Here is a 144,179-nt window from a genome sequence, read left to right on the forward strand (position 1 = left end):
AAACTTAACATTTTTAAAAAAATATTTTATTTATACAATTAAATGGGATTTGAAAGAAAAAAAAAGGTGAACAACATAAAATGAATTAAAGTTTTTTTGGTGTTTTGTTCAACTTTAATTATCATAAATAAACAACTAGATGAACACAATTGATCCGTGTGATTTATACACAAATATCACACATGTATTACTAGGATATCTAATTCATACTTCAGTAATAAAACAACCGATATTGTTATACCTTGACGAAGAATAAATGAATGGTGAATGCTAGGAACTATTTATGCACTATTATTAAGTATATACTTATCGGACAACTATTATGCAACGACATTATATGTGTATTGATATTCTTTTTATTATAAGTTTCCATTCGATTTATTGTCTATTATTATGCGTTTTACTATTCTAAAGTTATTTCCAATTTATTAGTTACGATCTCTCACAATCACAGCCACTTTTTGACTTGATCCAGTATAATTGTTATTTTTCACTTTATGGCATAATGTGGTCTGGTTTCCCTGTATGAAAACCAAGCGTGTCTAAAATATATGATTCATGCAGTAGAAGCTGTGTTCTGGACTCGACAGGTACGGCTGGGCAAGAAGGACTAATAAATATTCTAGGCTGCTAGTATAGGTCAACACGTCATTGGTTTGGTACAGTACCAAGATTGTATAAGTCGTATTCTGATAATTGAAAAACCCCAAGTCATAACGGATATGTATACATATAACAAAGGAATTTAGCAAAGTAATCAAATTCAAATTATGCATAGAATTAAACAACAGGGAAATGGATAGATAGCGTGAAAATAGCCCCGTGTGCAGGATCGTGGATGCGCGCTGATGATGAGTCCCATACTCAACAAAACAGCCGTCCAGTGGTTCCGGGATTTTAATGCTGGTCTAATATTCATCCATTCATGGTATGAATTTAAAATAATAATTGGTCATTTCTACAAAGTTTGCAAAATTAAAATCAAGATTAAAACTGAAGTGAGTTTTCATAATCAGTTAATGATTACAAACAGTCACATAAGAGGAGGAATAGGAATTAAAGATGGATGTAAATGTTTTATGTTATCTTTGAAATTAATGATAAGTAATTCGTAAGACGTGTTCAGTGAAAATTAGATAATAAACAGGTTACGTAAGGTCGGAATTGGAAATTAAACTGATAACAAAATAAAAGTTCGGAAATTTTTAAAAGAGAACGGAGGTCTCGAAACATGTAACAGTATATATGTAGCAGGCCAGGTAAGATTCAAGTGCTCTATAAATTTTTTCTGTATAAAAATTATGATTTTTGATATTTATTTCTCTGGCTTTTCTACATACAAGAGTCAGATTCAAGAACCGTGGGATCAATTCAGTGGAATTTTATAAACAACTTTAAACTCTGAAGTTTTATCTAGGCAATTTATCCTTATTTCCTAAACTCACAATTGGCCGGCTGAAGAAACTAGGATATAATCTTGCCCTATTGAATGTAGGTTCTAAGACATTTCGACCATGACTACTGACTATTTTGCGGACTATATAACCTTTGATTTGTAATTCCAAGATTATAGGCTTTGTTGGTACTATCGCAAGTTGTACTTTACATTTAGTTGCAGACATATTTTTCATTAGGAACTCTTGTGCGTATCCATGCTTACGTAATAAATGATGAATATGTTTTAATTCCTCTCCAGGACTATCATCAGATCGAATCATTTGGACCTGTGGGTCAAACATTTGACTGTTTCTCTGATAGTGTAATAAGGCAAAGCTTGAAAAGTGCGTATATTGGCTTTGTGTAGTCGGTTTACGATAAACAGTTTTTATTGATCCGTCAGTTCTCATCAGTAGGACGTCTAGAAAAGAGATGACGTCGCACTTTTCTTCTGGTGGTTTATAGCAGGCTCTGAGCTTCGCTTGTGTAACTATCATCCATATAACGACAAAAAACTAGTTTGACTATCACTTCCTTTAGAGGACCATTTTCCAATTTTACCAGAAAGTGATCACATAAGGTTGGGACTAATGGTGGTCCTATAGCGAGAATTAGACCCATGGGTATAGCGACACCTAGACTTTATGGTCTACCAAAGGTACATAAAACTGGTTTAGCACTTCGTCCAGTCCTAGATATTGTCGATTCACCTTAAAATGCAACCACGAAATAACTAGTTGAACTTCTACTCACTTGTAAAATAAACATATTATTGTACAGCCTTGATGAAGAATTAATTGGAAATGGCTATTTCTTGGTTCAATTTGCCTTTTTAATCTCAGTGTTGTAAGCATTTATCACTTAACTGTAATTTCGAATTCTATGTGAAAAGTCTTATTTAAGGATAATACGAAACACACAAAACTGAACGCGTTATATTTTCCGAATTCATTAGAAAATAAACAAAACCTAATGAAGCTGTAGTTAATCAGTTGATTTTGAATTACGTAACTCCAATTAGAAAAACAGACAACAATAAGATCTTACTAAACAATAATGACAACAATCACATGATTTATTTCTGTTTCATGAAATATAGATACAAAAAACATTTAAATTAACTACTAGAAGAAACCAAATGTTCATCAATGAAAGCTTGAAATATTTATTCAGTAAAGCTAGTTGATAGCAAACTAAAATAGCTTATAACTAGTAATCTGGAAATTATATATATATATATATCATTTAAGAAGTGGGTGAAATCAGAATTAATGGATGACCATTGAGCGATATTAAGTGGCTTTCGAAAAATTTAACCGTTTACTAGGGATTAAATAAGGTTATAAATTAATGTGAGGAAGTTTCTATTGAAATGTGACATCAGCTATGTTGTCAATATGTAATTTAGCCATATGGATAGACGAATTTGGTGCCAAAATCGAAGAGTCACAACCTTCAATCTGAATGTTTCATCCACTAAATTTCAGTCTTATCGCTATTTTTCAGTTGCCATGCGACCGAATTCGCAATAGATTTCTTTTGTATATAATGATCGCAGACGTCTGTAATTCGCTATTACCGTAGAACCAGCAAAAACTCAATCGCTTGTCAAGTTGCAACAACTCCCATACATTAATCTTAACCATGATTGATACTTACATTCTGATTACTTAGGCCATTATAATGTCAGTTTTTCTCTATTTGTAATTATTTAAAGTGTAGTACATTGGGTTGATGAGTTTTTGTGCCGGATTCTACTAAGTTCCTGATTGGCTCTTGTTATTATTCAGTGGAACGACATATGAGCTGCAATTTTAAACACAATAAATACAAAATGCATCCATAAACAAAACAGCAAAAACAAATTCTTTACAGAATGAGGTATAGAAGTGAAATGTCTAATAGATCAATTAAAAATTGTAGATGTGTAAACAAATACCAGAAATTAATAAACCATCGAACAATACACTATTTAGTAATAATTTTTAATTTCCCATTGCTGAAATCCAAAACTATCATTGATTGGTGTTTGCCACAATTTGTGAATCCTAAACGGCATGACTAGACATAGCCTTCTTCACAATTTTTAATATCAACAGTTGAGATCATGAGTCAATTGAAGCTAGACCACCACTGAAAACATTGAAGCACTGGACGGCCGTTTCGTCCTATTGTCGGATTCCTCAGCAGTACGCATCCACGACCCCGCCTCGCGGGATTCAAACCCAGGACCTATCAGTCTCGTGCCAGGCGCTTAACCTACTAGAGCACTGGCGCGAGACTGACAGGTCCTGGGTTTGAATCCCGCGAGGCGGGGTCGTGGATGCGTACTGCTGAGGAGTCCCACAATAGGACGAAACGGCCGTCCAGTGCTTCAATGTTTTCAGTGGTGGTCTAGCTTCAATTGACTCATGATCTCAACTGTTGAAATTACCACAATCTTCACAAAACCCCTTCTGATACTAATTTTTAATATAATTAGATTGTGTCTAATAGTCGTATCCATGACGCAGACTTCGTCCTCGTTAGTTAAATGCACTCAGACTCAACCGTGGTTACATAAAAGGATATCAATCAATTGAAGTTTCAAATATTAACAATAGATTACAGACCATGACTAATACCTTCATACACGCTAAAAGAATTGTTTAGACTCAGTAGCTCAGTGGATGATGCGTTCGCGTTTAATCTTTCAGGTAAAACTTTTAATGAAAGAGAACTGTTACACAACTGAGGATAAATAATGACAAACAATATCAATATTAAAATAAATCCCAATAATATCTCATTTAAATGCATTTTTAGTCAGAAATTTGTTATATATTATCACTTAGCGACTGAATAAAGATTTACTCATTCTTAGAAACGATTTAACGACTTGTTACGTAACATTGACATGTTACAGAGAAAAAAAGTAGTATATTTTCAATCAGCTACTTTATATTGTCAATTGTGTATCACAAACATAAAAGGTTTACGAACAAATCTAGTAACATCAGCGAATAGAGATGTGTACGTGAACATATATATGTATAACAAAGTGAATCACTACAATTTCAAAAATAATAACAGACAAAATGTTCGCATTATTTTTCTTCATTAAAGTAACATGTTACGAATGACGAAATTGACACATGTTTTTTTCACACGAAAATCTTAAATAAAACATCTAGTGTAATCATGATAAAACCCCTTTTCCCCCTCCCAGAAAAAGAACGCATTTTTTGTTTACCCACTTTTATGGTGGAGTTTAGAGATATCTATGGGAAACAAAAAACATTTTTTATACCTGTCTCATCATTTCGATTAATTCTATTGAGTCTTAATGATCAGATTTAAAAATTATATTTAACATATTTGAATATCGAACCACATACATAGGCACAAAGTACGTAATCCATTAAAAATATATAGAATTGAAGAGTTAATGACACCTATTCCCTCATCTGATTCACCCAATAAAATGTCAATCATCGAAAATGAAAACACTTCATTTAATCGGTCCTTTACATAACTTAGAAACTGTATATTCAGTCACTTCACAATTGTAAAAAAAAGCGTGAGCACCACACTTTTAGTAAATATCATTTGAAGGATCAAACGTTGATGACAGTTACATTCTTTACGATTTCAGAAAAAGGTTGTCATGTATTATTTATTCGTATCAATTTAAACCATGTCCGCTATAACACTAACCATATTTACAGTTTTCTTGGTGCATTGAATGGTAATGTTGTACCCACCTAACTTCCCGTTTACTTTATGTATTTTTAACCCATTTGGCCACAGTACTTAGTATTATTAAATGAGATATAATTAGCTATCTATTACAGTGAGTGATATGAACTTCCTGAATTGAGCTTATTACCATAAACATTTACGTTTATACATGAATTCCTTTCGATTGGTTGTCTGAATCTTCTTAATGATGTTTAGGATTGCAAATGACCAGCCAGTTTGGGGATATGTACATCCTGTGTTGATTACCCAATATCATTTGGAACGGACGGTACCGGGTAAACATGAACTCTGGGATCCAGGTACATCCATCTGACCAGTCCCAAACACGACGAAATGCACTTCCTGGATTCTACTACTGGCCATCATCCAACTCTGTTTATATATAAATATTTGAAACCCTGTCTATAAGTTGAAATAGAAAGATTCTCAATTCTTGCGAATCCTACTTCTTAGACGCTTGTGATTTGTTTATAATCGAAAATCCATTTTCAGCAATAGCCCACATGCGCATATAATTTAGCCTTGTTTTTCTTCCTTTCTAATAGTTGATTCTAAAACTTTACTTTTTTATTTGCTTAAAAGGCATACTATCCTTTTGACTGTGTCACTAATATTGCAACTAAAACCTGAGGACTTGATGTTTCAAAGCCTGAAAAATTGCAAACAATTATTACATTTTCATGATGATACCTTGTCCTAGAAAAAAAAAGCCCACAAAATTTGATTTCGGAATATTAAACGTTAACATCAGTAGATGTATAAAATCTATAAGCAATGATAGAGTATAATACAACAGTTATAAAAGTATTACCAAAAAGTTTAAATCTAATTAGTATTATTCAGTTCGTAAACTCGGTTAATACGTGATTACGTGTCAGTAACAGTGTACGCTACAAATCTGGAGGCTCAATCAATAAACTATACAGCCGTAATGTTGGAAGTAAACGCAAAAACCCTGCAAAGAAGCTAAATCATCATTGTATACAAATTGAAACTGGCTTGAAATGATCACATTACTTTAATAATTCAAGTCACATTTGATTTAAAATCTTAATAAGCATCAAGTATATAATAGAATAAACAACTGATATAGTATTTCATTTATTTTATTTAATTTAAACACATGCATTGATACAAGGAGGCATCCAATATGTATGCGTCACACCTTGTCATTCGATTTGTTTAAGGGCTGGAATACTAGCCGATCGCCCAAACCGAAGCATATGGTTTCCTTAAGGGCCACTCGCCGAGCCTTTCATCCAGATGTCTAATCCACAAGGCAGTGGAGCAACATTAGGAGATGCATTCCCATGGTAGACGGAGACCAACAATAGGTTCATACACCATTTATTCCTTCAGAACTCTGGAGCCCAAGTACACCATTGGTTTGGAGTCAGTGTTTTCCAACTCCCCTAGGTAGGTTCTCCATATCCTCCAACTCGGTCAAATCACCGAAAATTCGCTTTCTATCCTTTGAATTTCGTAAAAGAATACCCCTTTCGCGAGAAGGCAGTGAGTAAGACTTCCCTGAAAGTGGCTGTATACTCGAGGCTATTTGAGAGCATTTCGAGAGGGAGAGCGGACTCTCCCGACCCTTGGCCGTACCAGGGCATTTGTTACTTAATAATTACATGAAGTTCCTACATAATATATTCGAAAAAATCAAATCACGAAAACAACGCTGATGATATAAAAGATAAATTGTGAAACGACAGGACAAACAAAGAAATTCAACATTTATGAAAATATATAATGCACAAAATGATAGCTTCATGTACAATATTTTTTGAAAATTTTATTTTAAAATACTTGAATCAACTGAGCACCAGTACCAACAACAAGTACAAAACATTTGTTCTTATACTCTTTTGTATAAATACATAAAGATTGAATATTTATACTGGTTACAGATAAACTATGAGGATCACCTAAACCGCATAATAGAAAATATTTCGTTGCATTTAATTGGAAATCACATGATGAAGTTTTATTTAGACGCCATAGAATCACTCGTTGATCCGAAGCTAAACTTAAGAAGTAATATAAAAACTCGTTGGTCAATTCGAAATTAGGACATGTGGTAATTTTCACAACACTACTGAAATGTTTTACACACGAAGCGGACCACTGAGGATATGTTACATTAGATTTTGATGAATGACAGATATCCAAAGGAATCTGTGCAATACGAATACTACCATCATCCCCACCAACTACAATAATCGTTGAGATTGTATTACTGTCAGATAAAGTAACCTCTATTGTTGGCGAAGTTATACAATTAAAAGCCAATGGGTTTTGTATATGAAATGGTGGAATTGGTTGGCAGTTCAGCATCCAATGGTAGGCAGAGTTTAGACGAAGACCAAATAATCCGTCAATATCCTTGTCTTGTTGATACATATATGGTTCACTGGTACATTGGTGGTTATCAGTAAAACCATAACCTCTCAAAGGACACCATGGTATAATCCATCCATGTAATTCCCCACGAGAATTCGAAATAGCAAAAGAAATCTGATAGGAAGTGATTTGCAAAAGTTTTAAATCTAAACAACAACTGATGTGATTGTCTGATTTGTTAGTTGGTAATATCGTTGGATTGATTCGTTCGATTTCTGAGAATTTTGGATATTCCGTATTACTTCCAGACGATGGTTGAACATGAATCAATCTGAGGAAAACAATAGCATAGAAGTAGTTTGGATGTCATTAAGCGTTTTATACAATCTAACCAAAATGTGTTTTTTAAACAAGAAATCTAGAATGTTTACAGTACTGTGATAATTGCTTTTGTGACGATAACATAACTGTAAATACCTGCATATTATACGATATCAAATAGATATTTGACAACAGAGGGACTAACTACGACATCATGTTAACAAACTTAGGATGAATTTCAATTTTGAAAATGTCGGAATGAAAAAATCACATTGGTAGTCAGAGTTACGTGCTAATGGCTTGAGAGAATCCTAGTATGCTCGTAATTATGGATCATTTTTGATAACTATTATAAATATGGAATTAAAAAACTCAACTCCCAAATGGCTTAGCAGAGCGAGAGTCATTACTTACTAGTAGCTGTATATAGTTCTGCTCGTAGAAGTAGAAATAGTGGTTGGGGCATACTATTAGCTGTCAGCACGTAAAGAATCTCCTCTTCATCTATACCTTAATAATATTGTTGAAAATCTCTCAAACTATAGTCAACTATACAAACAGGAAAACTCAGTCAACAATCTACTTTTACTGTATCGAAACTTGGTAAAAACTTTTATGAAATATCAAAGGCTACTTGTAGAGAAAACACGTTGAATAAAATGGCTATTTTCATGTAGACCAAGAGTTTCAGTAAAGCCAGTCATTCTGCAAAAATAATACGAGGTCAGAATGACCGTCAACCTACTGTGTTGCTGAAAACATTCCAGAATATTCTAAACCATGAAAATGGTGCTGGAACAAGAGTCTTGTAGAAAATGTGGAGTATTTTGACAGAAATTAAGATTGGTTTACCTTAAACGTTGTACAATGAAGTTTTTATGACCGCAGCTCGTGTATCTACTGGTTAGTGTGTCAAAATCAGAAGAGGAAAATAATAAATCACTTACCGTACATATCCATCTGAACAACCTGCAATAACTAGTATATTATCGTCTAGTTGATCTCCTTGTCTAGGAACTTGAACACAATCTAAAGCCATTACACGTATATCACTTGATACAATAACATTTTTAAATTTAGCAGTTTTCAAATCATCATCGTGATCACTCCCATTATCCTGCTGAACAGTATCATTATCGTCAGAAACATTGCCAACCCGACAGTATTCATTATGTCGAATTTTCGTGGAACCTAAGAAGCCTGCTACTAGCGCGGGTTCATTTGATGATACTAAACGCCATAAACAAATTTGCCCACGACCACCAGCACTCAGCATGTAACGTTTAGAAACAGTTTCTTGGGTTGAATTTATATTATTAATAAGGATATAAGGTATATCTACGCAACGAACACTTGATATATGACCACGATGATGTTGTGGGAAACTGGAAATCGGTTCTGTGCAAGAAATAACATAACAAGAAGAAACGATGTAACTTTAAAAGATGTCGTTTACGTTAGCTATATCAAGGTATTAAAAAATAAGAATAAACTTTATTAAAGTTTAACTTTATATAGTTATAAGGATGCGAAATAAAGATTATCATCATTTAAGTTACACCGACTTAGAGATACTGCTGATTATTTGAGTGATAATTAGCTACGTTAATCATTAGTCCTATTCTAAATTTCTTAAATAATATAAATCGTATACATTTAACTTGTTTTGTTTGGAATATTAAACATTCCAATTGTGAAAATTAGAACAACACATATAAGCGAACAATTGTTTTCAATTAGATCGTCATCAGGCTTTACTATGATATACATGAATATTTGTACGAAAACGTTTTGTGTGACAAATTCTACAGTTGCTTATTATTAATTCTAATAATAATTGTTTTCTTGACTGCTCAATATTTACCATCATGTTGACACTGATACGATGGGCATTAAGTGAACCTAAGTGACCTATAAAACTCGTATCATAAAGTTATTTCTGTTCTAAATGACATTTTATTAATGTTTATTTTTTGTACGAAAATTTTCATTTATAGAGGTAGCATTATGTTAATAAAAAAGGCTGTCTCTTATAATCAGTTAATCTGACCTTTATAATCTGTTCGTTGGGGTGGGCTTACGTCAATAATCTGGATTTATGATCAATTATCGTTTGAGTACAATAATCGGATTCATTCCGGTGATCAATTGAACAATCACTAAACAATCATACAAGTCTATTATATCATTACCAAATTTTTAAACATACCACGTTGAAGTAGTAAACACTTCTATTGTACTTATTTACACCATTAAAGAGTTGAGACTTGGACAAATGTGAATAGACAAGAATGTTGAGAGATGGAGCTCCAAACCTTGACAACCAATATTGTGACACGATGGTTTCAATAGATATTTATTTATTTATTTATGTATTTACTTTAACACATAGATATTGGTACAAGGAGGCACCAAATACATATGAGCCACACAGATCTCATTTGATACGTGTGAGGGCTGTGATACCGCCCTGGTGCCCAAACCAAAGCAGATGGTTTTCCTAGGGGGTGGCACAACCGGAGCCTTCGACCTGAAGGTTTGATCCACAAGGCAGTGGAGCATCGTAAGGAGATGCAGATAACGTTATGAGATTGAGTATATTACATTACACGTTTGACGATTGTTCTTATACATTTCAATTCGAACAATCAAGTAATGTCTACAGTCCTCCCACTATAATTACAACTTATGATCACTCAATATATACATTATATAACGTGTTATTGTGAGATAACAAGAAATATATGAACCAAAGGCACAAAACAAAGAATGACAACTTTGTTGTGGTAGCAGAGGAAAATCAATATTTATTAGGAAAAAAAAACTTCAACATAACATGACTACTTTCTAGTGGATACTATCCATACCTGTGATAATTTATCACCAATTTACCTCATCTAACATAATGAAAGTATTATTTAATTATTTGAGTAAAAAAAACTTAAGTGAATGATAAGTAGGTTTACAGAGAAGTATCTACCATTTATACATGGATCAGTGCTCATCATTGGCAACGATATCTTCCAACTCGATATCAAAGTATCTTCTCCTCCAGCGAAACAATATAATTCAATGTGTTGATCATTTGAATCACCTTAACATATAACAACAACAAAATATAAACATATTAACAAACGGAGATTTTGTATCATTTGTGTTAGAGAGGAGAAAACATATAACTCAGTAATTTGGTTATAATTGTTAATTGAAGCAGATTAACTTGATGATACTGTAAATAGTGTACATACGTTAGGTTACTTATTAATTTATGTGAAGCATTGGCTGGTTCGATATATATTCTAATTCGACCATTGATCAGATAATTACATGTATAACGCAGTGTGGTTTCCACAGAGTTTTTGATTTATTTGTGGAACATGACAGATGCTCATCTACAGTCTTGCCTCCTCCCTTGTATTAAGCCAGACCAGTTCTTGTTCAGTTATAGCACGTAGTAAGGATTCAATTTTCTTGAAGTTATAACAAGTAGCCATACTAGTGTACTGTCAGGGTGAAACAGTTTAAATGTTACATTTTATGGAAAGAAATGTGATCTACAACATATTGATTAGCGGAGGGAATTAGAAAAGTCACTGGTTGAAAACTTAATAAAATATTTTTCTTTAAATATTAGTTATTCGGATAAACGCACCACATGACAGCAAGTCAACAATAATCGTAACTTCTGTGAAGAAATTTTAGAGATAGACAATAATACTACTTAGGAAGTAGGCAAAATTAAAAGTACGGAATTTATTTTCATCTTTTTCCTCTTATATAACTACATTTGTATGTGGTAAAATACTGTTAGAGCCATACAAGTTAAAGGAAGTTGGAGAAAAAATCAAGTAATGTAAAGAAACATAATAACAACAATGGGTTCACAATTATGAAAAAACCCCTATCATTCAGTGAACATTTATACTTCAATTCATTCTTCATTATGTTTATAAGAGAAACTACCTAATATTCTATAACAAAGAACCGACTCGTAACAATGAAGCTACTTATTTTTAATAGAAAACAGATTTATTCGATTGGAATCGTAATATAAAATAACTGTTTATCAATGTATAAAAATCAATGGTTTAAATAAACAGAAACTTATTATAAGCAAACATGGATAGTGGCTAGCAGTGGAATCCAGGACGCGCGTTTCGTCCTGTTTGGGACTCGTCAGCTGGATGTACCTGCATCTCAAAGTTGATGTTCACTCTGGGACTCGAACTTAGTACCGTTCGCTTCAAACACCATCGCGTTATCCACTTAGCTACTGAGTCCTGATAGCCACTTGCTTGTGCAATGGGGTGAAGTTTAATTCACTTGGTACTGTTTTACTTGAATCTTCCCACTGCTAGCCACTATCCATCTTTGCTTATAATGCTTGTAAACTAAGGCAATGTCGAGGCATACGCACAGTATGCACATATGCCAATAACAGACTGATCAATTTCAGTCCTAAAACATCAATGGGAAGATTCAAGTAAAACAATACCAAGTGAAGAAACTTATTATATTTATAATATTTTTTTTAAAAATTCTTTCATTCTTAAAGTGTATATTGAAATAGTTGTACTGTATACAAAACTGATATCTGGTAGCATGGTGTTTGCTACTTATATTGACATAAATAGTATATGATGTTAGTCGTGAACAGAAGGTCTGGCAGCAGAGAGACAAAAGGATCAAACAGTAAACAATGGAAACAGAATGCCATTTGTATGAAAATGCAAGAACAATGAAGTCTGAGTCATTTTGAGACAATTGGTGGACATTTTGCAAATTAAGCATTTACTTTATGATTGTTAGATTTTATTAACAAGTCCTGTAATTTTGTGTTAAATACATTCGGTTGTCCCCACTGGTGTTCTTGTTCACTACAGTAGGACACAACTTATTCGTATAAAAATCTGTCTCAATCACTTCGAACACTGCTTATTATAACCATAATCCACAAAAACGGTTGTTCGGCGTAGTATGCTAATTACTGAATAAAGATTCCAACTGTAACTCAGCAAGCATGTACATATTCATCTGTTACGTTATAAGTCATACATATCATATGAAATTATTGGGTTGATTAAACTTCGGCAATTGAAGATTAAATTAAATTCACGACTGATTGGTGACGTTACAAGTTTCTGCCGCATGATAATAAGTAATAACTAATGTAACAAACTGAAGGTTTCTGACTTGTCAACTGTAATTCAAGACTACGTCATGAGATTGTAAAACATATCAAACGACTTGTATTTAAGACAATATGTTTTTTTTAAAGTGTAGAATAAAACTAACCTTTAAGATAATTCTGAACACCGAATATGTCATTTTTATTGAGTAATAAACAAGTGTTAATTGTTTGACCATGAAGAGACGGCTGAAATATATTATTAAAAGGTTTTTGAGAACACAACACAGTAAAAAAATGCAAACAATTGACGATAACAACGTACACTATGCAACCAGTAGTCACTTCATTAAAGTTATGAAAAACCCCAGTATTAATCGTTTTTTCGGAAAAGCTTAAATAGAAGTTTACTGAGAAACTTCCAGGAATATTTATTGTATAAAGACTCAAGACACTATTTGAGTATTTAGATTACAGTAAGTACAGTTGAATTTGAATTTCCAACCTAATGGTTGAAGATAAAGTATAGAAACTACTAATTCTGAATTCTACTTTCAGGTAAAGTGACATCTAAATATTTATCAGCCTGAAAAAAGCCGAAACCTGAAGTTATGAAAAACTAATGAAGCTATATTTTAAGCTTAATTTCAGTATATTTCTACGATTGTAGGTGATTTTCCAGGTACAGGTTAATATTGTCAGCTTTGAGCTACATTATATATGTCAGATTTAGTGATATTACCCAGCTTTCCAGACTGAATTACGAATGGTGAAGTTGAAATTCGCAATCTATTGGCTGAAAGCCGAGTTACATACACAGCTGAGACCAACCATGCAGTCCCGAAAACGATCAAAATGTACCAAAATTACCCATGATTTGTATGATTAAGGAATCAGATTAAAAAAATAAATATATCGATTACTAACAATCACTTAGATTTACAGGAAACGCTAATTAGAGAAATGTATTTGACTTTCTGTGTGGGGGGGATTTGAGACAATTAGTAACACTTCTTGTAACTCATTAAGCTCAACCACCAAATACAGATTTGTGAATTCGGCTCTGAGATATACTTCATATATGAGGGCTGGTGATAGTAATAGGCTTTGGATGAATCGAAATAGACGGAACAAGACTTGAACCTGTAACCTAGTGGTTGGAACTAGAATACCCTTACAACTAAGTTACCACTACTTCATAGCACATGTCTATGAGCTGCAATTTTACGAATAGAGTCTGATAAATAAACCATGAGTAATATATTTCATGCTTACAGAGAAACATAAGCATGTCACACGACGAAAGTGAAATGTGTTATACTATAATTCAATATCAATATGACAGAACAGGAGCATTTGCAGTAAAATGACAAAGGATGTAGTTTCTTCTTAAAATATCTCGAAAACAGAACTTTTAACAAAAACATAAATTCCCTACATTCTTTAATTCAAAGCATCTACAAAACAATTGATAATCATGTTCAAGGAATGTCATATGAACAGAACTAATTTTGGATAAACCAATTAATACGGAAAGAAGATTAAAAAACAAATTCTTTATTCACAGTACAAATGTAAACGTGAAAACATAATAACACACTTACATTTAAATAAATAGGTTCGAAATTACAATTATTTGCTCTGTATGATAATATACAATTATGCGGGTCTGACCGAATTACAACTTTGCCTTTATTAATACTTGCAAAGACAGGACACAATGAACTGTTCTTCATTTCGATGGATTCATTATTATCAACAACAATGCCAGCATTGTAACTATAATTGCCATTTTCACAATTAGTCAGTTTATTTGTCTTTATAGTAGTACCATTGGGCAAAAACCAATCCCAATAATGATTACCACCACCACAATCGACAACGTAACAACCATCCTGACGTACTGGACAGGTAAACGACCAATCCAATTGGTTAGCTGCTTGTAAACACTGGTGATTTAGTGAGATAGCTTTGAAATACTTCTGTATTATAAAATATAAGCAGGAGAGAAAGTATGAAGGAAATGCTTTCATTGAGTTAATTACCAAGATAGAAATATGCGTTTTTAGTCAAATAAAAAATACTTGTGACACAAGTGAAGGATTTTGATGGCATTTTATTCTCTAAGGCGAATGCGTTAATCATGGACGCTATAAGTGCAATTGTTATACAAGCTGAAAAAACAATGGTAAAACAAAACAAGTCCGACATTATTTTGAAAGTAAATTGTTATAATGTTGAGAAGCTCTAAGTCAAACAAACCGGTAGCCCTATTCGGATTCGTCTGCACCGAGCACCCGTAAACTGCATGTGGACACGAGTTCAACATGATGAACAGAAAGAAAGTGAAGATTTGAGTCTGTAATAAGATGGATTGACAAATAAAGTATAACCTAACAAAGTATTAAACGTCTATTCTAACTATGAATACATGAATATAACCGTACCAAATTAAAAATTATATGGATACATTTCAATAATTGAATGTCCCTAGATTAAGTTACCAGCCAATAATAATATTAACTAAACCAGACTAGAATAGACAATTAGATGAAACCTATGACTTGGTTATTTCAAGTTATGTATCTTCACTAATTAACTAGATCTTAGTATTCATTCATAGGTAATACACATAAATTTAATAGAAGTCAGTAATTTAGTACCTAAGAATATAAAATGTAATTCTATAATGAATTCGTAAATTAAACCGTCTTAATACAAAAATTTTAATCAGTTATATTAAAATGCAAAATATAAACGGGACAACTTTTTAAGTATTTACAAAACAAAGCAACAGAAACCAATAATATTCTTACAGATTGAAACCCTAAAGCATAAATTTTGTTATCAATTGACCGATACAGTTTCTCAATCCATGTTATATGATCAGATCTTAAGATTGTTGCCAACAGATTTAATGAACCATTTGATTGAATGGACCAGTATTTAACATCACCGTATGTTCGACCACACGATAAGAGATGACAATCTGACTGTCCTTTAATCACAAGCATCGATGTACACCCACCAGATTTATGACATGATTTCAAAAACCATACGGGTGAATACATTTTAGTGCTTTCAATTAAAAACTGGATAAATAAAAGAGAGATGACACAATACGTATTTATTGATTAAATGGTAATAATGATGAGCGAAATGAAGCAACAGTGTAGATGAGATCGAAACATAAGGGAAACTGGAATAAACGTATGAATATGTAACAAAAGTACTTCTAAAATATAGTATTTCTATATATGAAAATGTTCATAGATATTTCTTTCCACAAAATAAACATATTTAACAAAGATCTTTATAGAAACTCAGACTTAAGAAGTTTGTAAGTGGTAAAGAAAACTTCTATGAGCTAGGTTAGTTAGGGAAGTTTGAATCATCTTCATCCTAACTGTTCACTTAGTAGCAACTAATATCATACTGTTAAATCCCTAATGCTGAAAGAATTTAATCGGCCCAGTTGTAATGTGGTCGCTAGTTTGGATGACTCGACAATATAGTGGATTGTTCCGATGTTACAAGTAATCACCCAGACGTCCAAGAACTACGCTTTGCATAAGTTTGCACTCGTAGGAGAGGTATGTCTATTATCTTGAGGGGAATGACGCACTCTCTATGTGATTCAAACTCATGCTACTCAGTGTTTTGTGGAATGTTTCTTCCGAGTTAATGGAAAATAGTAATTGACATTATCTTCGTCTTACTATACACGGAGAAGCATCAATAAAGCATATTAAGTTACCACAATTATATTCTACATTTTGTAGAATTCCAGTTGAACTGAGTATTTGACCTAGTGTACACGGTCACTAATGAATATAAGTGGTTTGATAGTCGAAAAGGATAATTTTGATAAAGATTTTACATGGGAATGTTTAAATCTAATAGAAATCGCGTTTCATCAGAAGTACATTTTGCTTACGCTAGAATACCGGGCAAGATTTATAACAACGATAAAAAGATAGTATCCAGCATTTTACTAATGTTTACAATGAAGAGTTTCATGCATTTTGGTGGTGTTAAACTCTTCGAGTTAGATGGTTAAATTTCGAAGTTTTCATTGTCATCTATTAGGTTAATAAATTACAATTTGCACCAATGATTACTAGTTGTTGTAATTGTTTCTACTAATCTCGTTGTTACATTCAGTGACTAAACTACTTGATCTCTAGTGCTGTAATAAACGAAAACTCAGGTACGGTAAACCGGTTTATTAATACGCGCAAAATTACACAGTACCTTGGTAAAATGTGAAAACCATACATTCGATACATCATTTTCACATCTTCCTTTAGTTGTCTTTTTATATATTCCATTATTCTTCTAATCATGTTGTTATTAGGATTATTTTCCGTCTTTCTTCGTGCTACATATTACTTATATTTTTGCACATAAGAGTGGTATATAAGATACTTTAACAGATGCATTCACCCTTTTATATTTCTCCGGGACTTGGATTACAATATTCCTTCATAAATAGTTTTTAATTCTTTCTCTAACTATTCTAGATCTTGGACTTTTTTAATATCAAAGATACTAGAACTATTGTGATTCTTGTGGTATCCACTTAATTACACTGACTTAATATGGATATTGAAGGTAACCTACATTTATTTAGTCAGATCATATGTCAATTACGACTGACTACTATTTTAAAAAAGTAGTTTGATATCAAGTTGATTTACATATTGATGAAATCTACAAAAAAAAAGTACACTTACATTTACAACGTAAGAATAAATTCCACCATCACGAGTACCAGTTACAAGAATTTGTTTATCACTTATTTCAGTGTTATTAAAATGAATAGGAATGAGTTCAGATGATGTATTTAACCATTTCATATTTTTTGAACTATTTGATCCTTGAATAATAGTGAATATTTTACCAAATGAAAGAGTATTTTCAACTTTTAATAAAGGTATAATGAACTTTAGAATAAGGGGAAAAACAAAACAACATAGGACAATTTAATTTCATGAATTTAATTCCAAAAATTTTTTAGACTCAATGAAGTTACTCATTGGTAATAGCGAAAAAAAAGACTACAGTTGGTCAGTTAGATATTGCTTGATGAAAAGCAGAAAATTATTTAGAAACTTCTTTAACTTGTTATTGACTTTATAGTGAATATTATCGAATTCTACTTATCATTGTTTAATCATATTATCCATAGCTCGCGTACAATAAGATACATCAACGATGTAAACGATTAAAAGGAATAAAAGAAATGATATATTATGTCTATCTTACTTACTAAAAAAAATTGTGAGTGTAATGAACAACAAATCCCCTAGTTCGATCATAATGGGTGAGGTAGTAGAATTCACTAATTGCATCACTTATCTGAGAAGTTTCACCAGCCCTGATAAGTTGGTGGCTGCTAAAATCTCGTCTTCGACTCGAAAATCTACCTTGGATTTTGCAAACTTTCGTCTATCTATTACAGGTCGAATATACTGGGTAGCAGTCTGTTTTATCTTGCTATATGATCGTTAAATATGGCCTTCAAAAGTACGGAATATTCAAAAGTTATTAATATGTGATATCTTTAAAGCATTCTTCGAGTATGGTGGAAAAACTAAGTGAGCAGTGCAGAAGTTAGACGACAGATACTAGGTTAAAAAAGCAAATTAAATTATGAAACTGGATAAATTTAAAACGTGGGAGAGTTACATTTTTGATCTGAGTTTTTATATAGTGACAATGATGAAGTAGCGCGATAAACAGCAAAATATCCACATATCAAAAATCTTATTTTTGGGTGACTAACGACCCTAGGTCTCACCTTATTGACATGGCTGATGATCCTGTCTGTTATGATAACCAAAGTATATTGGTTAGAACAGATGTTTCTTGAGAACCTACTAGTCGAAACAGATCAGTTAGAGAGTGGTAAAACTAAATCAGTGAATCTAATGTTCGAGGGCAAAATTGTACTGTTAACCGTACATGTATGTGGTGCCAAACGTGTTTCCCATAGATGATCATCTCGAGAGATGTCGCCTTCGTACTGTTAAAAGGTCGGTCTCAAAGCCTGCACATACCCACTAAATACATGGATTGTGAGATGGATGTAATATCACTAACATTTTTTTCTAAAATTTAGTTAGATCAGAAATTTCACACGAAATAGTCAAATATCACCTTCGACATATGCGCCGTTTTTTGTATCATAACATATATACTGACTTCCAATACACATCCTAATTATCAATTTCTTTCTCTCTCAAACTTTGACAAAGAGTAATGAAAAAATGAATTTACCGAATAAATCCTTACACACAAGAAAAAACGGTTGAATTTTTATAACAACCAACTGGGACTGTTTACACTCACCGCAAAATTAAGATTTTACCTCCTTTAAAGTTGAGTTACGATAATCATTAAAGTATCTAAAACTAGATTTAAAGCATAATGATAAATCTAGTTACTACGTAATTTATTATGTTTAGTTTTTAGATATATCTGTGGTGTATGCTACATATGTCTGCCGATATAAGTAGTAACACCACTCGGAAGTAGAAAACCTGGCAACAGCAGGCTAAGAAGATCGAGTTGAGGAGAATAGAAAAGAATTGTGAACTGGGAGAATCAAACAGAATGTGAAGGAAAATTGACAGGAGATTCGCAAATGTAGTATTCAGTGTATGGTTCTCATATTTAACCAAGATATTCTGTAATTTTGTATTTAACAATAAATTGGTTGTCCCACCTGTGTTCTCGTTCACAACATATCTATTTAACAATTCACTAATACATACTTATTGTAGTGAAATTAATAAATTTTGATTAGTTAAAACATGAAAGCATGGAGAGAATGGCGATTGCTTTTTCATCACATATTATTTACAATCGAAAGTGGATATATTTTAAAGGAAATAAACAAAAACTTACAGAATCACCGTTTGTTAGTCCAATTATTACATATGATGAATTGATCCATATAATTTTCATGATTTTATCGTTTATATTAACGATATCTAACCACTCCATGAAAGGTGAATCTATTTTTGCAATAAAAAGAAACAAAAAAGTTATAAAAGAAAACTATACAATTTATTCAATGAAAGTGTGGTCGTTATGTATCTGTCACGAGATATGACCGGCCAGGGTTCATTCCTAGGTTGACCCGTGGGAGTGCATTGGTGAAGTATCATACTAGGAAGAATTTATTATTTATTTAAACACATATGAATTGGTACAAGGAGGCACCAAATACATATGCGCCATACAAATCATTCGATTTGTGTGAGGGCTGGAATAATGTCCGAGGGCGCCCAAACCGAAGTAGGACTAAAAAGAAAAAGCTGTTTCAGTGCTTCCTGGTACCCCAAGTAAGATCAAGTTTTCAAGTCTCAAAATTCATAGTCAACTGATACCCGAACTAAGCTACGGGAAGTGAGAATCAATCATGATTCAGGTTTTTGTGAAGATCTTTAATTGGTCATTCACTACTCATCGGATACTAAACATGAGCATACCACCCTCTAAAATAACCTATTCATCAGACTCCAACAGGCACTGAGACTAATTTTCTGTATTTGGATTCAAAACGGTGGAGATTTGTAGCTCAAATGTATAATTTTAATGGAGCTTTGTTGTCTGAAGGCCTGAATTCAAAGGAAGGTCAAATAACTATATGATTTTAATAAGCGGCATTTCATTTAAAATTGTGTGTCCTACCGATAATTTTCATTGGAAGTGATATCAACTACCAGCGCCTATTTAACTTTTTATGGAAGAAACCCCAATAGCTCCCAACTTCTCAGGATATAATCACCAACTCAGAGATCCTTTGATTCTTCCTACCATGTTAAGTCATACATAGTTCTATTATCTAAATATTTCGAACAGCCGTGAGCTTTCAAACTAGTTATCCTTGTTGCTGAAACGTTGAAACAAGAAAACAAAGATCGATGCTTTTTCCGAAGGAAAATGTGACTCAGAAACAAAATGAAGGTTTTTGCGCAAGCGCTTCACACCAAAATTGTTTTACGAGGTTTATGTATGTTATTAAAGTATCATTCCGAGGTTATGAGCTCGAGAATAAACCAATTATTCAAAATCTACTCATAATCATCAAAATCCATTGAGATTATCATTTGAAAATACAGATTATCAAGGTGCCATAAATTAACACGATAAGATTGGGGAGTCATTCGTATGGCATATCACATAACCGAAAAGCAATACTTACCTTCAAGTAACCTAACCAGTAAAAGATAGCCATATATATTCCCGATTATCACGTGGGATCGATCCAGACTTGTACAACACGTCAAGTAGCCGCCTAAAAACGAGACCATAGAGCGATTAGGTTTTTCCGAAAATTCAGTGTTTGCATCTTCGAAATTTCGATGAATCTTGGGAAATACTTGTCGAACGATTGGGTCATTTAGATAGAAATATGTATAGATAAGCCTGTGAAAAGTATCAAATATTCCCAGGATAATTCCAACTGTTTGAACATATAGCATATCGAAATAAAATAATGGAAAAAACACCATATATAGTCTGCATAACGAAGAAACGTTTATACATTATTTCATAATTATCATTAGTTTTTTAAATGAGGCTAACTTAAAGTCTCTCCAAATATATAATTTTGTAAATGATTTTAAGAGTCTATAAGTAACTAATGAAATGATAATAATTACAAGTCCAATATATATATATATATATATATATATATATATATATATATATATATTCGAAATCCATTCTCGTATTCGGCTTATTTAATTCCGTTATTCACTAACGCGGATTAAGTCGATAAATATATACGAGGATTGGCAGAGTCTTTTGGTAGCACTAAGCAACAATTCCAGAATGTTTGGAATGCGCTTCTCTCCCTCTAAATGCAAGTTGTTGCTTCAGGACTGGTCTGCGTCAACACCTGAACTAAGGATAGGGAGTGAAGTAGTCGAACGCGTCGACAACTTCACTTATCTTGGAAGTCTGATCAGCCCTAATGGGTTGGTATCGGACAAAATCTCAGCACGGATTCGAAAAGCTCGTTTGGTTTTGCTAACTTACGTCACCTTTGGCGAAGGCGAGATATCCGTCTATCAATAAAAGGACGAGTATACTGCGCAGCAGTTCGTTCCGTTCTACTTTACGGCAGCGAAACATGGCCTTTAAGAGTAGAATATACTCGTAAGCTACTAGTATTTGACCACAGATGTCTTAGAAATATTGCTGGCGTCTGCTGGGATCACTGGGTAAGTAATAGTGAGGTTAGACGCAGGGTATTAGGGAATGATGGTAAATCAGTTGATGAGGTTATGAATCTTCATCGACTGAGATGGTTGGGCCACGTGTTACGTATGCCTGAACACCGATTACCACGACGTGCAATGCTAACCGGTGTTAGAGGTGGTTGGAAGAGAATTAGGGGCGGCCAAACCAAAACGTGGCATCAGTGCTTGAAGACACTAACTTCTAGTCTGAGCCATGTTGGTAGATGCAGACTACTTGGTTGGGATCCGCGTGACTATCGTAACCAATGGTTGGAGACTCTTGGTGACATGGCTCAGAATCGATCACAATGGCGTAGGTGTATACACTCTTTGTCTTCCCTTAAACTAAGAGATTAAAATCACCTCATATCTTTCTTTCTACTAACTAATTCTTTCTTCCTGTACGGTATCCTTATATGCAATCTTCCTCCTATATATTACCACCTTTGACCTAACCACTGCTATGAATCCGGTGTTCATCTTGCTGTGCTAGCGCGCTATGGCAACCTGGACCGATGCATATATGTGCCTGGTCCTACGTTGTAGCTGACTGACTGACTGACTATATCGGTCGGTATATTTCAATAACGATCAATCATACGATCCAATTGGAGTCAGATCACGGGCCACTAAAACCTTACTGATGAATGTCAACTTGTACTGAAACCCACGTTAATGGCTTCCTGTCGACTTCTTCCAGCCACCTAGCATGAGAATAGGTGTCTTAAATACGAATCAAATCTAAGCAAAGGAAAACTATGAAAGGAGCAGCTGTGGGTAGCACCACTTTTATTTCTCAATGGTAACTGCAAATGAAACTGGAATGTTACTATTGCACACAACCAATTATAAGTTACTCCATCCGGATAATAAAAAAGGAAAACTCATTGGTAACCCACCCTAAATTTGTTACGTAGAACAGACGACCACATGAACCAAAAAATAGAACACGTGCAAAATCTTTTTCTTTGAAGTTGAAAGAGACCTAGAAAAACAAATGTTGACAGAAACAAACTGTAAACTTGCTTGATGTAGTTTGGTAGTACAGTAAGTTAGTGATCAGCAACGTAGAACCTGGTGTGCATATATGCATCAGTCTAAATTCCTATATCAATTTGAATTGGTTGTACATAGACCTACAACTCTAAATTACGTTGCATTGTAGTTTTTCCTAGTTTTACTTTGTCTGAACAGAAAAAAATCAGTTGCCACGCCTTATCAGTGAAAATGAGGAAACGACCTGGTAGCTTCCATCACTAATGTACTGACCCAGTTTTTTGGAATAAGCTTTTTTATACCTGGTCTGTGAAATCTTTGATGGGAAAGTTCTACATATCCTTAACACTTTTCGATACGATTAGAATAGTTTGTAAAATGAGAGTGTTCTTCTAGAAAGGAAGTAGGATAAAAGTATATTAAGTCCATTAATCATGGTACTGAGTTCAATGTGCATGAATGTGTATTCTATCAAATTAGGGGGAATATCCACCCAGCCAATGCCACAGCTCATACATCGTTACATGTATTAGATGAACAAATTATATATATTCATGATCTCCGTATATTAAGATTCGATTTTGATAAACCTTCCTACACATTGAAGCATTTTAGTCTGAACAGTGTCTGGTTAATAATTAAGAAGGCACATTGTAAACTGGACCGAATCCGGGGAACATTTTATTCTTTAAATTCAATCTAGGATCGCTTAATATTAAACATACAAATAACTTACATGTTTATATACCAAGTTATAAGTTACAATGAGCGTATAACTATTTAAGGACAATAGTACTAACTTGTTGCCCAGATCAGACTACATGGAATGAGTCTGAACCTCTGAAGCACAATGCTATTCATAAATGTATGTCACAATTCAGCGATAATATGGACAATGTGATATAAAGGCTATTAAAAACCAGAAGAAAAGAATAAACACATTTAAACCCCTATCGTTCAATATAAATTGTTTCTTAAACAAGAATACGTGAATCAGTAGTGTAGTGACGTACAAAATATCATTACCTGCTGGGAACGCGGAGATGTTATCTTCGTTTCATGTGAATCTATCATCAACTCTTTAGTGTTATTCGTTGTAAGTTCATGGTATGGTATTATTATACATTCAGATTTATCACAATCATTACGATAGTTTGTAAGTTCACGAATACATATGGCACCATCATTCCCACCAGTTGCCTTAAGAAAAAAATCACACGATAAATAATAGAACTGGACTAATTCAGGAGAATTAATTGTAATCACTGTTTAATGTAGTGAAGAGACTAACAAATAACTTTCCTGAGGATTCAATCATAAAGTGACTACTAATAAATCATAGCACTACAACATATCAATACATACTAATATGCAAAAAATGCTTTACCCTTAAATTCACAAAAGCTAAACCCATTAAATTATAAAAATTACATCGTATGGCTAGTGAAATATAAGTATCTTCAAAAACTGTAAAATAATTATAATTTTAAGACATATGGGTTCATAGAACTAAACTACACTTTTTGTTTGAGAACAAAGCTATCTAGTTGACAAAAAAAGATGCAGCACGCTTCGGCCTTGTAAATAAATGGTCAGGCTCTGAAGAAAAATTCAGTAATCAATGAAAAAGATTTGTTAACGCTCCATTGTGGATAAATTTTGAACTTGAAGAAGTTGTACATTCTAGTGTTTAGTACAATTAAGAATCAAAAATATAAAAAACTTTTACGTACGCATTAGTATGAAGCTATAAAAAAGTACATTACATCAATATAACAATTTACCAATAAGACAAACTCCGAGTTATCTGTATTGTCGCTCCAAACACTACAACACCAAACATTTTGTCCACGATGAATATTTCGCCAGACATTAGGGTGTGATATTTTGTTCCATTGATAATAAACAACACGGCAATCCTAAAAAGAGTACACCGATTCTTTTTAGATTCAGAATATTAAAAAAATTGGCTGGGAATTGATAAAATAAACTGATCACGTAAATAAGTATATCTCAATCAACTTTGTCGTTACAAACTAAAATCATGTGTATTTTCACTTAGTAACCTATGAAAATGATTGTACAAAGACTTTGCTACAAAGATTACACTACGTAGATGCAGATTTAAATCACAAACTTATAAACAAAAAATGAACAAATTAAAAACCGCTACAAAACAGTCTAAAAACTAATAACTTACCCACGAAAAGAAATCTACATCACGAACAGTCAGGATTTGATATGGGCATATCAAAGATGTTAGTAGCTAACATTACTCAAATCAACCAGCAAAAATAACCTTTTGTGGTTTACCTATGTCTTTTAGTCATATGAATCCAGGAAAGTGAAATAAACACTAGTCGACATGATGCCACTTTTTCCAGTAGTAAAAAATGAAAAAAACATTTCCGGTTACTTTTACCGATGAATGAAAGATTAGGATTTCCTTTGAATCAAACAACTACGAACAAAGTGGAGAGATATTTAGTAAATTCCAGGCTTCAAATTTCTGAAATATCTGTGGTCTTATTTCCCCTGTTGCTCAGCTTCGTAAATTTTGGCTACTCATAAAAATCCTAGATGTAATGCTTTGCAAACCAACATCAAAACAACTCTAAATTCATCATACCTTGAACTCACTTGGTGTTGTTTACTAGTACCTTCCCGCCGTTATTTAGGATTGCAATTAATCAGTCTCTTGTTAGCACATGTGCATCCTGTGAAACACGCGTCCTGGATTCCACTGCTAGCCACTATCCATCTTTTTATTATACTTTGGTCGACAGAAAAGTTATTGCCTTAGACACATTTTTGATTCATATATCTTACGGATAACATGTGTAACTGAAGAATAGTCCAGAAACAACTTCATTAAAACTTCTGCTGATATGATTTGCAAGGTCTTCATGAGATGAGTATATAGAAGAACCTTAAAGTAATTCCGCTTCCATTAGAACCACAGGATATCAAGAGTAATATATAATTATAACTACTTTTCTAGAAACGATTTATTTATCAACTAGCCGTACCTTTAGGTTATGGATATCATATTCTGTACCTCGAGACTTTAAAAACATTTATTTACTTGAACACAAACATTAGTACAAGGTGGCACCAGATACATGTGCACCACACAATAAAAGAGGTCGTGAAAAAATAGATAATGGAGTGTGAGTATAGTAAAAGAGCAACAATGAACAGAAACATTACTTATGATACTATGACTATCTTATGTTACCAGATGAACTACTGTTAGGTTACTAGGTTACTAGACAAGCTATTTCAAGTTTTAGAAAAACTCATGAGGCAAATATGTGCGACCATCGCAAAACACAAATAAACCATATTTTAAAGGTTATTTGGTAATTGAGTAGTATGTGACTTGAAGTTAAATAGAACAAATCATTTCAAATATTATACGGGGTTACGAATACTTACTTCTCCAGTGGCTACTATTCCCCAATCACCGACACGAACACACCATATCCTAGATTCAAATATTACACTGTCGTCGAAAATGCTGCCTGCCTTTAAATTGTACACTAATTCCCAAAAGCCGAAATCCTTCACACCTCCATTTGACTCGACTGAAGTCGACCAAACAGAGATGCTACGATCTTCAGCACATGAGACCAGACGGAATGACTTTTTAGACGATGACTGTTCACTAGCTAAACAACAGAAATCGAGAGAAAATATCACGCCCTTTTTATTAGTGACAGAATTGTGAGGTTCAACGAAATTTAGAGAATTTAACTGTAAAAAAATCCGGTATACATCATCCATCTTACCTTTTGTGCGCACAGACTTAAGCTCGGAGCCACAGAAGATTGTGTAACATTGTTGTTTGGGATTTTAAAGATGTGAATATTTCCAAAAGTAGATCCGCAAAATACTAAAGCTTTATTAACTGGTGAAGACAATAATGAAGAGGTTGGAGATGAGTACTGAAATATATGACCTGTGTAACTAATATCAACATAAGAATAGTTCCAAGAAAGCTATGACCACTCACCAAGCACTCGTTTGAAGGTGAACACAAGTGACATCAACGTTATTACTATTTTTATTAAAATCCCATGACAATTTGATGACCTGGAATAAACCATGACTGGAAAGAGTTTGTAGGTAAAGTGATAATTCATTTGAGATAATTTTACAGTATACAACATTATCACAATGATAATCTTCAAATATTAGCGATAAATTGGAAGATGACAGATCGAATCCGAGGACAGTGACAAATCTATTTCCAAAAGTGCACAAGATATAACTGTTACGTCTGGAATCTATGGTCAAATATTGGTATTGAAACTGGTTTAAATTAGAAAGTACCTGGTATTGTCTCTATGTTGTGCATTATGACGAAACGCCTCAACAAATATTTACACAGCACTGATTTTTTGTGTATGTTGTATATGTTCAATACGTTCGCGGAGCCTACAGCCAACAAACTTTCTGAAATATAGGATAAAGCAGTAATTGGGCAATGCTGCCAAATAGTTTCCAAGCTTTTATATGTCATTTTTCTTTAATAACTACGTCCTGCTTTCTACAAAACCTGAAACGAAGTTGCGAGAAAAACATTCATTACAACACAACAATAACAGTACCACAGCTGTAGAATAAAGTGAATACACCAAAGGATTTTTCTGTCGACAACCAATTTACACCAATCAAAGAACCATTAAAAATGTTCATGATCTGTAGGTATATTTATTCTATCTATTCCGATAATCGAAAGAAGCGAAATATATAAGCACGGGAATGACAGGTAAGTGATTCCTAAGTTTAGCATCTAAACACTCCATAATACAGAAAACTTAGTTCCAGTTTATAACTCTTACTACTATAAAGGATTACTGAATGTCTGCATGACAAAAACACTACTTTGGAAAGCTGAGTGAAAACTTCGTGACAAACTACATCTATTCATTACATTCTAACCAACATGCAGCTGCAACTACTTATGATAAGTATGTGAATATATGCATACACACACAAATATACACAATTAAGATGCCATAAGAGCTAAACCAGCATCAATGGCCAAGTTCGTGTTACATGTTGTACCCAGTAGTTAGTGGAATCTTTATATTAGGTATTTATGAATGAATGTGATATTTGAAAAACACTGTAAGGGAATAAGGAATGACAGTTTTACATTAAAAATAAGTCTAGGGAAGCTACCAGTAAACTACATAGTTAATCGTGACAGTCTAAGAATCACAACCCATTTTCATAAAGAACAACGTTATTATGACAGCCCCTTACCGTAAATCAGTTCAATACCTTTTATCACAAAAGCTTTAGTGGCGGCTAGTGTCAGAAAGGAATAAGCGACGTTTTTGCTTTGAATGGAGTTATTGTTGTCAGTGAGTTAGAAATTTAGTCTATATGTCAGGTTATTTAAGGGGGTCGATGTATGACACTGCCAAAATGATCACTCACAGGACACGAGATGTGAACGAACTGACAGTATTTGTGATAAGTGGAAATTGAGCTGACAGTTCGCTAGTTTGTAAAGCACCTAGGTACAGAACCATGGAGTATGAGTTTGAGAGTGATTACATAACACATGGATTTTTGCTAATATTGTGAAGTAATCTTATACTAATAACATGTTCCCGCGAAGTCCTAGTACGTACTAAAGTACTACAGTGTGATCTCACTTGAGGTGAAGAAAAAGAAGGGAATGCCTTACGTTTTGTGAGTTCCTTAATCTTATTTCCTTTTTATAGCACTTATATTGAAAATGTAAACGGAAACCCTTCTAAAGACAAGAGAATGAAGCTGGAGAAAACATTTGGGAACAGACATTTCATAAATCATATGCCCATGTATGCGAACACAGCTTTTAAAAATGTAACTCCCGTATATTGAAAGTAAAATTAACTTCCCATCAGCGGAAACTTTACCGATTTCGAAGGAGCTCTATAAGAAATTTTACGGAAGTTTCCGAGAAAATGAAATTATAAGCACCAAAATTTCTTCTGCCTTAGAGGTTTTCCTTGAAATAAGCTGAAATTCAATCGGAGCCCCTGAATGTAGTGAAACTTTCAAGGTTTCCCCTAATACTTTCACATGATTTACATTAAATTTACATAAACATTGTGAAATCTAATCAATTTCATTAAGTTTCGTAGTATAGCTGATGCGGTGAGACCAGTTTATGGACGACCTTCGAGCGACGTTAGAGTCACCTTGAGAGTGTCAACCTACTTACTAGGGCTAAATGAGGATTACAAGCATATCGAGGAATAAAGACAATTATTTGCAGTTAATGATAAGGGTTGGGATTTACACCCGTTATCCTAAGTTTTATTGGTTCGTCCATAAATTATAGACTCACCTTCTCCACCGCGTTACATTGTAGCGGTAAATAAATCCACAAAATAAATAGCTCTGTAAGTCTTCGACATTAGATGCTGACCACATTAGTTTTAATGGATTGATCTAGCTGAAGTCGCTCGGTCATGCAGCCGCAAAAGATCACGAGTGAGAATATCGTGCTCAAATCCCCTGTAATCGCTAGCCAGATTAGATCAGTCGATCCTCGAAACAAACGACTTGTGTCCCTTATGAAAATCTTCCCCCAATTGTCTTCACAGGGTACAATGTGGGACTATAGGCCGCAGAGAGCTTGAACACCAGTTCAAATCGCACTAAAGATTCAGGAAGCGCTAATCTCATACTTCAATAAATACGATGGCAGTGATGTCACAGGTATTCAGTGTTTGACAACGCTTCTACCAGTAACACCTTCTAATATATTTCGTTCCCACCAAGAGAAATCAAAAGACAGAGTCGAGGAGATCGGAAGAGTATATTTGGCGATGACCAATATATCGGAATTCTCTGATCTAATCTGGCTAGCGATTGCGGTTGATGTTGAGCACGGCGTTACCACACGTGATCTGGTGCGGATGCCTGACCGAGCGTCTTCAGCTAGATGAGTCCACTAAAACATATGGTCAGCATCCAATGTCGAAAACTTACAGTGCTATTTATTTTGGGGATTTATTTACCGCTACAGATCACTCCCCCTAGTGGGGCAGTGACGACCCTAAGACGTGGCCAGCCAGAAGTTTAAACCCAACGAGTTTGTCGTTGGTAAACACTCTTCTGATAGCTTACTAAGTGTAGCAGCGTCTGGTCGTCTTTCCTTACTATATGGGACCGAGGTACAACATAGTAAAAAAAGAAAGAGTTACAACGAAAATTTCGACTCCTCGTAAACTGCATCGTTCTTTTCCAGTCGTCCTGGAAAAGAAAAAAGAAAGTGTAAGTGCATGTCGAAATACACTCGTATGTGCGTAAAAACACAATGTCGGCGAAAAAATGGAAAATATACTCAAGCACACGTAATAGCGTTAAAAAAATGTTTTTTATGTTTTGTTTTTTTTTAAATAAAAATATAAATATATAGGCATAATAAAATGGTCTTTTTTTAAAAAAATTATGTATCGTTAAAAAGAAAGATCGGGATAATATAAAATGTCGAGTAGTGCCTTACGTGCAGTAGTCGTTTAAATGTTCTGGAAATCTTACTCTTCTTCCAGAACGCGTCGTTTTAGGTTTATTTTCAGATACATTCGGAGTATCATCGCTAGTGTTGGTTGTCGGTTGAGGTATTATGAGTGTAGGAGTCGTGTTGTGCGATTGTACCGAAGGAAAGTCGACGTGAATGGGATTTCCTTCTAAATACGCTGCTTTTAAGCGATCTATGCTGATGCTATCGTTGGTTCCGTTCTTATCGACTATATAGTACTTAGGTTCACGTTGAAGAACTTTGAAGGGTCCTTCGTATGCTGATTCGAATGGTCGTCGATGCGAGTCTCGACGAACGAAAACGTGTGTACTATATCGTAAGTCAGGTTGAACGAAAACATCAGTTGATTGAGGTCGAGTGGAAGCAGGTTTAACTGAACGCATCGCGTTTGTAAGCCTGTTCGTGTAGGAGGTTAGATCCATGTTCATTGAAGAGGACGAAGGATCCACGAATTCTCCTGGAAGTCGAAGTGTCGCTCCATAAACGAGTTGAGACGCAGTGTATCCAATGTCAGCTTTCACTGCATTGCGGATACCTAGTAAGACGAGTGGAAGAGCGTCGGTCCACTGTGTAACGTTTGCAGCTGATAGTGAAGCCTTAAGTTGTCGGTGAAAACGTTCTACCAACCCGTTTGCTTGTGGGTGGTAGGCAGTCGTTCGGAAGCGAGTGGTTCCTAAGTGAGCGGTTTATGGTCCGTGAAAAGAGTGAATTCACGGCCTTCGATATAGTGTTGGAAATGCCGTACAGCACAATACATAGCTAGGAGTTCCCTACCGAATGTGCTGTACCTCGATTCGGTGTCTAGCAACCTTCTAGAGAAAAATTCCAAGGGTTGCCAAGAGTTGTTAACCCATTGTTGTAAGACTCCTCCGATTGCCGAGTCGGATGCGTCTACTGCGATGCTAGTGGGTGCTCGGGTGTCCTGGTGTGCAAGCATTGTTGCTTTAGCGATCAGTTCCTTAACTGTGGAGAATGCTTTTCGTGCGGTGTCGTCCAAATTGATGGATTTCGCATTTCCACGAAGTTGGTCGGTCAGAGGTTTCATAAGTAATGCGCATTTGGGTATGAAACGTCTATAGAAACTTACCAGGCCGTTAACCGTGTGTAATTGCTTGACGGTGGTCGGTTCTGGGTAATCCAGAATGGCCGCCACTTTGGTCCTAAGAGGTCGAATGCCTTGAACATCGATAGTGTGTCCCAGAAAGTCTAACGAGTCGGTTCCGAATTGGCATTTCTGAACGTTTACAGTAATGCCATGTTTTTGAAGTCGTTCGAAAACAAGATCCAGATGCTTGAGATGTGTTTCTCTGTCCGGACTTGCGATTAGACAGTCATCAACATACGCGTGTACGAAGTTGAGACCTCGAAAAACGTCGTCTATGAATCTTTGGAATGTTTGAGCAGCATTCCTTAGACCGAAAGGCATTCGCGAAAATTCATAGAGTCCGAAAGGAGTTATGATAGCTGTTTTCGGTATGTCGTCAGTAACCATAGGGATTTGGTTATACGCTTTAACCAAGTCGATTTTCGAAAAGACAGTTGTACCTTTCAAGGTAGCTGTCAAATCGTGAATGTGAGGCAACGGGTAACGATCGGGAATGGTTTTCGCGTTCAAACGCCGATAGTCACCAGTTGGACGCCAATCGTTGCTGTCCTTTTTAGGGACCATGTGCAACGGAGATGCATATGGGCTACTTGACGGTCGTATGATTCCTAAGTCTATCATATGGTCGAATTCGCTTTTCGCTAACCTTAGCTTTTCAGGAGCTAGTCGTCGTGCTTTAGAAAATACAGGTGGTCCTGTAGTCGTGATGTGATGTGTAACATTGCTGGTTACACACGGTAGTTTCGGTTGAGTTTGTTGTATCCCAGGGTACTTATCGAGTAGTGGTTGATAGAGTGGGTCTATCATATGTCTAACTGTGACTGGGGATACTCTACAACCAGTAAAGGAAGTTACGCAAACGGACAAATTAGTGTTTCCGTCTACTAGCCTCCGTTTGCGCGTGTCGATGATCAGATTATGGTGTTGTAGAAGATCCATACCAATGATTGGCATAGAAACATCTGCAACAACGAAAATCCAGTGTATGGGTTTGCGTAAACCCACGTTAAGGTAAACGTACCTTTTGCCATACGTAGTGATCGGTTTTCCGTTTGCCGCCTGTAAGTTTAGGGTCGATTCGCGAAGTCCGTCGTTAAGATTCTCCGGGAGAACGCTAACTTCTGCGCCAGTATCGACGAGGTAGCGTACTCTCGTTGTCACATCTGTGACGTACAACAGACGGCTATGTTCGCCGGCTACGGTTGCCGTTAACGCGTGCCGGCTTGGAAGTTTCCCGAATTGCTTTTCGAATCAGTCGGTTTCGTGTTGGGAAAATGGCAGGGTTTTCTGCAATTTCTGGAAAACTTTCCATACTGGTTATGATACCAGCACCAGTTGGGATTATCCGTCTCTCGTTGTCTAGAGACAGATCGCCTACGTGAAATGGTTCTACGTGGGGAGCGCGATCTCTTACGGTCGGTACGAAGACTAAGATAACGCGTGAGTGTGTGACATAACTCGGTTATATCATTCTGAGTCGTTTGAGGTTTTTCTTTGACTGAAAATACCTCGGTAGTAGAAGGTTTCGTAATTTCTAAAATGCGGTCGGCAGATGCAGCTAGCTCGTCTAAGGCGTTGTTCTGGAACGAGACCAGAACCGCTTGCACCTGTTGGGGAAGTTTTGACAAGAAGAGTTGTTTGAATAGACCTTCGTCGAAAGTTCTTAGGCCTATTACCTCTCTCATCCGTTGCAACATGTCCGTCGCAGAACCGTGTTGCAGGTCGATGTTATTGAAGAGTTGATCTAACCTTTGTCGATCGGTTAGGTCTCCTCGTTTAAGAATCGAGCGTTTTAAGATTTCGTAAGGATCGGAAACATCACTAGTAAACATACTAGGTGTTACGTACCTGTTGAATTCGCGCGGTAGAGCCTTGACTACTGCGAGGAATTGTGCACGTGTGTCGATCACGCCGTGCTCGTGGAAGTCGGCTTCTGCGTAGCAGAACCAGGCTTCGATGTTGTCCGGCCAGAAAGGCATCAGTTGAAACGAAGGCGGGGACAAAGTCTTAAGCTTGAGTACTTTAGGTGTCTGTTCAGTCATGATGAAGTATGAAGTACGATAATGAACGAGGGGAAAAGATATATATATCCAAGAAAAAACACGAAAAAAAATCACAATGTTTAAAAAAAATAAAAAATAAGGCAATGATATATAAAAAAATCCCAAAAAGGAACAGACTCACAGTTGCAATTAGGTGTACCAGATCACGTCGGGTTCACCAATGATGATGTCACAGGTATTCAGTGTTTGACAACGCTTCTACCAGTAACACCTTCTAATATATTTCGTTCCCACCAAGAGAAATCAAAAGACAGAGTCGAGGAGATCGGAAGAGTATATTTGGCGATGACCAATATATCGGAATTCTCTGATCTAATCTGGCTAGCGATTGCGGTTGATGTTGAGCACGGCGTTACCACACGTGATCTGGTGCGGATGCCTGACCGAGCGTCTTCAGCTAGATGAGTCCACTAAAACATATGGTCAGCATCCAATGTCGAAAACTTACAGTGCTATTTATTTTGGGGATTTGTTTACCGCTACAGCAACTTATCACAGTTAATTAAACTAGACATACGTCTAAGGAACAAATCTCACGGATATAAACTTGGTATTTAAGATTTTTACTGACTTTTTGAGAAAAAAGTGTGATACGATAATGGCACACCACATACGTCCCAACACGAAACTCCTACCAGAATATCTCCACTTAAATCCTCGAGGCAACTCAGGAGAAACTGAACATCGCAGAACGAAGTCCCTGGAACGCTCATTAGGAGTTACCTTGAATCGGAATCCTGTCCCATCCGGGATGAACAAAACCTCTTCAGTAGGTAGCTCCAGCACTGTTCGTAATAATAAATAGTAGACTTTTTCACTTTTTTATTTACCTCTTGAAATAAGCGTCATTTCTTAGCACCCGAATCATCACTTCATTATTTTTCTCATTGTAACGAATCAACCTTCTACCTGAAAATATGATAGCTGTTATTTACAGAGAATCTACTGCCTCTAAGCATTCGTAATCGTTTGGACTACAAGACTCACAAGTTTAAAAATAACTACAACACTGAATAGGATCAATACAATCGAGTGGCTAGTCTACTCTCTATTTAACAATAAGGTCTTGGGACCATACGAGGACAAGAGCAGCAAACGCAAAGAATTAAATCTGATCATATCAAATCTCCACAAGAACATGAGGTATATTGCAGTATGTGGTCTTTGATTGAGATAAAACGATACCGAAGAAACATATTTCAGCGACGATTATTACTTTCACTTCTTGTTCCACACTATATCAAAGCTTGATCATGTGTATTTAGGCACTTTAAGGTTATCAAGAATATAACAGAAGTAGTCATTCAGAAATAATTAAACTGTCTTACAATTATTGTTTAGGTTAGTCGTTTAGATCATAGAGGGAGTGTCGAATTGTGCGTTACTGTCGTTCGTGTTGTGTAGATAAATTAAGTCGCAAACAAAATGATAACAGACAAAAGAGCTGTTGAGGACTCAGGCGTTCCTAAGAATAAAAAAGCAAAGATTGCCAGGGTAAGTTATGGTATATTATATATATTTCTATATAGGTAAAAAACAAAATGCCAGCTGCTGTGCAAATAACAGCTGAGCAGCTTCTTCGAGAAGCTAAAGAGAGAGAACTCGAAGTTACACCGAAGGCCCCACAGCAGAAAATTACAAGCCTTTCGGAGTTGAGAGATTTTCAGCTGCGTAAAAGAAAAGATTATGAAGATAACATTAGGAAGAACAGATTGGCTATGCAAAATTGGATTAAGTATGCAAAGTTTGAAGAAACGCAAGGTGAACTTCAAAGGTTAGTCGATTTCCGCATTTTGTACAAGACGTGCGACCTCTTCCTAGAAAGAACTGTCTATCGTATCGCAACTAATTCGGTGATACTCTATTTTTTGGATGACCTTTAAATGACGCTAAAGTAGCTTTAAGAATGCCCAAATACTGACCAGGGCTAAATGAGAGTTCAAACCAGTGTGCAGAATAAGGATTATGGTTCATAGTTGATGGTTATGCATAGAGATCGGATTTATGATTTTCATCACTAACTGACAGCTAAAATGTCAATACGGTATTTAGACAAATAGATAAAGAATTTCGCGCCGAAATATAAGACCTGTTGTCGTAAGTTGGACTGGTTCGTCCGTAAGTTATAGTCTTACGACTAATACTACTAAACTATTTTTACCGACTTATTATACGGAGTAATAGTAGTGTGGTATGTTGATCGCTTTTATATTCTGTATAAAAATTCATCAATTCGATGAAGCGGCAGTAGACGTGTCGTTGTTAAGTTTGGGTGTGTAAAATTACAAATTTATAACCATCTAATTGAAGTAGACTAAGAGTTTATTGTCAACTTAATTGTTATATATTACGGAATGGTAACATGTCATTGTAAAAAAGTGGAAATTTTCATTTTCGTTCAACCAAAACGTAGCACTAATATATTAAATTACTATGTTGGTTTGATATGCGTAGATCTCTGTATTCTTGGGATTGGACTTGTGAGATAAGAATGTATGATCAGGGTTTTTAAATAGTCTCGATAAAGATTAGCAGCAGTGGCTAACATGCATATTCATATCGTCCTTTAAAAATGTTTTGCCCCTAAATTCGTACAATCTGTCTGTAGCCCTATTGCAATTATTGTCTTTGTTTTTTAAAACACGATCTGTATGTGGCAGTGTAAAGCGTTTTTATATATTAGGATATGAACCGTCTATATTTAACTATGAATGATTCTTGTGCAGAAAAGCGGTTTATGTCTCAGTTTGTGCATCAGTTGATAGTGGGTCAACTACAATACTAACCACTTAAGAATACGACTAGCATATGCTAAAATATTTCACAAATTCAAAAAAGTTTTCTAAACTTATGTCTGCGAATTTTCATCGACTGAGATGGTTGGGTCACGTGTTACGTAACAACAATAATTACAGACTTATTGAAATTATCATAGGAAGATAATAATAGGAGTAAAAATGTGGTCATTTATGAGCAACTTTTAAAAGAAACTCATTTCGTAATTTTAAAACCAGTCTCCCATAGGGAGCGTTGGAGGAAACGCAGCTTAAAAAGCTATTTGCAAGGATATTAACAGATCTTCATGTGGCTCGATTCGATCAGCGAAACCTTATATTTATCGTACACGTCCAGGGATGAACCAATTAGAATTAAGGCAACATCTAAATTTTTACGAAGTGCAAATGTCACCGAATAGGTTGGCGTCTGACGAATTCTCTGCACGGATTCAGAAAGCTCGTTCGGCTTTTACCAAATTACGTCACCTATTGCGAAGGTGAGATATCGGTCTATCAATTAAGGGACGAGTATACTGCGCAGCAGTTCGTTCCGTTCTACTTAACGGTTGCGAAATGTGGCTATTAAGAGTAGAATATACTCGTAAGCTACTAGCATTTGACCACAGATGTCTTAGAAATATTGCTGGCGTCTGCTGGGATCACTGGGTAAGTAATAGTGAGGTTAGACACAGGGTATTAGGGAATGATGGTAAATCAGTTGATGAGGTTGTAAATCTTCATCGACTGAGATGGTTGGGCCACGTGTTACGTATGCTTGAACACCGATTATCACAACGTGCAGTGCTGACTAGTGTTGGGGATAGTTGGAAGAAAGTTAGAGGCGGCTAAACCAAAACGTGTCATCAGTTCGTGAAGTCACTAAATTCTAGTCTGAGCCATGTTAGTAGATGCGAACTACTTGATTGGGATCCGCGTGACTATCGTAACCAATGGTTGGAGACTGTGGGTGACAGCTCAGAATCGATCACAATGGCGTAGTTGTATACATCCTCTGTCTTCCCTTAAATTATGAGATTAAAACTGCTTTACATCTTTCTTTCTAACAACTAATTCTTTCTTCCTGTACTATATCCTTATTGCAATCTTTCTTTTATATATTACCACCTCTGAATTAACTACTTTTATGAATCCAGTGTCCATCTTGTTGTGTTAATGAGGTATGGCAACTTGGACCGATGCATATATGTGTCTGGTCCTATGCTGTAACTGATTGACTGATTGATATCTGCAAATAGTGACCAAAATTAGCACAATCTGTGCAATTATCGGTAGATAAATTACCAAATTTAGGTATGATTTTCTCCAAATTGAGATTATAGAATATGAATTAGTAACGAAATAACCATAAACCAACTACATCACAGGTCTAATAACTAATATTAGGTTGGCGAGGTTGTTTTTGTTAGAAAGTTTTTTCTGAGTTCAAATGTCCCATTCTATATTTTCGTATATAATTACTAACTTTCAGGGCTCGTTCAGTTTTTGAACGTGCTTTGGATGTGGATTACAGAAATGTTGGTCTTTGGCTTAAGTATGCCGAGATGGAGATGCGCCATAAACAGGTGAACCATGCTCGAAACTTGTGGGACCGTGCAGTTACTTTAATGCCTCGAGCTAATCAGTTCTGGTATAAATATACGTATATGGAAGAAACACTGGGTAATGTTGCTGGCGCCCGACAAATATTCGAGAGATGGATGGAATGGCAACCAGAAGAACAGGCTTGGCATGCCTATATTAATTTTGAACTTCGGTATAAAGAGATGGACAGAGCACGTCTAGTTTATGAAAGATATATCCTTTTTAATTCAGTATTTGAGTGGTATCTTTTTAGGTATTATAAGCCTGTTTCATTAACTGTCGTAGATTGTGTGAAGTGTTCATTACTTTAACAGTTAAAAGAAATTCCTTAACTGCCGTGCACTTGTTCTAGTTCATCCTGAACCAAAAAACTGGATTAAGTATTCAAAATTCGAGGAAAGAAATGGTTTTATCAATTCAGCTCGTCTGGTTTTCGAGAGGGCAGTTGAGTTTTTTGGCACAGATAATCCCCAGGCTCGTTTGTTGATTGATTTTGCCCGGTTCGAAGAACGTCAAAAAGAGGTAATCTTTTCATGTAACTTTCCTCTTTTAATTCTAGGTGTATATATAAATATCATAACATACAAAGTGCCAAGTTATCTTTAAATCAATTGCTGAAGTAACACAATATCATTTTAAAACTTAAGTGTTTTATTTGAGCGTAACCTTTTAAGTGTGTATGCTTTTAATAAGTGGCACTGGTACGGCCGGGAGTGAAGAGAGTCAACTCTTCCTCTTCTAGCCCTTACACAAATCGAATGGTAGTGTGGCTCATAAGTATTTGGTACTTCTTCGTGCCAATGTTTACGTGTTTAAATAAATCTGGTAACTGGTGCTTCCAACGATCTCTCAAATATTATGCAAGTTAACAAGTGTCAGATGCATTTTAATGAAATTGTTTTTCATAGTGCATCGAGTGCAGGTTTCGAATTCCACCACTTTTGATCTCTTTTACTGCCTAATTGATGATACTTGTTTGAGTTTTATAATTTTCATGTATTATAAAAATCCGTCTGGGAACTAAATATGAATACTCCATATTTCGTATCAGTTCTTCGAGATTGCGTTAAATCACTATTTTCCAGGTGATCACTTATGTTTCATTCTAAAGATCAATCGTAGTTAGAAATACTTGTGCAGGTTTTAGAGTGAAACAAATGGATGAAAATTTGTTAACCTCATTACTTCAAATTATATGTTATTGCCTGTTCATTTCTTTTAGGATTTTTAACATACGTGGTCTTTATACTTTGTTATAGAAATGTAGGACGTCTAGACATATTTTCTAAATGGCTTTTCTACTGCGTATTTTTAAATAACCATATACCGAAACTAAAATGTACAAAATATGCTTCTCGGTTCAAGTCTATAAAAGTTAGTCATGGGTTACTGTCCTCTACCGGGAGATGTTGATATTTAGCTGTTGTATAATAAGTTATATTTTAACATATATGTGAACGAAATGCACACATTAAGACATAAAATAGGAGAGATTGGTTCAACGAAAGGTTTTCCTTCCGGAGAATTCATTTTCAAAGCTGTGCAATCGCAAATATATGCTTATTTTTCAAAAGAATAATAATTAAAATAATAGTGTTAATAAAATTCTGTTAAACATGGTAACATTCAGTTCCTAGTTTGGAGCGAATGTCCGGCGTATTAACCGGATTCCAAATCAATCGTGCACATGGGCTCCAGTATCCTGCGGGAACAAATGGCGTATGAACCAATCGTTGGTCACCGGCTGCCATGGGACTGCATCTCCTTACGATGCTCCACTGCCTTGTGGGTTAGACCTTTAGGTCAAAGGCTCGGGGAGTGGCCCCCTAAGATAACCACCTGCTTCGGTTTGGGCACCCGGGCAGTATCACAGCCCACACACAAATTGATGAACTCTTTATGCCTATGGAAATTACCTTTCTCGCTTTGAAAAACAAACAATTGATTCAGATTATTATCATTACAATTATTGTCATTATTAATACTATTATTATTATTACTACTATTATTGTCATTATTATTATTATTATTATTATTATTATTATTATTTTCCACATTATTCACCCTCTTTTATACTTATACAGCGGCTCGTCTTTGGTGGAAATTCGACTGTATCTAAACGTTCTCGAGTCACTGTCCGGTTGAAAATTGTATGTTACCATCGAATACGAGGACTGAAGCAGTTTTTCTGAAACCACATGCACCATTCAAACTGGCTGCCTTCAACGTTCGCACATTTATGCAGGTCGGACAACAGATAGGGCTGGCTATGTCTTTGGAAAGTCTTAATATTGATGTTTGTTGTCTATCCGAGACCCGTATTCAAGACTCTGGCGAAGTACTACAAATTCGCTCTCCATCTGTCGCTTCGAAAAGCTTGTTTTACGTGCGCTTATCCGGGGACCCTGTGGCATCTTCGTCTGGTCTTGCTGGCGTTGGTGTCGCACTAAGCGCTAGAGCTGAGGCAGCACTAGTCGATTGGATCCCCATTAACAGTCGGTTATGTGCTGTTAGATTAGAGAGTTCCATCAAAGTGAGAAGAAATCGGCGTGAGAAACGATGTCTTTTCGTCATCTCCGCCTATGCCCCGACAGATTGCAGCCCGGATGCAATCAAGGATGAGTTTTACCACCAGTTATCAGTTCTTCTCCAGAAAGTGCGTTTGACAGATATTGTAGTACTAGCCGGAGACTTGAATGCTCAGGTCGGGCGTCTAGGCACAGAAGAGAGTCGTTTAGGTGGCCGATGGGGACTCGTTGATCGCAGGTCAGATAACGGGGACCGTCTACTGCAACTTTGCACAGACCATAACCTGTTTCTGGCTAGCACTAACTTTCGGCACAGTCATCGCCGATGTGCCACCTGGCGTCCTCCCTCTGCATCTCAAGCCTGGACTCAGATTGATCACATCGCGATCAGCTACCGCTGGCGTGGTTGTGTACAAGACTGCCGCTCCTTTTGGAGTACCTATCTGGACTCTGACCATGCCTTGGTCTGCGCCAATCTTGCCTTACTTTTCAGTAGTGGCCAACGAAGTGACCACCACCAAAAGATTGATGTTAGCAAGCTGGTCAGTGCATGACATGGTGTCGTGGTATGAAAGAAAGCTGCAAAGGACTGGCTTCTGTTGGTCCTTCACGACTCTCTGTTTGCGGTCTGAGAAATGGTGCTACACAGTGGCTAGAGACGTTATCAGATATGGCTCAGAATAGAAGCCAGTGGCGATCCTGCTGTAACCTTCTTTTACTTTCTTCATAAAAAGTGGTTGTGTCTCCTTTACCTGAAAGATTTCTTCTGATTGTACCTTTTCGTTCCGTCGTTACTACCACACTACCTTACTCCAATCTCTTCGTCATTGTTCTCTTTTTCTTTTGCGCTCCTTAGTTTTTTTCTTCTATTTCTCTTCGAATTCTCATTGTTTTGTGTGGCGCATATATATTGGCGCTCTCTTGTACCAATATTCATGTGTTCAAATAAATAAATAAATAAATAAGTTTGGAGCTCCCCAGAAGTGCGCACCCATGACCTCGCTCGCGGGATTTGAACTCAGGACCTTCGGTCTCGCGCGCAAACGCTTGACCACTGAGCCGGCATCCAGTGGTGTTAATGTCTAACTTCAACCAAGTCACGAAACTGCGATCCTCCATTGTCTGAGGTTGATACCTGTCTCTACCTGCCACGGATTAGGTTCATTGGTCACAATTCACTAGCTTCGTAAAATAATTCTCCACAACCCCACACCGATAATGTTTTTGTCGTTGCAAACTTGGATATTCATCATGACGATAGATAAGAAACTTGTAATTAGGAAAGGGAGGCTCAGCATGATAAGATAAACTGTTAAAATTGAGGTGAAATGTAATCAGGAGTATCATAGAAACCGTTGTTGCTACCTTGACGTGGTGGTCGGGCTTGCCTATCGTGATGAAGCAACCGAGCTATACTGGCTGGAACAACCGTTCCTCAAGGTCCTACCATGTCAGACAGGTCGGTTGAAGAGCGGTAAGACTAAAAGCAACAAACCCAAGGTCCGAAGGCGAAGTCGTACTGGTGACTGTACAGAGGTGTGACAGCAGTAAGGTGTTTCCTTCAGACAACCAGCATGACAGCGATGCTGCCTTCCCACAAGGAGGGGTGGGGTTAGAAAAGGTCAAGTGTAAGTGAGATTATATCGGAAAAAGACGATACACTCATCTGCTCCCAGTCCAGGCGTTTAGAACGATGGGCGGAACATTTCAGAGAACAGTTCAGCTGGCCTTCAGCTACTCTACAACTACCCTCCATTCCCAGACAGTGTGAATGGAACATTGAAGTAGGTCCCCCAACTCTTGCTGAAGTTCAAAAGGCTATAGTTAATCTGAAACGAGGAAGGGCAGCTGGTCCAGATGGATTGGCTCCAGAGGTCTTTAAGGATGGTGGTCCAATTTTAGCGATTAGGTTGACTAATATTTTAGCTAAAATCTGGGAGTTAGACGTTATTCCATCTAACTGGTCACAATCACTTATCGTCCCAATATATAAGAAAGGGTCAAAATCATCCTGTGACAACCACAGAGGGATTAGTTTAACTAATATAATATCTAAAATACTAGCCTCGATAATTATCAGACGCCTAACTAAGACTCGTGAACTGCAAACACGAGAAAACCAAGCTGGCTTTAGACCTGGTCGTGGCTGCATCGACCACATATTCACCATTCGTCAGATTCTAGAACACAGGCATACTTATCGGCGTCCGACAATGGTGGTCTTTCTCGACTTAAAAGCAGCATTTGACTCGGTAGACCGCGAGATTCTGTGGCAGTGTCTGTCATTGAAAGGCGTACCCCAGAAGTACATAAACCTTGTAATGGCTCTTTACTCGAACACTACTAGTCGAGTCAGAGCTTATGGCGAACTGTCATCTACTTTTGCAACCTCAAGTGGTGTCCGTCAAGGCTGTCCACTTTCCCCATTTCTGTTTAACTTCATCATAGATCTACTGATGGAAATAACTTCCTCGTCGACTGAGTTCTCGAGTATTGATCTCCTACCAGGAGGTCCACTTATCGACTTAGAATACGCAGATGACATAGTCCTGTTTGGTGAAGACGCTGACAAAATGCAGAGTCTTCTGGTAGCACTGAGCAACAATGCCAGGATGTTTGGAATGCGCTTCTCTCCCTCTAAATGCAAGTTGTTGCTCCAGGACTGGTCTGCGTTAACACCTGAACTAAGGATAGGGAGTGAAGTAGTCGAACGAGTTGACAACTTCACTTATCTTGGAAGTCTGATCAGCCCTAATGGGTTGGTATCGGACGAAATCTCAGCACGGATTCGAAAAGCTCGATTGGCTTTTGCAAACTTGCGTCACCTTTGGCGAAGGCGAGATATCCGTCTATCAATAAAAGGACGAGTATACTGCGCGGCAGTCCGTTCTGTTTTAATTTACGGCAGCGAAACATGGCCATTAAGAGTAGAAGACACTCGTAAGCTATTAGTATTTGACCACAGATGTCTTAGAAATATTGCTGGCGTCTGCTGGGATCACTGGGTAAGTAATAGTGAGGTTAGACGCAGGGTATTAGGGAATGATGGTAAATCAGTTGATGAGGTTGTAAATCTTCATCGACTGAGATGGTTGGGCCACGTGTTACGTATGCCTGAACACCGATTACCACGACGTGCAATGCTAACCGGTGTTAGAGGTGGTTGGAAGAGAATTAGGGGCGGCCAAACCAAAACGTGTCATCAGTGCTTGAAGTCACTAACTTCTAGTCTGAGCCATGTTGGTAGATGCAGACTACTTGGTTGGGATCCGCGTGACTATCGTAACCAATGGTTGGAGACTCTTGGTGACATGGCTCAGAATCGATCACAATGGCGTAGGTGTATATACTCTTTGTCTTCCCTTAAACTAAGAGATTAAAATCGCTTCATATCTTTCTTTCTACGAACCAATTCTTTCTTCTTGTACTATATCTCTATATGCAATCTTTCTCTTATATATTACTACCTTTGACCTAACCACTGCTATGAATCCGGTGTTCATCTTGTTGTGCTGATGCGGTATGGCAACCTGGACCGATGCACATATGTGCCTGGTCCTACGTTGTAGCTGACTGACTGACTGGATAGAAACAGAAGTAAACAAGTTGGAGGTAAGAGGTCTATAGAGAAAATGAAAAGAAACTAGATGACTGTGGAGGAAGAAAGGAATGAAAAAGAAAGAAAATTACAAAAAATTAAGGTCATGGTAAAAGAGGTTGTGCTAGTTTCTTTTGGACACAATCCTGGTTTTTACGGATGTGTGGCTAATTTTCCGGCAATGCTAAGATGTTCGATTATTGAGCTTCTCATTGGACCATTCCCGCATCTTTTCAGCCTAGCCGGATAATGCGCTTGAATTCTTTTGGATTTCGCGTTCAAAGTGAGTGATATATTGAAGGTTTCTTAAGAAGGATATCTGCCAATATTAAAATTATTAAACATTTTCATGTATCATAGATTGTAGGTAAATTTTAGCTTACCAACAACTGTCCAAATTGAGTTCAGTATTCCTTTTCTTTTCCCTTGTGATGTTGCAGTTAACAACAAATTAATACTGAATATGGATACTTAACTCACTTTTCATAAATCTATTTTTAGTATGAACGTGCTCGCGTTATTTATAAGTATGCACTAGAAAATTTACCGAAGGATGATTGTCAAGAGATTTACAAAGCTTACACACTTCATGAGAAAAAGTATGGCGATCGTTTAGCTATTGAAGATGTTATTTTAAGCAAACGAAAGTTTCAGTATGAAGAGGTAGGTCTTTAAATATCTGACCTATTTTGTAATTTTTTGACACCGAATGTACTTGATTATGATAATGATATCTCCAAAAACATGAAGTAGATTGTGCTGTTTATGAACAAGATGTTTGATAACCTTTGATTTTAAAGTACTCATAAACGCAGTGGAAATAATCAGTCGATCACACTAAACCCTTGAAGCACTTTACCTTTCACTAAAGCTGCACTTATCGCTATCCGGTCTGTCACTACTTTTAATCAGTACCAATTCAATAATCTACGCTCATTTAGTTGAGTTGATTAAGGTAACTAGTAGTTAGTTGAAGATTTAAATCATATGATAAAAAATACATACATGTTAGTCTTGATGTTTTCGAATTCTTGTGTTATTTAAAGACTAAAAGAACAAAAAATCTGCAGCAACAGACCATAATTAAATTCATCATAATCCTTAAAAGTAAAAACGCAATAATAAACAGTAAGTTTGGTTAGTTGCACTACTTTGTTGATAAAACAGACGGCTATAGATATATATACATGTCAGGTAGTCAGTCAGTCATTTTATTTACCTAACAGTTTGTCAAATTTCAACTTTAGGAAGTCCAAGCAAACCCTCATAATTATGATGTGTGGTTCGATTATGTTCGTTTAATGGAAGAAGAGGGTTCAATTGAACAGACACGAGAAATTTATGAACGTGCTGTCGCAAATGTACCACCAATCAAAGTAAGTCTATGAAATTTTTCAGTCAACTTTCAGTGTGTAAAAGGGTTTTATAAAATAAAGCTTAGAAAGATGATACACTGTATTTATTTGTAAGAAATAACAGTACTTTAGCAAAGGTATTGACTTCGAAGTTCTAGTGAGTACATTATTTTTCCTGTATGTTGCTTAACTGTACTTGAATATTTCGATTTATTACAAGGTTGAGAAAGACTGCAAACTCAAGTAAAACCTGGAGCGTATATATTTTCCACCTTATTTCCACGAAACAGTTCTATTCTATATGTTTTCATCTTTTCACTGTAGTATTTACTCAATTTTTGTTGATAACGAATCGTAATTGACAAAACATCATGCTCTTTCATTTAGTATCTGTAGCTTTTTAGTAATGTAATCCATACCTCCATATTACTGTATATTCTGTTCACTCCAGATGATTCAACAGTATGATAAAGTAGTGATTAGAGGATTCGACTTTTAATCACCGTTAAAAATTATGGACCATTCTACACTTCTGTTTTGACAGTCTCGTAGTATTATGAATCTCCACATATAACATGACTCAGAGCCGAGTTTTAAGACTGAGGCTTTGTAGATGAGTTACATTAATGTTGTTTCCATTCCACTAACTTCTATAAGGTTAACGAGTTTCGTTTCTGTTTTATAGGAAAAACGATATTGGAGACGCTACATTTATCTTTGGTTGAATTATGCACTATATGAGGAACTATCAGCAGTTGATCTAGAAAGAACACGTCAGGTGTACAGATTTTGCTTAAAGTTAATACCACACAGACGTTTCACATTTGCTAAAATCTGGCTATATGCAGCTAAGTTTGAAATCCGTCAAAAGAAATTAACAGATGCGAGGAAACTACTGGTTAGTTCTTACGCTGCTTGTTTGTTTTCTTGTTGCTATACTTAGGCTAACTTCTGATAATTCTCTGAAACTTTACATCTCTACCAATAATCAAGTACCATACAGCATGTGGCCTCATCTTTTAGGAATTCCGTAGCATTGTATTTTTACTTAAGGTAATATATACGTGTATATTTCTAATAGTTGAGATCATGAGTCAATTGAAGCTAGACCACCTTTGAAAATCTTAAAGCACTGAACGGCCGTTTGTTAGTACATACATCTTATTCTTCCTGTTCGACAGCTTAGGTCATGCAAGTAATTCTATTATTGTGAATTCAGTTGGTTTTGGATAGAGTTTGGAAAAACGGAAGGTATTAGGGACTGGTACGGTACCCACTGCTTATTGATGAGGTTTTTTTACTTAGCAACAAAGCGCTGGTACTAGGACTTATTACAGCTAAAATTATGGGAGATGAATTAAGTGAATTAGAATGTTGATTATTTCTCTATTTGTAATGAATTAACCTATTTATCTAGTAAGACAAATAATCACTTTTATACCAGATTGTCCTTAAAAAGCCTTTTTAAAAGGGTTTATACCACTGTAAGGGTGGATTTAGTTTATGTAAATAATGGTGTATGTTGTGTAAAGTAGATTTCATGTTAACATCACTAAAGTATTTACCGCCTTATCTAATAAGTTATGAATATTGTAGCGTTGTTGTCATTTTTTGTTTTGCATCTGGTTACACTTTATTTTTTAACAAAACCTATAAATTCCTGTGTTTAAAACATTTAAATGTAACACAGAGTAAAATTTGACACAACTTCGTTAACTGAGAGCAAACGTTATTTTGGGTCATACTACTTTCATTATATGAAAGTGCATTAACCAATAGAATCCTATCTCATCATTAAGACGTTTATTTAGCAACACAATCGATATAATGTTTGTGAAAAGTTTGAAACCACAAGCTCCTTGAACTGTTGCCGTTCTTACGATCACTCATGCTCTTAAACTCAAAAAACATTTCACGCACCATAGTTAGAGATGCTAAAACTGATGTCCATCTGAGAGAATGGCTTATACTGTGTGGTAATCAAATTGATACTTTAATTCTGACCGAATTGCGTTTAATCAACGTATAGACTTTATGAAAAATCGGTGACGTAATGTTTATATGTGATTCTGTAAGACAGTTGTAGTTTCGCATAACACTATGTATAAATAAATGTCATCTAAATTTTTTTCTATTGATAATTGTAACATGAATATGAATACATTCAAATGAAAATTTTCTCGCCTAATTTCTTGTAGGGTACCGCTTTGGGTATGTGTCCGAAAGATAAGCTATTCCGCGGTTACATTGAATTGGAGATCCAGTTGAGAGAATTTGATAGATGTCGTAAATTATATGAAAAATTCCTGGAATTTTCTCCGGAAAACTGTACTACATGGATGAGGGTATGTCATTCCACTTTTATGCTGCTCTATTCTGTACTACATATTTGAATTTCTCCTAATTCATATATCATGTATGATGTGTGAAATCCCTAGTGATTTATTTTAAAGTAGAAAAATGATGTTTTTTTCAAAAAGAGGTAAGTATTAATCATGTCTTTGACCTTTTATTGAATGTAAATGCTTCTACGTTAGTGATACTTGTTATGCATTATAGAATATTTCGAGGTGAAAAAACAATCAGAATGATTGACGTGGATTCTATTAAGGATAACTGATTGGTGTGTTTGTATGCTGGAAGTTTTAGTTTCCATTTGCAATAATAATTGCTTACTGTAATACCTTATACTGATATGCAGTATTTTAAAGCAGGTCAAATAAACTTCACTGTATGCAAACCACACTATATAATATTTTGGTTTTTGACTTGTGTAGGCCTAAGTTATACTATGTCTGGGGATTCTAGTTTTATCTTACTGTACTGCGAAATATCGACTCCACTTAACGGCGTATACTTTGTACAGCATCATCATTCATAAGAACTAGTAGTTGGATAATCCAGAATTATGAAGTCTTATAGCTAAAAGACGAAAATTGTAGGCATAAGGATTTGTAGAATCTGAATACCATGGCTATTATTTTACATTTCCAAGGAAGAAAATTGTATTCAGAAAGACAAAACCTGAAGTTCATTTTCTCCATCATTTCTGTAAGATAATCTGTCTGATAGATAAAAATATTCAGTGTGGATTATCAATTTGCCAATGATTTTCAAAGACTTTATCCGTTGATTGTTTATATCTAGTTGGCTCTACACAATCAAACGAGGGCTAATAATGATTTTTATCCTTTTACTTTTATATATCAACGATTAACAAGTATGCTGAATTGGAAAGCCTTCTGGGAGAAACAGATCGTGCACGAGGTATTTATGAATTAGCGATCAACAGGAAATTGCTGGATATGCCGGAATTATTATGGAAAGCATATATTGACTTCGAGATTGAACAGTATGATTGGGAACGTGCTCGGTCACTTTATCGAAGACTGCTAAATCGAACACAACACGTCAAAGTAAGTGTTGTTTTTACTGGTTAAGTCATAAGATAAAGGAATATCACTATGAAAGATAACCATTTTCAGCAGGTTGTACATTCTAAACAAAGTGAAATACTGTATTCATCTTAGTAGTTCTATTAAGACTAACTACAAAATAAAGTAAGTGGATAATACTGTCGAAATGGGTGGTTGTAAAATCTAAGATGTTTATTTAGTTGTAGCCGAGACCAGTTGTCTGAAATAACTTGCTATAATCTACTACGCCGAACTCCAAAACGTTACTCACTACGTTATCGAATGATGGTAGTCACTCCGTATCCAAAACACATCCGTAATCCGAGACCAGTGAGATCAACGTACCCTGTGTATGGCAGGAGTCATCAAATGAGAGTAAAATGGACTGTTCACATATTAAAAAAACCCATCTCTAATGTAACTGGTTTCTTAAGGTAGACCTAGAGACATCTTTTATCCTATGTTGTGAACATAATTTCAGTTTCACGTGACCATCATAGTAGTTTAATCTACCTCAATGACGACCCTTATGTTTCAATTAGTTTAAAAGTAAAATGTATCCTACTGTCTGAAACTAAGCCCACACAATTGGATTTCCCACCTGTTTGGTAACCAAAGTAAATAAGTTGTAAGTTCTGAGTCTTAGAGACAACTTTGAGTGTGATTGTATACATTGGGCGACATAAACTTAATGCAATCAAGTGTACGTTCTATTTTACCAACTGACTTAATTGTTAGTGCATCCATCGGGTCCGCATTTCTGTTTAGTTAAAATGTTCGGGTTTGAAAGTTGTTCATATTTTATAAACTTCACCTGCTCAGGAATTCGTGAGTTACAAGTATTTCATTTGTATTTTGACAAACATAGAAATATCTCAGAGCTTAACTAAACGCTGATGTTAACAGCATCTAAATAACTGAGATACTCAAAATCATATCACAAGTCCGCACTTCCAGAAAGTAGTGTTACACTGTATTATTGATAAATTACATTATAAAAGAAGAGAGTGGGGTATTTTATCAGACTACCAATTATCCAGACAAACCTAATTGGATAATTATAGTAAGACTGTTTAAGAATGATTGTGGATTATCAGTACTCCAATTTGGTACCAGATTTTATCGTACATATTAATTTGCTTGTCAGTGATGACTAAATATTTTAAATTGGTTCTTATTGATAGGTATGGTTAAGTCTTGCAAACTTCGAATTGTGTGCCTTGAACAAACTCACAGCCGCTGATTTAGATGATGAAGATTTAGAACATTTGAAAGATGTTGAACTGGACAAAGAAACATTAATACAAGAACATAATGAAAACGAAATCAACAAAGCAGTAGAACGTTCACGTAAAATCTACCAAGAAGCAAATAAAGCTCTGAAATATACAGAGGATAAGGAGCAACGTGTTCGATTACTTGAAGCTTGGAAGGAATTTGAAGTAAGTTACTATACCTTGCTTGACTTTCCGAATAGGAATTTGCCTATTATATCCATATCAGTTGTTATTTGTATACATATGTAGCAAAAGTGTTTACTTCTAAGTGCTTTTAGATCGTAGATATTTATAGTAACTCATCTTAAAGTTTGAGTTTTGCACTTATTCTCAAGACTTCAATTTTTAGAATGTCCTATCCACAGTCCCCATAATTAAAAAGTAGGTGTATCTTTTTGCTTATTAACAATGTTATTTGATTGACTGGCAGATTTTGAGTACGGTTACCATTTGGAATAAGAATAATTTTACAACTGCATTTATCAAGGGTAATTTTCCTCTTTTATAAAATCCAATGTGTAAGACCACATTGTATACTGAAAAATTCACTTATTATTACTATCGTCGCAGCTGATTAAAAATTGTTGTGCATACCTACATAAAATGTCCAAAGTCCTAGATTTATTACACCGCTCATCTCTTAATACAGTATTTAACACGAAGTTGCTGGAGGAGTGAAGTATTTGTAAATTAGCTGTTGTCTAGAATAATTGCCATATTGGGTTTCATGTTAGTAGCTGTCATGATCATTGGTATTTACAATACGGTTTCTAAAGTCTAACAGATCGTATCTTTTAATTTTGGTTCCTTCCTAAATTTTGCCGCCTTCAGTATGAATATGGAACTGAAAAAACACAGCGAGATGTTGATAAACTACAACCGCAGAAGGTCGTTCGCAGTCGCCGACTTGGTGATGAACGTAGTGGTTGGGAAGAATATATTGAGTATACATTCCCCGATACAGATGCAGAAAAGCCAAATCAAAAATTGCTTACAATGGCCGCTAGATGGGCAGAACAAATGGAGAGGAAAAAAGCAGCTGCAGAGGCCGAAAGTAAAGAGGATAGTGATTCCAGTGAAGAATCTGAAGAAGAGGAGGATGATTTACAAGGTGATGAAGATGATAATCGTATTCCTGAGAGAGAACCCACATGGTTTGACCGGAAAAACAAAGAAGAAATCGAAATCGACGAAGACAGTGATTAAAAAAAACCCAGTTTTATATTTTTGTATATTTTCTAAAATCTTGTACAGTCAACTATACATTTATTAAACCCAATAGAAAAATAGCTTGTTTTTCTAATGGTAGTAGAGATATTCACTGGTTTATGACTTTTCATCTGGCGGTAACCAATCGACAGTAACTGAGCACTGTGATCCATTAAAAAAGTACCAGTTTCCATGCGGTGCACCTTTTCGTGTTATGGCCTAAGAAATAGGAGTAAATTAGCAATACTGAAAGTCGATTTGAAAAATACTGCAAATTAGTTAAAAATGCTGGTTGGGGGGTAAGGAAGTTAATGAACATCAGGTAGATAAATGAACAATGACAATCGTCAACTCGACTATTTGTACTGCCAACAAAAACATCAATCTGTTCACCAGGATCCCTTTATACAACATAGTAGTGCGCCTCACTGTGAGACACAGTCGTTTATTAAGAGTTGCATTCATTTAAACAACGGAAATGTTTTACTCAGGGAAGATGACGTCGTGATCTTGAAACCCGTAAAACAATTTCAGATGTTTATTTACAATCAGCATTGAAATATTATGCTGTAGTGGCTGTGCTTCGATAATTAATCACCCTCGAACCGTTATCGTATAATCTTCAACGATGTTTGAAATCAGAAGGCAAAAAGAAGCAGCTACTACAGTTTATTTAGTAGATAATTCGGACCAGACAGCAGAGAGGCAAAATGAATGAGCAAGTGAACTACGATTGTAGCAGTAGCAGTAGCAGTGGTAGTAGTAGTAGTAGTTAATGGGTGCAAATGTACACATATATATATATATATATATATGTATAGGGAAATGGATGAGTCAGCGAATAGATTAAGCAGTTAATAATGAAGCTAGCAGAATGAATACATGCGTAGGCGCTAAACAATGTTCAAGCTTATGTATTTCATACAAGCATAATAATAATGATAGTACAAGTTGTTATATCATGGATGACTTTGTCCATTAAATAGGTCAACAAAAGACCTTGACTGAACTAAACTCAATTGCACGTGAGTCGCTATAATAGCTCCCCCCTGCGAACAAAGATATATGGAAAAATGTCTGTGTTTGCACAAAAAAATAGTAAACTGAATAGGGTAGTTACAATCGTTTGAAAAAAACGGTTTGTACAAAATTAAGATGAAGTTAGTGTGTGCTGTACATTTGGTTTGTGCCCGTCCGTGAGGTTATAAAAAATAATAGCAATAAATAGAAGGAATGCGGTATTGTTTTTACATTTTAAACAAAAATTATACGTGTAAGTGCAGGGGTACATAAGATATGTTGAGTTTTATAGCGTATAACATGAAATTAGTAATGCATGTGTATACAATGAAGTGGAAGTTATAATTAATATTTTAAATAGTAGAAAATTATTAATAGGAGATTGCAGCGACATAATGTTGGGGCCATCTTACTCTTCGGCCAGACCTTGTCGTTACTGGATTCTCTTTGCTTGTGTTCGTCGATGTCGTTGATGATTGGAACTGACGCTTCGATGATTCAACGGTTTTCGCAGTATCTGTATGTACTGGCTGATCGTAGGCTTCGATGAAAGCTGGTTTGACTCGGTCGATGCTAATTACATCCGTTTTCCCAGCTTTTTCTACCGTAATAGTTTTGTCGTCTCTTTTAATCACCTTAAATGGACCATCGTAGGCCGGTTGTAAGGGACGTTGCACATTATCCCTTCTGATAAACACATGGGTACTGTCACTTAGTTGTTTGGGTATGTACACACGGCGTTGATGTTGTCTCGGAAGCGTTATTCTTAGACTACTCATATGCTGCTTAAGACGCTGTACATAGTCCGCTATATCAGTTGGAACGCTTTTACCTGAGGTGAAAAACTCTCCTGGCAGACATAGTGTGGTTCCATAAACCAATTCTGCTGGACAGCATTCTATATCTTGTTTGATTGTTGATCTTAAGCTCAACATGACTAACGGTAGCTTGCTGGCCCAATCGTTATTGCTGATGACAGCTGTAAGAGAAGCTTTAAGTTGCCGATGCAATCTCTCTACCATACCATTCGACATCGGATGGTAGGATGTTGTGCGAATTCGTTTGATTCCGAGTAGTTCTGTGAGTTGCTGGAAGAGGCGACTCTCAAATTGTCCATTAAATAGGTCAACAAAAGACCTTGACTTAACTAAACTCAATTGCACGTGAGTCGCTATAATGCTAATCGGTAATCTAGTTAAATGGGGAAGTCTCTTTGTTAGACTATTATTATTCAGGAACCGACTGTTTGTTGATCTTGTCTAGTGGTCTAAAGCATAGAAAGTGTTGACCACAGGATCTATGGAACAAAGCCGATAGTTAATCTGTGATATAGTTGGATCTTCTATTTACTTAAATTCGTACACTGGTAAGCAGGATATTCTGCATTTGTATTTTTGTAACTTAATAACCCTGTATATGTAGTCGGACACTGCCGTAGCTTCTACCACTGCAATAATGCAAGATAATACTCGGTCTATTCACATGATGCCTCTTGAAGAGATCATGATTTATTGAAGATAATAACAAAGTAGCTTTTACTTACCCTGATTATTTCTTGGGACACAACACCACCAAGTACTGGATTAACAGCTGGGATTGTAGCACCAGAGCAACATCTATGCAGGGTATTAAAAAGATAGCATGCAAAATCTGAGATATAATACTGAGGCGATCTTATAAAGTGACGTTAAAAATATAAACATTATTCGAATTTTATTCCCAACATCTAATCACATCAAAATTCTCTAATGGTTCACTGAGTTTGTTTCGTAACTTAAAAAGTTTTCTCTAACCTACTAGTTTATAGTGATAAGTAGTAGTTGACCGAATTGCGAATTCCCAACGTATTGGGGGTTTTGTGTCCGACATTAATCGACGTATTATTTAGTCTTGCTCGGTACCTGAACCCCATTAATTAAATTTCACAATTTGTACACAGGTTTAATTTTGAATATTTGACCAAGAAACCCATATTTGTATCGAAGTATTGGGGTTAATAACAATAGTATACGAGGTGGGATAGTGCATGTGCACTGCTGAGGAGTCGCACAGTAGGACGGAACGGCCGACCAATACTTCCAGGTTTTCCATCGTGGTCTAGCTTTAATTGACTCATGATCTCAACTATCAAAATTATTACAGTGTTGGTGTCAAGGTTGCTAAAAATCCATGAAATATATATATATGGTCGCTTGTGCTTTTTTGACTGATTTACGAAGTGATGTGATATGGGATCGCATTTCTAGAACTTTCCAGTACAGTTTTCGTGATGGGTAAAAAATGACATGGCTCACAATTGATTACATCGCAATATCAGACGTTATACCTGCGTTTTATCTGAGAACAGTAAGATTATAACTTACTCTAAATCTTCAATGGAAAGAATTGTTTCATCTACATCCAGAATCTTTGATACCTTTTGCCATTGGGATTGTAAATATGGTAAGGTAAATGGTGCTTCTTCGATAGAGCATTGGCTTAAAACTGAAGATTAAATGATGCAAAAATTGTCGAGTATGATATAAGCAACGTAATAAATGGTTGGGAATTAAATATTAACTTTAGGGTTTGCTGTATCACACCAGAAGCGGTTAAAATTTTTTGACAAAAGGCACTTTGCATGCCGTCTTAAAATAAAAGTTTTGGTTAGATAACGAAAAAAGCGTTTGTTGTTTATTTGTTCTTTCATGTTTGTGAAAACAGCCTTGCTACATGAACATATTGAGTAGGACTTTTTTGGAGAAGGCTATAAACAATTGACTGAAACTATGTCTTTAATATTAGTGCATAAATAGAACACTGATCCTTGGCAATAATTTTGCACCGAGTTGCTGCATGCAAATATCGCGCTATCAATTTTGATGGGCCATGTTATCGGTTAGTCAGAAAACAGTTTGTCATTGTACAATGAACACATGTGTGAAATAATGTTGGACAACCATCTGATGCAAATGTTTTGGCGGCGAGGGGGGGTGAATAAGAAAATGCCCACAGTTTCCTTTTTAGAGCTTACTATATTGAATCGAATTGCAGTATCCAACTCAGTCTACTTCGAGCAAGAAATCTGTATTATTCACTGAAGAATTAACTGAAAATTCTCCACTGCATAATTTTCAGTTATAAAAGAGATCTTTTATCTAAAAGTCTAATATATCTTGTTCAGTACGAAAACAGTAGTTTCTACATGCTATTAGATACGGCAGTGTATAAAAACTATCAGTGATACCTAGTTGTACAAACAGAAGCAGGTCGAGTTCAAATACGTGACAATCTCTATTTCCATAGATGTTATGGAGCTGAGATATTGAACATATTATTTTTTAATAGTTGGGATAAATCCTGGTCATGTCATGTCTAATCATACAAGTCTGTAAAGCTTGATGACAGTGTGATAACTAAAGACGATATCTCTACGACACATTAAAATATTAACTATAAGTAATTACAAGCTACTGACAATGTACAAACAAAGGATTAGGTTGAGAAATATGGGTTAAAGCTAATGTGTTGTTATACTTTAAACAATCTAAAAGTCTAATCATAATAGAAGCACGATATTTACTAATGAATGAAGTGAGAATTTAAGCGATTTCAGTAGCTAGGATATAACTGATAATAGCGAAAGATTTAATATAGGCAATATCAATTACATGAAGACTTTTATAAAGTAGTCTTTTTAAACAAAACATACCTTGCATAAGGAAATATCCTTTGGGAATATATTTAGCATGTGATCTATTTTTTAACATGTTAGAAATAAGACATGAACTGTCTAACAGGTGACAATAGTTGAATGTCTGCAACAAAGAGGAAAACACTATGCATAAAGTATACAATGTACATCATTAACTAGGGATGTGTACAAGATTTAGACAGCTTAAATGCCACTTATTAATTACAAAACTTCTGTTTTATGCAACTGGCATGAAGTAAATAAACCTAGGAAAAAAAGTTGCTTCAATAACAGGGTATTAACAATTGTGTAAAAATTCACCACCCATAATTTTCTGTATTTAGAGCACACATGTCTACTAATCCAAGAGTTGCGTGTTTAATTCACCGAGAAGAAAAACCAAGCAATCTTTCCAGTTTTATATAGCCAACGGTACTTCAAAAATCAATCCATACATTCTTGAGAATAAAATTAAGGAGGAGAATATTGAATCGATATTTTCTTATTTTCCCAGTGATTATTGATATATCCGTGCAATTTTTATTGATTTTCCTTATTTTATTAACTGTTGTATCATATGCTAGAAGCAATAATTTTTTAAGGAGAAACTGACCTAACGGACTGAATGTTTAAGAGCGTATGGTGGTACACCGCAAGAAGGAATTTTCAGTATTAAAGTTCCATCATATCTTATTAGCCTTTCTTACTTACGAATAATTTTATTAATTTTATGGAGAAAAATACAGGGTGCATTTTGAAAACATTGATATGCAGTAACCATACAACATTTTCTTGTGCTAAAGTGATAATCATACACAATTTCTAGGGGTTGGGATTTGAATAAAAATCACACAGTTAAATTCACAGGGCATTAAATACGGAACTGTTTCGTTGGATTATCACACGTCTAGTTCTGGTTGCACTACATCTTAACCTACTTTACTTATTAATATTGATAAACATAATTTCAGATTTTGCAGGCGAAACGGTTTATACAGATATATATCAACTTTAAAATTACCTTTTTTACAAGTACCGTCTCTGTATTTGATGGTTCGCTAGCTTTATTTATCTTTTGAATTGAACCAGATGATAATTCTGACACTGATCTTTTCTTTACTACCACATCTTCACTAAAATAGTCAAGATAACAATAATTACAAACTTATTGAAATTATCATAGGAAGATAATAATAGGAGCAAAAGTGTAGTCATTTTTCAGCAACTTTTAAAAGAAACTCATTACGTAATTTCAGAACCAGTCTCCCATAGTGTTAGCGGGACATAGACTAGGTTAAAGCAAGCTCAATGCACGATTGCTTTGGTGCACGCTGATTGGCCAATTCTTATCCAATCAGCACTAGTCGATAGTTGGAGAATACTCTAGAATCTTCTCATGTAAAAACTATAAATACACTGATGTTTTCCCTATTGTGCTTCTGGCTTGCATCTTGCTTCCATCTAACCTTGTTATTTGAAATATAATCTCTTTCCTGTTCAACCGTGTTCTGATTTGGGGTCTTGTTGAGTGAATCGGTGTCCGAGAATACTAAGCAATAGGAATAGCTGAGTCATAACCGTAAGAAAGAGATTATAACACATAGGGAGCGTGGGAGAAAAGGCAGGTTAAAAAGTTATTTGCAAGGATATTAACAGATTTTCATGTAGTTCGATTCGATCAGCAAAACCTTATATTTATCGTACACTTCCAGGGATGAATCAATTAGAATCAAGGCGATATCTAAATTTTCACGAAGTGCAAATGTCACCGAATAGGTTGATGTTTGACGACATCTCTGCACGGATTCAGAATCTAGGTGACATGACTCAGAATCGATCACAATGGCGTAGGTGTCTTCCCTTAAACTATGAGATTAAAACTGCTTTATATCTTTCTTTTTAACAACTAATTCTTTATTCCTGTACTATGTCCTTATATGCAATCTTTCTTTTATATATTACCACCAATGGATTAACCACTTCTATGAATTCGGCGTTCATGTTGTTGTGCTAACGAGGTATGGCAACTTCGACCGATGCATGTGTGCCTGGTCCTACATAGCAGCTGACTGAAATGTCAGTCAGTCAGTAACAACGTAGAACTTCGTACGTACGTACATCAGTTCGGATTGCCACACCACCTTAACACAGAGATGCAGTTGTCGATTCAAATCCCGTAGTGGTAGAGGTAGCAAGAGTATAAGCAGTAATCGGGAAGATTAGGGTTTGGAGATGTTATTTAAAGAGTATAATCCAGTGAAATAAATTTGGAAAGAGGAAAAAAGGCACATGAAGAATTCAGAAGATTAGAATTTGGGAGAACACAAAGAGTGGATGCACCTGCGCCATTGCAAACGATTTTGAGCCATGTCATTCAGGATCTCTAACCATCGGTTGCTATCATCTCGTGGTCCCCAACCAGGTAGTCTACACCTACCAACATGGCTCAGTCCACTTGTCAGTGACTTCATGGATTTGTGCCATGATTTGGTCTGGCCACCCCTAGCTTTCTTCCAACCTACTCCTATACCACTGAACATCGCTCGTCGAGGCAGTCGGTCGTTGGGCATACGTAACACGTGTCCCAGCCATCTCAACTGATGAAGTTTCACTACTTCATCAATTGATTTGCCATCTTTACCTAGTACCCGTGTCCTAACAACTGCGTTACTTACTCGATGGTCCCATGATATACGAGCAATATTTCGAAGACACCTATGATCAAATACTAGTAACCTAAGCATATCCTCTACTCTTACCGGCCATGTTTCACTGCCATAAAATAGGACGGGACGAACTGCTGCGCAGTAAACACGTCCTTTGGTTGATAGACGGATATATCGCCTACGCCATAAATGACGCAAGTTGGCAAAAGCTAGTCGAGCCTTCTGTATCCGTACTGAGATTTCGTCACACACCAGACCACAAGGGCTGATGAGACTTCCAAGATAAATGAAGCGGTCGACAGGCTCAACTACTTCATTCCCTACCACTAGTTCGGGTGTCGATATAACCCAATCCTGAAGCAACATTTTGCATTTCGAGGGAGAGAATCGCATCCCGAACATGCTTGCATTGTTGCTTAGAGTGGTCAGAAGACTCTGCATTTTGTCAGCGTCTTCACCAAATAAAACTATGTCATCTGCATATTCTAAGTCAACAAGTGAACCTCCCGGTAGAAGTTCAACCCCTGGAAATTTAGATGAGGAGAGTGTTATCTCTAAAAGTACGTCGACCACAAAGTTGAACAAGAATGGGGAGAGTGGACAGCCCTGACGAACACCACTTGAGGTAATCAATTCTGATGACAGTTCACCATAAGCTCTCACTCTACCAGTTGTGTTCGAGTAGAGAGCCTTTATAAGGTTAATGTACTTCATTGGTACTCCTTTCAGTGACAAACACTGCCATAGAACCTCACGATCAACAGAGTTGAATGCCGCCTTAAGGTCGAGATATACTACGATTGTGGGGCGTCTGAATGTGTGTCTGAGTTCTAGAACCTGACGTAGTGTGAATATCTGATCTATACAACCACGTCCAGGTCGAAAACCGGCCTGGTTTTCTCTAATCTGCTCTTCACGAGCTTTGATTAGGCGTCGAAGTATTATTGAAGCTAATATTTTAGACACTATATTAGTCAAACTGATTCCTCTGTGATTGTCACAAAAGGACTTTTGTCCTTTCTTATAGACTGGCACAATCAGTGATTGAGACCAGTCAGATGGGATTACGTCCAGTTCCCAAATTCTACCTAAGACCTCGGTTAATCTCATTGCTAATACTGGACCACCATCCTTAAAAATCTCAGGAGTAAACCTGTCAGGGCCTGCTGCTCTCCCTCGTTTCAGATTTCCTATGGCTTTTTCAACTTCGTAAAGGGACGGAGGACTTACATTAACTTGCCATTCAGGTTGACTAGAGATCGTGGGAAACCGAAGTGTGTCTGAAGGCCAGTTGAACTGATCTCTAAAGTGTTCTGCCCATCGATCCAATCTCCTGGATTGAGAATGAATAATATGTCCATCTTTCTCTAAGACTGTTTCGCTAACGGTTGGGTTCCTAATTCCGGTTTCCTTAACGAGTCTGAACAATTGTCTGCTATTACCTATTGCCGCTACCTTTTCCATCTCTCTTGCTTTCGCTACCCACCACTGTTTGCGATCATTGCTTAGACTTCTTGTTAGTTTGTGCTTAAGCTGACTCCGCTCTTCATTATGTTCAAAGCCAGGTGGAATGAGTTTCCGAGCATCTATCAGTGCGATAGATGCTGCTGAGATCCAGTGTTGCTCCCTAACCTTCTGGTTTACCTTTCTAGCAGATATCACTGCTGTTTCCACAGCTTTTCGGATATCATTCCATGCTGCATCGGGGTGGGCATCACATACATGGCTGCCTAACTGTTTTCCTAGTTGTTCCTGAAATATACTCTTAGCTTGACTATCATTAAGTAGGACCCTAAGAGGTTTCCTTGCAGCGTCTTTCCTACGTCCAGTAAGACGCAGACAGATACGCGCTCGTACTAGAGCATGATCTGAATCTAAGCATGTGCTCCAGAATGAGCGACAGTCTTCTATCGAGCCCCTCCATCGGTGGCTGATAGCGATGTGATCTATTTGGGTCCAACGTTGGGACGAATTACGGGGGTCGCCATGTTAAAAGATGTTTTTCCTTATGCTTAAAGTTAGTATTTGCAAGGAACAGGTGGTTATCTGAGCATAGCTGCAACAAACGGTCGCCATTATCTGTTCTTTGAGCCACGACACCATAAGATCCACCTAGGTGTCTTTCCCTATCGCTTAGTTTACCTACTTGAGCATTAAAGTCACCGGCCACTATTGCTACATCAGAGCGCCTAGCTTTTCGGAGAAGTTCGGAAAGCTTTCTGTAAAACTCATCTTTTACATCATCTGAGCTGCGGTCAGTGGGAGAATAGGCAGAGACGACGAAGAGGCAACGACGAGTGTCCCTATCTTTCCGAGTCCTTATTGTTCCTTTCAGTCGGACAGCGCACAGACGACTGTCTACTGGGATGCACTCTAAGAGAACTAGTTCTGCTCTAGGACTCAATGCTATACCTACGCCGGCGAGGCCACGGGAAGCAGAATCAGGGCTTCCAGATACACGAAGCGTAAATCGAGTCGGTTCTTTATTTTGGCATGGTGAGGTCAAATGAATGACGCTACTCGGATCTTGTATGCGTGTTTCGGAGACGCAGCACACATCGATGGCGCGAGATTCTAAAGTCCTAGCTAAGGAAGCCTGCTGTCCTATTTGGCACAGTGTTCGGACGTTAAAAGCTCCTACGTGTAGTTTAGAGCGTGGTTTCAGGAGACCAGGAATAGCGTTCCACGTACTCGAATCGTTTGCCCTAGCGGTGCGAGGTGATAAAGAGACGTGAGGAGGGTTAGTCACGGAGATAAGAGAGGTATTAGGAGGTGTAGGAAGGATTTGAATGTGACCAACTTTGTCTCGTGTGCTGTTACGGGTATGAGGGCTGATGTCACTTCCCGGCTGCCCACACCGTGGAAGGGTATTTCTTGAGGAACCTGAAAAGGAAATTGGATTAGTGTTGGTCTTGACGACCTGGGAGCGTGACCGCAGAGCACAAGGGACAACTGCTTGAGGCCGGTCGCGCACGGCCTTTTTGCGGAAGGTTTTTGACGTGCTAGCTCCGTTCTTCAAAGGGCCTTCCGCCGGAGACGGAAATCCGTGAGGTAAGGTGAGGTGTGACATTTTTAGGGTCGACCTTTTCTAACCCCACCCCTCCGTGTGGGAAGGCAGCATCGCTGTCATGCTGGTTGTCCGAGGGAAACACCCTACTGCCGTCACACCCCTCTACAGTCAGCAGTACGACTTCGCCCTCAGACCTTGAGTTGCTGCTTTTAGTCTTACTGTTCACTAATCAACCTGCCTGGCATGGTAGAACCTACAGGAACATATGTTCCAGCCAATATAGCTCGGTTGGGTCATCACGATAGGCAAGCCCGACCACCGCGTCAAGGTAGCAGCTTCGGTCGGGTGACTGAAATGTCACCTATAATAAGCAGTACAGATACTTCGTGCACTGCTTAAAACATTTAAAGTGACAGCGAGATCTTAATTTTTACCATCACAGAGTAAAAATGATGCTGTTAAACTAATCACGTGTTCAATTCTGTCTCTATAGACTGTATACAACAGGCGAATCGATACTATCCTCAAATAATAATCCTTGATCTTGAAACAAAGCTTAATATGCTGGTATTACATTTTATGAAAAGAACCTCCTGAATTTTTGAGCAGAACTCACTCATTCATATGGCTACAGAGCATTTTCGCATTATAGCTGATATAATTTCGTAGTGAAAACCTTAACCCTCGACCTCTAGTCCTGACCCTGATCAAGGACAGAAAATATGGGTTTTTTGAAAATCAATTTGGGTCCCTATATTCTGGCTTAGGAAGGCACATAAACTATAGTCCATAAGAACGGATTTGTGAACGTTTATCTTTTGATTTACAGGCAGAGGAACTTATCAAAGACTAATAGATTCATTAATTATGTAAAATTTGAGTAAAGCCAAAATAATTGAGACATAATAAGATGAATTCACCATTTTTCGTGGTTTCTCATCAGCTGCTTACAACCATATGTATATTTAAACGTAACATTGATCTATGGTATAATATGAAACAAACAACATTGACGATGGCTTTTTCATTCACTTAATTCTCTAAACTTATACCAACTCTTCAAATCCTGTCTACTTATTATGTAACCTATCTCATCAATTTCTAATTCTAGACAACTACCACCTCAGTACTCCAAATCTTCTATATCTATTTTCAAGTGATTTGAACTATATGTAAACTATTGAAAACTTCTATAAGTATCACAATCCATCTTATCTGTTTCCAAACTTCATTTAATTACTGCCTTACCGACCCCCCTGTTTTTCGAATTCAATATATACACATAGTTGTGAGCAGCTGACGAGAAACCACGAAATATGATGAATTCATCTTATTTTGCCTCAATTTTCGCTTTGGCTTTATTCGAATTCGAAAAGGGAATCAATTGTATGTAAAATATGTTTACACTTAGCAATATTAGTGTTTTATTTTCAATAAACTATCCATCTACAAAGGCTGTTTTTTAGTTGACTAGGTACTAGCTGAAAATTTGTCGTTGTTTTAGGCTCGTTCCTATACTACACTTCTACAGACATTTTAATAATTAGTGAAATATCCTTGACATGATGAGTGAAATTCAAGTACTTCCTGACAATCCATTGTTAACAGCTAGTCTGAGCATAACCAGAGAGAGAGGAGTTTTCGTTAACCAGTTTATTAACAAATGTTCGTCTCAACCTACGTTAATAAGTGATTGATGCAATTTCTAAATTTATATAAGCTCCATAGGAATAAAAAATAATTAATAGATTTCAATTATCATTCACTAATGACGTTGATTGGGAATTAATGGAGCTCGAAATGGCACCGTTAGAAGCAAGGTATTTCATTAATGATATATAGAGAGGATTACTGAATAGAGTGAATTTGAGTAATAGTGACCACTGTAAATGAATTCAAACTCTCTATAGATAGCTATCAATTGTTTGATATAACGCAAAATAGTTGCTGTGAAACATCTGTTAGACGTTTGAGACTTGAAAGGTTTTTGTAAATTGAAGGCAGTTAATACGATAGTTATCAGGGTTCCGGCAAAATAAACGACCATTGGCTAGGCACTGATGTGACTTCAAAATAATCGAAGATTAGAAAGAAAAAATCTAGTGAGGATACACCTACATTAGCAGAATAAAAAAGTTACCTTTTTTATATAGTAATTCCTAACTTAGCTAAGAAATGTGCATTATATAACAATGAATACCACGTTTTCGTGAAATAATGTAGGAGTTTTGCGTGACGGCAATATCAAAAAGTTTCCAATCCCTAGAGTTGTTTATGATAGATATTAGTTCGTATAAATTACCTCCATGGACGGAGAGTGCGAATAGTAACAACATAAAAATTAATAGTATTCCTTTGTTATGGACGGTTTTTCAGAGTAAAAATGGCAAACATAACTTTCAGTTAGATAGTTAGGACATGTTAGTTGTACTTTTCGAGCTGTAATTAGCAATCTCAGTGGTCTACATAAACCTACTTCACGAAAAGGTACCGAAGATGTAATTACTATGACACAAATATAAACTGGCGTGATACCAGCACTGGTTTAGCAGTTCAAAGTTTAGGATCCAATCCCCGATGTATTTTTCTTTTACTTTACTTGAATGACAACCTAGCCTTCCGACTTCTTGGAAGATTTAGCTTGTGCAAACAGAACTTTCTTCTATGTAATTCCAGTTACGCCTGACAAATGACTTAGTGCCCGATGCCATGGTACGGCCGATAGTGGAAAGTCAGCTCATCCTCTCGAAATGCTCTCACATGGCCACGCGTATACAGCCACTGTCAAGGAAGTCCTACTCACTGCCTTCTCGCGAAAGGAAGGGTTACGGAATTCAAAGGACAGAAATCGAACTTCTGGTGATTTGATCGGGTTGGTGGATATGGAGAACCTTCCTAGGGGAGTTGGAAAACACTGACTCCAAATTAATGATGCGCTTGGGTTCCAGAGTCCTGGAGGAATAAATGGTATATGAACCTATTGTTGGTCTCCGTCTACCATGGGAATGCATCTCCTAATGTTGCTCCACTGCCTTGTGGATTAGACATCTGAATGAAAGGCTCAGAGAGTGGCCCTTAAGGAAACCATATGCTTCGGTTTGGGCGATCGGGTAGTATTCCAGCCCTTAAACAAATCGAATGACAAAGTGTAGCGCATATGTATTTGGTACTTTCTCGTGCCATTGTTTACGCGTTTAAATAAATGACTCATTACAGCATATAAATACTGACTCGAAATATGTAGTACTTACGACAAACATTCATGTGCGCCGAGATCTATGAACGCGAGTCCAAACAATCCAGTTACTGATGCACATATTATATATGGTCTTGTATCTAGGTCCATACTACTCACAATGCCACATATAGTTGACCATTGTTTAAAATGAACGCTTGAACATTCGGTTATAAGGATGATCAAATTATATTCTTGAAATTTATCTTTTAGATCATCTCCCAGCTCAGAAGACTGTACTTTAACCATTGGATTCAGGCTTTGAGTACGACCAATAACCGCGTCGGCACGCTAAAAAATGTATAAGTTATCGTAAAGGAAGAACGAACTGCTACTTACGTTTAGTCCAACAGAATCACGTGGTATAAGGAAGTTGTTTTCCAAATCGTCATTAGTGACTTGTTGACCATCTATAATTGTGAGGCTGGAGATACCCGCCAGAACAATATTTTTAGCTATTTCTGCAGCCAATGCATTCATACCAAGTAATAAAACTTTAGACTGTTTGAGTCGATTTTGTGATTCTATGCCCCATAGTCTTATTTGTCTGTCATACAATTCAGCTTCTTCTTCTGTTATTAAATTGTTGGAGAGATTATCGGATACCATTTTTCCAAAATTAGTTAATTGGTACAATTTCCGAACTAGACCATATAATGAATCCAGAGTACTATGAATTCTAGTATTAAAAAAGGTCAGTAAGTTTAACGTACATATTGAAACAAAAGAAAAGTAGTTGGATAAAAAAATGCTGTGAGTAGAAAACTAGTTGGCAAATACAATTATTTGGTGGTATTCTAAGTCTGAGTATAATTGCTAGAGATCTAAGATTGCTTAATCATAAGCAAAGTAGAACCTGGTCAATATGCACCAGAGTTCTCACGAATTTTATCATGCAGTCACATTTTGACAAAATTAAACGAAAGTAGTCAGAGTATCAAACACATGCATTACTAGAATTACTAACCGAGTTTACAAGGTTATGTAACAGTATATGAGTTATTGAAATCAGAGTTGACTACAAAGTAAAATTCTCCACAAAACCCATTCTGATAATAATCAACTGCTCATTAGTGACTGACTTCAAGAAAAACTCCTGGAGTTCTAGTGAGAAGCCGTTACTAGTGGAGTTCAACCGGTCTGTTGTGAGATAACAACTCACTGAAGACAATGGTGTACGGTGGCGCAACTTCGTGGATTGGTTGAAGTTAGACATTAACACCGTTGGATGCCGGCTCAGTGGTCTAAAAAGTTAGTGTTTTAGCCAAATATATTGTACATTATTCGAATTACATTCGACTTCTCAGAGTTAGGGCTCTAACCTAGATGTTTCTTTGAGGACTGAATGTGCAAATGATAGTTTTGGTATATAAAAACAGTGAAGGGTTTGAGCGCAGACGAAACATTAAAAAAAGGATTTTGTGAGCGCTTTAGATGATACTAAGGGTTATTTTGCTTCAATTAGTTTAAGAATATGCAAATAAATGATTAAATTGACCACAAATTCCAGAAGTTGACATATCTTCACACATTGACAACCAAAGTAATCCCAAAATAAGGTTGCTTAGTTTTAATAACTTCTGCCACTAAGTATTTTCTGATATTCTAAAACCTATCTAGGAGCAGGTGTGTTGGACAGCACTATACACCAAGGTAAAATTTTGGTTACATAGGAGACGCCAGTAACCACCTGAAGATGTTTCCGAAGAACTGGTAGCATTACATAACCAAAAGGTTTGGAATGTTAAAATCAAGTGTACGTTTCCAGGGAGGAAGTTAATGAGATAACTGTAGATCTAAACTCCCTAAGTTGAATGTAATGTATTATTGAAGTCACACCACAAACTACTTAAAGGTTAATGGTGGTAAAAACACGTCTAGAAGTTGTTCTAAGGCTGAGAATATCATATTAGAGAGAAAATCTAACGAGTAAACTCTGTGATGTATTTACACTTGACATAAAAAGACGTTCTCATCGGCAAGATAACTGATTACTCATAACAGTTAGGCTGCAACTACCCAATCTCACTATTATGGGGAAGCTTTGAGGGAAAATCCCGAAGTGTTATAAAATTCTAGGGAAATGTTGTGAAAAACCCAGTTTCCCCAAAACTTTAGGGATTTTCCCCAAACCTGGGGAAATGGTGTTTTTGTACCATTTTCCCAAAATTTTCTATTGCGACTTCAAAAGTTGCTTAAATCGAACAAAACTTTACCCAAAATAGGGAGACTGGGCAGTATAAATTAATTTAGCACGTGATACAGATTTACATTTGTTAAGACCTACTACACAGACTATCACGATGAAACCGCAGCCACATACACTGAAAGAATGAAAATGATGAAATGAACGAAATAGAGGACAATGCAGCTCGCCCCCAGTTTTAAACAATGATTTGATCCACACTTAATTGTGGTTAATCAGAGGAATTTCTCTGATTAACCGCTGAATTCAGTGAGATATGGAGTCATATAGGCTTGAGTTTGTATTGTTACAAATAACTATATAAGGCTAACTTCAGATTTACTTACGTGGTGAGCAAGAAATACGTCAAACTGCCAATAAATTGGAATGAAAACTATGTTACAAGCACTAGCAATACAGAAATTGATGTGTCATGCAAAAAAGCCTGTTAATAGCTGATAAATAACGACACAAAAAATCCACGACAATATGTAACGTGTGCGCGAAAATCCCTGGCTTACCCGCTAGTCCGTGCCACGTTATGAACTTAGATTTATACCAAATTCGGTAACTCAACTTTTACAACCATTTGAGTACCAAGGTCATGCGGTAGCACATTCAAATGGTTCAAATGGTTGTGGACGGAATAGAAGAAGCTTTCGCTTAACAGGCTTCCGTGTCTAGTAGCAGGGGATCACCACATCCTCCAGGTAGGAACCTAGGTATGTTAACAATAAAAGAGGAAAAGAAATTGGTAAATCATAGTGTGATGCTGTCCTTGGTCCTTAAGAATAGGTCAAGTTGCCTCTTGAAGGACTCCTGAGAAGTCGCTTGGACAAGCTCGGCCGGCAGCGAATTTCAGCTTTTGACAACTCTTAAGGAGTAGAAGTTGTGTCTATATTCCGTCTTGCTATGTTGTGTTTCCAGTGAGCGCTTCAACACTTAAAACCTGTGGAACAAACCGTCTAAAAGCATTGTCTTTCTACGTCTACTTGCTTCAATGATGGAAAATGATTCGTATTTACAAATTTTTTTAAAAAAATTCAGCAATCTGGCGTACGAAACGCGCATGTTTCAAAAAGGGCAGTGATGTTGTACTTGTTGTGATTATCCTTGATTTTGTGTAATTGCTGCATCAAAATCATTCTTGGTCTATATCAAAGTACCTTAGTTAAGGTTTGAAATCTTGCTGAAGTTTGTCTTGTGGTAGCCTTTTACTCATTGACTGACACTTGTGTTCATACTGTGATCATATTGTATTTTACATCTTACTCTAACTAAAATGGTTGGTAGTACTCACAAATGTGAACAACCAAACTGTTTGTTCCCTGTGGAGGAAGTAATGCAGAATAATGAATGCAAAAAGAGGTTCCATAAGGTGTGCATCCGTTTAAGTCCCACTGCATACAAAAGATGTTCGAAGCCTAACTCACATTAGCTTCGTATGTTTTGCTGTGCAAATAAGACGTTACTAATACAAGATGCTATGAGCCTATTGGCTTTGGCCTGTAAGAAGAACGATTGCGCATGCGCTGATAACACGAGCACTGACAGTGACGAATGTGTCAGTGTAGTACGTGCTGTTACGAGAGGCCTCAAACAACCGACTTTGACTGACGGAAAAGTGAAATCTCCGTTAACATTAACGACGAGGGTAGTACCACCTGTCACTGGTATTGGTAAACATGCACCCCTAGTGGAAACTGAAGATCTGGATAAAACTGTCGCTGCTCCAAATAGTCCTGAGGGGTGAAAAATGGACTACAGTATGCAGAAAACGAAACGAAAAGAAAGAAGCTGTAAGCAGTACGCAGGTGGTTAGCAAGTCACTGGTGGACCCCATTGTGAGTCACTAAATGCACTACCAAAATCTGATGCACTGCCAAAATCTGATAGTAAGAGAGAAGCCCATCCTGGCGTGACTGAGAAGAAGAATCTAATCTCACCGAATATTATTGTGAGCAAATTGCTGGAGTCAAACAACCCTGATCCCAAAGTTAGACACGCGCATGATTTAGAGTAGCTGGGAGAATATATTCGTAGTATCTTACCAAGTAAAAAACTGGTTAGAATAGACAAGTGGACTGAGGAAAATGTTGAACCCCGACCATGTGGACTCCTTAACGTAATCCTAGGGTCGGAGAAGCAACGGGATCTCCTGTTAAGTAGCGCTCGTTGTCACAACAACTACTATATACGGTTAGACCTTATATGTCTCTGGAAGAGAAAATAAAAAGGAAGGAAGTATTAGCTGAACCAGAAACCCGTCGGCAAAACGATGAAGAAAATCTCCGGCTAGTGTATTTTCGGATACTCAGGTCTTGGAAGCGAATGCTACCAAGGACTGTGTGCATAGGCCGTTCTACTTGGGAGTTTTTTATGTCAATGCTCGTAGTCTAAGAAATAGGTTCTATGAACTAAAAGCATTAGTGGGCAGATTAAGGCCACTCATTGTAGCAGTGACAGAAACTTGGTTAGTCCAAGACTTATACATTACTCCAGAATTATTCAGATAACATTATTTAGGGAGTGATAGACATGGATGTAGAAAAGGAGGTGGCGTCCTGTTATATATAGCCAATAATATAAACATCCGCTTCTCTGCTAGAGAATCCCATGATAGCGGTACTTGTGAAGTCATTAGCTGTAAATTGGCTATCTGATTTAGTACATTTATGCTCGGTGTCATCTATCGCAGCCCAATCTGGTTGAAAAAGGTGGAGAGGTGGTCAGTGTATGACATGGTGTCGTGGCATGAAAGAAAGATGTGAAGGGCTGGCTTCCGTTGGACCTTCACGACTTCATGGCTGGGGTCCGAGAGATGGTGCAACACAGTGGCTAGAGATGTTACAAGATATGGCTCAGTACAGAAACCAGTGGAGAACTTGTTGTAACCTTATTTTACTTTCTGTATAAAAGCTGACAAATAACGACACAAAAAATCCGCGACAATATGAAACACGTACGCGAAAACAGTTTTATTTTGGAAAGGACAGGAGGCCTGATGGCCTGTGTTAGTTCTAGTAATGGTGGTCCCTTAGTTGATCCAAATTTCTTTTGAGAGTAGACGGATGGAGCCTCAAATACGTGCTGAGGTAATGAATTACACTCGTTGGTGATTCGATGAGAAAGTCGATAGTCAGCTGACAAGTAATCTGTCCTGGGCTTGCGAACGTTTTTGGAGTGTCCTCATAAATTCTCTGTTTTGCAAAGACTTAAAAAATGAGGGCATGTCAGGTGCAAATTTATTACTAAGTAAATTGAAAACTGCAATCAAGTCGCCCCTAGTTCTTCGTTATGACAACGCGAATAGGTTTGACTTTGCCAGTCGAGCATCATACGGGAGCTTCGCCATCCATGAATCAGCTCAGTTGCTGTTCTCTAAACCTTTTCCGAAAGTCCACTGTCTTTTGTCAAGCAGGGGCTAACCGCTTGTATGCAGTACTCAAGTTTAGGACGTACGAACTCTGTATACAAAAGTCAAAAACGTCTTAGCGTTGACATGACTAAAAGCCCTGCGTACTGACCATAAAGTTCTGAACCCTTTGGCGACTATTGCACGGCAGTGGGCAGTAGTCTTTAAGTCTTGGTTAACGATGGCTCCTGAGTCCTTGTGTATCTGTACAACAGGTAGCTCAGTGTTATTCATCGTGTATGCATGTGTAATAGGTCGATATAACAAGCTAGTTGGAACACTAAAAATTTGTGGATGCGTTCAACAAGTTCGGAAACCGCCTTGGGGGAATAATATACTTGATCTATTGTTTACAATCAACACAGACTCTGTCTCAGTGCATACCAGTCATGAGTTTTTTATGAGTGATCATAGAGTTGTACTGAGTATTATTCACTCTTTAAACGACATACAATTAAACTCCAAAGCTTCATTGATGTACCAGACCAGATATTTTGATCAACAAACCTGAACATGGACTGAAACTCTCATTCAATGTTTACCATGAGCGACTTATTTTACCACAAATAATGCTTAAGTTGCGCTTTCCAATCCATACCACAAACTAATATATTGCCTTGACTGCACTGTTCCGGTAATTGGCCATGTGAGGTATAATGCCAATAGGGGTAAGAATACTTTTAGACATTTTAAAAAGAAAGCCGAGGAAATTAAAACGCTGCTACTAAGAGCACAATGACGTGCATACACTTCAGAGTATACCTAACTCAATCGACAGAAATAAAGTAAAATCCATGTGATGGCTAACGGTACACCTTCTAGACAGTCATAATCCAAACAAAATATGAGACTTTGAATTGTACGTAGTAAGTGTTCACAAACAGCTGGAAATGTACAGAAAATACAAACATATATGAGCGCATAATTTGGTTTGTATTAGTTTAAATTGATAGTACAAATTATTATCGAATCTCAAAATGCAGGCATTACCCAAAGTTGCAGAACAGTACCTAAAATCACTGAAATGAAATTATTTGTTCATTTAAAACTTAAATCTATGAACTTCAGATTTCCGTTCACCCGTAGATTATAATATGCCGGACTCGAATTTACGAAATACTAAGCTTATTAGTTGCATAATGCCATCATACTTTGTCAATCTGGATAGAAAGTTTATCAATGTAATGTAGAATAAAAGACTTCGTGAAGAAATAAAAAACTATGGAATAGGTTTCTTCAGAAAACAAAATGTTTGCAGTGCATTCTTTTTCTTAAAAGTCTAAAATGTTGCTTCACGATTTATCTGCTCTATTTTCTTTTCTGACCGTACAATTGAAGTGATTAAGCAAACCGATGGGTTTACTTAAATTGCTAATTTCATTATGGTCAGTGAGCCAGTGGTCAACAAAATGGTTTGATAAATACAAAACTCCCATCAGGACTTTTGCAATTGGCACAACCTTTCGCTTAGTAAGGATGTTTATTGGTACATGAAAGGAAAACGTTCATTGCAGTAGGTGTGAAACATTGACTCTGAAGGTTTATAACACTTATAGTTTACTAATATTTGACCATTAATGCTTTTGATGAATTCCTCGCAAGCGGAGGAACAACCAAATGAACAGCACCATGTAAATATGATAAATTAGTCGATGAGGTTGTAATTTCACTTTATTCACGAGGAGTAAGATTGGGATAAAATTAAGGAAATCTAAAATCCAACAACTAATGACGTAACTGCGCTCCATTAAACTCGCCAAATTTTAGGATAAATGTTTTGGCAATTACATACTTTTCGGCTGTGATTCACACAAAATGCTTAAGACTGTGCTGAGAGCTCTTGGTGGCATAGCTCAAAATCAAACACAATGTATTAGACCTTGATCTTCTCTTAAATCTTTACTTTAAAGTTTGAAGAAGATGGCTTAAAATACCACAACTTTTATTTTCAGAAAAACGCGTGTTGACCGCTTGACCTAATTTAAGAACCTGATCAGTCCTGATGGTCTGATGTCTGATGAAATCTTTGCACATATTTAGAACTCTGGATTGGCTCTTGCCAAATCGCATCACTTGTAGCGTGGGCGAGATATCTATATGGCGATCAAATAATGAGTTTACTGCGCAGAAGTTAACTCCTTCCTACTTTGTGAATGTGAAACATGGTCATTAAGAATAGATAATGTTCATGGGTTATAATTATTTGCCCGTAGGTTGCTTCAAAACATTCCTAATGCAAGCAGTGCCTAGATAAAAAGTTAAGTAATGGGTATATATGGTAATTTAATTTACGTGGTAGTCAATCTTGAGATATATGTGATGTATACCTAACCACTGCCTACCGCAACAGGTGATATTGTCCGACGTGGGTGTAGGCTGGAAGTAAGCTACAGGCGGGCAAACGAAAACGTGGATTCAGTCACTGACAAGTGCATTGAGACATGTTGTCAAGTGTAGACTGCTTGGTAGGGGTCTGTGTGATGGTCATAACCAGTGATTAGAGACTCTGTACGAAATAGATCGAAACTGTGCAAAGTGACACAGGTCCGTCCATTCTTTTCCCCCTCAGGTTTTAAGCTACCGAATTCCTCGTAATCTTTTTTATTGCACTAATTCATATTTACTTGAATTGTGTCTTTGACACCTAATCTCTCTTTATAATTATGGTACCATTATTCTGGGACTTCCCCAAATAATTCACGTCCCTGTGTTGATGGTGTGTGGAAAGTTGAACAGGTGTACATCCGTGCCAGATTCTACTTTGTGACTGATTGACATTCAAAACAATTTTCTAAGCTTTTTATACCAGTATATCAGTGGATAAATTTCAGTATTTTTATGTTAATACTTTAATCAAGAACAACTTATAAATAACCATTTACAAATAGTAACTTTGACATTGAAATAGATGATACAAGAGAAAAAACCATCTAGAGAAAAGTGAAATGTTCATCCAAAAACAATCCAACCAACCTCTAAGACAACATTAAATTATGCATACGTTTACGACTAAGAAAATGTCTATATAGTCCCACAAATTTATTAAGAAAATTATGAAGCAGTCAAAATACAAAACTCGACAACTAAGTTTATTAAAATATGTATAGAATCATCAATATTTGTTTTTAAATTCCAATCCATAACAGGCGTCAATTAGAATGTCAGGTTAATTATGAGTCAGAACTATAACAAAAACTACCATGGGGACCATTCCTCCACGATGACGTGAGTTAATTATTATTTTATGAGCTACCTAAGTTTTTCACATTTTCTTCTGAAACTAAGAGACAACACTCAGATCTAAAAACACCAATTCTTATACGGTTTGTTTATCAAGCTTGAGACCTCTTTTGCTGAACACTTATTATTTTATAAATATAGACATTACTGTCGATAAAAAGTGCGATCATTTTGTAAGTACTGATCTGGGCTTGTAAGTAATTGCAAAATATATGATGAGTGTCTCCCAAATACCTCCAAATTTCCCTACAACTCAAGCGATTCTTCCCAAGATATAGTCAAACACATTTCTCATATTCAGTGTTGATTCAAATCAGACAACCAATGGTACACCAAACAATGAATATCAAATTAAAATTTCAATAGGACATAGAATATCCCAATCTCGTGATTTGAGGGAAAATGTTAAAAGTCTCGAAGAGATTTTGGGGAAGCTGCAATGGAAAACTTTAAGGAAATGCAACAAAAACTTTGAAATTTCCCTGTTTTGTTTTTTAACAGAAAAACTTAAAATTTTGAAGAAAGTGATAAAACGATTTAGGTAAATTTTGGTTTTCTCCAATATTTGCTCGAAATTCACCCAAAATATGGAAATTACAATAAATCAATCAGTATTGGCCGACGTTTCCATAAAAAACATGAAAGTTATCGAATAAGCAGTTACCGCTCTGGTTAGTAAGCTTTTGAATTTGCTCTGAAATTGTTAAAAGGCACAAATAAAGTGTTCCGTAGTCAAGTTGAGGTAAATGTTTGGACCTCCACTCCTGATCATTGATCCTATTCATAAAACGCTCAATGGAGAGGACATGTATATCCTTGAGTATGCTACAAATTTGTGTTAAATATCATGTAAACATACTTGTATAGGCTGTTTTGAAAAAATTTCAACAAGCTAGTTATATCATTTGAGGATGGCAAATTACTTGCATTGTTCACCAGCTTGAAACAAGCTTCATTCAACGCCTTTAACTTTGTGGTGTCTACAGTGATGAACGTATGACTAAATTCTTTTTATCTTACATGCATGAGACTTAATATTTGTCATTTATGCGACTACTTATTCAAAAATCCAAGGTAGGGTCTCATTAGAAGTTAATATGAGTAGCGAATTAAAACAACCCGGAACGGGTAGGCAGAAAACATTCATGTTATATTTTACTAAAGGCTGCAGAACAGACGATAGTTGTTCGTTTGGAAAAATCTTCTATTTTAACCTACTATACTTCAAAAGGGAAAATGACATTGCTTTCAGGTAAGAAAATAAACACAGATATCCTTATTACTAATAATAATGGCTTTATTCGACACTATATTTCGGTACAATATCTACTTTTGCTTGCATGCATGTATTTTTATGTAATTATGTCTCGTTCTACCAGAAGATATACAAGGAGAAAGATATGAGTGAAGGAGATGGTTAGTATCTGCTAAGAGCACACCTTTCGGGAGTTTGCGTAACTTTACATGTCTATCCACATTCACATTAATTATGATTTCGAAAGTATCACCACACACTTTGTTGACTGCCTTCAGCACTCTCCGCAATACAGCAAAGTCTTTTCTCAAAAGCCCGGGAAAGAATAATGGAGAACAATAAAAATAATAGGTAATATGCAAGAATTGACAAATTGTAAGAGTAAATGACGAGTAATCCCAAGAGCATGCAATCTCTTTATGTAATAAGTCAGACGGAAAACCTTATTCGATAACAATAAAACGTGAGAAGACCAAGAGAGATCAGAGCAAAAGATAACACCAAGATGATTCACTTTCGACACTGTGTTTATCGAAGAGTCTCCAATGGCATAGGCATTATAAGATCCCAAAGTGGAGTTTAGATGCCGTTAATATCTGACGCTAAAGTTAATAGTTTGACATTTAGACGGACTAAGTATGAGACTATTAACAACAGACCAGCAATCAATACGAGACAAAAACTCATTCATTTCTATGATATGTAAAGTGGTAGAGATAGGCATACAAACAGTAAGATCATCCGCATATTTCAGAAACGTGTTTACTGCGGAATATGGCAGATCATGAAGAAGAGAAGAGAAGAGGTGAAATAACAGCTCTTTGTGGTAAACCTCCATGAGACGGTAGAGACTCTGAACACTTTACTCCAAACACAGTGTACTGTTCTCTTCTAGAGAAGTAGGAACATAACCAATTGATTAGCCAGCTGTCAGTGTTGACTCTGATTGACTTGTTAAGTAAACGTTGTTATGGTATAGAATCGAAAGCAGAACTATAGTCCAGAAAAGCGCATCGGACATACTTCTTACCCTTTTCTAAGTTAAACACTATATTGTGATGCAGGACAGCAGTGGCATCTAAGGTGCCTCTTTTGCATCTGCAAGCAAACTGATACGAATCGATGTTCTATTTTTCTGTAGGTTGGAGCGAGAGTGTCAATAATTTTTCTATTGTTTTGAGGAGAAGTGAAGTTATTACTTAGGGTCTAAATTTCACCTTATCACAAGATATTTTCTTATGTATAGGAATTATCTTTATCTTTCTCCACATTTCCGGGAATGAGATTAGATCAGATGGATCCGTTAAAAAACACTCGTGAATGGACAGCATAGGACGTCAGTACACTTTTTAAAAAGGAAGTTTGTGATACCATAAGGTCCTAAACACCGGGATGAATTAAGTGACTGGAGACATCTTCGGACACTAGTTTCAGTGAAACTAGGAACACAACTATTCTTTAAACCTGTGGATATAGGGTGCTTTGCATCAGATGACTGACGTACAAAAGACTTGTTTAAGCCACAAACATTCAGCTGGTTATCGCTGCTAATGTACCTGCCACCTGTAAGTTCTTCAAAATGTTTCAACACACTTGAAGAGTTTTTACAAGACAGGAGTTTTAGAGTAAACATAGAGTTGAGACGTCTAATCTCTAGGTTTATTAGATCATTCATCTTACGAACTTCAATAGAGATTTTCTGGCGGGGGAAAAACGTCAGACTCCTTCTAAGCTGCCCGCCATTTCGTTTCAACGACCTTGAACGGTCTGACAGGAGGCGGTCATTCCGTATTTCGATTGCCATGGGTTTGTTGGGTTGCATGAGTACTATGTTTTCTTCATATTCAAGTCTTTTGCTGCATTGAAAAGCAGAAAATAACTGCTAAAAGCAATAATTTTGCATTCTCTGTTTTGTAGTGTACACGTTGGCTCTGCTGTTGTTTCGTTAGTTGACCTGTGAACCCAATTGCTGTAGTAAACCTCAACGAAATGTCACGTCATCAGTAAGTCTTAAATATTTGTAGTACCTCCTTCAGTTGTTATTGTTTTAACGGATAACTTTTTTATAATTAATGATTGATGATTGTGGTGCTTCTTGTTCACGTGATGTTTCAGTCGAATTATGCGTTGCTGAACAAGCGTTTCGCAAGCTGGGTTGACTTTGATATATCACTAAAAGTGTTCCGAAAATTATGGAGCAATAATTATATCATTTCCCGGACTATCCGTACTCATTATATCCACACAGAAAGCAAATTGCTCAAGGATTTCAGATTCAATCAGCTTCTTGTGACATCTTATCTGTGTCTGAACTCCATTCGACTATAACCCCCGCCCATTTTTAATGTTTCCTTAATTCTAACACCAAATAATCTTTAACCTGTCCATGCACACGCACATATATGTATATAGTTATTATTGATAACCTAGTTCATTCCAATTCTTTATTTTTTCTTATGTCAATTGTTTTATGCTGAAGATGCCACAGGTATTCAGAGTTTGACAACGCTTTAACCAGTGATACTTCCTAATATGAAGCGTACCCACCAAGTGAAATCAAAAGACAGAAACGGGGATGTTTGAAGATATACTTGATATGCTATCAATATATCGAGAATCGTCTGATCTAATCTGGCTAGCGATTGCAGGGGTTGTTGAACACGGCGTTCCCACTCGTGATCTGGTGCGGATTCATGACCGAGTGCCTTCAGCTAGGTCAGTCCATTAAAACATGTGGTCAGCATCCAATGTCGAAAACTTACAGAGCTATTTATCTTGCGGATTTTTTTACCGCTACAGATCACTCCCTCCTTAGTGGGGTAGTGATGACCCTAAGACGTGGCCAGCTATAAGTTTAAACCCGAGTTTTGTCGTTGGTAAACACTCTTCTGATAGCTTGCAAGGTTTAGCAGCGTCTGATCGTCCTCCCTTACTATAGAGGACTATGAAATACAATATAGTAAGAAAATAATGTACAATGGAAATTTTGGTTCCTCCTAAACCTCATCGTTCTTTTTACCGTCTTTTCCAGCCGTCCTGTAAAAGAAAAAAAGAATATGTAAGTGCATGTCGAAATAAACTCGTACGCGCTTTAAAACACAAAATGGGCGAAAAGGTGTAAATAACGTAAAAGCGATTTTTACAAAATGTTTTTTTGTTGTTTTCTTTGAATTTTTTTAACATACATATTAGCCGAATAATAAATATATATAAACACAAGCGTATTAAAAAATTTTTATATTGTATATAATGCCATGGGAAATCGAGATGTAAGTCCTATCACTGAGGTAAGAAATAGTATTGTAGCGGTAAAAAATTCCGCAAGATAAATAGCTCTGTAAGTTTTCGACATTGGATGCTGACCACATGTTTTAATGGACTGACCTAGCTGAAGGCACTCGGTCATGAATCCGCACCAGATCACGAGTGGGAACGCCGTGTTCAACAACCCCTGCAATCGCTAGCCAGATTAGATCAGACGATTCTCGATATATTGATAGCATATCAAGTATATCTTCAAACATCCCCGTTTCTGTCTTTTGATTTCACTTGGTGGGTACGCTTCATATTAGGAAGTATCACTGGTTAAAGCGTTGTCAAACTCTGAATACCTGTGGCATCTTCATTGGTGAGCCTAACGTGATCTGATACACCAAATCGTAAACTTTCTGTATCTTTTTGGGATTCTATATATCATTGCTTCACCTTAATTTTTTATACACTGTGACACTTTCGTGTTGTTTTGGATATATATATTTTTTCCCAGGTTCATTATCGTACTTTATATTTCATCATGACTAAACAGACACCCAAAGTACTTAGGCTTAAGACTTTGTCCCCACCTTCGTTTGAAATGATGCCCTCCTGGCCAGACAACATTGAATCCTGGTTCTGCTACGCAGAAGCCGACTTCTCCAAGCACGGCGTGATCGACACAACTGCACAATTCCTCTCAGTAGTCAAGGCACCACCGCGCAAATTTAACAGATACGTAACGCCTAGTATGTTTACTAGTGATGTTTCTGAACCTTATGAAACGCTGAAACATTCTATTCTTAAACGCGGAGACCTAACCGATAGACAAGGGTTAGATCAACTCCTCAATAACATCGACCTGCAACGCGGTTCTGCGAGGGACATGTTGCAAAGGATGAGAGAGGTTATCGGCCAAAGAACCTTCGATGATGGCCTATTTAAACAACTTTTCTTATCGAAACTTCCTCAACAGGTGCAAGCTGCGCTTGTCTCGTTCCACAACAACGCCTCAGACGAGCTAGCTGCATCTGACTACCGCATTTAAGAAATCGTAAAATCTCCTAATGCCAAGGTTTTTTCAGTCAAAGAAAAGCCTCAAACAACCCAGAATGAAATTACAGAGTTATGTCAAACACTTAAACGTTATCTAAGATTTCGTAACGACTATAAACGGTCACACACTCTGCGAAGAAGCACTTCACGTAGGCGATCTGTCTCTAGACCACGAGAGACGGATAATCCCGACTGGTGCTGGTATCATAATCTGTATGGAAAGTCTTCCAGAAATTGCAGAAAACCCTGCAATTTTCTCAACTCCAAACTGACCGGCACGCAAAACAACTCGGGAAACTTCCAAGCCGCCACGCATTGACGGCAACCGTAGCCGGCAAACATAGCCGTCTGTTATACGTCACAGATGTGATAACGAATGTTCGCTACCTCGTCGATACTGGCGCAGAAGTTAGCGTTTTTCCTGTAAATTGTGACGACCGGCTTCGCAAATCAGTTTTAAACTTACAGGTGGTAAAAGGTACCTTTACCTTAACGTGGGTTTGCGCAAACCCATTCACTGGATCTTCGTTGTTGCAGGTGTTTCTATGCCAATTATAGGTATGGACCTTCTACAACACCATATTCTAATCATCGATACGCGCAAACGGAGGATAGTAGACATAAATACTAATTTATCTGTTTGAGCAACTTCTTTATCTGGTTGCAGATTATCTCTAGTCACAATTAAGCACACGATAGACCCATCCTATCAATCACTATTCGATAAGTATTCTGGAATATACCAAACGCAACTGAAATTGCCGTGTGTAACCAACAACGTTACACACCACATCACAACTACAGGACCTCCTGTAATCTCTAAAGCAGGACGACTAGCTCCTGAAAAGCTAAGGTTAGAGAAAAACGAGTTCGATCACATGACAGACTTAGGAATCATACGACCGTCAAATAGCCCATATGCATCTCCGTTGCACATGGTCCCTAAAAAGGACAGCAACGATTGGCGTCCAACTGGTGACTATCGGCGTTTGAACGCGAAAACCATTCCCGATCGTTACCCGTTGCCTCACATTCACGATTTGACAGCTACCTTGAAAGGTACAACTGTCTTTTCGAAAATCGACTTGGTTAAAGCGTATAACCAAATCCCTATGGCTACTGACGACATACCGAAAACAGCTATCATAACTCCTTTCGGACTCTATGAATTTTCGCGAATGCCTTTCGGTCTAAGGAATGCTGCTCAAACATTCCAAAGATTCATAGACGACGTTTTTCGAGGTCTCAACTTCGTACATGCGTATGCTGACGACTGTCTAATCGCAAGTCCGGACAGAGAAACACATCTCAAGCATCTGGATCTTTTTTTCGAACGACTTCAAAAACATGGCATTACTATAAACATTCAAAAAATGCCAAATCGGAATCGACTCATTAGACTTCCTAGGAAACACTATTGATGCGCAAGGCATCCAACCTCTTATGCAAAGCGGCGGTCATTTTGGATTACCCAGAACCCACCATCACCAGGCAATTACGCACGTTTAACGGCTTTGTAAGTTTCTATAGACCGTTTGTACCGAAATGCGCGTCACTTATGAAAGCGCTAACTGACCAACTTCGTGAAAATGAGAAATCCATCAATCTGGGCGAGACCGCTCGAAAAGCATTTTCCATAGTTAGGAAACTTATATCAAAGGCAACCATGCTCACACACCAGGACACTCAAGCGCCCGTTAGTATCGCAGTAAACGCATTCGACTCAGCAATCGAAGGAGCCTTACAACGATGGGTTAACTACTCCTGGCAACTTTTAGCTTTCTTCTCGAGACGAATGCTAGACGCTGAACCTAGCTACAACACTTTCGGTAGGGAACTTCCAGCTATGTATTGTGCTGTACGGTATTTTCAACACTATCGAAGGTCGAGACTTCACCCTTTTTACTGATCATAAACCGCTTACCTTTTATTTAAGCTCATCGTCAGACAAGTAATCACCCTGTGAGTCTCGACAACTGGTCTACATTTCACAGTCTACTTCAAATATACAACACATTTCTGGAGCAAACAATGTAGTCACAGATGCTTTGTCTCGAATAACTTCCTTGAACAGTTTTCAAGGAATCGACCTTCTTAAACCCACCTAGCTTCAAAAAGAAGACATTGATCTTCAGGATGAGTTATCCTCAACAACCCTTAAACTGCGCATTAAACGGATGGGAACAGGTAAGAAAACTATACTTTGTGACACATCCACAAGTGGGGATCGCCCAGTCGTGCCGAAACATTATCGACGCAATGTCTTCAATACGTTGCACAAACCCTCTCATACAGGTGTTCGTGCAACCATCAAGCTTATAGCAGAACGGTTTTGCTGGCCTGGCATGAATAAAGACGTGAGGGAGTGGGCACGCTCCTGTGTGAGCTGACAAAAGTCCAAGGTTACCGGACGCAACAAATGTCCCTTAGGCTCATTTAAAACTCCCGATGCTCGTTTCGACCATTTTCATCTGGATTTGATAGGACCTTTACCAGACTCAAATGGATACCCTTATCTCTTAACCTGCGTAGACCATTTCACTCGATGGCTAGAAGCAGTACCTATCAAGGACATCACTCCTGGAACAGTGGCCCGCGCCTTCGTCGAACGATGGGTAGCAAACTTTCGCCGCACTTCAACTATCACTACAGATCGTGGACGCCAGTTCAAATCTGGACTTTCACGTTTTCTGACAGCATTGTCAGGAATCACTCGCTTCCGAACGACCGCCCACCACCCACAAGCAAACAGGTTAGCAGAACGCTTTCAATGAAAACTAACAGCTTCACTATCAGCTGCAAACATTTCTCAGTGGGCCGACGCTCTCCCACTCGTCCCACTAGGTATTCGCAATGCAGTGAAAGCAAAGCTTAATTCGAATGAAACGTCACGTGAACAAGAAGCACCACAATCATCAATCATTAATTATAAAAAAGTTATCCGTTAAAACAATAACAACTGAAGGAGGTACTACAAATATTTAAGACTTACTGATGACGTGACATTTCGTTGAGGTTTACTACAGCAATTGGGTTCACAGGTCAACTAACGAAACAACAGCAGAGCCAACGTGTACACTACAAAACAGAGAATGCAAAATTATTGCTTTTAGCAGTTATTTTCTGCTTTTCAATGCAGCAAAAGACTTGAATATGAAGAAAACATAGTACTCATGCAACCCAACAAACCCATGGCAATCGAAATACGGAATGACCGCCTCCTGTCAGACCGTTCAAGGTCGTTGAAACGAAATGGCGGGCAGCTTAGAAGGAGTCTGACGTTTTTCCCCCGCCAGAAAATCTCTATTGAAGTTCGTAAGATGAATGATCTAATAAACCTAGAGATTAGACGTCTCAACTCTATGTTTACTCTAAAACTCCTGTCTTGTAAAAACTCTTCAAGTGTGTTGAAACATTTTGAAGAACTTACAGGTGGCAGGTACATTAGCAGCGATAACCAGCTGAATGTTTGTGGCTTAAACAAGTCTTTTGTACGTCAGTCATCTGATGCAAAGCACCCTATATCCACAGGTTTAAAGAATAGTTGTGTTCCTAGTTTCACTGAAACTAGTGTCCGAAGATGTCTCCAGTCACTTAATTCATCCCGGTGTTTAGGACCTTATGGTATCACAAACTTCCTTTTTAAAAAGTGTACTGACGTCCTATGCTGTCCATTCACGAGTGTTTTTTAACGGATCCATCTGATCTAATCTCATTCCCGGAAATGTGGAGAAAGATAAAGATAATTCCTATACATAAGAAAATATCTTGTGATAAGGTGAAATTTAGACCCTAAGTAATAACTTCACTTCTCCTCAAAACAATAGAAAAATTATTGACACTCTCGCTCCAACCTACAGAAAAATAGAACATCGATTCGTATCAGTTTGCTTGCAGATGCAAAAGAGGCACCTTAGATGCCACTGCTGTCCTGCATCACAATATAGTGTTTAACTTAGAAAAGGGTAAGAAGTATGTCCGATGCGCTTTTCTGGACTATAGTTCTGCTTTCGATTCTATACCATAACAACGTTTACTTAACAAGTCAATCAGAGTCAACACTGACAGCTGGCTAATCAATTGGTTATGTTCCTACTTCTCTAGAAGAGAACAGTACACTGTGTTTGGAGTAAAGTGTTCAGAGTCTCTACCGTCTCATGGAGGTTTACCACAAAGAGCTGTTATTTCACCTCTTCTCTTCTCTTCTTCATGATCTGCCATATTCCGCAGTAAACACGTTTCTGAAATATGCGGATGATCTTACTGTTTGTATGCCTATCTCTACCACTTTACATATCATAGAAATGAATGAGTTTTTGTCTCGTATTGATTGCTGGTCTGTTGTTAATAGTCTCATACTTAGTCCGTCTAAATGTCAAACTATTAACTTTAGCGTCAGATATTAACGGCATCTAAACTCCACTTTGGGATCTTATAATGCCTATGCCATTGGAGACTCTTCGATAAACACAGTGTCGAAAGTGAATCATCTTGGTGTTATCTTTTGCTCTGATCTCTCTTGGTCTTCTCACGTTTTATTGTTATCGAATAAGGTTTTCCGTCTGACTTATTACATAAAGAGATTGCATGCTCTTGGGATTACTCGTCATTTACTCTTACAATTTGTCAATTCTTGCATATTACCTATTATTTTTATTGTTCTCCATTATTCTTTCCCGGGCTTTTGAGAAAAGACTTTGCTGTATTGCGGAGAGTGCTGAAGGCAGTCAACAAAGTGTGTGGTGATACTTTCGAAATCATAATTAATGTGAATGTGGATAGACATGTAAAGTTACGCAAACTCCCGAAAGGTGTGCTCTTAGCAGATACTAACCATCTCCTTCACTCATATCTTTCTCCTTGTATATCTTCTGGTAGAACGAGACATAATTACATAAAAATACATGCATGCAAGCAAAAGTAGATATTGTACCGAAATATAGTGTCGAATAAAGCCATTATTATTAGTAATAAGGATATCTGTGTTTATTTTCTTACCTGAAAGCAATGTCATTTTCCCTTTTGAAGTATAGTAGGTTAAAATAGAAGATTTTTCCAAACGAACAACTATCGTCTGTTCTGCAGCCTTTAGTAAAATATAACATGAATGTTTTCTGCCTACCCGTTCCGGGTTGTTTTAATTCGCTACTCATATTAACTTCTAATGAGACCCTACCTTGGATTTTTGAATAAGTAGTCGCATAAATGACAAATATTAAGTCTCATGCATGTAAGATAAAAAGAATTTAGTCATACGTTCATCACTGTAGACACCACAAAGTTAAAGGCGTTGAATGAAGCTTGTTTCAAGCTGGTGAACAATGCAAGTAATTTGCCATCCTCAAATGATATAACTAGCTTGTTGAAATTTTTTCAAAACAGCCTATACAAGTATGTTTACATGATATTTAACACAAATTTGTAGCATACTCAAGGATATACATGTCCTCTCCATTGAGCGTTTTATGAATAGGATCAATGATCAGGAGTGGAGGTCCAAACATTTACCTCAACTTGACTACGGAACACTTTATTTGTGCCTTTTAACAATTTCAGAGCAAATTCAAAAGCTTACTAACCAGAGCGGTAACTGCTTATTCGATAACTTTCATGTTTTTTATGGAAACGTCGGCCAATACTGATTGATTTATTGTAATTTCCATATTTTGGGTGAATTTCGAGCAAATATTGGAGAAAACCAAAATTTACCTAAATCGTTTTATCACTTTCTTCAAAATTTTAAGTTTTTCTGTTAAAAAACAAAACAGGGGAAATTTCAAAGTTTTTGTTGCATTTCCTTAAAGTTTTCCATTGCAGCTTCCCCAAAATCTCTTCGAGACTTTTAACATTTTCCCTCAAATCACGAGATTGGGATATTCTATGTCCTATTGAAATTTTAATTTGATATTCATTGTTTGGTGTACCATTGGTTGTCTGATTTGAATCAACACTGAATATGAGAAATGTGTTTGACTATATCTTGGGAAGAATCGCTTGAGTTGTAGGGAAATTTGGAGGTATTTGGGAGACACTCATCATATATTTTGCAATTACTTACAAGCCCAGATCAGTACTTACAAAATGATCGCACTTTTTATCGACAGTAATGTCTATATTTATAAAATAATAAGTGTTCAGCAAAAGAGGTCTCAAGCTTGATAAACAAACCGTATAAGAATTGGTGTTTTTAGATCTGAGTGTTGTCTCTTAGTTTCAGAAGAAAATGTGAAAAACTTAGGTAGCTCATAAAATAATAATTAACTCACGTCATCGTGGAGGAATGGTCCCCATGGTAGTTTTTGTTATAGTTCTGACTCATAATTAACCTGACATTCTAATTGACGCCTGTTATGGATTGGAATTTAAAAACAAATATTGATGATTCTATACATATTTTAATAAACTTAGTTGTCGAGTTTTGTATTTTGACTGCTTCATAATTTTCTTAATAAATTTGTGGGACTATATAGACATTTTCTTAGTCGTAAACGTATGCATAATTTAATGTTGTCTTAGAGGTTGGTTGGATTGTTTTTGGATGAACATTTCACTTTTCTCTAGATGGTTTTTCTCTTGTATCATCTATTTCAATGTCAAAGTTACTATTTGTAAATGGTTATTTATAAGTTGTTCTTGATTAAAGTATTAACATAAAAATACTGAAATTTATCCACTGATATACTGGTATAAAAAGCTTAGAAAATTGTTTTGAATGTCAATCAGTCACAAAGTAGAATCTGGCACGGATGTACACCTGTTCAACTTTCCACACACCATCAACACAGGGACGTGAATTATTTGGGGAAGTCCCAGAATAATGGTACCATAATTATAAAGAGAGATTAGGTGTCAAAGACACAATTCAAGTAAATATGAATTAGTGCAATAAAAAAGATTACGAGGAATTCGGTAGCTTAAAACCTGAGGGGGAAAAGAATGGACGGACCTGTGTCACTTTGCACAGTTTCGATCTATTTCGTACAGAGTCTCTAATCACTGGTTATGACCATCACACAGACCCCTACCAAGCAGTCTACACTTGACAACATGTCTCAATGCACTTGTCAGTGACTGAATCCACGTTTTCGTTTGCCCGCCTGTAGCTTACTTCCAGCCTACACCCACGTCGGACAATATCACCTGTTGCGGTAGGCAGTGGTTAGGTATACATCACATATATCTCAAGATTGACTACCACGTAAATTAAATTACCATATATACCCATTACTTAACTTTTTATCTAGGCACTGCTTGCATTAGGAATGTTTTGAAGCAACCTACGGGCAAATAATTATAACCCATGAACATTATCTATTCTTAATGACCATGTTTCACATTCACAAAGTAGGAAGGAGTTAACTTCTGCGCAGTAAACTCATTATTTGATCGCCATATAGATATCTCGCCCACGCTACAAGTGATGCGATTTGGCAAGAGCCAATCCAGAGTTCTAAATATGTGCAAAGATTTCATCAGACATCAGACCATCAGGACTGATCAGGTTCTTAAATTAGGTCAAGCGGTCAACACGCGTTTTCTGAAAATAAAAGTTGTGGTATTTTAAGCCATCTTCTTCAAACTTTAAAGTAAAGATTTAAGAGAAGATCAAGGTCTAATACATTGTGTTTGATTTTGAGCTATGCCACCAAGAGCTCTCAGCACAGTCTTAAGCATTTTGTGTGAATCACAGCCGAAAAGTATGTAATTGCTAAAACATTTATCCTAAAATTTGGCGAGTTTAATGGAGCGCAGTTACGTCATTAGTTGTTGGATTTTAGATTTCCTTAATTTTATCCCAATCTTACTCCTCGTGATTAAAGTGAAATTACAACCTCATCGACTAATTTATCATATTTACATGGTGCTGTTCATTTGGTTGTTCCTCCGCTTGCGAGGAATTCATCAAAAGCATTAATGGTCAAATATTAGTAAACTATAAGTGTTATAAACCTTCAGAGTCAATGTTTCACACCTACTGCAATGAACGTTTTCCTTTCATGTACCAATAAACATCCTTACTAAGCGAAAGGTTGTGCCAATTGCAAAAGTCCTGATGGGAGTTTTGTATTTATCAAACCATTTTGTTGACCACTGGCTCACTGACCATAATGAAATTAGCAATTTAAGTAAACCCATCGGTTTGCTTAATCACTTCAATTGTACGGTCAGAAAAGAAAATAGAGCAGATAAATCGTGAAGCAACATTTTAGACTTTTAAGAAAAAGAATGCACTGCAAACATTTTGTTTTCTGAAGAAACCTATTCCATAGTTTTTTATTTCTTCACGAAGTCTTTTATTCTACATTACATTGATAAACTTTCTATCCAGATTGACAAAGTATGATGGCATTATGCAACTAATAAGCTTAGTATTTCGTAAATTCGAGTCCGGCATATTATAATCTACGAGTGAACGGAAATCTGAAGTTCATAGATTTAAGTTTTAAATGAACAAATAATTTCATTTCAGTGATTTTAGGTACTGTTCTGCAACTTTGGGTAATGCCTGCATTTTGAGATTCGATAATAATTTGTACTATCAATTTAAACTAATACAAACCAAATTATGCGCTCATATATGTTTGTATTTTCTGTACATTTCCAGCTGTTTGTGAACACTTACTACGTACAATCCAAAGTCTCATATTTTGTTTGGATTATGACTGTCTAGAAGGTGTACCGTTAGCCATCACATGGATGTTACTTTATTTTCCATCAAATATGCAGTCCGGCGTTATCGATCTACTATGTTCAGTGGTGATACCATTGATTTATAGTAAGTTATTGACTTAATATTTGTTATTTCTATGTAGAATGGTATTTTGGTTATCGTCAATTAAAGTCATAGGATAAAAAGAATGTTTTTTGCTATGTTCCTTCTAAACATTGCTCAGATGTTTTCATTCCGTTTATTATATACCTTGTATGTTATTTTTGTAAGTAATGTTAGAAATCGGACCTTATTGTTAATTATTTCAGCTTGAGCCGAACGCGGTAATCTACTTTCGACCTGCATAATGATTGAATTTTATCTCTCTTATACATAAAATGTGACTATAAAGCAGGAAAAAGTTTAAATATACCCTCGGTCTTTGAACGGATACTGATAATGTGGAGAGAAAAGAGGATCGAACAGTAAAGAATGGAAACAGAATGCCATTTGTATGAAAATGCAAAAACAATGAATTCTGAGCCATTTTGAGACAATTGATGGACATTTTGCAAATTAAGCATTTACTATATGATTGTTAGATTTTATTAACAAGTCCTGTAATTTTGTCTCAGGTACACTCGACTGCCCCCACCGGTATTCTTGTTTACTACACGGTAATCATTGTTATTATGCTAGAAATTCAACAAATCCGAACAAAATTCTGATTTATAATACTTCAGTAATTGATACTATTTTTAGGTTGGCCTCTCACAGCACTAGGTATCTGAAAGCGTTTTTAGCTATCTACAACCGAAGCCATTGTAATATATTCAAATTTCTGGATTAACTTATTATGTTTCTAACTAATTTATGCTGTCATTCTTTTTGTAAGGACATAATTTTAGCTTAGATTCTCTATGTTTATTAAAATTCAGATGAAATGAAACGGAACTACTTTGCTCTTCAATGACATTTATGAACAACAAAAATATTCATCCAAAAGAATCCTGCCGATAAATGCTTTTGCTACTAAACTGACTTTGAATCCACTTATCTTTCGTTTATGTTTGTTGATACATATTGAACTAAGTAAAAAATTTCAACCACGTTTATTAATCTCATGACAGAATCATTTGTTGAAATGTTGAATTCAAGAACGTTATGCGAAACAGTACCATAATATTTGATGCATAAAATGTAGTATCCGTCAGTGTCAGTCATGTATTCACAAGTGTAATGAACCTTCGATTTCCATTGTGCTTTATCACTTTTAGGCTAGATGTAGTATTATTACTATATATGATATCATGTACTGTAGGTACTGTTATTATATATTGTTATCAGTCGGGAGCCACTAGTTTTCCAATGATCATGGGGAAATTAAACAACGAATTTCAACTTAACTAACATTTAAGCATCTTTTGCAATCAAAGAAATATTATTTTATACTTCTAAACCAGGTAATTTACAGAACAGCCATTCTTTCCAACTTATTTATGAACAATAAACAATCAATAATAAACGAAAGTATTTTCAAAATTTAGTAAACATCATTATTATATTTTTAATGATTAAATTATTTTTTGCAACTCTTTGATTTGACTTCAATTAGATTGAACGATGATGTTATCGAAATATACATCTCAGCTACCCTCGTATATAACAATGGATTTAAATTGAATTAGTGAATAACGGGATAAAATAAGTCAAATACGAGAATGAATTTTGAAAACGTATTTTTCGTACACTTGTTGACTCGGACAGGATGAGAATCGGGAAAGCAAAGCGGAGAAAGCGAGGGAGTCAACTCGATTTGATTAAGCGTGACTTGATATTTATAGTCAGAAAAAAAACAAATTACAGACACGTAGTGAATAGGGTAAGCACCTAACACACATACGCTCGTATAAAAACAGTAAATGCTAATAAGTGAGCAATTAAAAAGGTCACAGTATGACTTGGAAAAATGAATAAATCTCTAGAATAACCTGTGTGGGCTTGACATAGGACTAGACACCACTTATTTATCTAAATGCAATCTTTTATTTTATCCATAAAGTTGATTAATTTCTCTAACGTAAAAATGATATCAGTATTTAGGTTATGTTGATAAGATCAAAGATTAAAACACTTTTTCAATATTTCACCTTGTAACTTGTTATATTTTAGACGAGATTTTTCTTGGTTTGTATTTATTTATGTATTAATCCTTTAGATATGTCAGATGATCAAGAATCTTATGCAATAGATTGTATTCCGTCTATTTTAACATTAGTATTTCAACATGTAGAAAAAGTTGGTAAGTAAATTGGTATTTTCTAAGGATAAAATTTAATAGGTAGCTTTAATAGTTATTTCATTGTTTGAAAAATTGATAGGTATCTGAATATTGTATACGCTAGGTGAACATTATAACTTAAAGATTTAAGAATGCGACGAAACCCAGCTATTGTTTATTGATTTATATTTATGACCTAATATTATCTATTTGAAACATGCAAAATTACTTGGTACAATGAAATTTGATGAGTTTTTTTACGGTGACGTTAAAATGACTATACTCTTTTTTCCTCTTAACGATAAATTTTGAGGTTATGACTATAAATATTAAAAATATAGTGATTGGTTTGATTGTTATAGAGATATGTGTTGAATATATCAAGACACATACTTTTTTCGCCCCAATAATTACTCACTTGTAAGAAAAATTGTCAAAATTGTTTCAGTATTTTTTAACAATGAATTTTCCTAAGCTAGATTGTACCGATAATTGATGAATTTAAGTTATAGGATTGGTTTGATAACACTATAATAGTTAAAATTAAATAGGATTTTTGGGAATGTTTTAGTCATAGTACATAATATGTGAAAATTGTAGCAACAAACTGACGTAAATAATATCATTTCTAAAGAATGAAAAGGATAAAGGTATTAATAATTTTTAATTAATCCTTGGACAGGTATGAATGATGAACTTAAACCACAGTCCTTATAATATTATTCGGTTGATTTTAGACAAAAATGATACCTGTCTGTCCCCGTATCTTAATTATACACCCTGATTTAATTTTCTTCCTTTTCATCATTTGTTTAAGTCAAATTCGTTAATGTATATCTAACTCACACCAAACCTCTTCACTCCAGTCAGTTACTTTTAATGAAAATATCTAAAGACTGGTAGTAGTTTAATCTTAATTTATTAACTTTATCAGTTAAAGTCTAGTTAATCATTAACTACATAGAATGAAAAATATTTATTGTTGAATAAAAAAAAGTAATTTCAAGTTGTGTTTGTTTACTAAGTAAGTGCTCATTACTTTTGTGTTGGAATAACAATCAAGAATCATGACTACCTGAAACCTAAACCATTTAAATACAAGTATACAAATAACCAGAAAAAAATGACAGACAAATTGTTTTTTCATCGATAGGAATAAACATTTAAGTATAGTTCTTTGAATTTAAAACAATTAGTCCCTTTTATAAATTTTGATAGAACAATGAGAAGACGGAGTTTATCTGAAAAATGTGATGTATTTGCGCTATACATTTCGAACAATCTGGTCACACATATACTTGTCAAAGCATTTTTATATGAAAATTAATAAAGGTCAATAAAATAAAAGTTCAAGTAAAATAACAAAAAGGGATGGGGAGAAAGAATAAGAAATTGTCGCGTTATCCTAGGCCATAGAATGACTTAAAGATTACCAAGGTCAATTCAAGGTTACGACAAATAGTTCTTTGATAAAAAAAAAATGATTAAAATAATTTAAAAAATTGTAGTGGCGTATTCCTTTCATCAATCAAGGTAATGATTGAGTTAATATAAAACAATTTTTAAATTGTGTCGAAATCCCTCTATTTAATTAAATCCATTTTATAAGCATCTATTTTTTTCTTAAAATCAAAATTAATAAACTTTTAATGCAGCCAATACTTTACATTTTAGAATATCATGTTTGGGTATTAGAAAGCTTTATGTCCAGAAAGAAAGATTTATATAAAGTAAGTTGAGGATTTTTAATGCAAGTTATACTCTAATTTCTTTAGAGTAACATTGTTTATTTATCAAATCAATAATCATGTAACTGTAGTTTAAGTTCAACCAAACTAATTTAAACAGGCATAGAAAGTATCGCTCATCTTGTAGTTATCTGTTTATTCGTTTGTCTTAAGAATAAATTTAATATTATTACTATTACTATTATTATCATTATTATCTCAGTCACCTATTCCATTCTGATAATCTACTTTTACGGCTTTTTTTTAATAATTTATTTTACAATTTAGGACTTACTGATGATCATAGCTTATGGACCAACAGAAGCTAGACTTCCAGCTGTTTGTTTATTTTTTCATTATTGGCCAGAAAATTATCCGACAGCATTCTATGGAAATCAAGCGTTACAACCAATACATTATGCATGGGAATGTAAATATACAATGAGGTTCACCTTTTTTTTAGAGTGGTAACTTGTGTAAAAAAGTATTAGGAAAGGACATAAGGAATACTGATAGATTTTTTGAAATATCGGTCAGTGAAATAGAAAATTCCCTAATTTACGCTGTGATTCATGTTGCTACATGACATAAATAAATCTGCTGATCAATTTCTTTTGTTGTCAAACCAATTAGTGTGAATTAGTCATCATGATTTCATCAATTTGTAACTGTGAGTAGTTTGAGGAAAAATATATAGAGTCACACGTTTGTTAAGTAATAATTATTCTTGTCGAAAGCAAAGTAGAGTTTCTCAATATTTTACAGTCTAGCAATGCATGATTTTCTGGAGGATGAAAAAAATCATTCCTTTATTCCTTTTGTGTCTAGGTTAGTCCATTGTTTATTGCCATACCAACTAGCTATGCTATATCTCTGCCTCAGAAGAACTGTATTGTTGTCATTATCTTCTTATCAATCTTGAATTATAGTATCCATTAATATCTACCTCCTTAATTTGTTTTTTATAACCACATTACTGCCGTTCATCTGTTTTTCCTGTCATTGCTAATATATTATTTAGATTTATTTTTTATTTTTATCTCGTCGTGCTAATCAGACATGGTAAGTCGGGCCAACTTACATCTTTTCTGGACTCTAAGTTGGTGATATTCATATGTACCGTTGATTCATATTACACCAGTAGACGATTTGTCATTTACCTATAAAAATAAAATGACTCAGTAATATATCAGTGTCTGTTCTAATGAGATAACGGAGAACGCCTCCTAAACTGATATTTGAAGACATTTTAAACTTTATTTACTTAGGAGTCCACAACATATTTTCACTTTTGTTATAACTTTTTAACTAATTTTGAAGCTTAATGTATTACAAAATAATGCTAATAACTACTATTATGATTATTTTATTTGTATTTCATTCAACTAATTTACACATTTTCAGCAAAAACTTGTTCAAATAATTTATGTTGAATTTTGATTGATAAGTTACGCATACGATTTCTACTTTTCAGCTTGGAAACCGATTATGTGTTACAGAAATGACTGTCCTAATAAAACTGGAAAAGCTTTGGCAATGAAGGTAAATTCCTATATTTAACATCATACTGAATAAATAGAAATCCTTAATTCCTACTACTTATAAGTAGTTAAGAGATAAAAAGAACAGTTGATATACAATGTTTTACACACAATTTATGTTGTTTAGACTGAATTAATAATTAAAAGAACTTCGTTGACACAAAATAATCTAAGTTTTCTATATTAATATGCAAAAGATATATGGATGTGCAAATAACTTGTATCTGGATCATAATTACGAACGATCTTAAATCAGTTACAACCAAGGATAATCTAACCCTGTAGCTAGCACTTAATTTACTAACTGCATCTAATAATAATTTTTCATTAACATACAGTGAACTAACTTTGTACCAATCATAATGTAACTGTTTGAAATTTAATTTCAGTAAAACTGTTGTGAATATCCCTAATTATAATAATATTCTTCCTCATTTCCGAAGATTTACGATTTTCACTTACTTTTGCTTTTATAAGTTATAGATGCTGCATATTTTCCATATGCCTTTTTATAGGCTTATTCTTGGTACTTTCCGTTATTCATAATAATCAATGCAAATTTAAGTGTATTACTACAACAGTTTTGAATAACGGTGCTATCTTTTCTCAAAATGATTAGTGCACTAATTTCAATAGGATCTTTTCTTCTCTGCTCAAATCTAGTTAGTATGTTAGAGAAAGGTTCGGACTAGCTTTCACTGACTATTTCCGCACACTTTGGTATCCACTGTCACTCATTGATTGATATATGTGTCTGTTCCCCTTATTCGTTTTTGTTGCTCTCAATACTATAAAAACTTAATTGTTTTAAAATCATCATTTTATCAGAGGTAGTGTGATAGTAAGTTTGGGTACTTTAGCTATTATTATCAGCACGACTATTAAAATTGTTTCATAAATATATAAAATATGAGTAGTTTTGTGATGGTTATTTTGGTTTCTAAATAATAAATTTTACTGAACTTGCCACAAGATTTGTGTCACCTTCATACTAAGTTATATTAAACCAACTATCACTACCACACAATATAACACTTATATATCATCCATGTTTTCGTATAGATGACTGTTAACCCAAAAATATCAATTCAACAAAGTGGTAAACCACCACCTTTGTACGTTTGCTTAGATTGTGCTGATGCATTAAACCGTTTGGATTTTGACCAATTAATTGATATTCTTTTACCGACAAAACAGGTAAGTTTGAAAAATAACTTGTTTTTTCTAGAAAAAAATAATTTCACCTTATGCTTCGTTCTAATATCATTTTATAAGCCATGAGATAAATAGTACTGAGAATTCAGGTTGAAGAGAGGACGTTTTTTCTAATGACTTGCGTTTTATTCTTTTCCCAATATCATTTACCCACTATCATGTATATATGTTTCTCATCATTATCAGCCATTGAGAAAAGCGGGAACTAACTTTGAGATAAGAGATCATATTTGTGGAAAATGCTAAGAAGTAATGAACAGCTATATGTCATGTCGACAGGAATATAATTTAGACAGTAATTAAAAAGTTATACTGTGACACTTCTACTTTTAAAGTTTCTTCTAAAAAGATAATGAAAACATCACCACTAATCTACCGAACTCAGAGAACGCAACTCTTTAAAAATTTATTTCCTGCTTAACTCAATTATTGTTTGGCTTATAAAGTGGAAAAGACACTTAATTTTTATAGTCATTCATTTATTGCATCTAAAAATTCCTTATTTTGCAGAAAACTGAAGTTATTTTCTTATAGAACCAGTTTTCATACAGGTATTTTATTTTCCTAGCTTTAAACTTTATCCATTTACTATATAACTGTTGTTTTATTATTGGATTAACAATTACAATATGAAACAGATATAAATGAAGTCGCTAACTGTCGGTATGATTAAATAAAGAGTTATCCTATCCGACTGTAAACAGTGGGCAACTACATCTTGGTAGTCTATACAAGCGTTTCAGTTTTCTTAAGATTAGACGGTATGACAGTAACTTCCAGAGGTGATTACGGAGCCGAACTACATAGGCTTATGTAAAATAAGTAGTCTTGTTTTCTTATAGTCTTTCTTTGCTTTTGTGTGTTAGTAAGCACAAAATTTTGATAATTTCTTGTTATTCGTTGATTTTGTTCTAGTACCCGACAATACTGTATTGTTTTGGTTTCTTTTCTATTTGATTTTTTCTAGATAAGTCTAACATGTGAATCAAAAACCTGTCGTAGTAAAAACAACTCAGCTTCCGTTACATGCTGGTCTACTGGTTGTACATATTTAACAGGAAATAGAGCTATAAGATTATGTGAATTATGCCATTCACTGCGGCACATTTATCCCGATATAAATCAACCATCAGTTGATCGAAACAAGAAACAAATGGATACAAATTTAACTCAAAATACTTCTGATACTACTGCTGTCTTTGAAGTTACCAATAGTACTGGGATTAACAACGATAATAATGACGAAGATGGTCACAGTACGGCACACATTTATCAAGTAAGTGATGTAATACGTTTCGCATTAACAAGATTTTTTTTAAAGAACCACATTTATTTTGCATATTGTTTCGCAACTAACTACTTTTGTCACCAATTTCAACAAGGAGGAACCCTAAGCTTTGTGAAACTAAATCCTAACAACAAACAATGACAATAAGAAGATCTGTAAATTTACAATAGTGCTGTATAGTTTCATGATTCTGTCGTAAATTTCTGAATAGAAAACATATATTACATGTTGCGGAATACAACTTGGAAACCTGAAATTCACCAGGAGGAATTATCAAATCTTAACAGTAAATTTAATATCGATTACAATGATTTATTGTGGTGACAATATTTCTCATTACAATGTAGCTGTCATATGTTTTATTCATATTCGATTCGATTCTAGGCGTACGATATGGTCCTGGTTGAGTAGGGAGACGCGAGGCTCCTGCTAAGTTTCTCAAGTCATCAGATATAACTGCCCGAAGATACTTTGTAACGTTGCTTCTGATTAATTATAGTTGAAATTTCGTTTTTGTAGTCTTTCGAATACTTGAAATTTAATGAGTTCACGTTATGTGTCTTCTGTTCATTTGCCATTCTGCTTTTATTTGTTTGTTTTTTCGTTTGAAGTTGGTACAGTATCGTTGTACTGTTTTCAAACTTCTACATAAATATGTTTGTCTTTTTTTAAAATTATTTTTCTAAACTTGGTTTTTATAGCTCAGATATAGGGGTAAGATTAATACAATAAAATATAAAATACTTTTGATCGATGAGAAACAGTGATATTGTTATGTATCGTCAAGTACCTCATACTCACTCGTTTATAAATGTGATTATGTTGCTTTTCTGTTTAGAGCAATACTTGAGAGACATCTGTTACCATTAGGTAAGATCTTAAAATTTATTTTCTGAACCATACATTCAATACACCGGTATTATCATAATTCTGAAGTATATTTTATGATTTCTCATCTAGATTTACATAAAATGATTCTAATCCTGAATTAATGAAGAAAAAAAATCTTAGTATTTTGTCCATACTTTGTTTATTTCCAGTCTGATAAATTAAGCTAATTGAATTCTATAGATCAGATTTTAGCATGATGTAAGTACTATTTTGTGTAGGAATAGAATGAATATCTAACGATGATGGGAAATGATATAACGTGGCCGACCGATCAATGCTTATGAAACTGAACCCACTCACTAAGTACCCATTAATTTGCTGATACCAGTTCCTATATATATATATATATATATATATATATATACGGAAATTTAGAATAAATTATGATTAAATTGTATATACAGTATAGAAAATCTACATATTTACAGATCATTAAACAAGAAATATGGATCTCCAAACATTAAATACTTCCCTGTCCATTATGATACCAAGAAATATTCTGAAAGAGGGAAACAAACATGTTGAGTTTAGATATCCCTTCTGATAACGTATAGAAACAAATTTATCGCATTTCAGAGTAATTTTACTCGGATTTTTAATATTTTAAATAGATAATCCAAGAAAGACTTTGCTGTCAGACTGAATTTTACATACAAGGTAGACAAATGAGCTTGAAGGAAAAGTTAGGTGTCATCAAGTTATAAGCTTCCTATAACTACGGATAATATGAATTTTTCGATGTTTCATACTTCAGAACTTGATTCAGGCTAATATAGCTTGATCAAATTCTAGATTATGAAATCCACAAATCTACACTGTCAAGCGTCACATTATAAAAAATAGAGCATAAATGTATTTAGAAACGATAAAACAGTCAAATCAAAACAGTTCGGTTTGGTATTGTACAAGATTCGAAAGTTTTCAATTTATTCTATAAAGAAATAAATTTAACTGATTTTAGGGTAAATAATTCAGAAATCGTGTTATCAATGACAATGAGTTATTTTTATATAGAAAATACCTAAATGTACAGCTAAATTACAGTTCATGATTTTAGAAAAAACTGTATGAAATTTCAATATAACTGTTTGTATTTCAAATAAACATTCTTAATCTTATACAATCAAATTAAAGTTTATGTTATCAAAACAATTTTTGCACTCGATTCCTACGATCATTGTTACTAGTAAATTAAAACCAAAAGTGTAGTAACACATTCCTTCGTTAATAAACTGAAGTACCTTGTTGTTTTTCGTTTTATAAGGGGAATGCTAAAGTTAGCCTAAAGACTTTTTCTAATTCTCATTTTCTACCAGAGTTCACTACCAGATGTATGGGATATGTCGATTGATTCTCAACCTTGCATGATTCAAGCAATAATATCATTAACATTGGAAACAATGCCACGCTGGCGTCAAGTACTACTAGGGGGCGTTGAAAATGGAGACGAAAGTACTAATCGCATAGTAGCTGGCTTAACATGCCCTAGTTCCTCTGCTCCTGGCGGTCCGACATCCACTAATGAAATGGTTATGATTGGACTAAGTGGTGGGAGTTTAGTTTCTTCAAATCTATCTGGAAATCTCATAAATACTACAAATGCAGTTCAAGTAGGTGGAAGTACAACAGGACAAACAAATTTCAGTGATTTTGGAACAAGCCCAATAGTAAGTTTGACAGAGAACTTAGTAATTTCATAGGCTGATAAAGTTACGTTATAGTGAACGAGAACACAGGCAGGAACAGCCAAATGTACTCTAACACAAAATTACAGAATCTCTTATTAAGATCTAAGAATCATACCGTAAATACTTGGTTTGCAAAATGTCAGTCAATTGTCTCAGACTTCATTGTTTCTTCGTTTCTATATCAATCAACCTCTGTTTTCGTTATCTTCTCCCCGATCTTCTTAACCTTCTACTGCCAGGCATTTCACCTTCAACCGGCGTACATACTAATTATATCCGTCGACATCAGTAGCACATACTACAATGTCTATATAGTTATAAATATAGTCCAAAAGTTTTAGAATTATGTCAAACTGAGTATTGTTATTTTTTCAATAAATATATGTGAATTGACTAATATGTATGCATGTTTAATCCAGACCGGAACAACAACTCGTAATCAAACAACTTCTGGTAGTTGTGTTGGTAATAGTGGAATCGCTAGTATTAACGATCTCTCAAATAACACTGGGACAGAAACTGGAGCAATTACACTGCTTGGTCGTTATCGTGATGAAGATCATAGAGTTTTGGCAATATACGGTGCTTTCCTAGTAGGTGAAAAATGTCGACCACGTGAACGAATTAATCTTGTAAGTTTACTTTGAATATTTACGTACACAATCTATAGATTTAAATGTTTTGATAGAAAGTTGCTTTTTTTTCTTATTATATATTTATTAATAAGTCAACAGCTTCAATTAATTTTTTTTCTTGAATCTGTATATTAAACAATTCAATGAACGACAAAATGAAGGTTGATTTCATTTCAACTGTTAACTTGTTTGGGGTCGGTTACACGTCCTTATCTTATCTTTATGGTGTATTTGAATGGATTTGTCTGAATCTATAGTATTCCAGTAAATTAAAAGGCTCATTTAAGGATTAGATTGTATGGGGATATACCTTCTGATCAGCAAAAGTTATAGGAAATTGAAAAAAACTATTATTTTATACAATCTCTCTCATCGATTAATTTTAACAAAGCAGGAGTGTTAAACGTAACAAAATAAGAGAAACGCACTTGTCTCATATACTTTCCTTAGTTGCTCACTACCCAGAAACAATAGTAACGTTTATTTAAAATGAATGTACATACTTGATATGATACTGATAATTATTAGTAAATTAGCAATAAGTGTGAAAGAATTATAAAAGTATTCTAGCAGTTAATTATTTATGTATTAACTAATCTGAAAAGTCTAGAAATGAGTTATAAAACACAAGGAGATAAGTTAATGGAAAGTGAAAATCGATGACAAAAGTTATGTAAAAACAATTATATAAGCGAACAGATTAATCGATTAGAATGTGAAGTTTAAAAAATGGCGCATGAACGAAAATGTGTTCATAATTCAGAGCAAGAGATAAGATCTTCAATTAAGAATGGGAGACTGCATTATTTTTTTAAGTAAATACGTTTAATTTCAACTTTTAATTATCATTAGCTTCAGCAAAACCAATAAATTCGGAATTATCTGCTCACTGATCATTTTGAAAACTTCATGTTCACCATTAAGTAGATGACGGGAAATTTCGAGGAATTGGGTTAACTTATCTATACGAACTCGTAACAACACGTTTTTTGAACCTAGTAAACGATCAATCTTATTCATGTTTCATTAATTCTGTATACTTTTTAACTTATTGTTTAGGAATTACTTACAAGAATCACAGCTGGTATTTTTAACTGGTTTATGGATACCATCTATACAGCAGAAGGTTTGTTTGCACTATATATATATATATATATATATATATATATATATATATATATATATATCCAAATACTAGTTTAGAGTTAATGTTGTCAATTTGTCGTAAAATTTGAGTTCATTATTCAAATGGTTGATTGTTTCATGTCAAGACAATAGATGTTAAATAATAGTTTTGTCAGGTCCTTTGTTGTTAAAACAATAATGTTTCATTCAAAAATGACGTAGTTTCATTTTCAACCATTTGAAATGTGATTGGCTGATAACAATCTGGAAATTGTTAGTCTGTTATTTGTTACGATTCAAATGTTTGTGTAAATATGACCAGTAAGCATAACTATTTGCTAGTTCTTTTACATCCACAAGTACCTACTAACATCAGTTGATGCATGATCTTATCCCCTTCACTTACATTCTTAAATAAATTGATATAACGACAGTATTTCATTAATCCTGAGATACTCTAAGAAAATCGCATAGGTCAGATGCTATTTATTGACCAATGAATATACAGATGACTGCATTTATCATCTACATAATGTAAACACGAGTACGGCATTTTTATATTGTTCATGAAAATTTCAGTGTTTGTAATCAATTTTTGCATCATAAAATGAGAGAATGTATTTTACAGAAACTCATTCATCTGAACTCATAGATGCTCGTTTCTGTCTTTTTTTTTAAAGTGGTAAATTATTTGATAAATGATTCTCTTGGATGAGAATTTTGTTCATGGTCAATAAAATAATGTTAAGGCACAACAATTTAAGGTCGTCTTGTGTAGCAAACGTGACTTATTAGGACAAATGTGCCACACACCTGTACATTAACTATTCAGTAAACAACTTTCACATCTTTATAAAAGTGATTATAAATGAAGTTTCCCGACTGGCCCACGATATTTGCGTACTAAGGAAATGATTTATTTCCTAAAATTACTCATTAGGTAAACAATTCTCATTATTATTTTGTAAATATTCTGATTTCTCTGACGGTGTAATAAAGAATAAATAATGTACTTTCACACTTGCCAGGATTTTATAACTAAATATTAACGCATGTAAGCTAGATAACTTGTGTTTTAGTCAGTATTATTAATGAACAGTTATTAAGTTTATAAAAGAAATCACTTGTAGCAAAGCGCATGAAATGATAAATAAATTGTTGCTTTATTAACAAAGATATTTCCTAGATTCATTACGGACATTAGATACTTTTAGTTAACTGAAAAAGTATTTATGCACATATTTTTTACTCATAAATATTAAATTGTATGACGTTTCAAACATAAACATGTTAATTTTACTCATAACACATCATACCCCGATAAACAGTTTACAGAAGAAAAAATTAACTAATTAGTGTAAAATATAAATCGTACGTACCATATCATAACATTTTGAATTGGACGATCTGGAACTGATGTACAATAACGCTATGTTATTTCATTTTGTTTGGTCTAGTCATTTAATTAAATTACTAACTGTCAATTAAGTAGCTAAAAAATGTCACTAACAGTAAATTCCTTATACTTTTTATGTTTTATAATTTATCTTATGCACTTTTTTTAAACAAATCTTTCCGTTAGTTATCACAAAAATAAAAAAGATAAACTTGATTATTTATTGATTTCAGCAAGTATCACATTCGACGGTCGAGGAAATTTGAGACGACGATGTAAATACATTCATGTATATTTTATAATGTATATTTATAAAACTTATACTCCTGCTCTATTATTGCTTATTCACATAAAATATATTTACATATATTTATGCACAGCCACCTATTCCCTTGTTCGTTATACTGATTCTATAATGAAATTTGCTTGGTTTTATGTAACTTATCACAATAGCACTGCTTTTAATTTTTACCCAAACGCACCAGTTATGCTTTGAATCCACTCTTTATTATGTTTGCTTTAAATGTATATTTATTAACTATTGTTTATGAATGCATGGTCAAATTAATATGCCTGAATAATCCTAATTAGCAACTTGGTGTTTAACAATTAAATGCTTTGACCAATAGAGCACCACTTCAATACTTATTACAGTTTTCATCTAAATAGTGTACTGGAACTTTGTAATTAATTTTTTAAATACATGTTGAACAGATTCAATAAACACAAAGTTGCTAAAGCATGCTTGTGAACATAAAATCGTCAGTTGAGGTACATTTGAATAATTAGAAAACAACATAGAACATACCAGTTTAAGTATAAAACTAAATCAGCATTATTGGGGCAAGTTTAATATAGGCACAACTAACCCGTTTTAACTGTACTTTGTTATAGGATTGACCTCAACATATCTTTTGTAGTGTTTAATGAAATTAGTCCAGGGTAACTACTTAGACTGATTGAAAACTTAGACATTGAAAAATTCAAAAACCACGTTGTGTTCTAGAGCATTTTGTACCTAAAGTAAATATATCGTAGTCATATTGACCTCAGTTTTGAGTATGGGTTGATGTGCAATGGTAAAAGCAAAGCATAGAGGCGAGCTTGAAACAATCTCAGGGACTTTTAGCCAGTTGTTAATCACTCATAAAATAGCTGTTCCAATAAGTAGTTTATAGAAAATAAAGATAACTACTACAAACGGTAAATAGATTTTACATAATTAATTTATTAACATATTCTACAGGTTGTTCTGTTTGTAAATGGGAAAAACAACGGCTTATAAATTCGTCTCTATTGATATTGATTATCGTTCTTCTCAAACTCTCATAAGTCTATAGTCATATCCTTAGAAGCTCCTCCTGATTGATGTTAGGTTTAAAGGTTTAGAGTTACTATTTTAATAGTTTAAGTATTAAGAATAAAAGCCTAAGGTTAGGATTCAAAGATATGGTTGGTTTATGTGTTATTGACAAACTATGTAGAAAGAACTGAGCTTTTGATGCGCTTAACCGTCATACTTACTCCTCAAAAGCATAAAGTCATTTTTCATTATGATTTCAAATGCTCTGAGCAATGTACAAATGTGTTTCTACAGATAATTTTTAAAGTGATATTCAAAGCAGAAACCCAAAAGTTGCTTTTTTCTATTCTAATTAACTAATCCCTTTACTTTGGAAGTGATATGTTTTTTTCTTAGTGTTATTATATTTCAAATTCATTCCAGTTTCACTTCTATTGTTTCTTGTGTAAAAATATCTGAAAAAGTTAGTGTTATTAGACTGTTGGAAATTTATTACTCTAATATATGTGTATCACATCACTTATGGTAAATTTAATCTCATTTCACCATCTAAATTTATCTCAATGCAAGGTAGTTGTTTAAGAGTTGATGTGATGTTTAGTGAATTGTTTCATCAAACTTACTAGAAGAAAAGGTTTGCTCACAGCAAAGTTGAATGAACATTCCATGCGAATAGTTCCTATGGCTCTTCTATATTTAGATAAAAAGGGAAATGTAATTGTATTTCTCACTGCACGAATTCGTTATGAGGCACGTTTTGTGAGAGACTTATGGATTGAAAACACTCATCCACTCAACTTAAATGGAGATGTATCAAGCCAAAATCTCACAAAAGAGCATTGGCCTCTCTGCCATATAGGACACACGTTAAATTCATAAGTAAACTAACTACACACATTTTATAGAAAATTTCAAACCTATTTAGAAAGAATTTCTGTGATCAGTGTTGAGATTTACGTTGTGAGGCCGAGATTTGTTTACCGTAACCTGAAACACAAGTTCTAGATTGGACAACCTTGATTGTGCGTATTAGTTTATTTGTCTCTAGTGGCAAAATACTGAAGCCACCCATAAGATATGGAAGATCAAGGATGGTTTAAAAGAGACAGCGATGAATACCACAAATTCTAAGAATAGAACACATTGACAACATTGATCATCCATTTACAGTGGACTTATAACTGTAGTTTACAAAGGAAAAAGGTACTCACATGACGTATATTGATAAAACTGTTGTCATATAAATATACAATCTCAAACTGTATACCAAAGGGAATTCTACTGATTTCTTCTCCTAACATCCTCATCTCACTAGGATTGTTAATCCCAACACATTTCATTGTCATATTTATTTAATAATGTTACGTTATTTGTTTCTAAATACCTGTTTTACTTTGGTTTATTTTCTATGACATATGTGATTAGTCATAAGTGATTTTTTGGTCATTCAGTATCGGAACAGTTCATAGTACTTTTGTTGTGTTTCAGTTAACTATTCTGATAAGGTGCAGATATGTATTACTTCAATAAGGTAATTCCTTTTCAACTCAACTGAACATCAATATTGTCAATAAGAGTAATAGTGCTGTTATTGTTAGTGATAAATATAGTATAAACATTCTAATCTTTGAATTAATTGAGATATACATATTAACTTGAGTGTTTTTACTTCACAACATACAGACTAAATTAATGCTTATTAATATATCTATAACATTTCTTGTCCTGTTTATCTATGGCTGTATTGATACGTTGTATAGCCTTATTCTTGTTATTCACTAAGATTGATATAGCGTTTTTTGCATGCATATTTTCTATTTATTGCAAGAAATAATTTATTTGTAATATACGATGAAGTATCACTACATGTTTCAGTTTATTGAGAAGTCTGAATTCAAGTATTTGAATTAGACAAACAGTCACAAGTGTAGAACGAAATAAATTCTGTGTTTTCATTGAACTTATTTTCAATGCACTCGTGATAAAGGTATATGCTGATATTTGAATATTATACTTGAAATAAATTCTGGCTTTAAAAAATTGTTATTGCAGTCTCTGAAATAACAAAATTAAATCATTCTGTTTATGTCAGAATAAATATACTGATTTTTTAAATGCTTGTTTATAGTTTACATTATAAATGGGTTTTCCACTTTATAATAATCCATACTAAACTTCTTACATTTGTGTAATAATTTTTTAAGTCTTTAACTTTCACTGTACAGATTTTTTGTCTTTTCTATTTAGATGAGTTGGGTGACTTGTTGGAACGAATTAAAAGTGAAGTAAGTGATGTAGTCTATCATGTTTTAATTTCTTGAACTTCTACATTATATTTCGAGTTCCATGATGAATGTCAACACTAGTGTGAAAATACATCCAGTTGGAGAGTTCTAAATGGGATAAAACGCTCGTCCTGATTTCCTATGTTAGCTATAATTCATCTATTCCAGATTATATTTCCTAGAAGTCGTACACTAATCTACAGATATTTAATATACTTATCAATTATTACTAATTATTCCTATAATTGTTATTTTTTATTGCATGAAAATGGATTTTTTTGAATCTCATCCATCTTGAAATTTATTGTAATATTCGTAAAATCTATGGAATGTTGTCTGTGATTTACAACTAACTTCCATTACTTATGACATACATATAAATATGAAAGGATTTTTCATGTTCGTGTAATACTGAATGGATTTGAGTAAACTTATCTGTACATAAACTGTGTGGAATGACTAGTCTCGTAAATTGTACGTGTATTTTACTCTAATTCGTTTTTCTATCTGTGTAATTTTACGCAGTGTATCAATGATCAATCAATAAATCCAGATTTATCATATCTTGCTATATTTTTCGTCGAACAAACAGCATATACTATGTTAAAACGAATATACATATTAATCAAATGTCCTAAGATACAATACTTTAAAGTTTTGGCTATCATCCAGTATATACACAATTACATCAATGTTCCGCGCGCATTCTGTCCTAGTAACTAATACTGTTTCATCTATTTCAACACCGTGATTCTGTCTTTGTTCTAATACACTACTCCAGAGATAAGATACTTGTAAGCCAACACTGACAGTTTTATAACACTTGCCTGATTTGTTAAAAAATTTTCATCATTACTACTTTTAATTATATTTTTCGATCACTATTTTGATTGAAGTACATTCTGAAATGGATCCAAGAAGTCCATCGTCTTCATCCGGAAGCAATCTATGCAGTATTGCTTCCTCATCCCTTAAATTATGCTCGAGTTGGAAGCTGCTGGTAAGTTAATCTAGATAAATTATCGATTATTGTTACCACTTTAATAAATCGTTCGAAGTGAAATGTGTTAATGAAGATGAAAAGCGGTTCTTCACCAAGGTTGGTTAGTTATTGGAAAGTTTCAAGGCAAGTTGTGTCTACATCTATACGTGCTCGAATACAATTGTATTCGTTTCTCTAAGGCTTCAGAAAGTATGTCAAATAAGGGTTAAATAAATAGTATCTTGCTTATTATTTCTAACAGATTTTGTCATAGTTCTCGTGCGAGAGTGCAGGTCCTGGGTCCAAATTCCTCGTTTGAGATCGTGTATAAGCGCTGCTGCAGTGTCCCATATTAGGATGTAGTGATATTCAGGAAAATATCCCAAAAATCATTCTGTTAAGTCTAACGCTATCCTTGGACTTGAAATAGTGTTATTTTCTTATTGGTCAATATTGTACAATGTTATTTTCTATTTTATGGTACGATGTGGTATGCTTGATTGGTATATAAACAGAGTATGTTTGAAATATAACGATTCATTTCTCCGAGGCTGAGACTTGCGTTCTGGACTCAACGGGCTGGGCTAGACAGGGAAGCGGGACAAATCAGAACCCCAGGCCGTTCCTACGTGATTGCGCGTCTTCGGTCTGATCAATAATTCGCTGTCCTCTAATCTGCCGTCACAGTTATAGCATAGGACTAGACGGCTGTCCAGTTCTTCCAGGTTTTCAATGATGATCTAACTATGATCGATTGATGATCACAATCAAAACTCAACAATCTTCACAACCCTATACTGATATTTGTTTTGTTAATATAACAATAATTTTGACCATATTTTCATATTTATTTCCATGCATATGTGTTCGTCTACGACTATTTGACTATACTGTTCGTATCTATTGTAACATTGTATCATGATATACAAAAGTTAATATGCAATTTAGCTTAAGCCATTTTCTTTGCTATCACATAGATGAATGAAATATAATTTTCAAGCCATACTTCGTATTTGGCTTTTAAATGCTACCATTGCTCAAATGCATTAGCCAAAGTATCATAACAAGTTAAATATGCGATATATTTTTTCGTCAATTGGAGTCAGGGCAGAGGCTCGAGTCGGGGGGGGGCTTTTAATAGAATGGCCAGCCCTCTGATAATATAACCTTTCACATTTGACCCTAAGTTAGGTTCACATCAGTTTGTGGACGGCCACCAAAAAATTACGAAGTGTGGTTTACATCTAGAACTCCAGTCGATGTATTATTTAGGCTGACCATCATTTAATGTTGAATTTTTGTTGACGTTCAACGTTTTTCTTGCTATTCTATGTCCTTTTGAAATTCGCCTTCAAAATTGATTGAATCTCCACTATCCAAAAGATTATTTCTTTCTTGAAAAGTAATCTCCAATGCTTTCTTATAGTCATAGTCGATTCACGATTTACTTACTATTTGTCGTTTGAAATAGCCTCTATAGAAATCTAAATTTGCATTTTAGAACTTAAAAATACCTTCATAATTCTTTATTCTATATATCTGTATTTATTAGGGATTCAATCAGTGATCACTTGTCAAGAGTTAAACATGGTCTCAGCCGTATTGGTAGTTTAATACCATATGATATTATTACGTTTGAGGTTAGTTTAACTAATATAAATGAGTACATTTAGCTTAGATATATGTAGTTAATTGTCATTATTGATATGTTCAAAGTCATACTGTTTTTTATGGAACTTGAATATAAAACAAATGTATACAATGATAGTATCAAAATTTGGTTTCCCTTTTATTCACTTTCTAAAATATACTTTCTAGATGAGTAGGTGAACAAACATTGATATTCATCACTGTAAATATAACTTTACAGCGTTGTAATGGTTGTCTAATGGGAGGCACATCACTTACGATCTAATAAGTATTATTCATTTATATGAGAAATTTTCCACAGTTTTTACCATCACCTTGAAGTATATGTTTTGTAAAGTTGAATCAAGGTAATGTGAGACATTGAATTTCGAGTCAACAAAATATTCCTTTCGTTTCGTATGCTTCCGTTATATATTAAATATTTTATTTTATTTTCAGACTTGGGATTTTGTAATGCCATACTGGTTAGAATCAATTCGAACTGAAGTTTCAAGAGCTGATTATCCAGAATTAGAAATTCTTCTGAAGTAAGTTCATTAGTCGATAACTTTACTTAGAGAAATGTCTAAAACCTATTTTGCACGTTAATTTCTGTCAGCTACATAAGATAAATTCGTTCAAACCATTTTTCTGAAAAAGTAACGTTCTAATATATATATATATATATATATATATATATATATATATATATATATATATATGCGATTGAAGAGAAAGAAAAAATGGATATCCGGAAAACTTTGAAAAAATATTTAGCCATGAAAAGAGAGTATAACGAAGTCCTAACTGTGAGTAAAACAATTAAGAGGCGATGCACTCAACGGAATCTTTATACTTTAGCTGCAAAGAGCAGTTTAAAGAATCTTTAACGGAGGTAAATCACAGTTAACGTTTTCCACACGTTCGATGGTCACCTCAAGGTTAAAAGATGAATTACGTAGACTAGCCGCTTATTGCTTCTATCAATTCAATTTCTCCTGTGGAACAAGTTGTATTGGCAAGTATTCTAGGAATTTGAATTTTCGTGCTCGTCTGCACCTTCCAGTGTAAATTAGCAATGGCATAGTTAAAACTGTGAACAGCCTGATTTCAGTTCATTTAGTACAAATAGGGCATACAGCCAACACGGAACAATCATTTACAATAATTTATTTAAATATACAAAAATCAGTGTGTTTAATGATATTTTATTTTGATGACATACTGACGCAATTCGAACAATGCTCATACAACCTTCATCTTTGAATTTTCATAGCTTATACTTAACCATATATATTGTCGATATTCTCTTTTTTATTATCACTATTGTAATCATTACTTTTATTAAGCACTTGCAAACTCATCCATCCCTATTAACTAATTCTACATACTACGTGATTTATGATTGGTAAATATATTCTTATCTCTATCATCCCATGTAAACCATATTTATTCTAGCCTATAATCTCACAATTCCATTTAACGTATAGACGTATTCAAGTGAAAACCTCATACTAATCATTCCAATATTAACTACTTTATTTCGTTTTAAAATCCCAAATTCACATGCTATAACTTTAAACGATATACTTGACCTTAAACCTGGTCACTTTTTGGTTCATTAATTTGGATGTATAATTGTAGAACATCAAGAGAAAACAATGTTGAAAATCACATTCTTCGTTCACATATCTGGGATGGGAATTTAATAGCAATTAAAAGATACATGTTGAGTGACCGATAAGAAATAAATAATTTTCTTTTTTACGTTAGATTCAATCTAAACATACTTGTTTCAATTTTCAAAGAAATCCGATAACGTTTGAGCTCCACTTCAACTCAGTAACAAATATTCAGAAAAATATCTTGAAGAGAAAAGATCGTTATTCTTATTAACACTCAAATCATCGAATATGAGGATAAGTTTGCATGATTATGTGAATTCACAAAAATAGATTGAATTGATTATTCATAAACCGTTCCACATTATAGATAATAGAGTTGATTATCAGAAACGACTTCATTTGGCATCTCAGACTATTAGCCATTAGTTTCTCCAAATTCAATTTTTAATTTTTGAGATTCTATGATTTAATTTAATCTATTATACAGTTTGTTTTGTTATTGAACCACTTACACAAACCACCCAATGCTTTTCTCCTTGTAATTTGAGATTAGTTAGAATTCTTGGTAACCATTTGTGCATGAGATGGAAGTGGTTTTTGTTTCGAACTGAAAATCAAGGTGAACTAAATAGCTAATCTATTTTAGTTTGATGCTTCTCAGAACCTGTTCTGTTACTGAACAACTTGTGTATATATTTACTTACTTACGCCTGTCACGCCTCGCCGAGGTGCATAGGCAGCTGACCAATAATCTTCAATCAAATTTGTCCTGGGCAGTCTTTTTTAGTGGTTTCCAATTGTTATTCGCATTATTTGATGTGTAACTCTAAGTCCCGACTCAATCTATTGTGTAAATAAATTTTCTAAAATTAATTTCTTTTACTTTTTTGTCTGGACAGAAAAATTTTTGATGCGACTGCTGGACCATTTCCATTTTTACCACAGAAAGTTTATCATTTTGCCAGTGAACGTTTTATCAATACTCCAGTTAGCGTGCAAGATCAAGCTTTAAGTTGGTTAGAGGTAATTTTTAATTTTCATATAAACGTGTGCGACATTTATCAACCTGGATTGTTATCACTTCTGTGTTTGAGCTGTTTTACTGAAGCCTCTGTTGACATTGCAAATAAATAGTTTTGGTGAATACTATGGCTAATTTCTTAACAAAGTAGATAATTTTGGATGACAGCTAGGAAACAAAGATGTTAGAACATCAGTTAAAAATGTAATATTAGTGATACTAATTGGTAAAACTAAGTTTGACGAAAGGATATGAGAACGAGGAAGTTATTCCTTATGTAAAGAGTTTTAAACAAGCTACGAAATTCTATTTGAAATGATCTGAAAGCAAACGGTGTTTAACCTAATAGTTATTTACTCGATGTGTGAATATTATTGGCAGTAGTTCTGCATAGAAATCTAAATAAAAGTACTTTTTAACTTATTTCAAATAACATAAATAGTATACATATTTTCATACATCCTAATCCCTTATTTTAAACACGTCTCATTGTCCTATGATCGCTTTGACTAGTAACTTGCCATGTCTAATAACAGTTATATCAAATAAATTGAATCACTATAGATAATGAAGTCCACAACAAGAAAATTCACATGATTTGTTTTACAAAGATTACAGTCTCAACTCTTAATTTGCTGTATATATTTGTTCTGAAAATATTGATTTGTGATTCAAATAAATTGTTTTCTTTAAAATCTGTTCATGGGATTCAATATGACCTTGCTTGAATTACGAAACAAATACAAAACAATCAACGGAATTATACGATTATTTTATTTTATTAACGACTAATGACTTTCTAGCTTTGTTGAAGTAAATCCTTTGTCGGAAAAAATAAATAAAAAAACAGCGGTTTTAGTGCTTTTCTTTTACCAAATGTTGGTCGTGTAAAGTACTATGTAATATATCGGGATGTGCATAAACCTTTAAAGAATTTATTGCATCTCAAAACTATTTCAGATTCCAAAACGAAATAGGCTTTCATAGTGCTTTTCTACTATCATAACCGAGTACTAACGCCATTCATGCTGATTTCGTTAAATTCAGCCTACTGAGCTAGCATACAATGATTCTTTCCACTTTTTAGATTCGTTATATACCACTTAACTATCATTTTCTGTTAGTGGCGATACCCATCTCACTCCTAAGGTGTTTGATATTTAATGATCGTCTCTTCTCATTAGAACTTTGAGAGTAAGACAGATATAATTCATTCTCTAAAAAGTAATCGTTGGGTTTATTATCACATGTTTCAATTTTCAGATTTTAACCATTGTAGAGGTTCCGATCCCTATGAAAGAGCTACTCACAATGTTTGCAGCTGGTGTAGCATCACTGTTTTTAGAATTGTTGTTACCTACAAGTGATGAGTCAGATAATGACTACTTGACAGATCAGGATGAATATGATGATTCATTAGGTCAGAACACTGCTAGCGAAGCTGATTGGCTAAACGAAAATGGATTTTTGTCAGAAAATGTTGTTCATGAAGATCGTTTACAGGATGAAGAGAGTGATATTTTCCTAGAAGATTCAAAAGTAGATGATGACGAAAATGTAGATAGAAACCCTGCACCGATTGATAACCAATTTTTATCAGATGAGAATGAATATATAGTGGAAGGTGAAGAAGATGACGATATTACATTGGACGAAACAAAAAGTCTTTTGTCCTACAGTGCAGATGATAAAAACACTTCTAAATCATTTACATCCAACAATTCACGCAAAGCAAATAAACAATATCCAACAAAACAAATTACAATGACTGAATCTAATATTCATCAAAATAATTCATGTTCGGTAACAAATGATTCTAATTTAAAAAGTCAAAATCTTTTATTGTCTAATGTTAAAACCGATGAAAGCTTGCAAAATAAATCGATAAATCAACAAAATATTACGGACGAAAATGATGCACAACAACTAACTCAGGAATCTGAAAATAAGGATACACGTGAATTAACAACTGATCAAGAGATTAAAAAAAATAATTCTCAAATTAATCAATACAGAATCACTGCTTGTTTAACACATATGCTAGATATTGCATATCGACAGGTATTCAACTTCTTTACTTTTTGTTTTGCTAAATATTCACACTTGACAAAAAGTATTTGGACTTTTTGCATAAAATAGTAACGTCATAGGTCATCCTTTTTTTATTTTAAGATTCCTCTGACAATTTATTTTGGAGGTGTATTACTATTTTTATAATTTCGTAGTGATCCCTCTTAAAAATTCTGCACACGGTTTGTAACCTCGACTGCTTGAAAACTGAGGACAGATGATTATCAATGGGTAAAAGCGCCGTTCAGAAGAGTTATTGAACAAACTAAAAATAGAACAAACTAAGCAGTTATCTTTCATACTTTTATACGTTTTTCATACACCTAAAATAAAGCAGCCTGAATAAAATATTGAGTTTACTGCTTGAGTAGAAAATTTATACCCATTATATTAACATTCTTAATTTTCAACAATAATGATAATTAGTGAGTAGGAAATAAATTTTTTTTCAATGTTTTCACCTCAGTGATTTATGTATTTCATTGATGTGTTAAGACGTATTCTTGGATCCTACAAAACATTCACAATCTCCGACCAAAAAACCTATAGTTTATTGCAGTGATCAACATAATTTTGTTCGTCTACTCAAAAGTTTTATGAAATTCATTAAAATGTCAGAGAAACAAGCTCACAATAAATAAAAGTAGTATAATAGTTGCCTAGTGATGCATTGATTATAATTTTATATCTACGAACGTAAACATACGGTTGGTAATTTATTCATACATAGAATATTTTCTCTGCAACCTCTATAACGTCGGTTTGAAAGTTCTTCATTTCTGCTCCTTGTTTTGATTTAACGTATTGGATAATTTTGTTAGTGTTTTCATGAATCTATAGATTTCAATATCCATTGACTATCCATAACAATTAAATGATACATTTTTGTTTATGAATGTTTTTTAATCAAAATTAAAAGCTAAAAATTTTGGATCCAATTGGACATTCTGGTTATACGCAAGAAACACCGCAATTATTAATATGGCTTTTAGGTGATATGTTGGAATTGTACTGGGGTAATGTTGCTGAGACAGACGATCAAACAACAAGTTCAGGTTTAAGAAATCTACATTGCCTTGGTTTGGAAACTTGTATTCTACCAAAATCTAAAAACAAATCAGAAATGAAACCGCCAATATCAACGACTTCAGCCCATATGACCGAAAATAATGATGAAAATAATATTAATCAAATTAATCTAAACAAACAAACAGATAATGCTAGTGAATGTATTGACTGTTTAGATATGCTCACGTGGTTTAACTATGCTAGATTGATATGTCAGCACTTAGCACCAATAAGACCAACTCCCAAAGTTACAGTTGATTTTACCGTTGATGCATTAAAAGCTGTGGTAGATTTCCCAGGTACGTTGTTATATCGATACATCTTTACCTCACTTTAATTTTCTTTTAATTTCTTCAATTTCTATATGATATAGTGTTTTTCAAGTACTATTCAAAATCATATTCTAAAATAAGGTAATATAAGCAACACAGAACGACTTACGATTCCCTTTATTTTCAAGTTTTATATTTTTCAACCTAGTATGTATAATTCCCTCTCTATCTGAAGCCCATCCTACGAATTCAAAATTTTTCAATCATTTATTTCAGAGTATACTGATTGGAGTGATTCTGGTGACAACGAAACGTCAGAAATTAAATCTTTAGTTCCTGGACCAGGCGTTACTGAAACCTCTGAAAAACTCCCATCTTCTGAAGATTTATGTTCCATTCCTCCCGTACTGCGTCTTACTTATTTATTGACGCGATTTGTGAAGGAAGGTACGCGTCGTTACGTTGAATATGGAGACCTGAATAGGGAGCCGGATAGTTTATTTCGAGACACAATACCAGTGACAATAAAAGAAGAACATACGACTTCCTGTTCTTCAGTTTCATCTGTAAACAAAACAGTTATCGAACTGAAAACGTTTCGCGATCCTGTCGTATTGCAATGTATTTTAGAATGCCTAGCATATCTATGTCATATTGGTGATGCACTGAGACAAATTTTAACAAAAGCAGAAAAAGAAGAACAAAAATTGCTTACTAATGGATCCAGCAGTTCAACATCAATATCAACTAATACAATAACAGCTGGAGGAGTAACCACCAACAGTATAGCAAATGTTGTGAGTACCACAACAACAGGACCACTTGGTATTAGCAGTCTAATAGGATTAACTGGAAGTAAACTAACAAGTCAAATGACTAGTCAAGATCCATCAACTAAAGGACAGCTATTACAAAGTACAAAGACGTTAACATCGCGAAATTGTACTGCGACACCGAAAGCACAGAAAATTTTTGTTTATTATTTAATACATTCTCATTTAGTCCCAAGGTTAGTAAACTTAAATAATTTTAGCTTTACGTAGATTTTTGCTTTTTTTTAATCGAGTAATACTTTTCATAAACATTTTGAAAGTCTATTTTTTGGAAATTTGATGACAATGATATTTTGTTTTGTTTTGTCTCGTTAATGTAGGGTTAGTTGTTGCACATAATATTAGGATAATGTTAGGGGTATAACACCAATTTTATTCATAATAAAAGCATATTTAATTCCAAGCCCTTTCCAATGTGGGAATCTGGTTAAAATGATAGTTTTTTATGGGATTATGTTAATTATGTATTGATTTATTAGGCTAGGTCTCTTGATTTAAAATAAATATTAAAATGCTGGAAGTAAGACTTTTTAATCAACTCAACTGAAAATTGAAGGTACTGAACACGTTTCTAGTCACTACTTGTTTGTTAAGTTTTCCTTTTATTTACCTTCCAAGTTCACACCAAATCAAGTATACTGTTTGAATAAGGAGGTTTTATTTTATTCAGTATGAACAAATTCATTATGAAATATCGCTGAAGACTAGACTTAATTTTTATTCTAGTTTAATGAGGATAAGTTTTGTATTTTAAAGGATTGTTTTAGAATTTGTCTAAAAATCTTGACAATGTAGTAAAATATAAACATGTTCTTGAATGCTTGACAATAATTATGATGATGGATTCATTAAGTGTCATATGTATGAGTATATATTTGAATTTTTAGGATATATCAATAACCGTCTCTTTCAACAGGGATTGAAATAAATACTTTAGTTGCAAGAACCTATTGCTCCTGGTGCTCCACTTCAATGGGACGACATCTTATATGATAGGACAATCATCGTCGCCAAAAGTATTGTTTATACAGTTATTCTTTTCTCATAGTAGTTGCTCAAAAATAGCATGATTTACTCGCTTTCGTAACTTCAAATACTCCTACAGAAAACGCTGCATCTGAAGTACTATTGTAGCGAGCAAGAACACAAGTGGGGTCAGCCAAACATTACAGAACGTCTTACTAAAATCTGATAACCATACAGTGAATAGTTAATTTGCAAAATATCAATCAATTGTCTCAAACTTGACTTTTCCTTTTGCAAATCTCAGTCCATCGTCTCAGATTTCATTGTTCATGCATTTTCATACCAATTACTTTCCATGACCGTTCTTTCCCTCTTGATCTTCCGCTGAAATACATTCTATGCCTGACCATCGTTATATACTACTTATGTGGGTGTAAGTAGCTCACACCATACTATCATATAACTTACGGAACGTATTATACAATCTTATTTTGATCCTATTCAAACATTATTGTTCGCTTATTTGTATTTTTCTAAGATTTCCATCAGTTTATTTGCATTGTTTATAATTTGACAGTTGTTATTGTTGCGATCAAGGAATTGAACCACATGAATGCGCTAATAATAAATAATGCTTCCATGTTAAAAAAACTTACATTTTTATAAATAAGCGTATAATTATTCCTGTTTTTTGTCTTTTTTCTAAAATATAATAATAGTTTCTGGAGTTTACTGAAATCGGAATTATCATATTTAGCAAGTTGGACAGTTCCCTTAGTTCTCCACTGTTTATCATTTCCTGGTGGATTTAATGTATTCTGGAAATTAATTGAACATGATTTTTCACATTGTGATTGGAGAATTCGTTTTGATGCAATAGAAAAAGTATCAGTATTACTTAGAGAATTAGATTATTGTATATTAGCCGGTGGTTTCAGTGGTTCAGCTGGAAATAAACTTAATCATTTATTATCTGGCGGAAGTATGGCAAGTTCCGGCGCAATAAATCTTTTCAGTCGATTAACTGGTATTACACATATGGGACGTACAAAATTTAATCCAAATCGTAAAAATCTACCTAGTGGTCATGGGATGAAACAACATGGTGGAACAAATACGGAGCCGATCAATAAAGTGGCTGCTCATTCAAGTAATAATCGTCATCCACTAATTCAAAGTGCCATAGCTCATGCATTTTGTTGTTTAATTGGTTCACTAGATGATCCTAATTCAACGGTGGCACAATATACTTCAATGCAAATTGCATCATTAAATAATATTTCTTTAGCTGTGAGTAATAAAAAGTTTTAATAATTCACGTATTTGTAATATAATAATCTGAAGATTTATTTAAATGTATTTATGAACGGCGAGTTTCTGAGTGAAAGATTTTTTTTCATTCATTTCAAAATCAAACTACAGTTATAAATCTATAACTAGTGCATTACAATAAACATAATAAGGTTTACACAAATAAGTAAACTAGACAATACTGTATGGTAAATCATTGAAATTTTTCATAGGTTCCGGCCTCATCTATCCTAATGTGGTATTCACTATCTACCAGTTGCCAAAGAACGATAATGTTAACATGTCTTATGACTCCTTTGTAAAAATATTCCGATACATGTTGACCAGCATGCAATGTTAAGGCCTTTTTAAATTCATGATTTACACATTTTGGACAGATTCAAGTTGTAACTGATGCATAGTTTCGCTATTCTAACACAATAGATTGCCTAATTCAATTACTTATGTGCGTCTTATTTTAGCTATTGTAATACATTAGTTATGGACTGATATCTTTAGAGTCTGGAGATGAAATTATCGAAAACAATTGTTTACTTTAATTTTCATTGATTTTTCAGTACACAATAGGGATCTTCAAACTATTACAATTTACTAATTAACTACTCATCCATTCATTTTCATAAACTTCCATAACCTTAATCTCATCAGGAAATTTAAGTAATAATGTTCTGTGATAATTTGAATAAAGATTAGATAAAGTTTAGGTGATATATTTAATTAAAGAAAACTTGTAAAACCGGAAAAAAATGACAACGCATTAAAATCTGAATTGAATCAATTAAACAAAATAAATATTTTCAATCTCATCATTAAGAAATTTAAAGTATTAAATGGAGAAAAATGAATGATAACAAACTTCATAAGCATATAAAAAATAAGTACGAAGAAATGAAGATATTAATGTTAGGTACACAAGTTTAAGAAGAAACCAATAAAAAGAAACATCCTTTATCTTGATCTGTTTTATGTAATTGGAATTAAAGAATTCCTTCAGTACATCAACAAATAAAATAAAAGACCATAAGAAGTGCTATGCTGGTAACTAAAGTGTATCAAATTATAGCTGATGAGATGCGGTTTCATTTTTAAATTCCAATAACCTAAAATGGTGAATAAATGCAAGATAACTAAACCAAATGAATGTCTAGCTGACTGATTATTAAATACACTGGTGGGTTTATCTTTGTTCTTAATTAATGAACATATCTTGTTAAAAATAATCTACCCAGTTAAAAGGACAGTAAAGTCAAAGGGACGTGAAATACTCGGGTATCGGCAATTCATGAAGTGAAGCCTGAAGTTTGGATGCGAAAGCAACATGCACAATCTTTATTACTTCTTTTGCCCTAACACTCGTTCCAGTAAATTATTATTATTTTTATTATTATGATATTTTTATCTTCATAATATACATTTTAATCCGTAATCAGTTATCATCACCCTCTTACAGTTTTTGGTAATTATTATTCAATTGTTTTGATGACATTTGCGTTTTTTCATTTCTGTCAAGTGGACGATTGCCTTTCGTATTTCTGATCCTTAACTTATTTTCATTTTTCTCTAAATACTTACATAACCTCATTTTTGTACTTAAAATCTCAGAATATTTTGTTGTTGTGATCGACTTGTAATCTTCTTTATACCCAAAAACCTAATAAACCTCTGTGAATTCGACTGTACAACTATAGTAAATGATATAAAGAAATTGTCTTCTCTGGATTTTCTTTAATTAATGACAATTGTTTGCTTTATTGCTTTAATTTATTCTGATTTTGTGTTTGATCGTCTTTTTGTAGTGTGCAATACAATGTTTAGAATTTCAATTCGATACTGTAATTTCTGACCGCTGTCTTATTTTACAACGCATGCACCAACTCAGTTGCAGTCTACCGAACAGAGAAATATTTACATGGGACTTTTTTGTTAATCGCTTTGGTATATTAGCTATACAGGCTCAATTAGGCAATTCACCTGGTCAAGTTGATATCGATTCAGGTAAGGTTTGATAGTATTTTTCCCACATCAGACTGTGCGCTTAATCGAAATGTTTGTGTTTAGAGAATGGCTTTACTATTACGTGTATTACTTTTGGTACTAATTTCATACTCCAACAATACATTTAACCATTCTATGTAAATTTTCAAAGTCATGTAGATGGAAATACCACATTATCTAACATTCATATCATGTTTTTAATTTCCATACCTAATTGATGTTCATTACATTAGGTGGATAGAAAAAATGATTAATTTATTAACAGTATGTGACTATCGTGATTATTTTTGACTTGCTGGAGTATTCATGTAAAGCATGGTAGATTCATCAACTTTCAACTAAACCATGGTTTCCTTTTAATACCGAATCATTCTGTGATAATCACTCTTTAATATATTTGGATGCTTTTTTCGAATAACTGGGAATAAATAGAATTAGTTAGATCAGTTAGTGTACTGCGGTGATTCACTTAAGTCAGTTATTTTTTAATTTGATCTGGAGTATAGTGAGCAGAGTTAAAGATGTTTTAAAGGTACACCGGTAAGAATTCATGAAATATTTTTGGAAGGAGGAAGTACGAGGTAACTAAATTGCACACCAATGTTTTCTAATGTTAATCGACCAGATAAAGGTTTCCGTACTTAAGATTTTGGTCCATCATACATTATGACTCGGAGAACATCTTGGTTGGTTAGATATCGTCCGATAAGTCATCTCAACTTCCTCGGTCTTATGCTCCTTTTATTTTTATTCTAAGCAAATGTTTATATAGAGTAGTTATTGGACACAAATAGGTATTTTCTCAGTACTTATAGCCTGAGTATTGTCAATTAATCGTTTTTCAGTAATTTGGGACAAAATATACTAAATGAATAAGTCCTTGATCGTTGTACATTCTTTAAAATCAAATCGGTTAGTTCACATTTGAGTAAAGCACGAACAACAAATGTGTCAGAAAAACATAAATTCATTTTTGTAAATTTTCTGTAGCGTATAACAAGAATATTAATAATACTAAAAAATAACTAAATATTTCTTTATATCAGATTGATGTTGATTAAATTTGGTTCTGATATATAGGTATAGACTAATAATGGACAATAATTATGAGTTCATGATTTCAATGAAATTATAGAAGGACTAAGTAGTTGAAAAGAATCGAAAAAAATGAATGATTTCACATTATTGTCCCTACTTCACTAAACTTTATAATGGGGAGTAACTATAAAGACAAGGTTTATTATTCTTCTTCGAAGTTGGATGAAACTGTAGTCGATATATTTTTTGAATAAACATCGTTTAATTTTATTTTCGCTTTCTAGTGACAGATTTAAATGGATCACATCGTACTGGTGAACATTTTCAAAATCAATTTGAACGCGCAGCTTTTGCAATTCATAAAAGTTCTGGAATTAAGTCAATCAGTTTAAATTCTCATGCTTATTCATTAAGATTCAGTACACATACAGTTGGAAGTTTTACTCAAACACAACAATCTCAATTACAAATAAATCAACAATCATTGATTTTTAATTCAGGTTCAACTACACAAATACGAGAAGAATGTAAAAATGGGAATGATGGAAAAAGGAAACCTTCAATTCAGATTGGATCAGGTGATTAAATTAAATCGGTTTTACTTATACAAAATCATATGTAGATTTATAGATCACAGTAATATATATGTAGACATGTCAGATTTATTAATAATCACATTATATATATGATTAGGAAAAAAATTCAACCATCACAAATGCAACACAAAAAGGTCTATTTAGTAAATTCATTTAAGCTTTGCGATTTAATCTTGACCTTCTTTAGTATTGATTTCCTAGTGAAGTAACATAGTTGTATAGGTGACTAAACAAACAGCATCAATAAACATAGTTAATTTTAATTGGTATTAATATATCCAAAGTAATAAAGGTTGATGAAATGTCGATTGATATGAATTAGAATAGCTGAATAACCATAATGGATCTTGAACTTGTAGATTTGCTCATAACTGGCAGCAACCAGGCAGATGAAGACGTCTATCTGTCAACGTATCTAAAATTGCTCAAATGATCGGAATAACTCGATGAATCTTACAATACACCAATTGTATGTTTTTAGGCACAAAGCATTTAACTGAACAAAATTTAACAATTTGTTTTGAAACAATTAGTCCCTTTGATAAATTTCGATAATCTTCGTCTTCTAATATCATTATCGAAGTTTATTTTGATTTGTGTTAATAATAAAGCAACGAAAACAAATGATATTACAGAGTGGGACTACATGCATAGCTAAATTACATTCCAATTATACCAATCATTCAGATTCTCTACTCAAGATACTAAACAATTAACATCATATATTTTAAACTTAGGCAAATATCAGAATGAATGACTAACACTAGCGACTACTATTGATAGATTATTAAAACTTGCTTAGAATTAACTGTAATATGGATGTGATTACTGAGAATATTGATAGCAAGTTTAGACAAATTATCTCTTCATGCTAAAATTAAAAAAAATATATGTTTACATTTTTTTTTCTATTTAGATTCTGGTATGATAGATGGCGTACAAAGACCACATTTTAGATTTAGTCATGGTGGTAGAAGATCTCGTCCATCAATATCATCTGTTTGTGGTTTATTAACAGGTATAAATCTTTTAATTTTTAATTAAAAGAATTATTTAATTCGTTTCAATTCGAAAAGAGCGTCTAAAATAATCACTTTCTTGTATAAATTTTAAAAATATGGTGCAAGTATATAGTGCATCAGAAAAATGTCTATTCATTTTGACCAGTCCTTGTAATTCTTACTTTTTTTCCTTTTTTATTATCATTTAATGATTTTCTGTTGTGATTGGCTCCTTCTATATGTTAAATACAGAGTCAAGTCAGGTAAATGAGCCATAAGTTGAACAAAATATTTTTCACAAATTCATATTACTTTTCAGGTCAACTTTGTTTTCTCAATATATTTTCAATCTTTACAACTTCAATCTTTTTCTGAAATTATAAGCGTAATCCACCGTATCAATTAGTTTAAGTGAATATTTCAAGTGTCATACTCATCTACAGTTTGTGGTCTCTTCTATACGCTTATTGCTTATCTCTTTATACATGTGTGGAAACCGGTATCATAACCATATGTTTTACAAATTTTTAATCAACTAGTTGACACTAAATATACATGCTTTTTTACGCTTATTCTCACTACTTTGCATTCTTGCATAGGAAAACTGTAATCAATCGATAAAACCTAACTTTTAATTATAACTGAATGAATAGTTATGTTGTAAAAAGAGACTGTTCATTACAATACATACTTTAGTTCTCATCAAAATGCTATCAAAGTATAGTATGGAATCGAATATTTTATCGATTCAATTGAAACTACAAATTTCTTGCCTCCCGAAAACTTGATTTGAGTCAATTATCCTTTACAAAATCTGTATAAAGACAAAAACGTTTAGCATCGTTTCCTGTTTTCTTTTACCCCAAAAATTGATACGACACCCAAAGACTAGGTCTAGCAGTTAGATCTTAATTGATTAGATCATTTTTCTCCAATCATCTATGACATTTTTTCATGTTTATTTAGTGTTTATATTCTGTATATAAGGATGTTTTTTTGTTATGTGAAAAACCATTTAACTGGTTATTGGTTTTGTTTCTAATTTTTCAGGGGCCTAAATAAATTATGTAGTCCCATGAGTAGTCATCACTGGGTGACACTGTTCCATTGCGTCCATCGGTATATTTGAGTTCTATCCATCAATTTTTACAATCGAAACCATCAATGTTATGTTATTGACTAGCTTACTACTTTAATGTTGGTTCTGATAAACTAACCAATATAGTTTATTTGAAGAAAATATTTAATTATTTGAAAACTTCAGTATTACTGTTGATAACATAGTAATGTTTACAGCGATAATTGGTGGGTTGATTGATTTGTGAATAAATTCAGTTGCTTAATCTCAGAATTATTGGAGTTCATTATCAGAATATCAGTGAGATTAATAAAGCCTAAATAGATATACCGCTAAAATTAGTTTTATCCGTTTTTAATTTACATCCGTAGTTAATGATACTTGTAATATTAAAGAAATCCAAACACATTTTTTCTATTAATTAGGTGGTCTACATGCTAGTGAATTTGTTGATAGTAATAACAAATTTTTAAGTTCAATACAACAAGCATTAGATCTAGACGGCGATGAACGTGACACACTACATCAATGGGTTCGTTTATTACTCAAGTTTATGTCTACAGTTCAATTGGATTTAAAACTGGATGAAAGTTTTACAGGTGGAACTAGCGGAGCTAGTAGTGGTGGTGACGGAGGTGTTGGCAATGGAATCGGAAGCAGTGGTGGTGGTAGTGTCAGTAGTGGACGCCACACTATGGCAAACAAGTCTAGGGACGAATTAAAAGACAGAAAAGCTCTAAGCAAAGCACAAAGACATTTAGCATTCTTACTTGGTTATACGGATGGTTCATTTGATATACCCCCACACAAAATGAGGTGAGTTGTTTTTGTATAACAAATAATAGCAGTGGATGCTCACTGCTAGGTCCCATACTAGGACAAAACGGCAGTCCAGTGCATCTAGGTTTTCATTGTTGGTTTAGTCTAGATCGAATAATGAATTCAACTGTTAAAATAGCAATTTATTACAGTGATCATAAAGACTTTAGGAATTTTTAGTAGTACTGGTTGAAAATATAGAAAAACTTTACGAATTAAATTTTGTAGTTGCATAAATGTCTGATCAAAACGGAATAATTCACAAATCACTTGTAGTGACCTATAAAAATAATTGGTGCAATAAAACAGGTTTCATACTGCACTTGTTGTATGTTGGTTAGTTACATTAAAACTGAAGTGAATAGAGATTACCAGTTGGGTCTATTCTGAAGTCGTAAACTGAGGTTATCGAGCAAGATGTATAAGTATTTTAATACTGCATCCAGCTCAGCAGTAAATCCTTGCGTAGTCCGTTAAAATTTCAGATTCTCTGGTTCTCTCCCACATCAACATCGTACAAAACTCTTCTTTACCTTATTACTATATACCCTTTTATCCCTCAATCACAGTTTGGATAGTAGTTTCTGCCAAACATTAGTGTCGCAACTTCGAATTCTAACGGATTTACTTTACCTTCAAACGATCGACAGAATAGCGTAGGAATATTTCGAAATTTTCTGATGTGTGCTACAACCTGTTATCTGATATTATGATGTCTAGCGACCCGCCATCACTTGAAAGGTTTCGCTGGTGAACTATGGCACCAAGAGGACAATTTCTGGCTAATACAGGGAGGAAGGTACTGGTCTGGTATTTGCTACTTTTGATGTTAGATATAAGGAGTATGTAGCACAATTAGGAATTGGGGTGCCTACCAACAAAAGGTCGGATTGAGGAGAAGAAAGGCAACAGAGAATAATTGGGATAAAAACATAATTGGGACAATCATGAAGCATGTAAACGACAATTTCGATATTGTGCAAATGGTGTATATAATGTATGGTTTTCATATTTTAAGAAAACACTATAGTTTTCAGAAAACAAGAAATTGGTTATATCCACCAAGTCTTCGTACACTACACTGGTACAATATATGTGATATTGATTGGGTTGATGGGGTTAACATTCGGTAGAGCCTGTGATATTTCCTGTTGTAACTAAAATATTCTAAATCTCAGCTTACTGCCCCGAAGTTTCTGGACAAAGTTAACAGTTTTTAACTACATCAATGTTACTGCCTTTTTGTGGTCAGCACGCAAAACTTCATGCCATAGATTTCATTCACTGCACTCATAAATGTTTGCTATGAAAATGGTGAAAGTCTTCGGATTACAGTCACTTCGGTATTACTACTCGCAAACTAAAAACTAGTAACGATGTGGAGAAAGCCCCATGTGTATTAGAATTACCTTACATATTCGAAATCATATCCCAGAAAGACTATTACTGACTAGTATTGATTTCATTTTTTAAAAGATTCACATCCCTTATTCCAGTTCTATAGTACATTTTTCTCAAGCAAGCACTTCAGTGGACGACATATACAAGATAAAGAGCATTGCAACACCGAATGATAGCTGATTAGTTCCATAAGTAGTCAAAGTAATGGAAATTCTTTAAATATTGGCAGTTCGCTATTGGTCGGGGGGAGGTGTCTTAGACACTAATTTATCGAATATAACTTGTTAAGAAGAAACTGACCTTGTGAAGGTATATACTAACTTAAGGTTATTATTGTTCGCTTACTTAGGCCCGTTACCCGTCGTGGAGTATCATAGACCGCCCATCAGCATTCTCCATCGAACTCTGTCCTGGGTAATTCCTACCACTTGCTTCAAATTAGCGTTCATTCTTTTAATGTCTGTCTTCAATTCCCGATGCAATGTGTTCTATGGTCTTTCTCTTTTTCTTTTGCCTCCAAAATTCTGAGTCTGTGCTTGCCTCGTGATGCAGTTTGATTATTTCCGCATTGCATATCCTCTCCACTTCCAACGTCTTCTCCTAAATTCCTCTTCAGCTGGATTTTAGTCTGTTCTCTGACACGATGGGTCTTTGCTGACAGTATCCAACGGACACATCCGGAGTATCTTGTGTAGACCTTCGTTTATAAATACCTGTACGTTTTTGACAATGTTTGTAGTAGTTCTCCACGATTCAACTCTGTACAGTACAACTGGTCTGATGAAAGAAAGAGCGAAATTAAGCAGTATTGTCTGCTCATCCCGTAGCCATTCTATGATTATTGCCGGTCCCAAGCTCGGATAGAAAAGGAGGATTTGGCATGGGATCAACGATTCTATCTCGTAGAAGACAACCTTGTTAAAAAAAGTGCTAGTTGTTCAGATTACATTTAAGGAGAACATCAGCCAAATTATCTTTGAGCTGTGAACAAGAACGTCAATGCCTCTCGTGAATTTGTTTGATAAATAATATATGGAGGCTGACTAGGCGGGTGTGCTGTGAACTCGATTGAATACGCTAAAACCAAAAATAGACATTCTAGACGTGAAACTAGATATTTTTTCTGAGGTTCTAACATTGGTTTTCTGGTTGAACTTTAGGATTCCTTATTGATTTTGTGGCATCGTTTCCCACAAACACTACACTGTTGCATGGACTGAATTTCTTATCTGTGTTACACTCTTTCTTAACTGAATTTCACTCTGAATTTTATAATTTGCGAGATTTGTTCAGATTTTGGCCCCTTTAGAAATATTTTGATGAGGTCTATCTCTGATTGAATTGACCGAATATATGGCGATTTCCATTCATTTTTTGTAATCATAATTTTAACAACTGACTTTAATCCCCATCGTTATCATTGTGAATAAGCGTTAATAAAGTGGATATGAGTTATAATTGGTAAAATGAATTAATAAAATGTCAATCGATAGATCTAATACAATGATCCGGCGTGCTCAAGTGACTACTGTTTACGAGACCGATTGTTTGATATCAGAAAATATGGTGAATTCTAGAAGAATATATTTTTCATCTCAAAATTGCACATATTCAAACACTAACACAAAAATGACGTAATTAGATATTATAAACATCTGACCAAAATAAGTGTTATGAGTTGCTCGTTCTCAAATGAATAAAAGTCTAACCGTTAAAGCCTGTTTATTACATCATTAAGAAAGAATGGAGTAACAATCACTTTAAGAAACATTTTATCAAAGATTAAAGAACATTTTTATTCAAATATTTCTTTCCTAAGTAACAAACACTTAGGAATCTGTATCATATATGCACTTCATGCATATATTTGGCCTGTGTATTGTAGATTAAATGATTTATACTAATGTGAATTATTTTATATGCTTTTTTTGAATCCTCAAAAAATCTAGAAATTCCACTGTTTTTCATGCATTTTTGGCACATGTCGCTGGCGTTCTCGATCGTAATTTTAGTATGGGCTGTTGTATTTTACATCAAACTCTAGTCGTTTTACAATTCTGTGCATCACCTCAACGTTATGCTACCGATACACAACCGCCAACATTTACTTTGAGATTATTAGAACCACAAGTTAGGCTTCATTGGCTCCAAACACTTTTAGTCATTCTGTATAAAGTGAGCAAATCTTATATCCGTTGTTTTTATTATCGTGAAAATATTAATCTGTTTAACCAACACAAACACTGCTACAGACACCTCAATAATTAATTAAGAACAATGACCCAGATTCTTACAAATGGATATTATTTGTTGACTCTAATTCTTAACAAGAAGCGGAGGTAAGCAACGCACTTCTAATCATCCACCGGATCCTCATAGAATATATAATATAGTTTACGTATACGCCTTTTACTTAAATGTGAAACTATCGGCATCCACCCAAACAAACCTAATACGTGTACTCATAGGGAATTTGTAAAATCTCTTTTCACGACGTAGCCATCATAATAGACAAATTTATAGTAAGTTGTCAATCTCTCATTACACAATTTTTCATCAATATTTTTCCATGTAAATACTTTTTGTTGCTGCTGTAATATTATGTTATGCAATTTCCAAGTACATATTCCAATGCATTGGTTTATTAGGTAAATATCCTCGAATATTAATCATTTCATTAAACTCATCTTTTATTTCTGTTAATTATTTGCGATTATTTCCAGAAACACTTGTGAATTTGCAATATTATTATATAATACATTGCGATTAGATGTAATAGTACTGATTTTATGATTATGATTAACTACATATTTTAGTGTAGAGCCATAGTGATGTATATAAAATTGCTAGCTGACGTGATACAGTTAAATATTTATTGTATTTCATAAATTCGTTAACTAATATTGCAATGCATTTACTAAGTCAATCTTAATTAGTCAAATATGTTTCCACAATCAGTTCAAACTTTTTAAAAGGGCAATGTAATTAATTTCGTTATTCACCTTAATTTGAAGGTGTTTTTGGAGAAGAAAACACTTTCATAAGTCTCATGGAACTTAAATTCTAATTTATAAATTAAATAATTAATCTATTTTAAACGTCTTTGTATAACGATTATAAATATTCAACAAACATTTGTAAATTCTTCGTTTGTTCTGTAATATACATAGCTTCTTTACTGAATAGTTAAATATTATACATGAATATTATTTATGTTTTTATACCGAGAAACATTTATTAAAGAAGAATAAATGAATTTAAACTACTAATCGAGTTTTATTCAGTTCAGTTTAATCACTAATGGTGACAATTCGCCAGTAGACAAAAATCTAGGTATAATTAGTTTTTTATTGAAAAAAAGTTATTTTAATTGTATTAAATATGTAGAGTTTTGTGTTATCATCGTAATAACTGATTAGAGACTTTGATTGAAATCACTCAGACTTAGTCGTACTCACTTTTTGCTTCCCGTTAAATCATGATTTTTAAAATTATCTTGGAATTTTTTTGCACGAATTCATTCTTCTTAATTCATGCTATCTTAGTTGAGTGTTTTTTATACTATTCATAATGTTGCTACTCCTACTGTGGTGCATGCTAGTTATTCTGACAGATATAAGTAGTATATACAGATAGTCGGAAGTGGAATGCCTGCCAGCAGAAGTTTTATTATATTGCACAGTAAATTAAGAGTCCCCCGAAAAGTTTTATAATATCACTGAAATAAAATATCATACTAAACATCCTCTTGTCCGTCAATATTTACTAATCAGTGTTTAGAATCTTAAAAGTGATAGTCAAATTTTTCATAATGTTTAGTTAGAAGATCAAACTTAAACATTATTTATTTTCTTGTTTTGTACTAATTCAGTATGAATACAATACACCAGGTGGCAATCTTACAGGAAATACAAATATTTCCAGCGCTATCTCCTATAGTTCAAGTATAGTGGCTTCTCATATTTCTAACCCACCCAATAATACAACTGGAGGAGTTGGAACATTCACTAGCAATACAAACAGTAACAACATCAGTCGTGCACACAAAACAAGTTCAGGAAGTGAAACACAACTACAATTGGATAACGCAACTGGAAATTCATCCGGTGTTGGAGGTAACAGTAATAGACTAAATCCTGGAGGTGGCAATGTCAGTACCAGTGGTGGTGGTAGTAATGTTAATAATGCATCTGCTTCATATCAGTTCACCCCCTCTAACCTACTTGGAGGGGGTGGAGGAAACACAAATCTTTTTTCATCACCATCAAACGTCATTGGTGGAACTAGGGGTATGATAGAATATTTAATACAAATTGTTCTAAACACTTTGGATTCACATGTTCATGTTTGCCGAGATCGTCCAAATGAAGATTTAATTGCTCCATTTAATTCACAGCTGAGATTAAGAGGTTATTAATTTTATTTCCATTGAATGATTTTGCTTTATCATGTAAACTTTTATTTTCCTCTGAAACCATTGAACAATGAATTGAATTTCTAGATTTAAACTTATTAAATGAGTGGATATGTGAACTAATGTTCATTTATCATATTTTATTTTAGTGCTTCTAGTGATGATATTATTCTGTGTTAGAAACTGTATTAAGTCAACCTAGACATATCACTCAAATAGTTGATAATGTGGATAGAATAAAGATAGGCAATTAATAAAAACTCTTCATACGTTAGCATCCAAAACACTGAAACTGATGTAGATCAAAAGGCGTAGCGAGTACCTTATCTCCAGTAAGACATAACTAACGAAAATACAAATCACTCCAAAACACTTACACTCTACTAATTAGAAAAGACGTAAAATGATTGTTTGAAAATCTTGAAATCGCTTCAAAACATTATTTGAAACGAGATATGAAATGAAACTCTTAGACATTAAACGGTTTGTTATAAACTTAGGTTTCAAATTTAAGAAATTATTTCCTATTTTCACTATTTAACACCGATAAATGAATATTATTACCTTTAAATAAAGCCATCGTTTTTGTTTACCGTTTACATTGATCAAATAATTAAGCCTGAAAATGTTGTACCCGTATGTATGGTCTTTACAGATTCTTTGAAAAGATATTCCCTCGTGTAGGTATTGAATTTCAAATTTTACATATTGTGGACAGTCATCAAGTTTTTAATGATTGTTTAATAGATGATTATTAGAAATGGTAGTAATTTCTACTTCTGTGAATAACAAAATGCTGCCGACAACAATAGTGCTATTCTTCCTCAGTAAAAGTTATTTTCAAATTACAACAGTTTTAGTTTGGTGTGATTGTTGTTCATGTCCTGTAATATAGTAAAACGTTTACATGAGTATTAAAAATCAAGACTGAAAGATTGTGTCTTATTTATGTAGAAAAGTAAGTACAAATGTATATTTTAATTAATAAAGTTCCAGTTTTAATTGGAATTCTCCGAAATAACATTGTAAATCTGACTCATGCTTTCCTATCAAATTCACTATGCACAATCAGAACGTATCACTTTCTCATACACAACATTTTGAAATTTCCCCATACTAAACTAAGTAGTATGACCTTTGTTTACACACAATATTGATTTATTACAAGTATATTTACTCATTAAAATAAATTGGTTTATTACAGGACTTTCAGGATTACCAACCGGTATGATACATTTATTTATTTGATTGTCAGTAGTAATAATAATAGTAGTAGTAGTAGTGATTTAATTACTTCACCTTGACATTTACTGAATGGCACTATTATTTTATGTAACACCTTTTAATTATTGTCTTAACCGATAAATTGTATTCCTATGCATATTGTAGCGTTTGTATTTTAGCTTGTGAACAACAACTTTATTCTTTTTATTTAAATTGTGTAGATTTCAGCTTATTCCTATTTTTTCATGGTGACTATTTTAGCTAGTAAAATCATAACGCATCTATAGTAATAGAGAAAGTTGTCATCAAATGAGTATCCCAATTTATTTTTCCGGCCAAGGATTGCACCAAAATTAGGAAGAATGATTGTATATATGTAATAATGGATGCATGCATGTGTGTGCGTGAGGTTTCCATATTTTTATGCATGTATATAGACATCTTTACCAAACCTTTTTATGCACTGTTTATTCAATTTATTTTTTTATAATCCTGGTACTAATGTACTAGTCATTCACTTGATTTCATATAAAAGCACACAAAAAATATATGATCAGTCGATGTTATTTAAACAAAGCAGGAAGCACTGACGACTTAAGCACAATTTATTCAGTAAACTTATTGAGTAAAAAAAACAGAAAAACTAATTTTTATGCATCTTATGAATTTTGAATATTTCAGTGATTCTAAGAAATATATCGTCTAATCGTAATAAACTATTCACTTTACATTTAAAATTAAATTAGTTCATCTGAACATCACAAAACTGGTTTATATATTATTATTATTACTGATCCAATTTTTCCACTTATAGATTTTCATAGTAATTCAGAACTTCTTTGGTTGCTTATTTCATATCAGTTGAATTGTCGTTCATATATGTCCGCATCGGGTAGTACGTATGATTAATTATTATCGTTCAGCTTTCCAAAGCCTATAATTATCGTATTCATAAAACATTGACTGACAAGTAAACTAATACTATGAGAAGTGCTGATATATATAATGATCATTTGGAAGTGAATGATAGAAAATGCAAAAAATAGTTATACAATCTAAAATGTCATGAAATTAGCGTAGTATTCGCTAAAAATTTCTTATTAATGATTTTCATAAGTTAGTTCATGCCTCACAATCAAAATTACGGCTGACAGAATTTCCACAAATGATTATCATAAGTATTAAGTATAATAGATTATTTGTAATATCCCATTGAGTAGAAAATACAATTCCTGCCATTTCGTGACTCAGTGTAAACCGCTTCTTTGGAGAATAAATAAATAAACAGATTAAGTCAAAACAAATATAAATAGTACTAAGGAAAAAAGCACGAGCATAAAAGTCAAAACACAAGTGCGATTCAGTCATTATCATGTCACTTCGGTCAAGGTGAATTTATAATATATGCTTATATATTTGTGTTTGTTAATGGGTGTGAAAAATGTGGGTAAAAGTAGAGTTAAATTTGTACTTATAATAATATTGTGAAACATTTACAAAAATAACGTATGGTAGCTTGAATAAATTGTTTTAATTGAATGTTTAGTAAGACCTTTTCTATCAAGAGTAGAAGGATTTTGCAATAAATGGAAAGCTTCAGATACTTCCATTTCTTTGCAGTTTTAAAGACCTTTTTGGATTATTTTGATACTCTTGGTATCAATTTATTCTTTGAAGAGATGGCTTATATTAAGTCACAAAACGTCTGAAGTTTCATTATTTCACTCATTTTACTTTGTATTCTTGCATGAATATACCGATTTATTAGTTGGTTTAGCTTGGTAGAATAAATGCATGTTAGATTATTTTACTTATGTGTTTATTTCTACTAAATTGTTTAATACTTTATGGTTTATTTGATAATTATTTACAGAAAATGGAATTTAACCTTTTAACGTCTATGATTTTTTGAAACTTTATATATATATATATATATATATATATATATATATAAATGAGTAGAATTTACCATTATATGCATTAATAAAACCTTACTACAACTTATTAACCAAGCACAGCTTTGAGGTTTAATTTGTATGCGGATATTGGTGTGAGGATAAGTTCCACACTAATTCGTTGCCAAATTTGAAACCTATGGAACGGGATTTCGATCTCGAGATTGAATAAGTGAACAACAAATGTTATAACTACAAAGCCATACTTCAAGGTTGTGTAACGAAAGTGAAATAAACCATGTTTTTCATAGTTTCCAATTTCCTAAGTTTGTTAAGTGATGCAATAATTCAATATTTTAAGACGCATTGAATGATAATGATTAATTTATGAAGAAGAGTATGATTTGAAATTCAATAAAAATAATTTTTCCCAGTGTTTTTTTCTTTGTTTCTCGTCAAATTTTGTATTTGATTATTGTTCTGCTGGATTGTTAGTACTTTTATTGTACTTTATGACTACTAATAGTGCAACATTCATGGAAATATTGTTGCTTATTTATCAAAAAATTACACTTGAAACAGAATACATTTAAAACGTAGAATAAAATTATCAGATGTTTAAAAACCATTTAAAACTTGAAGATATTGTGTACTCTGAGCTGAATGACTTAATTGTGAATTTTCCATTGTCCTAAAGGTAATATCATCAGCATGTATTTTGAAGAGAAGTAAGGTACTAGACTTTTTTTCCTAATTGACTAAAATCTTTTTCTATTGACCTGGAATTTGATTTGTCATTGTCCATAATGTTAGGGTTGTCATGTACATGTTTGTTTTGACTGATCCCTGACCTCGCACTTGTTAATCCTTTTCCTTGTGGTCTAACAGATTTGGTTGATTCAGATTAGTCTACTGACTCATGATTGACTAGAATACCGGGCTTTTAAAATTTATGTGGCTTTCCTCTTGTTTCCTTTGTCCAATAATTTGATATTTTTTCAGCCGAACTTATACTCACAGTTGTCCACGTATGCTAACACAAGCGAAGTTATATTGTAGCATTTAATAGCTGATTGGTGTTCATGTAGATGTAGATGGAGAGAGCAATAACTTTATTCTACATGGTAGTCGTTATGGCTGAAGGCTTCACGACTAAATCATTCAGCACGGAGAAAAATACACTTCCAACATCCATATTCTGAGCTACAAATGTTCTCTAATTAAATGGAAAGATCTATCACATAGAGTTGAAATTAACAAATTAAATCGATTTTCTTCAACGAATGTGTTTGACGTATGACCAAAAAACGTTAATTAAAATGTGAAAAGATGACACCATCAAAAAGAAGTACATATAAAATTTGGGTTTACTAATCTGCTAATAAATCCACAGTAATGAAAATCAAAGAGTGCCCAAGGAATGGATAGAAGTCATACAAACATTTTCTGGGTACAAGGTTTTGGGGTACCCAAATGAATTCTGACAGCTTTCACTGTATGTAGAAGATGACATTTAAAAACATAAAGTAGGTCGACCGAATTCAATACACAACTTTAATTACTCCGTCCACATCGATTTAATTAACTTTACGGGAATATTTAATTTACGGAAATTTTGTCTATTTGTTACTAAAATCATTGTATAAAGTAAAATTACCAAATAACCGGGAAATATCATTCCTTCAAATATTTTATATAATTGATGATGTGAATATTATAATTCGGTCATTGCTAAATCAGTGTGATATTTAATCTGAGTAAATGTTCACAACCTATAACAAATTCCATCCAATCTTAATAGAACCTTTTGTTATCTGGAAGATATTTGGTCAATAATTAACGTTTTTTTTGTATTTAAGTTCAATCCACTGAATTACCATCTTCATGATTGCGAACGTATGTTTATTGATAACTTATCAAATAATTCTTATTCAAAAAGCAACCATATATGTTGTAAAATCTTATAAATCTACCCTTTTCTCTCTATATCCAGTTGATCTTGAAGTAAATGTTATATTTCTAACTACTAAGTGCCAGCCACTTCTTCAAAGCACATTCATAGCGAAACCAGTTATAATGAGTAATAAAATGATAAGAAAATCGAGGAAAAATATCGGTCAGGAAAAAAAACGGCCTTACATATACTGACTTAACAACGGCTTTGTTCTTGGTATCTGTTTTTCTAACTTGTACCCCTGTTTTGCTCTTAGGTAAGAATTAAGACTGGACTAAAGTACAACTATAACTCTGTAAAGACTTAAGCTTTATGTAACATTATTTTCAACCACAAAGTCCTTGTGTTTATGTACTTATGATGATTAACGTGGGTATAAAATTATAAATATTATATTTAGACAACTGGCTATTTATATTAGTAATATGTCATATTTATTGAAAACATACGCATATCTTATTATTTTCAACAGAGGCAAGTAATGTAAGTGCAGATTTTAATACAATCTTAGAAACTGCAACGCCACCAGCTACACCAATGAAAGAAGAATATGATGATGATGACGAAAATACAGTTATTATGCCTGGTGTAACTATCAATCTATTACCGTCATATAACGAATTAAATGAGAAATCTAATTTAGACATTAATACAAGTCAGCCTCAAAAACAACGAACTACTTCTGACAATGCAACTGATGATGTGATTTGTATGGCGAAGAAAGTAAGTTCTAATTAATACGTAATCAGAAAATTACTTTCCATATACTTATGGTATAATTTAATAATATATTTATCATCAGCATGTGGTTACGGAGATTGTTGAATTTTATTGAGGCGACAAACCGATTTAATTTATACAACCATTAAAAAAACGTGGAAAAGTAGTGCTGACGTCTCGTCTTAGTATGGGGCTTCCTAGTGGTGTGAATCCATGACCGTGAAACCAGGAATTAAGTCCAGTACTTTGGATTTTGCAGGAAAACGCTTAACATTTAAACCACTAGGTCAGAACCTTGCGATGTTAGTGTCCCACTTGAATCAATCCACGATATTCAGCAATCATCTCCCAATGTCTTCGATAGGTAACCCCTTCACACTCATCACGACTGAACTCTACTGGTCAGTATTTTTCACCAGTACTCTAGAAATTTTGTTTCACTAGTGAGCGCATTATAATTGTCAGCTTGGTTGTCCAACCTAGGTTGGATCTTTGTCTCAATATAATATATATAATATATAACTTTTTTTCCTTACGACTACTAATTATAGAAAACATGAATGATCTGTATAATTTTTCCTTCTAGCACCTACTGAATTGTAGATGATTATTACTTTTGTGTTTTGAATTCTAAAGATTATTTTTAGGACGGTACAATTGATTTGATAACGTATATTGCTATGTTGAATAATAACTGAACTGGTAGTTTTGCTCAAATAATCTATCCTTTTACTAACAACTTAATTGCTATTTTAGAGGAGATAAGTAGTGGCCAACTGACTGAATATTAAATGCTAGTCAGCTGGTACTTTCATTCTAGTAGAATTAAGTTTATATGAATTATTGAAGAAATTATGAAGAAATAATAAACGATAAAGAAAGAAAATGATCATACAACCAATAACCCATCGTTACAATACCATCAATAACAAAAGTAACTAATTAGACATTAATATAATATAATTTGTAAGTTTGATAGATTAACATTTCGAATTAAATCTAAAACTTTTGATGACATGCTTGAAGTTGTACTTTAGAAAACACTCCCTATGTGAGAGTTTATTCATTTGATCCTATTTTCGTTTTAGCATGATAATGAGCAAATGACATTCACTGGAAAGGAAACTGATGTGCAAAGCGGGAATAAAGTAACTATTGCTGATGGTGAGGACGATCTCGGTGAATCGAAGAAACATGATGAACAAAACAGTAAATCATCCGACCTATTAAGTGGGAGTAGTTTGCCTCACCGAAATGTTGTTTATAAAAAGATCATTACCCCCAAATTAGTTATCTCAATGAATAAGCATATACCACAACGACATCAACTTAATGACCAACATTCGTTAAATAACTCATTCATTCCCGAAGAGAAAAATGAGAATAAACAAAGCACTACATCAATTGATCCATGTACAGTAACACAAGATGAACAATCAATCATTACGGTAAATAAAGTAAACTGACTTTATTTTTATTTTCTGCTCAACTGTTTATGTAATAACTCTCAAAACAGAATTCAGCGAAGAAATTTTCCTTTTCGACGAAATCATTTACTTAGCCTGTACGTTCGTATATAGAGTTATATAGAAAATATATGTCTATATGCGGATAGAAAAGATTGCATCACAAAAACGGATTCGAGAATAAATAACAAATGAGGTGATGTACTAATCAAAGGGTAAGGAAGAAAATCGTTTATGGGTCAGATAAATAGTCCAATTGACACATATGAAGATAAGCGACAACCACAAAGGTCATAATAATAAACTGAATAATAATCAAGAAAGCCTGTATAAGGTAATAAGAATAACTGATTAGAGTTTGCAAAACAGTAATTTAAAAAAACACGTTAATAATCAAATCATTTATTTAAAAAACCTTTAAAAAAATGCAATTAGGACCCACAAAATACAGTATATGCATTTTATTTTAGCTTAAAGTAAATTGCTTTTTAAATGATGGAATTATCGTTATTTGAAGTTACTACTAGTTCACCTAGTATGCGAACAGAACAAAGACTTGTGACCGTAGATCAATAAGCTAGCTATTTGATGCGTTCCAGACCCACTAACTAGAGGAAGAAGTCCAAGCTTGGAACGGGAAAGTATATTCCGTAAGTCAGAAGCACGAATGAATAATAACAGACACAAATCAAACGTATATATACAGCATAAAACTGTCCTTGGGGAAGCGTTGCAAAAATAACATACTGAAAATTCACAACGAACCAATAGCGTTAAAGATTCTCTCAAGTGGAAAATACGACATGAAGGTGAAAAGAGCGCTTTTGTCGCGAAAACAAGGAGATTCAGATTTCCAAAATAAAGTTACAAAATTAAGGCATTTATCAAGTGAGTTTTGGGGATCCCCAACACATTAGAAAAAAGGAAATCAGTAAATTGAACAAATAGTCACTGGTAAACACATGAATCATTAATGACATGACAAAAAATTAAAAGTAGCTAGTATTGATATCTGTCTTGTTGGTACCAGTGTGACACGTTCTCCACATAGCCTAAAATTTACGTTTGAAATGTTTTTTTAATAGGACAAAATGGAGAGTTTAACACTACTCGGTTTTTTAACTGATCATGCAAGAATTTCACTAACGAAATATGATTTCGCTGTCTTATACTTGAAATATTCATCAAGTCACAAAGAATCTCTAACTTATTTTTAAAAAGTTTTCTAATTTATCACATTAGATTTTTCTTAATGAGACAGCATGGAGTGAAATAATAATTAGATTTGATTTTTTTTCGAGAATTAACAAAAATGACTTTCCTTAATCGACATTCATTCTGATACAGAAATGTCATAATTTTATATAACCAATGGTATTTTTGGTCACATCACCTCGCATTAAAAATCAATTGTATTACACTACATTGTCATTGATAAATGGTTTGAGTGATTTGTCAAATATCAAATAAGTTCAAGGAGAATCTTGTTGATCTTGATGCATAGTTATTGAATATTTGATTAAATGAGTCAACTGTTCCCTCGATTTGAAATGGATGTTCCATATTACAAAAGTATAGATATTTAATATATATATCGTTTTAATTGAACGTTTGGACTGTGCTTGTATATACAAGCCAAATTATAAAACTTTTACATTTAACTTGAAAAATTAACAATTACTTTTCAGTGGATACTGAGTTTACGAAATGTGTTCATTTATGTTAGGTCTCTATTATTTATTCATAACAAATAATCCTCTAATGTTATAAATTTCAGACAGTATGTATTATATTCTTGTTTGGAATGAAGTACACGCATATGCGTATATAAAGAATACATAACTGATTCGTCTTTTAAAATATTTTTTTCTATTTCAGTAATTTTACATAATAACTCAGACACTTTTAGTTTTATAATCTAAATAAACACTTGACCTATATATAATGATAAAAGTAGTTGAGATAGTCGTTTATAAAATATATTCATAGTTTAAACACTGAGAATCTTATAAACATTCAATTATTGTAGATTTAGTATAAGTTTGACTGAAATTACGTTTTTCTCCTGTCTAGGAGATACAAGATATCTTCCTTGAATATATTATTATCAAACCAATTATTTAAAAATGTAAAACATAATGATTATATTGTATCCAGTTTTTCAAATAACCTATAATAATGAAAAACTTAATTGATAAATTTATATTAATGAGAGAAGTCAGTATTTTCAAGACTGTTTCAACAATAGTCGTTAATATGGACAAGAAAATCCATGGTATAATTTGGTAAACTTTAATTTTATTTTATAGAACTCAAAATTCCCAACAATATAATGTTACGTAAATGATTGAAGCAAATTTTTTTAAAAGATGTTCATACAGTTTTTATTTGTACACTATAATTATGTTAAGTCATTCTTCTTAAATATTACTTTATGTAATACAAGTGGAAAAGAATAAAATATATCGCTTGTAAATGTCAGCATATTCATTCTATAGTTTGCATGATAGAGTGACTGTAGCTAGATAATGGTTTAAGAACTGAGAAAAATAAAGAGGCATTAATCTAGATAATTTAACACCGTGTCGGAGAAGGTTGGAGGCAAACGACGTGGATTGATCACGCTTTCTTTGGTAATAAGTCAAAATTGAAGATACAGTTTAATCTATGTAATATTTTTAGTAATACATATATTCATATATATATTATCTATAACGTGTGTATTCTATCTAATACTAGTTTTCCAACAGTTCAGTTTTCATGGTAAGCGTGTAAACATATATATACCTATATACATATTAGCGTACTTTGTGTTCCAGTTTATTCTTCATACAACAAATGTGAAGCATTCCACCAATTATTTTTTTCTCACGCTTTCATCCTTATTTATTTTGAGATTTATAATTCTGATAGTTGCATGCAATCAAAAAGATTTCATTGTAATTAGTTATTGCTTCATTGAATTCAAGTATCACCATTGGTAGACGTAAAATACTCTGCGAAAAATTTTCTTTAGCTTGTTTTTTGTTAGCGTGTTTGAGTGTGTATGTGACAATAATGATGATAACAATAATAATAATAATAACAGATGATTTTCAACTTCTGTTTCCATTCTACCTTCAACATACCATGTATTGATGGTGCAAAGTACACAATTTAGACATATGCTTTTTCCTAAATGTAGCTTATGTATTCAATTATGAGCACATAACATCGAGCTTTCAGTGTTACTTATTTAGCTATACACATACATATGTATATATATACATATATTTGTATATACACTGACCACGTAATATTGTTTAATTGTACATCTGATTTTTCCAAGTTGTGTTGGTTTTGAGTTTAGTTCATTGTTTCATAAACACAGAATTATACTTTTGAAGAACAAGAAAACATGCCACTATCGATATGAAATAAACTGATTGGTTTGCTGCTGAAAGATATATATATATATATATATATATATATATATATATATATATATATATATATATGTCGAGAACACACGGGCTATTCTAGCTTCATGACAAGCGATTTATTCTTTTCAAGTCACACTGTGACCTTATTAATTGCTTACTTATTAACCTTCACTGTTTTAATATGAGTGTACGTGTATTAGGTGCTTACCCTATTCATTACATGTTTGTAACTTATCTTTGTCCGACTTTAAATATCGAGTCACAATTGGTCAAGTCAAATAGACTCCCTCGCCTTCTCGGCTCTGCATCGGTTTCCCGCTTCTTATTCTAAATGTCTATCCGGATAAACGAATCCTTGAGATAGATCCCTCCAATGAGACCAATATTTGGCTTCTTATACCTCCATCACACAAAAGGAGTTAGCCTAGGTAATGTACGGAGCTAAATAGAAAATTTATATTTATCGCATATTCATACGTTCATCCAAATAGAAGTCAAATTGGTGGGTCATATATACTTTCAGTCTTAGAATTAGTGTTTATTAGATTTCATCATTTTTACTTTGACAATATCACCATTTTAAACAATCATAATTCTTGTTCAAGTTAATTAAGTAAACTGAGTATTTAACAAACATTCCACTTTCAAATCGTTACTAATACAATACAAGAATCAAATTTATAACTAAAAGTTGATTCAATAGTAATTACTGACTAAAATTTATACTATGAACTAAAATGTATAAATATCTTATTGTCATAGATTATTCTCACTGAAATTAATTACTCTGTTTTTTTTAATTTATCGACAAAAATGAGCATCTTATACACAATGTAAAATCATTAACAGTAATCCAATTTTATGTTCATTTCACTAAAGTAATTGTTAGATATTTGATTGAGGTTCTTCGGTGATCAATTAATATTTGATGACTAACCCAATATTTACAAAACTAACTAAATCCTATATGTATATATTTCATAAGTTATTAAACTTAGTTGTAATAATATATGCATCGCACCTACCAAATATTATATAATAAAAGAAAAATTATTTTAATTAGTTTATTCACCATTTGTCCCGTGATCATTATAAAATAATTTCATTCACTGATAATTTAATTTCGAATAAAATGTCCTGATGTGTAAAATTCAATAATTTAATTAAACTCAAAATCAATGTCATGAATGGAGGAATGTTAGAGCACCATTAAAAACCCTGGAACCACTGGACGGCCGTTTCGTCCTAGTATGAATTTAGACATTAACACCGTTGGATGCAAGCTCATTGTTCCAAATGTCAAGCATTCATACACGAGACTGAAGGTCCTGGGTTCGAGTCCCACGCGCGGGATCATGAATGCGCACTGCTAAGAAGTCCCATACTAGGACGAAACAGGTTTCTGGTGCCTCTAGGTTTCCAATGCTGGTCTAACATTTATTTGTTCATGATATCAATTGAAACTCAACAATCTTCACAACCTTCATTATGGTAAAATATTATTTAAGGAAAGAAAATTGCATATATTCAAATATATTAGTGTACATTTTATTTAAGTGTAGAATATAATGACAGTTGAATTATTTTTGAATAAATATTATTCATGAAATATTAGTTAGTAAAATATAAAAAATTTTATCATTGTTTCAACTGAAATAAATTGAATGGTATATCACACTTTTATTTACATATTATAGCCCGGTTTTAATTATTTAAGTAGTTCCAACTATTGTATATTGAATGCACGATAAATGTTGTACTTAGATAGAGAGGTAGTCTATTGCTTTTTTCAAACTATGCTTATATCTATAAATGAAATTTCACCAAAGTAATTACTTTATGGTTCAAACTGCGATTATCAATATAAAAAGTAAAACCTCAGAATGTTAACAATCTATGGAATATATGCTATATAAAACGTTTGTAAATTATAGTTAACATTACTGATACATCTTAGTTAAACAATAATTAAAAACTAGGAAACACTGAATGGATGCGCCCTCCTCAACGAACTATTCAGTAATGTGGATTCACTACCTTACTAGAAATCGGACCCAGGACCTTCTGATCTCGTGGTAAGCACCTATATTTATTACCACTGAGCCGCGATTCAGTGATTTACATGTTTGATTTCAGTCAGTTCACAGTATTTTTCAACCGTTTGCTTCAGTTTGGTCATGGATGTTCACTACTGAGCAGTCGTCTATTCCAAATAAACAGATGTTCTGTGCTCGACAGTTGTACAGCTGAGACCAGTCTGTGATATTGGCTCGTGTCAAAATAGTCTTCGTCAAAAGCTTAAACCAACAGGAAGGCCACCAAAAATTGGAGAACAGTAGATAACTGTTTCTTCTTCATTCAAAACTCATTAACAGAGCACACTTATTATTCTTCATGGTCTTAAACTGAGAAAGTTCAGCTTTTGTGGTAATTGTTTGACTCATGATGCAACTGAAGCTTAGCAATCACAAATTTTCATTAAAGTCCCTAGAGATTCATCTTGACGCTGGCTACTTGTAAGCGCATGTTTATGATTTGATTGCGTTGTCTGCTATACATGAATTCGTTCTCTTTTAAATTCTCGTTAGAACGTTTTAGTTCTTTTTAATTTTTTTATTTACACTACAGTTTTATTTTAATTATCTGTAGTATTTAATATAGAGTAGTTTAGTTTAAACACAAATAAGATATAACATATGATTTAGTAACTAATTAATTCCTTTCTTTTGTTTATAATATTTGAAAAGGTGAGTTTTAATAAAAATTTAGTCATTGGTTATGATTATGTAAATGAAATTATGAGGTAATAATGATTAACTTGTTACATGTTCAATCATTAACATTTATTATAGTTTTACAAATTATTGAATTTTAGTCTCACATACACAAAAAAACTGTTCTTCCTTTTTTTAACTGATGTTTTCTAACTTTTTCATTCTAATTCTATCTTTCATTTAATAATAATCATGGAAAATTACATATACGTTTGATAAAGCCTCTTCTAACGGATAGTGAATTGACTGCAGTCTCAGAAACTACTCCTGAATCAATTAAAATGCAAGCATGTGAAGAACAATTAAGAAGTAAGTGAAATTAATTTTCTTTAGAATTAATAAATAAGTTCAATGATTGTACTGTACTGTTAAAAATGGTGTTACTTATATACACTTGGTTGGTTGCAGTGATTAATTCATTTATCTGTTGGTTTTTTGTTAAGGGGACTAAAATTTGTGTATGATTATTCTACATTATATGCATATGTTTAATTAACTTGTAATAATTCCTTTTTATTTGTTCAATGTTTACTCATTTAGTTCTGTCTTATTAGTTTAGTACCATTACTAATTTATTTTATTATATCAAATTTTGTAGAAATGTTTCTATGAACTTATAAAGCTGAATTATTCAATAGCATTGTGTAAAGGATACTTTCGGTATGCTTGAAATTTGATAAACCTGTGTTGCCTATACTAAGCCATAAAAATGCAGCTCTAATGTGGATTTTATCATTTTATTAAGTTTATTATATATATGCTGCTTGTGATATCAAAGTATTAGTAGAGCAGAGGTAAATTAGATTTTCAAATATCAATCTACGCGGTATTGACACAATTTCTAATTGAGTGATTAGTCCATGATTAT

The 144,179-nt window shown here is 34.2% G+C and overlaps 3 protein-coding genes across 5 annotated transcripts; 1 reads left to right on the top strand and 2 right to left on the bottom strand.

The window, feature by feature from the left end:
- Window positions 1-6,049: 6,049 nt before the first annotated feature.
- Window positions 6,050-31,904, bottom strand: MS3_00006666 (uncharacterized protein). Of its 3 annotated transcripts, XM_051214870.1 has the most exons (16): window positions 27,559-29,593; window positions 27,239-27,512; window positions 27,015-27,192; window positions 26,662-26,928; window positions 25,008-25,142; window positions 24,250-24,423; window positions 23,127-23,212; window positions 21,186-21,409; window positions 19,883-19,992; window positions 17,707-17,916; window positions 15,787-16,062; window positions 14,575-14,952; window positions 13,138-13,219; window positions 10,823-10,936; window positions 8,790-9,240; window positions 6,050-7,852 (listed from the first exon to the last, which is right to left on the bottom strand). In XM_051214870.1, the coding sequence occupies exons 1-16, from the start codon at window positions 27,746-27,748 to the stop codon at window positions 6,979-6,981; spliced, it is 4,023 nt and encodes a 1,340-aa protein (XP_051068051.1). In that variant the 5' UTR covers window positions 27,749-29,593; the 3' UTR covers window positions 6,050-6,978. The 3 variants fall into 3 exon arrangements, with proteins under 3 accessions (XP_051068051.1, XP_051068052.1, XP_051068053.1); XM_051214871.1 differs by lacking the exons at window positions 6,050-7,852; window positions 8,790-9,240; window positions 10,823-10,936; ... (2 more) ...; window positions 15,787-16,062; window positions 17,707-17,916 and adding an exon at window positions 31,863-31,904 and having other exon boundaries at window positions 18,031-19,992; window positions 21,186-21,446; window positions 27,559-27,784; XM_051214872.1 differs by lacking the exons at window positions 6,050-7,852; window positions 8,790-9,240; window positions 10,823-10,936; ... (4 more) ...; window positions 19,883-19,992; window positions 21,186-21,409 and having other exon boundaries at window positions 22,591-25,142; window positions 26,662-26,894.
- A 3,464-nt stretch (window positions 31,905-35,368) lies between these two features.
- CRNKL1 (Crooked neck-like protein 1) lies at window positions 35,369-51,702 on the top strand (the record flags this gene model as incomplete). Its single annotated transcript, XM_051219205.1, has 8 exons — window positions 35,369-35,437; window positions 35,473-35,717; window positions 38,210-38,303; window positions 44,950-45,111; window positions 45,696-45,824; window positions 48,002-48,148; window positions 50,404-50,661; window positions 51,328-51,702. The coding sequence occupies 8 exons, from the start codon at window positions 35,369-35,371 to the stop codon at window positions 51,700-51,702; spliced, it is 1,479 nt and encodes a 492-aa protein (XP_051068054.1).
- An 11-nt stretch (window positions 51,703-51,713) lies between these two features.
- On the bottom strand, window positions 51,714-68,122 carry SAE1 (SUMO-activating enzyme subunit 1). Its single transcript, XM_035731990.2, has 8 exons — window positions 67,842-68,122; window positions 65,649-65,988; window positions 65,326-65,600; window positions 57,420-57,531; window positions 56,417-56,522; window positions 55,089-55,209; window positions 54,269-54,341; window positions 51,714-51,924 (listed from the first exon to the last, which is right to left on the bottom strand). Exons 2-8 carry the CDS (start codon window positions 65,916-65,918, stop codon window positions 51,823-51,825), a joined length of 1,059 nt encoding a protein of 352 aa, XP_035589461.2. The 5' UTR covers window positions 65,919-65,988; window positions 67,842-68,122; the 3' UTR covers window positions 51,714-51,822.
- Between the last annotated feature and the right edge of the window lie 76,057 nt (window positions 68,123-144,179).

Source organism: Schistosoma haematobium, chromosome 2 (genome assembly GCF_000699445.3).
Source record: "Schistosoma haematobium chromosome 2, whole genome shotgun sequence".
NCBI classification, from domain to species: Eukaryota; Metazoa; Platyhelminthes; class Trematoda; order Strigeidida; family Schistosomatidae; genus Schistosoma; species Schistosoma haematobium.

Excerpts from the sequence above, each read along its gene's own strand:
- MS3_00006666 (XM_051214870.1), bottom strand. The coding sequence starts at position 27,748 with ATGACATATAAAAGCTTGGAAACTATTTGGCAGCATTGCCCAATTACT. Across the intron at positions 27,513-27,558 it reads CAACATAGAGACAATACCAG|ATTCCAGACGTAACAGTTAT; the intron begins GTACTTTCTAAT and ends ATTTGACCATAG. Across the intron at positions 21,410-23,126 it reads TTCTACGTAACAAATTTAGG|GCTTATCTATACATATTTCT; the intron begins GTGGGTTACCAA and ends TACTTTTCACAG.
- SAE1 (XM_035731990.2), bottom strand. The coding sequence starts at position 65,918 with ATGGTATCCGATAATCTCTCCAACAATTTAATAACAGAAGAAGAAGCT. Across the intron at positions 56,523-57,419 it reads AGACGGTACTTGTAAAAAAG|ACATTCAACTATTGTCACCT; the intron begins GTAATTTTAAAG and ends TCTTTGTTGCAG. Across the intron at positions 55,210-56,416 it reads AGGATATTTCCTTATGCAAG|TTTTAAGCCAATGCTCTATC; the intron begins GTATGTTTTGTT and ends TTTAATCTTCAG.